This window comes from Vicugna pacos, chromosome 4 (genome assembly GCF_048564905.1).
Source record: "Vicugna pacos chromosome 4, VicPac4, whole genome shotgun sequence".
NCBI classification, from domain to species: domain Eukaryota; kingdom Metazoa; phylum Chordata; class Mammalia; order Artiodactyla; family Camelidae; genus Vicugna; species Vicugna pacos.
In genome coordinates, this window is record NC_132990.1 from 32,035,523 (window position 1) to 32,158,168 (window position 122,646).

General features: G+C 39.3%; 2 protein-coding genes across 3 annotated transcripts; both read right to left on the reverse strand.

Moving 5' to 3' along the window:
- Positions 1-9,373: 9,373 nt before the first annotated feature.
- On the reverse strand, positions 9,374-98,357 carry PDCD1LG2 (programmed cell death 1 ligand 2). Of its 2 annotated transcripts, XM_072959490.1 has the most exons (9): positions 98,245-98,357; positions 85,207-85,293; positions 85,031-85,084; positions 52,911-52,979; positions 44,013-44,318; positions 32,747-33,013; positions 25,390-25,527; positions 20,192-20,242; positions 9,374-9,937 (listed from the first exon to the last, which is right to left on the reverse strand). In XM_072959490.1, exons 2-8 carry the CDS (start codon positions 85,223-85,225, stop codon positions 20,196-20,198), a joined length of 900 nt encoding a protein of 299 aa, XP_072815591.1. In that variant the 5' UTR covers positions 85,226-85,293; positions 98,245-98,357; the 3' UTR covers positions 9,374-9,937; positions 20,192-20,195. The 2 variants fall into 2 exon arrangements, with proteins under 2 accessions (XP_072815591.1, XP_015098096.1); XM_015242610.3 differs by lacking the exons at positions 85,031-85,084; positions 85,207-85,293; positions 98,245-98,357 and adding an exon at positions 69,617-69,890.
- Positions 98,358-98,447: 90 nt separating this feature from the next.
- Positions 98,448-116,331, reverse strand: CD274 (CD274 molecule). The gene is made up of 7 exons (XM_015242574.3): positions 116,285-116,331; positions 110,659-110,724; positions 109,428-109,769; positions 103,286-103,570; positions 101,191-101,298; positions 99,618-99,677; positions 98,448-98,576 (listed from the first exon to the last, which is right to left on the reverse strand). The coding sequence occupies exons 2-7, from the start codon at positions 110,708-110,710 to the stop codon at positions 98,554-98,556; spliced, it is 870 nt and encodes a 289-aa protein (XP_015098060.1). The 5' UTR covers positions 110,711-110,724; positions 116,285-116,331; the 3' UTR covers positions 98,448-98,553.
- Positions 116,332-122,646: the final 6,315 nt, after the last annotated feature.

Below are 122,646 nucleotides of genomic sequence, written 5' to 3' on the forward strand. Positions count from 1 at the left end.
GTCTAGGGCTGTTACAGCATGTTGGATAAGGAGAAATGGCTTTGATATTAGTTAGTTTAGGTTTGAATCCTGGCTGAACTAACTTGTGACTTTGGGAAAATTACTAAGTAACTTTGTCTCAGTTTTCTCATCTGTCAATGTGGATAGCACTCCACCTACCCATCTGGTTCTATGAGCACGAAAAGAGATCATGTATAGAAATTGAGTGACAGAGTAACAGGCTCATGGTAAGCGCTTAACATGCAGAAACTATTCTTTCCACTTAAAATTATATCATAATTATTTCATAATTCTATATAATCTTTATAATTGTCATTTTTATAACTAGATAGTAGTCTGTAGTGCCCATACAGATCACTATGACTAATGCACCTCTGTTTTGTTTGACAAATTACTTCCAGTTTGGGGCCATCTAAATAACACTGTAATTAATTTACTTTTTCATATAACATCTGTTTTACTTCAGTCTACGATTTCCTTTTTAAAAATCCTTGGAATGGTTTTTTTGGGTAAAAGAATGAACCTTGACATAATTCTTGCTACATATCCAAGTACATTTTTTTAGTTCATTTTTTTTTTAATTTTAAGAGTAATCTAAGTGAGTATAGAGTTTTATATGTTGCTTTTTTCATTCAGTGTTACAGCAAAGCTTTTTAAAAAATCATATATTTATATATTTATATTTGCAATAAACCTCTCCATGTCTATAGATTTTACATCCTTAGATTAGACTAGATTTATGTAAGTAGAATTCCTTGAACAAATAGTATGACAAACTGTATGGCCTCTGACCTATAGAAAATCACCTTCCAAAAAAATTATACTGATTTATATAAAGACTAACAATTCATGAGCCTTCCAATTTAACAACATATTCTGGAGCACTGCGTGTTATAACTTAAAAAGCTTTTGCCAATGTGATGATTTAAAAGGCCTACTTAAGTTAAACTTTAAATTACCTGTAAGTGGAACATTTTCACTTTTTTGAATTTCGAGGCAAGGGGAACTGAGACATTGGGAAGTGGCCTGATTTGACCAGCAACCTGGTCACGTTCCTCTTTGATCTGTACAACACAAAATCTTAGGTATTTGTTGCTTCCTCTGTACTTCTTGCAGCTGTTCTGTTTTAAAATGGAATTCTATGAGTCTGCAAAAAAAAAAAAAGGAATTCTATTTTTATAGAACAAACAGAACTAAGCAGAAAACATGCTGCTTTCTTTGTATTTACTTCTCCTAAGTGGAGCCTGCTTTTGAGATTATAGACTTATAGACAGGGTGTGCTACAGGAGACAGCAGATGACCACCATAAGGAAAAATTTCTTGTTGGTATCACCAAGTTCTTATCTTAAAGGTCCAGAAAATTGATTCTGTCAGTATGCTCAGAGTTAGACTAAAAAACTGGATCATACTAACCAAACTCCTAAAAGACTTTTCTATAATAAGAAATACCATTAATGTGCTTCAGAAATTGCTTCAGAACATTCTATTCCCATAGAAGAGTCTATATGAAAAGTCAAATTATAATCAGTTTGCTCAATAACCATGGAATCGGGATGGGGTGGGAAGTGGGGATGGTGGCTGGAATAATTTCAATAGCTGATGTCATCAAGCTATGTGACTCTGATGCATCCATCACCACTAGAGGGGTAGACTGGACAGGTGGTAGGAATGCATGCAGTAGAGGGGCAGGCACCCCTCCATTGGGTATGCTTGGGATTTACTATCACATTTTCCCATATTGGCCTCTTTTCCCTAGACTCCATGCATCTTGCCTTCAATTCAATTCCATAGTATGTGTTAAGTATCTTCTATATGCCAATATTGTATTGGGTTCTGGGACCAGATAAATGGATAAAAATCCAGTTCCTGTTCCTAGGTACCATGAAGATTTTTGGGGAAAACCAAACACATACATAATTACAGAATACTATATAATGAGAGCTTGACTGTGTTATAGGTCCAGGACCTCTGGCTTCTTTTCACCATGGCTGGCTTGCAGAATCTTAGGATCTAGCTCTGCTGTGTGACCTGAGCAATTTATCACATTTCACTGAGCTTTAGTTTGCTTAAATGTAAAATGGAGACAATAGTAGACTCTATTTCATTGAACTGTGAAGTTTAAATGAGATGATACATGTAAAGCAATTAGAACAATGTCTGGCACATGGTATGAAAAGTTAGCTAAATGATACACAATCAACCTCATGGTTGATTGATGGCTACCTGCACCATAACATGGATAATCTGTTTCAAGCTCAACATAAAGAAGATTGTATAGTCCAAAACCTTCCCAGCACTGTAACACTTCTAAATGCCATATAGGTAGGAAGTGTATCCGGAAAGGTAGGATCATCAGCTTTTGAAAATGTGACATTTTGAAAGTATTTTTCCTCAAGGGTCTCATGAAAGTAATGCTTTTCTTAGAAGAAGCTTCTTACATCTTGTGCTCTACAGAAGTCCATAGATACATTTGGGCATTTTCAGTATCTTAGCACGAAGAATATCAGTTTGTTTCTTATTCATCTGTCCCAACATCCAGCAGACACTAGGGTTACATTCATCTTTGGCTTCCCAGCCTAGATATGATCTCCTTGAAGATGAAGACCACGACTTAGCCATCTTAAATCCCCAGCCTCTAACACAGAGCCTTGTGGATAGTAAGAGCTCATCAACTGTTGACTGATTAAATAAGTGGCTTTGAGAGTGGACATTGGTGTCTCTTCTCCAGCATCCATTCCTAATTTGGGGATTCATCACAGTCTCCACTTTCAGTTACACATTCTGAGTGGAGCTCCAGTCTTAAGACATCACTCACATGTTCTTTCTTTTTATTCCAGTGACTGGTTTAGGAAAGGGCACATGACATACACTTGTCCAGATTTAATATATGAATTTTATGGGAATGCTGGAAAAAATACTCTGGCTTTTTTTTTCTTGTGGATTTGAACATGAAAGTCTCAGTAACTACTGCAAACATCTTGTGATCATGAGGGAGATGTTTGAAAATAGAGTCAATAAAAAGGAAGCAGAGTGAAGAGAATGTGTAGAGAAACTAGATCCTGAAGACACTGAACCCTGTGCACAACTGCACCTTTGGCTGTTCAGTTAACAGAAGCTGATACATTCCGCTTTTTAATTTAAGCCAGTTTCCATCTGATTTTCTTTCATTTGCAACTAAATGACAAAACTTCTGCAAAATGCATTTTAAAATAAATTTAGCAGGGGTGGGTATAGCTCAGTGGTACAGCACACGCTTAGCATGCACTAACTCCTGGATTCAATCCCTCGTACCTCCATTAAAAAAATAAAGTATTAAAAAATAAAACAAATTAATTTTGTCCTGCACTTATGGCCAAAACAGTTCCCAATTGCTGTTTTCTTGTTCAATTAATCAATAAATATATATTAGGCCCTTGTTTCATGGTCAGATGCCACAAAGTTTAGGAAAGTTCTTTGTGCTACAATCTAATTAGAATTCATTGTCTCTGTATTTCCCTCTCTCAAGGACTACATCTCTATTTAACCAGATAAGTTTTGATTTAGGAATGAGCTGGGCCTTCTGGTCTCAGTTCCAAGCCTTCCTCTGTTCCACTCTTTCATGTTACGGCTCTGATTCAGCACACCTCATTTAGCAGCCTCCCCTGCCAGTTGGCTTCCTATTAAGTTCAACAAACGGGAAACCCTAAGGGACTGTGGGGAAGGGGAGAATTTCTTCCTACTTCTAGTTCCTTAATCTGTCGGTAGCAGCAGACAGCAGAAATGTAGACATTACTAATACCTGAGTTTCTTTAGTATCCACTTTTTGCTCTTCCTGCCTTCTAATGTTTTTATAACCATTTCCTTATATTAAATCCACCCAATTTCCTGACTGGACTCTGGCTGGTATAGTATCTGATACTAGGAGTGGTGCTGGGAAACAGCCTCTCTCAACAGGATTCTGGGATTGATTCACTTTGAACTCAAAGCTGAGCTCTTCAGCAATGGAAAATAGGAACTGATACTTTACAGCAGGCAAAGGCATCATGATTTATTAAATTATTCTTCCCTGGTTTGAGTGCCAGTGGGAGCCTGGCTTTTGGAGATCAAGTAACTGCAGCATGTGATCATTATGGTAGTAAAGATCATTGTAAGGAATGTAAGGTGAGGTAGCTGCTTCTGATTGTGCTATGGTGCTCGCAGGAAGAAAATAAGCCCAGAGCTTCTAGTTCAAATCCTCTTCAGAGCGCCAGAGGGTTCCTAAGGCTGCCCTGAGAGTACCTCTTATTCCTTCTACAAATATGACAAACATGTCTAAAATACCAGACCCAAGTCAACTATCTGCAGACTAGCCAATTCTCATATGTCAAAATTCAGGCAGTAATTTGGAAGGAATAGGACTTTGAGACTAGGAATGGAAACATCTGGGTGGAATTCAATGAAGCTGAGAATCTCGAAACCCCCAGGTATCCCTGAGCTTCCCCTGATGTCAGAAGAAGCCTCTCATTTCCTACTTGATGATACCAGCCCTTGAAAACCTAGAATAACCACATATGAGGCAGTTACCTTACATGAGGATCCCTATTCTTTTTAAACATCTTTGCTCCCAACTCTCAAGGCCTTCAGTCTTTTATCTGGAGTCAGATCCCAGTGTATTTAGGGGGAAAAGGTCAGAATCTGGCTCAGAAGGAAAAGGCTTATACTCCAGAAGAATCAGAAGATTTGGTTAAATTTATATTAGAATAAACCTATCTAATATAACAGCAGATCGATTCTAAGGGTATTAGACCAAGGAGAACAGATTATAACATTGGGTTGGGGCCAAATTTAGGTAGCCCTGATATAATACACTTGCCATGATTTTTGGACTTAATGCTATGGTAAATTGTTACAACAGCCTCCAGAGAAACATATCACTCTGGATATCATGCCCTCATGTAATAACCCCTTCCACACTGATTTTTGGCCTGGCTGTCTAGCTTGCTTTGGCTGATGAGACATTAGAAAATGTGATGCAAACAGAAACCTGAAATGCACCTATATGTTGGGGCTTGCCTTTTTGTTTTCTCTGTTTTAGACCAGCTTTCATGTTGAAGAAGCATGGACTCACCTGCTGGAGACACATGGCCCAACTAACAACCAGAACCAACTCCAGGATATGTGAGTGAGGCCAGCTAAGACCAGCATCCTCCAGCCAATCTGTCAAACTGCCAGACTGACTGCAAACACATGAGTGAACTCAGCTTACACCATGTAAAGCAAAAACACCCCAGCTGAGCCTAGCCCAAATTGCTAAACTTCATATCATAAGTGATAAACATAAGCCATGAAATTTTGTTATACAGCAAAAGCTAGCTGAATCAAATGTATTAGTTTAAGCAGGTGGGAGAGGCTCTACTTCCTCAGTTGTTTGGTTGAAACCTGTGCTCAGCAAGAGGCTATATTCAGTAATATTGACTTGATAGACTTTCTCTGGAATAATGCACAGGAAGGATTCTGAAGGCTTAGGGAGATAGAAGTAATACAGTAATTTATCATGTGTAACCTGTGTATCTTTCCTCATCTTAAAAGGGTCCGAGGAATGTTCCCTTCACTAAAGCATTGAGAAATGCATTAGTGAGGGAGCTGCAGCAATCTTGAACACCTCCAGGTAGGTGTTTTCTGGAGGCCAAGGTTGATGGTGGGAAATTCTGCCACTGAGATGGGCTTCCTGATTTCAGTGGAGATGATGGGAACCCAGAGTGGCAATAAGAATTGTTTTTACTCACAGGCTTTGGTGGTGGTGGGCTAAGAATTAAAGAGCTGGCTGGCCTACCAGAGCATGACTTGATCTACATGATAGAACTCTGACTTGAAATCTAACTGAGAATCATAGCTTCTTCCCCAATTCCCAGACCCCACTAGTTCACAAATCTGAAGCTCCTGGTTGAAGAGGAAAATTGGACCCCTCGAGAAAGGACCCTGCAACAATGCCGCAAATTCTTACTGTACATCTTCCTCCAAGCCATCCCCAAAGGAACTTGAAGTCATTTACTAAGGTGTCTGTGCACTGGGGGAAATCGGAATACCCAGAATTTTCAGAGATTCCAAAACACTGCTCTGAAATGACACTAGTCTTTAGGAACCCCAAATACCATTGTGGTTCAGTGGCCACAATAGGGGTTTACAGTAGTCAGGCGATAAACAGAGTTTCACCCCAATTCCAACTCTTCTTGGATCTGTGACCCATGTAGCCATTGAAAATGATAATTAGGAAGACTAGTCAGCAACATAGCTATGAACATATGTATAATGACAAGTCTGGAAAAACAACAGAAAATGCCATGTTAACAACAATAGCCAAAATTATGCACATGTCTGGATAAAGAGCAAGTGCTAACAGCAAAAATGAAAATAATTGTGCTTGGGTGATGAGATCATAGGTGATTTTTGTTTGTTTGGTCTTTCTCAATTCCTTAAACTCTCCCAAATGCTATTTTTGCTCTCTTTGTAAAAGGTACTTTTTTTAAAAAAAGATTTAGAACTCATTTAGCGCTTTTGTTTTGAGGATTGCCATTACCTAGTTTTTAGCCAATCATACTAAGGTCATAAAAAGTAAGAATGCTAAGTGTAGCCATTCTCTTCAATATTATAGTGAATCTCAGAGCCAATCTTGCATGAGGCATCTATCACACACAAGATGCTGAAAGAATGAAAAAAATCCCACTCTTTCCCTGCCCTCCAGGAACACGTAGCCTAGGGGGAAGAGATAACATGTGCTCAGATCTTCATGATTCAAAACTGAGAAAGATAACTGCTTCAGAAGTACAAAGAAAATACCGCTCTGCCCAAAATAAAGAGAGCTCATATTCAACTGGAGAAAGTAGGAAAATACTCACTAGCAGGCCTGACATCTAAAGGATGGACAGGATTTTGCCAGGGAGAATTGAGGTCCCAGGAAGGAGGTGTTCCGGGTGAAGGGGAGAGTAAAAGGCATACCTGAGGCTCAGTGAGCCTGTTGACTTACCTGGAGGATGTGTCATGTACAGGAAAGCCCAGGGACAGAAAACCCCTTGGCTAGAAATCCTTGGAGCATAGCTCACTGCTTCCTTAGGAGTGGGATTTAGGAGAACTATCCTGCAGACTGGTTAGCCTAACAATGTCCAGATACTACACATTTGGCAAGAAGTAGCGGCTGGCACATAGGGAAATTACCAATCATACTTGATATTTATCATCTATGTACCATGTGCCACACATGATAAGTGCCTGATAAAGGAACACGCTAAATACCTTTTCTATACTACAGTCAGCTCCCCCAATATCCACAGGTTCCACATCTAGGGGGTCAACCCACTGAGGATTGAAAATATTAGAAAAAAATTCCAGAAAGTTCCAAAAAGCAAAACTTGAATTTTCCATGTACCAGCAGCAACTATTTATATAGCAGTTTACATTGATTGAGTATTATAAGTAATCTAGAGATGATTTAAAGACTCACAGACATGGAAAACAAACTGATGGTTACCAGGCAGGGAGAAGAGGGTGGGAAGGGGTAAATTGGGAGTTCGAGATTCGCAGATACTAACTACTATATATAAAACAGATAAACAACAAGTTTATACTGTATAGCACAGGGAACTATATTCAATATCTTGTAGTAACTTATGATGAAAAAGAATATGAAAACAAATACATGTATATTCCTATAAGACTGAAGTATTGAGTTGGGTTGGAATCTCTGACGCCAGAGCCTGTCCTCTACCCACCCTCCTCCCAAAGTGCCCGTTTGGAAAAAGTAAGAATGAAATTAATCCTTGACCAGCAAAAGGGATCACATGGTTAATGAAACCAGTAAATTCTCATCTTAAAGTCCCATCGGGTAGGAAATCGTGACATATGGAGGAGTATAATAAGTGTGGCTTCACTGACTTAACTCTTCCCTTCCAGACTAAACAGACAGCCTTAACCAAATTTCTTAATCTCTCTGTGCCCCAGTTTCCTTACTCTTTAAAATGGAGACATAAACAGTGCCTTTTTCAGAGGGTTTTGAGAGAATTGATTTCAATAATATGTATAAAATGCTAAATAACACCGTGAACTTGGGAAGTACTTGGTAAATGTTATGATTATACACTGTAGTGTAGAACATTTCTCACACTAGGACGCACTGCCCAATGGTCTTCTTCCCCAAAGAAGCCTGGATTTCGATACTGGGGCTGAGGACCCCTGTCCCTATTTGGCATTTTAGAAAATAGCTCCAGTGTAGGACCAAAGATGGTGGTATTTTGAAAGAACCTATTGTTTCACTGGGTTCCTAACAGAGGAATATTACCACCCAAGGATTCAGCATGCTAATCGCACATCTGTAGGGAGGTGGGGCCCAGCATAAATGGACTTGCTTCCTCAGGGAGGTCTTGCCTGCCTGCTCTGATCTCCTCAGCATTAGGAAGTGCTGCTCTTTGAGCAGGGACCCCAGACCAACACACGAGACCTGGGAATCAGCCAGAGGACCCTGCCCTTCTGAAGAGGGCATCCAAGTGTTCCTCGAAGGCTTTCAAATCTGTGGGAGCCAACTGGCCTGATGGAATATTAAACTTAGTGACTTGGATGGGCCCTGAGGAAATCACTTAGCCAAACGTAAAACACTTGGAACACTCTGAAGAATAAACAATTGTTTTAGTCTTCAGTGGCTTTCTTTGATTTGTATAGACAGAGACTTGAGAAACTGAGATGTTATGTAATTTGTCTGTTACTTACTTTCACACCCTTTCATTCCTATTAACCTCAAATTCTTCTTAGTCTGAGCACCAGTTAAAGAGTTTGCTTCAGGCCCACTCATCACTTATACTTGATCCTGTATGCATGTGGATAGTTTATGGGTCAACTCATGCCCTGAGCTTCATAGCCCCAACACAACTTAATATGACAAATCTGTTTTTGCTATGTCCATTTACCATCCCCTTTGACACAACCATAGTGGGATCCCACAGGATTTCTATGGTGTCGACCATCAGAGGCCTCAGCTAGCGAGTATCAGCAATGTCACAGACATGGAAACCAGCCCCTGAAAGGTTATGTTTAAAGTCATATAGAGGGCCAGGAAAGGAGCCTTAGTTTGGGGCTCTGATCATCATGGCTACTCATCTGAAATCTTTGCAGAAATAGCATATTAGCATGCCAAAATTTTAAATGTATATCATTGGTTTTTGGAGGTTAAAAAGATAGACTTTTTGAAGGAAGGATGTAGTTAAAAAAACAAAACAAAACACCATTCAAGTAGTGCCACTACAGGCTAAAACAAATGCTTTGTGATTTAGACCTCACAAAAAACACTCAATGGCTTTTCTCCACAATTTGTAGTCGACCACTCTGTGTACTTGAATGCTTAAATACCTAATTAGAACAACTCAGCTGCTTTCGGGATTCCAGTAACTCATAAAACATGTCAGTTATGTCTTGATTTTGTATAAAGCCCTGTGAGCTCACAGTCTCAACAGGCTTTTCCAGTATCCAGAGGAAACCAGAGACAAAAATAATTTTATTGGCAATCAGTCTGTTTCTGTAACTGGAAATGTTCACTTGTCTCTGCTTCTGAAAAATCACTTTGGAAATGTAGGGGGAAATAATCCCCTTTGTTTTCAGTCTGGCAGCAAGAAAGAGTCTCAGGACACTCACTGGGGCCCAGGACTCAGTGTGGTCATTTTCTAAAGTGCAGTAGTGTTTGCTCGGAGCCACAGGCTGCAGAAATGAGAGCCCAGATCAGTGGAGGGGTGGCTGCCTGACTCCCTTAAGCCCACCTTGGCAGGTGCTGCCTAGTCTTAGTCTTGCAGCCTCCAGATTAAAGTGCTGGCTTACACAAAGGCATTTGAAAAGTAAAAACAGTAAGTTCTGCAGGCCAAATGATTCTTGTTCAAAGTCCAGAAGCTTCTTGAGGATGTCCTGTCAGGTCACCTCAGCTTCTGAGACCACAGGTTCAGATCTGGGGAGAAAAGTCCACAAACAAGAAAATCACTATTCTGACTGGAAAATATATAACCTTTCAAAAATCAGATTGGAGTGAGAAATACTTTAGAACAAAAGCTCATCTCTCTGAAGGCAGCATGGTTTAAAACTATTCTCTCCACCCCTTGGACTACTGCCCTCGTCCAAATCTTCAGCCTTTATCTCTAGACCTGTGGCAAGAGCCTTCTCTCCTCTGTTCTGTGGGCTGCAGACAGGTCAGCAATACTTGAGCAAAGTTTACGGGGCTTCCCTATTCAGACCTTTTATAGTTCCCCATTGTGCCAGATATTTCTATTTGTCCCTGCAGACGCATTCTCCACCCTGCTCTGCCCTGTTCGTGTCCCAGGACTGTATCACTGGCCTCTCTTCCCTCTGGCTTCCATTCCATTTGTTCCCTCAGTCTAGAAGAGAAAGCAGATAGCAGTGGGTAGGAGAGTGAGGCTGGGGTATCTGTCCCTCAGCAGCCTCCCGGTCAGGTTGCAGGTCAATTTTATCCCTCTGTTAAAGCCCACAGCTCCAGTGGGCAGACCTTTCCTACTGCTGTTCTCACCAGGGTTCTGGTAACTGCTCCTTCCACTTTCCCTTTCAGGCTGAGGCTTGGTCACTGGTCCCTGCTCTTGCTAGTCCCACGGTGCTTAATATCCCTCACTGGTTCCCCCTAACCCTTATCACGTCTTTATAAATACTAAAAACTTGTAAACTTGCCCTAGTTACCCCTTCTGTATGTGCCCTCAGTCTTCTGCAGAGACCTGACTGAGGCACCCATGCCTGGTGAGTAAAATCTAATTTCCTTTGTCCAGAATTCATGGCTCACAATATGGCCCCCAACAATCTTTCCCCTTATGTCACACCTGCCTCTTTCCAGACTAGGATCACATGCCTTTTCTTCCAGATGCCTCATGTCTTCCAGCCTCTCTACCTTCTCTCCTGTGTATCCTCTATCTAGAATATGCTGCTGTTTCTCTTTCTGCCTGGTTCAAATGTCATCTCCTCCATGAAACTCTTCCTCTTCCCTGATTATCCCCAGCCTAAAAGGATATTTTCTCCCTATCTCTGAACCTTCATGTATTATTTGTACCTCATGTAAAGCCATAGAGAACCATAAAAAACACACAGACTTCTTACATTGCTAAAAATTCATGAACTCAGGTGAGTGAGGCTGTTCATGACTCCTGTGGCCCCGCCCCCTCCCTGGGACAGCTGTGCTCTGTGTGGAAAGGAGGCTGTAGTGGGGTGGGCATTTCTGGGGATTCTGAGGATAGATAAATAAGGTAGGCTTCAGAATAAAGGAATAAACTGAGAGCTATATGATTTTCCAAATATGTTCCAAGAAGCGTAAGGCACCTTAGAGATCTTTGCAGGGACCTATAGAAGGATGTTTATATCCTCCACCCCAGTTCCACCACTGATTTAATGTGAGATAACAGAAATATAGTTCTCTGCCCCTGGTTCCTGGCACAGAGTTCCTAAAACCCTTGTAATTTCCTAAGTGATAAGAGCAGTAGGAGGATCATTTGTTCTAGTATGTGGCCTTTGACTCTGGCTCCTGATATAGAGTTCCTAAATTTCTTGGACTTTCTTGGGTGATTGTAGTGTCTTTTGTTCTAGTGGTGACTCTCACTGGAAAAGACCAAGCCATGATTACAACCTTGAATTTTCAGCTTCACCCCTTATTCTGCAGAGATGGGAAGCGGCCAAAAATGGAGTTAATGATTGATCATGTCCACATGATAAAGCTGCCATTAAAAATCCCAAAAGTATGGGGTTCAAAGAGCTTCTCGATTGGTGAACACACAGAGATGCTGGGAGAGCGGCACATGAAGAAAGCATGGAAGCTCTGTGCCCCTTCCCACATACCTTGCCCTACACATTTCTTCCATCTGGATATTCATCTGTATCCTTTATCACATCCTTTAATAATGAACTGGGAAACCTAAGCAAACTGTTTTCCTGAGTTCTGTGAACAGCTCTAGCAAATTAATTGAACCCAAGGAGGGGGTCATGGGATTCATACCCAATTGATCAGAAACATAGGTGACAACCTGAATTCGTGAATGACATCTGAAGGGCAGGTGAGACTTCTAGGACTGAGCTCTTAAGCTGTGGGATCTCATGCTATCACCAGGTATGTAGTATGAAAACTGAGTTAAATGGTATACACTCACCTGGTGATGCAGAGAATTGCTTGGTGTGGGGAAACCTACCACACATCTAGAGTCAGATGTGTCTGAGTGTGATAGTAGTGTGAGCGTGAAGAGGAACAGGGGAGGAAGACTGAAATTTTTCCTACTCAGTATATATAGGTGTTCTAATATTTCCTTTTTAAAGGATTATAATTGCAAAAAAGAAAAAAAAAGATTGAAAACCACTGGAACAGGAAAGGGGAAAGGAGACACCTACATGGTGCCATGATGGAACACAAAGTCTGTGGTCAGTACTCAGGTGAAAGTCATTAGGGGGAAGACAAGAGACTCAAGCAAAATATAAACAAAAAACATAGAGACTGGATTCATTGTTAGGAAGTATATAGAAAACCAGCATCTTTTATTTTAATTTTAACTCAATTATGCCAATGAGAACAGATTTTTGAGTGCTTTATCTCCAATAGTTCATCGTAAGGCTCTTGGATGACTAATGTTGTGCTTAATTCACCCTTATAATTCTTACACAGCCTACCTGACACAGACTCTTGCAAATAGCAGACAGTTAATATATGTTTGAGAGTGAATGAATGAATTAATAATGTTAGACTGAGAATCACAAGATCTCTTTTTTAGTCATAATTTCTTTCAAGAAAGTCACTTAACATACCTCAGCCACAATCTTACCATCTCTAAAATGGAGAACTCAGGCTATGTGGTCTGGAAACTCTAACAAGCTATGGCTTGATGATTAGAATAACTTTTTTTTAAAGGAAGCACAATACTTATCTATAGTATTAGAATCCACTCCTAAAGTTACACTGGTTGATAACTGGATTGCCTGCATAACAGCAAGAAGCCATGGGTCAAAAAAACAGCACAACTGAGTAAAGTTAGCTGCAAGAAAAACTTCCACAAACAGAAAGGGCAGCATGCTGTAGACACAGACTCAGGCAGCTGGACTTTAACTCCAATTCCATCACTTACTTATAAGGTGACCTTGTGCAAGTCACCTCATCTCTTACGTCCTTGGAGTATCTATCCATCCCCTCTATGTTGGTTGGGCTAGGAATCTTTGAAAGGCAACTAAGACATTGGTATGTGTCCTTGAAAGGGGTTTAGAGCATTTCCCTCCTTAAAGTTGATGAGGACCCAATGAAGAGTCCTATAATGCTTTCAACTATTGAAATATAGAGAGATGAGTGAGGGGTGGTTAAAAGGGCTTTAGAAAACATTGCTCTTTATCTAACAAGCATTCCTGGGTACTTAAAAGTGATACACTAGAACATCTTAAAAGGTATTAAAACACAAAGAAAATTCAGGAAGCACACAAAAAAGAAAACAATACAAGGTTCCATAACATAAAGACAATGATTATGGACATTTTAATGTTTTTACTTCACTGTTTTGGGAGAGAGGGGGTATGGTATGTATATTAAAAACATTTTAAAATAGAGCATTAATTATATGGTAAATGCATTTTTATAGCTTACCTTTTTTTCTTTTTTTATATAGAAAGCATTTTTTTCATATTATTATTCCTCAGAAACAGAATTTAAATGGTAACATAAGATCTATTATTTCCCTGTTGTATCAGTCAGGCTAGATTAGATTATGCTGCAGTAATAAACAACTCTTAAATCTCAATATAGCAAAGGTTTATTCTTGCTCATGTTTGATGTCCATTGAGGATCAACAGGGGGCCCTGTTATTTGTAGTTACTCAGAAACCCAGGCTGATGCAGCAATTGCTACATTGAATGTTGCAGATGGAAAAAGAAAGTATAAGGCAAAGCACATGCTAGCTACTGTATCTTCTACCCAGAAGGAATACACATCACTTACTTTTACATTTAGTTGACCAAGTCAAGTCACATGACTATACCTAACTACAAATTAATTGCAGTTCTCTGCAATCCTATTACGTACACAAAAGCAAGAGACCCCTGAAATATGTGAAATAACACAGGAATGAGCTTTCTTTTTGGGAATATTGAGTTTGATCTGAGTCTTTAGTTTTATAATATTAAGGTTAAGGCCTTGAAGGTCCATCTTGGGTGATTAAGAACTCTGGATTTTCACAAGAAGAACAGGCAACAGCTTTTCCAGACTTTCCTAGAAAGTTAGGGGCAGAGCGATGGAGTGGAAAACCCAGCTGTGAGCAGCTATTACTTGAGATATTGAACCCTGCTGGACACTCCCACAAAAATCAGGTCTCGTTTCAGTCGCTGGTGAGTGTAGAAAAATCCAGCAAGCCCTTCTCTTCTTAAGTGGGAAACGAGAATATTTATCTGAGTACAAAATCTTGTCAGAAGTACATGCAATGGGTATGCTCAGAGCAAGTCCCAAGACTTCACTTCCCAAGGTGATGCTGAGTAAGAACATGAGGGCCCAGATGGCCCCTGGAAAGCCCAGAATCTAACCTGTCCCTACACGGGTGGTTTTTGGGGGTGAGGCAGAGCTGGGGTGGCAGACCATGTGTGTGGGAGAGTGAGAGCCCTGAGCTGGCTGGGCCTACGCACTGTCCTCAGACATCATGAAGCTGAAGTTGGAGTGGGGGTCGCATTAGATCATTTAGTACAGGAAGAAGTACAGAAAAAGTACGGAAGAAGGCTGTGGGAGAACGCACAAAGCTTGGAAGAACCTCTAGGTCGGAGGTCAGCAAACTTTTTTTCTAAAGGGCCAGACTGCAAAAAATTTAGACTTTATGGGCTGTGTGGCTTCTGTTGAAATCACTCAACTCTGCCATGAGAAGCCGAGGAAGGGGTGTGAACGTTGTCACAATATGAAAACAATGAGCGTCCCTAAGTCTCAATAAAACTTTTGTTTACAAAAACAAGTGGGGATTTGCCCCCTTGGCCATAGTTTATCTACCCCCTTTTTGTTGATATATACCAGTGGATAGTTGAGTGCTAACTTTGATTGATTCTCATTTAATAGGTGCCTACAGAAAGTACAACACTTTCTAAGATGCAATGAGCTTTCAAAGGAAGAGAAATACACCGCACCTGCTTTCTAGAAATTTATAACTTAGAATCTAGGAAGCGTAGATCCTACTCAAGGTAGGCTTTTTACCTCACATAATACATTTATTTTCTTTTGATAAATATGTGGCATGTAAGACACTAATGTTTATAACCTGGTCCTGTGAATCCAATTTTACTAAATACAATAACTATTTTCTCAGAATAAGAAAAAACAATTCGAAAGTAAATGACAAATTGGAGGAAAACTTATAAAATATATATTAGGCAATGATAATATTAATTGTAAGTAAAGACTTAGATAAAAAGATGGACAAAAGTTGTGCATAGGCAATTCCCAAAGGAAGATAAAACCTATAAATATATGAAAATGTTTTATACCACTAATAATTTTTAAATGCAAATTAAAATAACAACGACTTACAAGTTTCAATTTTCAAATGAGCAAAATTTTAGAACAATGATAATACCCACTGTCTGGACAAGTGTGATAAAATTAGTGCTTTCATATATTGCTAGTATAAATTGTTACAACTTCTTAGAGGGCAATTCAGTAATACGTTTAAGAGTCTTAAAAATGCTTACAGCTTTACTCTAGTAATTCTACTTCTTGGATTTTATCTTATGATAATAATCAGAGTTGCACATAATAATACCAATAGTAATGCTAATAATTATTGTAATTAAGGTGGATCCTGCAAGAAGTGTGAATTTGGGTAAGCAAGAAGGAATGAGGAGGGCATTCCAGGCAGAAAACAAAACATAAGCAAAGGCACAAAGGTGGGAATGAGCATGGCATGGGAACAGGAGACGGGTAAGGATGACAAGGCCTGAAAAGCCATGCAAAGGAGTTTGGATCTAGTCTAGATAAGACACTGGCAGGATGATGAAAACAATGTTGGGGGAGTGGATATTGCAGTGTATGCTGGCTCCACTTAAGGGGACTTTCTAAAGCTATCTATAAATTTTTAAATTTCTCATGGGGTGTTGGCAAGGAAAACAAGATAATAGATAAGTCAAATCTAGCTCAAGTAATCTCTTCATTTTACTGAGAATTTCCAAAAACTTCTGTTTGATTTTATCAAGTACTTTTTGGCTGCAAGATCAGTTTTTTTCTGTCTCTAGATCTATTCAGATATTCATTATTTCAAAATACATAAAGTGCTAGATTCTGATGCCACAGATGTCCTTTTGCTGCTGAAAGTTTGAAAGGCAGTGAGCTGAGAAAAAAATTCCCGCTGAAATTAACAAAAAACCCCTAAATAGTGTGCCATACAAATCTGGGGAGGCAGCTGCATGGATGAGCAGGTACTAGAGCCCTGGCCATTTGGACAACTCCAGTGACTAGAAAAGAGATGGCCACATACTTCTATTTTTAAAAGCTCTGGGAGGTCTGACAAATTGACTTATTCCAGGCAAGAATGCCCTCCTCTTCTCTTGGTGCCTGTGATTGTTAATTTTATGTGTCATTTTAGCTAGACTGTTGGGTCTAGTCACTTGGTGAAATGTTAGTGTAGATGTTGCTTTGAAAGTATTTTGTAGATGTGATTAACATTTGCCATCAGCTGACTTTAAATAAAGCAGATTATCTTCCATAATGTGGATGGGCCTCATGCAATCAGTTGAAGATCTTAAGAGCAACAACTGAGGTTTCTCAGAGAAGAAGGAATTCTGCCTCAAGACTATAATATAGAAGTCCCACCTGAGTTCCCAGCCTGTCGGCCTGTCCTACAGATTGCATACTTGCCAATCTCCTAGTGGTTTCACAGTCCTTTTTCTCTGGAGAAGCCTGAAGTGCCCCTCACCCCCAAGAATAGATACCAACTTTTCTTGGATGTCCAAACACTGGACTCCAGATCTAACCTCTTGAATATATTCCTCAAATCAGTATCTCCATGTCCTGCTCCCTCTTCTTCTCAGAGGATATTATCTAAAATGTTGAATCATTTCTCAATAAAGAGTTAATAACTGGTGAGCAATGTTATAGGGAGGAACTTAAAAAGCACCTACTGAAATCTAATACATTGGTATGTGTCTTGTCAAAACCATAAAACCTTATGTTAAGTAAAAATGAGTAATTTTTTTCCTTTAAAATTCCATTGCTATTAATCATTTGTCAAATTCTAAATTTTATGCAGCTCTAAACATGATTACAAAGATTTGGAAGACTCTGAAAATGACTCTGAATGCAACTGAAACATGTAGAACAAATAATGTATCAATATTATGTAAGCATTAAAATATGTATGTACATGACAAAGACAAATGGAAATACAGATGAACACAAAATTTTTTTTTAAAAGAGCATCTATTCCACATTTGGCAAACATATGGCCAAGACCCATCACTTCTCCTATCCTGCACCTAAGGCAAACATTCATCCATCACCACAGTTTCTACTTGGCGATGGTGTCCCAAACCATATTCATCTCTGCTCTTGGCATCCCCTGTACCTGACATGAGGCCTGTTTGTCCTTCTGGATTTGGTCCAACTTTCTCAATTTACAGACAAAAAAACTGAAGTGCAGAGATGGGGTGGATCTTACCTAAGATTATGTAGTTAGCTCATAGAAAAACTTGAATCTGAATGGATTTTAGTCGTGACTTCTTTTTATAAAAACAAATATTTCAGGCATAAAGTGAAATATAGAGAATAACATAATGAACATCTATATACTTACAACCTAGTTTAAGAGGTTAAATTTGATGTCTATCATTTACATGCCATTTTTGTACTTTTATGTCATGTGACTGTTTTCCATTAACACCGCTGAGAGGCTGTTTACATGCTTTTCAACTTTCTGTAATCGGTAATATGATATCTGCATCGTTCTGCATCTGCCTTTCCTTTCCAAATTATATTGCTCAGATTTATTCATCTCAAAAATACATCTAGTTTTGATGCTTTCATTTTAATTACTGTCTAGTCTTCCTATTCATCTCTTCTCATATTGATTATTTCCGATTTGTTGTTGTTATAAGTAATAGTACCAGGTATATTCCTGTGTGTGTCTTCTGCATATCTAAGTGTCTCTGACCTCTTTGTATCACACCACATATTCTCAGGTATGTGCCAGGGAGGGTGAGGGTGAGAGAGGAGAAGCATCACTCTCTCATCCCCCTGACTTCCTCTTGCCCCAGATTAAAAAGTAGAGGGAGTGACTATATATAATTTTGGTGGGGTGGAAGAACTAGTCCCATTTCTTTAATTTGACTTTTGATCAAGACAGTTACTTTACTTTGAATTTCAGATACCATTAAAAGAGGGTGTGAGATTCTTCTGTTTATAAGGAGACGTACTGGTTGAAAATGGCTGGGATACCTTGTTAACCCAAAGAAGTCTGTTTGCAATAGTGCAATATTCAGATAATGTGGCAGGCCACAGGATGAGACATTTAGGATGGCAGCAAGTCTTTGAGCATTCAGTTCCTCAGATAGCTGTTTCTGCTTCCTTACTCAGATCCTATGCTCTTTCCTAACAATATTTTCTCTGTAGGAGAGAGCCTGCAAACTGCTTACTGACAGGCTCAATTAGCCAATGGGTGTGTTTTATTTGGTTTGCTGATATTTGAAATACTTTCAGCTAGCATTTAATAATTAGGACATTTTACATAAAAATCTGGATTTCCACCTTCTCTGGCAACATTAGGCTAAACTGACGAGGCATATGCTTTCCAATTCACTGCAACCCCTCCCTTTTCTTGACTCCCTCCCAGGTTTTATTAGATGCTTTTCACTCTTGTCACTACCTGCTTGGCCCTGGTGGGCGTCTGAGTTTACTGCCTCTGCTCGCAGGCCTTCCACTGTTTCTTCCTTATGCTGAGCAGCTGAAAGTCACTTATACAAACTCTCTGAGCTCAGGCAATTCAGGCAAATATTGGGCCCCTCCCGTGGAAACTCACGTGGAGGCCAAGCAGACCAACTTATAGGAATACAGGATTTTTGTTTCTTAAGAGATGAATGTTTCCATCAGGCCTGCCAGTGTTGATCTGAAAGTTTTCTGAGTCAACAAAATCTTGTTGCTGGTTAGAAAAGCTCAGGATAACAAGACATCAAGTACAGTCTGGGCCTGAGCTGCATTTGTTCCCTGGTTCTGAGCCCAGGGATGAGCACACAGTGACAGGTAGTATTTTCAAGAATGGCTTTTGGGGAAGTGGTGGGAGGTGGGGAGGGTGCAGTAGCCTCCTTTCATTTCATTCTTTTCAGTCATATTTTGTGCTTATGAGCTGCCATGTCTCATGCATAAGCCAGACATAGACCCTGGTATTTGAAAATTATCTAGGGTTGTTTTTACAATTGGTGCGTCTGGAATTTTGGTGATATATTCAACAGAATTAGAAAATTAACAGTTCTGAATATTCTGAGTAGTTGATGCATAGTTATTTAGACATTTCTATGAACCGCCTATCATTATTTTGGTGAACTTATGAACTCCTGTGTCACACTGTGTGACACCTAGATTACAAAAGGAAAGGCAGCTTTCCCAACAAAGCCAGAAGTACCCATTTTACAACATGACCCAGGCTTGTCGGTCCCCAACACACTGCTTCCTCAGGGTCTAAGCTTTTCATCCAACCAGCCTGAATGATTTCAGCAATTACACCTGACCTCCAGATCACATCCTGTTTTCCACGAATTCCAGATCCAAGCCCGTCAACCTCATGAAGAGACTTCCCTATCCCCAGCATTACCCTGACCCACAGGCCTCAATAATGTCCTTAACAATTATTGCAAAAACATGAGCTGTTGATTTTGTCACAGTTGAACATCTTCCTCTTGCTGTTAAATTTAACCATGTTTCTAAGTATGTGAGCCCAGATGTCCTGTGCAGTATCTTCTAGGGGAGCACTTAGGAATATAGACACACTAAAGGCTACATAGTTGTCCTGTGGCTATTCAACCAACACCTTCTTTGTTCTCCAAAAAAGGTATGGAACAACGCAGGGCTGCAAGAAAAACCAGCTAAAATGCCACTTAACAGGAAGATTCTCCACAGGCCCAAACTATTCAGTTGCCCTTGGTGCATTAATAGAAGGGAGGCTATTCCTCAATTCAAGCTGGAAGAGAAAAAGAGGTGAAAAATAAAAGAAAAACCATGATTACTCACAGCTCTACTCATGTTCCTCCTTACTGTGGTGACAGAACTTTTTTGTTGTATCTGAAAGAGAAAAATTCCAGGGATGCAATAAGATTAATGAGAAAATTGTTCTGTTTAGAGGCTAAATGACAGCAGAACAAAAAGTAAATCCAAATATATCCACACATCGAAGTCCACATGTCCACTGCAGCTTGAGAGCTCAGGCTGAATACAATGTATAACTGTACCCTCGGTGAAAATTGTGAAGAAAGAAGACCCTCACTTCCCATGTGTTGTCTGCCCCTGGCCACCAGGCACTCAGAGGCTGAGGGGCTGCTGATTTGGGTATTCAGCCCAGGAAGTGTCTCTGAAATTCTCTCTCCTTCTTCTGCTTTGGTCTTGAATGCCACTTCCTTCCTGTCTTCCCTACCCAGAGCAGGTCTGATCAATTAATTTGCACTAAGGTGTTAATGACTGATACTGGTTCAAAGTTACTCAGTGGGAAGAAGCACAAGTTCACATGATGGGATGCTGCTTGCCACGATTCCCCTGGTTTCATCTCTTTCTCAGTCCTTCATTTCACATGTTCCCTCCCACTATGATTTGCTTCCAGGGCTTGATGCCCATGTCCTGCAGTTGCCTGGGTTCCTGACCTCAGTTCATTCCTAATTCTGCTTTTGCTCTGTAGGCCTGACTTTTAGTAACTCCCTCACAACCATCCTGAACTTGGTCTGGACTTTGAGGACTTCTGTTCAGCTCTGTAGTCTTCTCCAAGAGCATGTGTATTTGAAAGAAGTCATGGTATTGCCCTTGGATGTTAGTGTTTCAGTGAAGGCCTCTAATGCCTGAGGTCAGTGCTCCCATTCTCTGTGATTCTTACCAAGCATTAGCCAGCATATTTGGCCTTTGGTTTAAATCTCTGCAAAGTCCTGGCTCAGTCTTTTAGGGCAGTGCCACTCAAAGTGTGCTCCACAGGCTGGTGCTTGTAGGTGAATCATTTGTTAGCAGTTCACGGTAAGTATAGAAATTAAGTGTAAACATTTAGAAACTTTCATAGTAATTCGTTTGCCATGTTATGGTTTTTTTCAGATCATATTTATTGAACTATCATATTTATTGAATCCAGTAGAAATTAAGCTTATTGTTTTATGTGTTTGTTCTTTCCATTTCACTTTTTAGTAATTCATTTTCAGTATATATTACAAAAGCACCAATCCTAACATATTAGAAATGTTTTAAAAACCAAAAAACTGGTCTTCACCATAGAGAGTTTGAGAAGTATTGTTCTTAAAATCTGGAGACTCATTCTAGAGACCTGCCCTCCATAGTGGATAGCTCCTACTGGATTCATTCTTGGCTTTGTCATTGGCCCAGCAAGTCAATGAACAAGTTACTCAGTTCTCCTTCCATCATTGCCTAAAGATGATGCTATTCAGATTGAGCAAATTTTTATTAAGCATTTTTGCAACAGAAAGGTCACAAATTTTGGAGTCAGACAGATCTGTGTTTAAACCCTAGCTATATGACTTTAAAAATATTTTCTGATTTTTCAGTTTCTCCATCTGCAAAGTAGACACTATTGCTTGCCTCAAAAAGTTTTTGTGAATTAACTGAAAAGAAGTTTGTACAAAGTCTAGCACCCTGCTGTTGGACAGAACTGTCTGCAAAGATGGAAACATTATATCCAATAGATAACAAAGAAGGAAATACTGCACTATCCCATTCAGTAGCTACTAGCCCCATGTGGCTATTGAATACTTACAATATGTGAGCTCTTAAAATGTGACTAGGACTTGAAATTTTTAAACTTAAATAACCAGATATGGCTACAGTGCACAGAGCATATGTACCTCCATGTAGCAGGTTAATGTCTAAACTTTTGTTGAATATCTATATATGCCAGGTAATATTTTAGACATTGGACATACAGTGATGAATAAGAGAAACACAGTCCCTGAACACATGAAACTTAAAGATTAGCAGATGAAGAAGTAGTTGACATTATTTTTGTGACACAAGGTGCCAACTTCTCTGGAACCCAGCAAATTACCCTGAAGCCCTAAATTGTTGAATGGTTGCTCTTAAGTGCAGATGGTGAACAGAACTTTTTATGGACTGACAAAAGCTGCTTTCCCTATACACTTTGGTGGGCAGAGCTGGTTGCTGAGACATAGATGGGTAAGTCTGTTTAGGAGCCAAGGAGCCTTCTGGACAGACCTCTTTACTTCACTCTGTTCTATTCTGATTGAGAACTGAGGGAAAGCAATGGCCCTAAGAGGAACTCAAGAGAAGTTAGGATTGATGTCCCCAGCTTAACACGAAGGCCTAGAGGAGAAGAGGCTGACTGGCACAGCTTTGGTTAAGGCAGGAAGCTCCTTCTGCCTCACCAGCTGGTGAGAGTCTTACTTTAGGAGCAATGGCAGACATGCGAGGGGAGCCAAAAGAGCAGTCATCTTGTATCACTCTGGTCTGTGTGGGTATCTGGACTGGTAAGGGTACCTTTGCATGGATGGAGATACTCAGAGGGAACAGAGATATTGCATGGCCTTCTGGTGAACCAACCTAGCTCCCAGTAGCCTACTTGCCTATTTGGAGACAGCACTGGCCCTGTGGACTAAGAAAGCCTCCTGACACTTTGTGGGGGGTGGGGCAATACATGCTGCGAGAGAGAGGCACTGGACTTTTTGCTAAGGTAGGCAGGTAGGCGCCTGAGGAACTGGCAAATTAAATGGGGCGCAACTCCGTTTATAGCCGAAGCTATTAAAACAGGTCCTAGTTATGTAATGTGTGCTGAGTGTGTATTGAAAGGAAAAATAGGTGCTATGGGAATATCTGACAAGGGGATTTAATGCAATGGGTGTGGTGAGGGTGTAGCATCATGGGAGGCTTAAGTGACAGCTCAGCTAAGATTTAACAATGAGATGCCTCTCAGGACTAGAAAATTCTGTATGGCTAGAGCTCAGAGAACAAAAGTAATGGTGATGCAGTATAAATGGTGAGACGTGAGTCACACTACCCAGGCTTGTTGGGACTTCATCCAGTGAGCAATGAGAAGCCATGGAAGAGGTGTGAACAGAGGAGACATGGTAGATCTGAAAATTTAAACACCTGTTCTAGCTAAAAGTAAAAATAGACTACATTGGAGGCAGGAGGGTTCTGGCGTAGTCCGGGTTGAACCACAGCCATGGCAGTGAGGTTGGATCAATAAGCTGGAAAATTTTATTTTCATATTGCTTTCCATTTTACAGACGGATTCAAAGAAGCTGGATGATTGCGTGGTTCATACAAGATCACAGAGCCAGTATATAGCAGCACCAGGTCCAGATCTAGCCTTCTGATCCTGGTTTAAAGCTCTGTCCACAGTACCAGCAGTTTTCCACCTTTTCCTGTGACATGTGAGTGCGTATGGCAGAAGCATTTCCACACGCCTATCCATGTACTCCCTTGTGAGAAAGCAGAGCCCAAAGCACATGAGTTAGAAAGGGGTTATTATGTAGGCAACAATGAGCTCACTCTGGTTCACTAAAAACAGAAGCGGAATCATTTGCAAATTTATGCACTTAACTTTCATGAGTAACAAATCTCTCACCGTAGTTGGTGCCTGAGACTCGTACCCAGCTTGGAGCTACTGATACTTTCACTTACTCTTGAGATTGGGATAAAAGATGAGGGGAGGATTTTTTTTTCTGCTCTGTCTTTAAGAAATGTGACTCTATTTGATTTTCCCAAAGAGAATAGGGATAGAAGACTCTGTTGCTCACTTCTGAGATGACTATTGGGTTCTCAGGCCCCAGGCCTGGAATCTTGGTTATAAAGCTGTTTCTGAGAGGTATGTATGGGGGAGGTAATAAGAGAACGCAGAAGATAAGATTCTGATGAGCTGCATCTGCCATGATTCTCTGAGGTCATAGATTTGCAGAAGTAATTCTGTTTCGTCCAAGTTCTTTTGGGAAAGGCCCTACAATTCCTTCTTTATGGTGAAGTGCCCTTTCCCTCTATTTCTGTAACCTCTACCCCTGACCCCCCGCCTCTGTTTTCCCTCCTTCCCTCCCTCTTTTTGCTTTCTTCCTTCCTTTCCAACCCCTCTCTTTCTTTTGACAATAGTCTTTGGATTTTGGAATTTATCGTAGAGAGTTTTGTGGTTAGTACCTAAGCTAATGCACACGTAAGTCAGAGGACAGAATATGACAATATTTCATGGCAGATGAGAATTTAGAAGTTAGACCATAAATGTAGGATAACAGTCACCTAAAAGCCCCCAATCCTCAAACAGTGACCACTCCAAATTCCTGCTGAAGTATTCCCAGATACTACTTCCTTTTCTATAGGCTGTGTATAGATCTTGGGAGGATCTATACGCTGGGTGCTGACAAAGGGACAGTTTAGGAAAGTACCAGATAGGCCTGCAGATATTCTGGCCTGGGCTCAAAGGCTACATGTGTGCTCTGCCCCAGCTGACACAACAGATCAGGGGCAGGTTGGTAAGGATGTGACAGGCTGAGGAGGGAACTGCTGGAAGAACTCAGGGTATCACCACTCAGGTACTTTTTCCATCCCCAAATGGCCTCATACTTTTTTCTTTCCTTACCCACCCAGAAGATTCAGATTCCTGGAGGCAGGGGTGGGAGATTAGCCCAGCTCAGAACCAGAATGGGGAAAGGAGGAATGAGAACTAAAGGAATCCTCATCAAGGGTCCTGGCATCCTCCCACCAGTGAACTCTGACCACAAGGTCATCTATCCATCTGTATCTAACTGTCTGTCTGTCTGTCTCTATCATCATTATCATCTCTCTCTCTTTCCAGTTGGATAGTCCCTCAGCCCAAATATGTCTCCCCCTCCACTGTTAAGTTCTCACAGTGCTTAGAATCTATACTATCAGTTATTCAATTTTCAGGATTAACAGGATCCTTTTGAAAAAACAGAATATTACCAGAATTACACTGTTTTCATGAGGCAGATGACACTTCTTGGCTCAAAGAACAAAGCAAACTGTTTCAGCCACAGGAACAAAACATTCCTTTAAAAATATTCAGTGTAAAGATTCCAACTCATTGAAGACCAGAGTCATTTTCTTCTGGGGAGAAATAATCAGGACAAGCCCAAAGCAATTCATAAGCCCTGAGGGGATTTAGTGTGAAGCTGGAAAGCTCTAGGCCTATGGGGCCAGCAGAGCCTCACTATGCAGACACCCAGTCCACTTGCTTACCATTAACAAAACTCACTTACCTTCTCTAGAACAGAACTTCTGGCAGAGCCGTTTTCTTAGGACTATCATTGTGGCTATGAACATTAAAGCAATGATGAAGAAGAGGATGAAAATATGAAGCAGTGAAGATGGAGGGATCTTGGAAGGTTCCACATCACCTGGTGGAAAGAAAAGCACCAGAATCCTATTACATGGGAGCTTAGAGGTAAACCAGCAAGTTGGCCAAAACGAGTGGGTTATAACCAACGTTGCCAACTTACTCTGAGCATTTACTCCATGCCAGGTACTGTTCCATGAATTTTGTATGTATTAGCTCCCTTATGCCTCGCAACCACCCTATGAGGCAGGCTCTACTAGGACCCTCACTTTGCTGATGAAGAAAGTGAGGCACAGAGACCTAGGACACTTCCCTGAAGTTATACAGTAAGGGAATAGCTGAGGTATAATCCAGGCTGCCTGATTCCAGATTCCATGCTTTTCCTCATTCTGATACACATATCATATTACATCATCTATCTATCTGTCTGTCTATCTCTATCATCATTATCATCTCTCTCTCTTTCCAGTTGGATAGTCCCTCAGCCCAAATATGTCTCCCCCTCCACTGTTAAGCTCTCACAGTGCTTAGAATCTATACTATCAGTTATTCAATTTTCAGGATTGACAGGATCCTTTTGAAAAAACAGAATATTGTACCTTAATGTAAATTACTACAACTAGCCCTTTTCCTTGTCTCAGCTAACCAAGGTCTGGCACTGAGCTAAAAATGAGTTCAGCAGACAGGTGGATAAGAGGGGTAATTTTGGTAGTATGAGGGCCCCAGATTGACAAAAGGCAGGGATGGAGTGGTGGGAGTCACTACAGGGAGATGAAAGGGTACCTGAGGAAAACTGAGCCCTCTCAAAAAGGCTGAATTTTGCCTTATGGCGTAACTCATAAGGAATAAACATAACGGCCTGGTTGAGGCAAAAATGCTCACGAGGAAGGGCTCAGTTCTATCAACCACCCCTGTCCTTTCTCAATCATAGTGCCATCTGAGAACCATGGACAGTTTTAGCTGGGAAGGGATTAGATATCATTTAATCTGAGGCCCTCATTTTAAAGTTGAGGAAGTAAAGCTCCAAGATGCTAAATTATCTACCTAAGGTCATCACTGCTAAGTAAGTGGCAAGGCCAGGATTGCAAACCCAGATCTATCTGATCCAAAGCTCAGGCCTCATAGATATTTGTCTCTATCCAAAAGAGTGTGGTGAACATTAAGAAAAGGATAAAGAAGACTGGCTTATCTACATATTGGATAATCCATATTTAAATTGTTTTCTTGAGGTATAATTGACATACAACATTATATTAGTGTCAGGTGTACAATATAATGATTCAGTATTTATATATATTGTGAATGATCACCACAATAAGTCTAGTTATCATTTCTTGCCATTCATAACTGTATTAATTACAATCTTCTAGGAAGTGCTTACTAAGAACATGCTACATGTAGCACTGAAAGTCAGGGAGTCCTGGTATGTTCTCTGTCTCCACAACAGGAGAGGCCCCAACCTCAATGCCTTTATGTAAACCCTTGCCCTGTGCAGGCCCCCTCACAGTCCCTTCCACACACAAAAGCTCTATTTATTCCTTTAAGATTTTTTAACATTGAACATGTAACAGGACATCAATCTGCTTAGACTGTAAGTATCTGAAGTGCAAAGACTTTCTCTAAGTCCTCTCTGAATCCCCTGAAGAGCCACTCACTAGCTACATGAAAGGTGTCAATGAGGATTTGTTGGGCTGAACTGACCATCTATCTGTCTAGCCCACCTCGCTGAGTCTTCCTTGTTGTTAGTTACCTTGTGGCAGACTGCTTGCTTATCCCTAAATCCACTCTCTGTTTCTTTTCTAGTATTAGCTAGGTGTTAGTTGAACACATGTTTCTCCAAGACTACATTTCTAAGCCTCCCCTGCAATTAGGTGTGGCCAGCCATGTGAACTAGAGAATAGGTCTTTTGAGTCTTGGCCTCCAAACAGTGGATGTGTCTCTTTTCCTTTCTAGGGGCTGAAACATGAATGTGGCAGTGACCCAGCTTTGATGATTCAATAGGGTTAACATCCTGGAGAATGGCAGAGCAATAAGATGGAAAGAGCCCGGATTACTGAATGACTTTATGGAATACAGTGACTTAGCTGCTCTGAACCATCTTCTATCTCTGAATATGACATGAGAGGAAAATACATTTCTGTCTTGTTTGAATCACTGTATTTTGAAGTCTCTTAGCCTATGTCCTAATACACACTCTTCTAAATTATTTTATAATAATTGTATGCTACTTAACAATGATAGGATGATACAATGGGAAATATATCTGATTTATTCTTATCCACAACCCTATGTACTCACAAGGAAACCATGCCTCTTGCTAAAGGTGCTGTATTTTTTTCCTGTTTCCATCTTTTCTGAGTGCTAAGGATTTTACAAATATATTTCTTTTAATCCTCATAACAACACTATCAGGCAGGTATCTACTATTATTTACCCTCATTCTACAAATGAGAAACTGAGCTCAGTCATATGTTCTTGTTCTCAAAACTAGTAGGTAGTGGAGAGAGGATTTGAAATTCAAGTCCATCTGGCTTCAGAACCCCTGCTCTTGACCAATGCCAGAGAGTCACCACCAGGAAGGACTTCTGGGAGGACTTGTCCAGCAGCCCTGCAGGGTCTTGTTATAGCTATTTCCTGTGCTGCAGTCCCATTCCATTTCCTAATGAAAATATAACACTGGCTGAGCCGAAGGAACCCTCTTTCAAAAGGAAAATGGTCTCATTGCTTCTCAATTTCTGATTGAACATAGGATGTTCAGCCATCTATTCTAGTACCCCTGGAGCACCTCCCACCCCAGACTGTCACTGCTGTATTTGTTTTATTTGTGGACTTGTGGAGAAACATGTTGTGGGTCACAGAAGTCACCAGAGAGTGGCTCAACTTATGAGAATGAGTAGAAAGGAGACAGTCATAAGGCAATTTAAAAATGCTTTTGAGAAACAGAAACAAGGAACTTGTGGGAGGATGTGTGACTCTGGTTATTTTGTTGCTGGAATTTGTACCACAAAGTAGGGAATCATTTGACCATTCTGATCTGGCTGTCCCCACAGACTGGCAGCTGGGATGACGGGACTGGGGTCATCCAAGATGAAGTCTCCAACCATTAACCTGACACTGACTGAGCACTTAACATGGGCAGAGCACTCAGCTTTTGTGTTAGTCTGGGTATAGAGAAGACTCATGTGAATAATGAAAATACATGGAAAATGAAATAGCTGTGAAAGAAGACAAGATAAGTACAGTCACAGGCAGACAAAGAAATGGTACAAGTAATCTGTCTTAGGAGGCGAGATGAGGGAAAGACTCCTTGTACCCTGGAGTTACGTGAGCCGCCCTGGAGAGCTGGTGAAGAAGGTGAATGATGCTATTTTATATGGAAGGAAATGCCTGAGCAAAGAAGTCATGGTGATGGGAGAGGGGCAAGCAAGTTCAGAGAGCACATGGTGAGGAAGGGGAGCTGACCGAGCAGAGGATCCATCTCAGGGAATAGAGAGGATGAATGTAAAGCTGGGAAGGATGGGTAGAACTAGGTTGAGAATCTCTAATTGCATAAAGATCCCTCCACTTCCCCACTGGTTGCATTCATGAGTGATATCCTAGGAGCTCCCAAGCTCTGATGTAGACCCCACAGGGCCCTCCCATGATTGCTGACTATTCCGTTATCTCTACTGGCTTCCATGGAGAGAAGGGCCAGCTTACTTCAACCTTAAGTTCTCACTACCCCAAGGCTTCCAGAGTGATGGCCAGTCTGCCCTTCCACTTCTCTACCAGGAAGAAAAGAATACTGATGTGAAAATGATGCAAAGGGTAGATTCTAGTTATTTCCAAATTCCTCTTACCTGGCCTCTGTTTCCTGGCAAGAATCCTTATGTAAGTGTCATTCTAGAAAACCACACTTCACCCAAAGTATTGGCCAACACTTAATCAGGCAGAAAATTCCACATGACAAGTTGACTAAACAATTTCTGGAAAAAATTAATTCTACTAGGATCGTTAATATTTAAGTCCCTAGAGCTCTAGTATGAATTAGTTATAGCTCAGTTTTTATAAGGTGACAAGTCTGGTGGTCTAACCTGTAATAAAAAGAGAGGTAGGGTGTGTTGAAAGGTCAACTTGCTTAATTCGCTATATTCACTCAAAGTTGGCCCTAAAAATGGTGCATTTCTAATGTCTTTATTTCTATCAAGATCCTCACCATGACTCTTCTTGTTGCTTCCTCACTTCATTATAATAATTTAGTTAGAAAGAGGCTGGGCTAACTTTAAAATTGGGTAGTGAAGTGTGGATAGGTGGGGAAGTGGGGAATTGAGGGTCTGGAGATGACAGTGGAGCTGGCTGCCTCTGAAAACTATATCAGGGAGGATTGTTTTTCCAGGAAAAAAAATGCTAGGAAATTGATGATGAGATGGGCATTGTCACTTCAGCGTTCTCAGTTTGGTCTACGGATTGGTGCCAGTCTAAGATAAAATTTAATTTAAGATAGAGCAGGTATCTCTGATGCCCCAGCTCCGATTTCAGCCATGGCTGAATGTGGCTGAATGATGGATGGTTCCGTGCAGGTTCTTACTTCCCCAACAGTCTCGCTTAACAATGTGCTGCTTCTGTGTCAGAGCTCCCCCAGTGCTGAGGGTTGGTCTCTCTCATCTTCACTTCCAGTGAGTTAGTGGTACAGTTTTTGTTTCTTATTGCCACAAATTTAGGCTCTACTGGATTAAAGGTCCTACTTCCTAGTGGCAAATGCTTCTACCAAAGGATACTGTACCAAGGGATATGTTACACTGCATCTAAAGTTATAGCTACTGCCTAGTCAGCTTGAGCTCTGCCCACTAGTGGATCAGCAGGCAACGAAAAGAATCATTGCACTGGTAGAGTAATCAATCTTGATTACCAAGAGGAACTTGAATGGTGCTATCTAATGGAGACAAGGAAGATTATATCTGGAACTCAGAGACCCACTGATTCTTTGAGTCTTGTAACTTCCTTGCCCAGTAATAACAATGAAACGGCAATTCTAGCAACTTCAGTTGCTGTTAAAGGAAACAGTCTGTTAAAGGCAAGGCGACTAAGGGCTCAGGTCTCTTAGGGTTTAAAGTCTGAGTCAACCCCCCCCCCCCCTTTCCTCTACCTTCCAGGCAAACAAACTATTCCATCTGAAGTGCTGAGTGAGGGAAACCCAGAGTGTATAGTGGATAACAATGACACATATCAGTTATGGCTTGGGATCAACTGCAGCAGCAGGAACTGTAATTTGTTCCATGAACTCTTGTATATGTATCTTGTGCAAAGATTGTAGCTGCTTCCCTGATGGAAGGCTCAGAGACAGTGGACTTAATGCAGGGCACAAGTGGACCCGAGCAGTGCAAGGGATAAACTGGTAGTCCTGCCTCACTTCCTCTTGGCTTCACCTCTGATTTCAGCCACAGATTGGCCAAAACTCATTTCACAGTCAGTGACTCACCTCAACTGCTTTCAGCCCTGGAATGACTTTGAAGCTATAGATGCTGGTGGGAGCTCATTCAGCTCATATGTATGCATAGCTCACAGCAGAAGGAAGTTAACACTCCTGGGGACAAGTGTTAACCACAGGAGTAAAAGCAGATGGATTAGTTCTTCCACTTGAAGCCCTTTGAGTAAACATCTTAGGAGACCATTGATACACTTCTCAGGTGGTCTTTGAGTATTTGAGCTCCTACTGCCCATGCCAACAACTCTGATAATGCACCCTTATATTTGCTTTTCCTTCTTTCCTGTCTTAATCTCCTAAACCTCTCACTTCTGCTCCCTGGAGTCATCACCTAAATACCTGCATGCCACACAAGTCCTTATCATAAGTTCTGTTTTGTCTAACTAAGATGAAGGGCAAATAGTGAAACATAATGACAACGCAGTAAATCTTCTATAAAGTCAAATTTAATCAGTACTAGGGACTGTCCTTTACTCTGAGATTATATCCTTTATTGGTATAGTGACAGAATAATGTCTCCCCTCAAAGATGTATGTCCATGTCACAATCCCAGGACCCTGTGAATGTGTTGCCCTACAGAGCAAAAGGATTTTGTAGATGTGATTGTATTAAGGACCTCAAAACAGGAAAATTATCCTGAATTATCAGGTTGAGGTGTGTTTTGGGTTGGGAGAAGCATCTAACGTACTCATAAGCATCCTTAAAAGGTAGAAGAGGGAGGTGAGAGAGTTAAAGAAAGAGATGTGATGACAGAAGCAGAGATCTGAGTAATGTAACTGCTGGCCTTGGAGGTGGAGGAAAGGGCCACAGAATGCAGGTGGCCTCTAAAAGGTGGAAAAATCAAGAAAATGAATTCTTCCTTACAGCTTCCACAATCCCGTCGACACCATGATTTGAGCTCACTGAAGCCTTTTTCAGACTTCTGACCTCCAGAAGTGTGAGCTAATGCACTTGTGTTGTCTTAAGCCCATGATGTTTGAGGAACAATAGGAATAATAGGAAACATGACTTTGGTGATTAAATGACAGGTTTCTTATGAAATGATTATGATACTAGATGTTAGCTTCTCTAATTTGGCAAATGAATGTTCCTAGCAGATAAAAAATTGTCAGACTTCCAAAGTGAAATTTTGCTGGCATACCAAGTTCTAAAGTACGGGATTCAGCATAGCCAGTGAAGGCTCTTAAAGATTTTTTTTTTTTGAGGCCAGTTTTCCTGGAAAACCCTATAACCACTTGGCTGGCACCAAAGCCAGCAAAGTACCATTTATCCTGCTGACTCATGGCATGGTGTCTGAATCACAGTGATTAACTTTTGCACTGGATGTTTTAAGTTTCCTCTGTGGATCTATTCTCTATACTCCAACACTCAGTTCTGAGCTCTGGGAGACTGATCTTATGAACAAATCAGTGGACTTCCTTGTTCTCTGATGTCTAGCTGGGTTCAGCCAATGGGAAGCACCAGCAGGAGACTGGAGGGCAGTAGGAGAACGAGGCTGGGGTATCTATTCCTCAGCTTCCACCCTGGAGTCACCGCAGGCAGCAGCGTCCCTGTGCTGGAGGACACAGCTCCTGTCAAGTGCTCTCCCTACAGCTCCCTTCTCTAGATTCTACCAACCTTCCAAGGGTGGTCACTGCTCCCCAACTTTTGAAGCCCCAGGTGTCCTGCACTACCTTTGGCAGTTTCCCTAAAGTCTGACCACACCTTCATAAATAGTCCCTTTAGAACATTTTCCTCAAATGACTTATTCTGAATGCACCATCCATTTCTTGTCAGAACCCTGAGGATAGAGCTAGGAAGGGCGGGCAGCTTTTACCTTGGTAAATGATGGCTGAAGTAAGTTCCTTCATACTGGGATTCCAGAACACACAGCTGAAATTTCTTCCAGGGTGTGGCTTTAGGCGCAGAACGCTAGTGACCTGGTAGAGGCCTTCTGAGGTCTTGGTGTGGCTGGTGTTGGCAGGAACGCTGATGTTTGGCCAAGACACTTCTGCCAGGGGGTAACCTTCAGCCTGACAGGTGAACTCTACCTCATCTGTCCCTGGGACCTTAAGGTTACGAGTGTTTATTTTCTTGTAGGAAGCTAGATGAGAGAGGAAGAAACATAAGTAAATCTCCCTTTTCTGATTCCTGTAGATCTCTGTACTCAATGCCATGTGAAGTAAAATCATCATTATCAATATTAAGTAAAAATGGTTTCAATTTTTTAAACATTTCATATGTCTCAGATATTGTGCTGTTTTACACACATTGAAGTATTTAATTCTTACACTACAACAAAACAGCATTGTTGATATTCCCAATTTTTGTTAGAGGTAACTGAGGCTAGAGAGGTTGAGCATTTCACTCAGAGTCACAGGACTAGTGACTGGTGGAGCCAATATATGCACAAAATCTGATTCCAAATCTCAGTAGTGCTTCAGACTACCACACTATGTGTCTTCCGTATTACTGTAAATGATCTCACAATTGAGGGCTGGAGAGAAGACACGATGGGTAAGTAAAATCACTAGATAACCCTCAAATCTCACTTTATTTAGCACTTTTTCTAAAAAATTTTTCTTTCCAATTCACCATTTCCTCTTTTTTAAAAAAATTAATAGCGGTGGTATATTTCTAAAATACTAAACAAACAATAAACTGTGAACTTAATCACATGAGTTCTTACACAATTTCAAAACAGGAAAATGAAAGCTCTCAGCCACAGTCATTAATAATCACATTGGATCGGCATTATTTATTAATTATTACATGCTCAACTGATTCAAGGCTGTACAATACCTAAAATCATTCCAAAGCAAGTATACATTTTGTCTTTTAAATTCTGACTAGATTACAAAATGCATGTATTTGTATTTAGTTAAATGTCTAAATTTTCTTTCCACTTCAAGAGAAGTGGAAAACTTTTCCTACTTTACCCTTTCCTCTGTTCTCTTTGAGGTTAGGAGGAGAGCAAATAAAGACCTAAATTCTGTCTACTAGAGTTTCAAGAAAGGAGTGTCGAGAAGCTCTTCTCTAACCCCTACACACACACCCATATGTGCGCACACACTCTTGTGCAGTGTACGCTTAATGAATCAATTAGATACGCCTCCCTGCCCTTTAGAAACCTGAGACCTAAAATAGACACAAGTGACACTGACAGCAACAGGAAGACACAAGGACAAATTGTCCAATTATCTCAGATGACAGCAAAAATCAATAAACATTAACCACATATGCAAATACCAGGCAGTGTGCAAAGTAACTTGTTGATTTTTGGTGACAGGAAGAGGCAGTGAGCACTAGCTTTCATTACGTAGGAAATACTTCTTCAAGAAAGATTTTCAATGCAATTATTAAAGATACCTATATATAACACAGGTATGATGAAACTTTTTCTTAAATTGTTGGGAAGAGCATAAATGGGCACAAAGTGTGAAAATCCATTTTATATTAAAATAATAACAGCCATGTGGAAAACATCAAATATGTATGATTTACTAAGTGTTTTCTAGATGCTGAGTTCATGCCCTGTGCTTTTACATACTGTGGAGGTGGAAAGAATGTCCCAACCTCTGCACAATTTTTGCCACTTCAGAATCTCCCTTGTGTGTCTTTATGCTGAGTTGCTAACTTGATTAATTACAGCTGAAGTCCCTCACTGGGTCATGGTTCACTGGAGAGCAGGGTGACTGCATCCTGAAGTGCTGTTCATAACCTGTGGAGTCTCTTGAAGTTCTTGTCCCCACACAGTAGAGCATGCTGGCCTGTCTGTCTCCAAAAGCTCTCACCTCTTCCCAGCTCACAGTATTCCAGCTTCTGCTTGTGACTGGATAGGTGGTACAGATTTTCTTATGTTTGAGGCTGGATGGATGAATGACTTTGGGTTCTGATCTACAAACCTGGACTCTCAGGTTAAGAGGAGGAAGCAAGAAATAAGAGGCTGATATTCTAAGTCATGTTCTTCAGTGCAAATTACCGAACAAGCCCCAAAGTTGGGAGAGAGGAAGGAGGAAAATCATGTGCTCATCCAGTTATTACTTTAAAAAATGGAGTTCATCTCCCATTCGGCTACTGATTCTCATGCCTATAGCTCACTTAGTCAAGAACTTGGAGAGGAGATGGGGTGAGTGATTCTAAAAACTGACTCCATACAGCCAACACAGTACTCAACAGTGAAAAACTCAAAAGCTTCCTACTAAAATCTGGGACAAGACAAGGATACCCACTATCACTACTCCTAGTCAACATAGTCCTGGAAGTCCTAGCCACAGCAATCAGGCAAGAGAGAGAAATAAAAGGGATCCAAATTGGAAAAGAAGAGGTAAAAGTGTCATTATATGCTGATGACATGTTACTATATATAGAAAACCCTAAAAGGTCCACACAAAAACTACTAGAGCTGATTGAAGAATTCAGCAAGGTAGCAGGTTACAAGATTAACGTTCAAAAATCAGTGGCATTTCTTTACACTAACGAGGAATCAACAGAAAAAGAAAGGATCCCCTTTAAAATAGCACCCAAAGTAATAAAATATCTGGGAGTAAATCTAACCAAGGAGGTGAAAGAATTACACACAGAAAACTATAAACCATTGATGAAGGAAATTAAAGAAGACTTTAAAAAATGGAAAGATATCCCATGCTTTTGGATTGGAAGAATCAATGTTGTTAAAATGGTCACACTGCCCAAGGCAACCTACAGATTTAATGAAATCCCTATCAAATTACCCAGGACATATTTCACAGAACTAGAACAAATCATAATAAAATTTATATGGAATCATCAAAGACCTAGAATTGCCAAAGCATTACTGAAGAGAAAGAAAGAGGCTGGAGGAATAACTCTCCCAGACTTCAGACAATACTACAGAGCTACAGTCATCAAGACAGCATGGTATTGGTACAAAAACAGACATATAGACCAATGGAACAGAAAAGAGAGCCCAGAAATGAACCCACAAACTTTTGGTCAACTCATCTTCAACAAAGGAGGCAAGAATACACAATGGAATAAAGACAGTCTCTTCAGCAAATGGTGTTGGGAAAACTGGACAGCAGCATGTAAGTCAGTGAAGCTAGAACACTCCCTTACACCACACACAAAAATCAACTCAAAATGGATCAAAGACTTAAATATAAGACAAGATACAATAAACCTCCTAGAAGAAAATATAGGCAAAACAGTATCTGACATACATCTCAATAATGTTCTCCTAGAACAGTCTACTCAAGCAATAGAAATAAAAGCAAGAATAAACAAATGGGACCTGATGAAACTTACAAGCTTCTGCACAGCAAAGGAAACCATAAGTAAAACAAAAAGGCAACCTACGGAATGGGAGAAAATTTTTGCAAATGAAACTGTCAAAGGCCTGATCTCCAGAATATATAAGCAGCTCATATGACTTAATAAGAAACAACCAAATAACCCAATCCAAAAATAGGCAAAAGACCTAAACAAGCAATTCTCCAAGAAAGACATACAAATGATCAATAAGCACACAAAAAAATGCTCAATATCACTAATTATCAGAGAAATGCAAATCAAAACTACAATGAGGTATCACCTCACACCAGTCAGAATGGCCATCATTCAAAAATCCACAAATGACAAATGCTGGAGAGGCTGTGGAGAAAGGGGAACCCTCCTACACTGCTGGTGGGAATGCAGTTTGGTGCAGCCACAATGGAAAACAGTATGGAGATTCCTCAAAAGACTAGGAATAGACTTACTGTATGACCCAGGAAAACTGCTCCTGGCCATATGTCCAGAAGGAACCCTACTTCAAAAAGATACTCGCACCCCAATGTTCATAGCAGCACTATTTACAATAGCCAAGACATGGAAACAGCCTAAATGTCCATCAATGGATGACTGGATAAAGAAGAGGTGGTATATTTATATAATGGAAAACTACTCAGCCATAAAAACCAACAACATAACGCCATCTGCAGCAACATGGATGCTCCTGGAGAATGTCATTCTAAGTGAAGTAAGCCAGAAAGAGAAAGAAAAATACCATATGAGATCGCTCATATGTGGAATCTAAAAAAAAAAAAACAAAAAAACAAAAAAACAAAGCATAAATACAAAACAGAAATAGACTCATAGACATAGAATACAAACTTGTGGTTGCCAAGGGGGCGAAGGGTGCGAAGGGATAGATAGGATTTTAAAGCTGTAGAATAGATAAACAAGATTATACTGTATAGCACAGGGAGATATACACAAGATCTTATGGTAGCTAATAGCGAAAAAAAATGTGACAATGAATATATGTATGTTCATGTATAACTGAAAAATTGTCCTCTACACTGGAATTTGACACACTGTAAAATGATTATAAATCAATAAAAAATGTTAAAAAAAAAACTGACTCCATCCCCTCCATACACATTATCTCATTCAAACCACACAAAGATCCCATGAGGCAGACAAAATTCACATTCCAATAATAAATAAGGAAACAGCTGGAATCTGGGAGTGGTTGGGGGGACTTGAACTCATGCCCTTCATGGCTGCAGCATTCTGAATTCTGGAACAGCTGGAGTCATCGTAAGAGATGCTTCTCTATGTCACTGCAAAAGTCTAGGTATGAAGCAACATACACAAGATCACATATGTGTTCTGGGGGACTTATGAGTACCCAGAACTAGAAGCAGATCAGTGTCAGGTTCTAACACAGTCTACTGAGGGACTTGAACTGGTTAGACTCACCAGTTCCCTTGGAGCCAATTTTGGTCTACCTCTAGCAATCTAACAGTATCTGAAGCACACATTTGAATATTCACTTTATCTCATTTTATGTTATTTTATCTCCACTTATTTTCCCCTTGGTTTGATGTCCCCTTCTAATCATTTCCTTCCATTATAGTGTAGATTTTTTCTGGAAGCTCTGGGTTTTTAGAGGTGCATGGATTAGAATAAATGGATTTGTAGGAGTAGTGTGTTACAGGTGAAGGTTTGGCTTGCTCCAGCAGGGTAGCTCAGGACAAAAAGCTGGTTTTGGTGGCTGAGCTGGTAAGTGATTTCAGAGGTAGGAGGACCAGGAATCAGCAGCTGGGCTGAGGCTTTGACTTGGGATATATAAATGAGAACGCAAATAGGACAAGTGTTCAACTAAAAGAATCAGCAAAGTTTGGAGGAAGGACAGGATCCCATATTCTGCATCTATTTAAGGTGCCTCCACAGCCTCTTTTGTATTTGGGAAGTGGCTAAAAACGTATCATTATCAGCAACACACAAAGGGGAAGCTGGGCTAAGGGTGATATTCTTAGGAAAAGATGAGTAAATTTTAGAATTTCAGAGGTGGAAGTGATATTAAAATTTAATTAGTCCAACTTCCTGCTCAAAAAGAAATATCTTTTCCAGCATATTTGCTAGATAACTATCTTGATGACTGTTTCACATGCACTTGGAACTGCAGTTGTTTGGTATAAGTTTTATGTGTGTTAATTAAATCAAGATGGCTGTCTTGTTCTACCCTTCTATTTTCATTTTCGTGTGTTCTACCAGTTACAAAAGAGATGAGCTGAAATCTCCAAATGTGACTGCAGAGTTTTTAATTTCTCCTTTCAGGTCTGTCAATTTTTGTTTTACATATTTTGAAGCTATGCGGTCAGATGTACACACATTTAGGATTGTTGAAGTGATTTTTTCTATCATTATGAAATGTCCCTTTTTGTCTTTAATAATACTTTTTTCCCTGATATTAGTAATCTGCTAGATAACTAATTTTTGGTTAAATACGTCTATGAATGGAAGCTCCTACTTCCAGAAGCACTCATCACCAAGATTAGACAATAAAAAAGTTAAACTTTCATTGGGAAGATCAACCTTATATCAAGTCAAATTTTGCCTCATGGTAGCTTCAATCTTTTGGTACTTACTTGACTGGCTTAGCAAAACAACATATGGTCAGCTTAGTGTTAAGTACATGGGCTTCAGAGTCTGAAAGGTTGGACAATGCTTAAGCCAAGTGCTGGTTACATGACCTGTCAAGCCTCAGACTTCTCATTTATAAAAGGTACAATAATACTTATCCTCGACAGGGGTGTTAGGATGATTAAATGAGTTAGGTACCTAGATCTTAGTAAATACTTAATTAGTACTGGCAATTATTATCTCTTCCATAGGACAAGGTAAACCTTCAGGTATCTGAAGACAACTGGCAAGAACCCATACAGTCTTTTCACCTCTAGGTAAAATATGCCTACGTCCTTCAATCATATCTTATAGGACATACGTTTCAGCCCCAATACAGGGTTTTAAAGCAGTCTAAGGTTATAAGGTTCAATTCGTTAAATGATCTACTGCCCAGCTAGGCTGATTATCACAGACCCCTTAGCACTTGGAGATTGTCTCCAGCTTGACACAAGACTGTCAATCACCCTTTGTTGGCCCTCAGTCAACAACTACTAGTTGTTCAGGTGTATGCTGTGTAGGTCCTGGGCCTGTTTGCCCTTAGATGTATCCCTCAGTTTTTCTTGTCTGCTCTGTACTGCGGGAAGGCTGACTCCTACAGGTTGTGTAACCCAGGCTGTTGACAGCCAACAGCAGGCCTCTTGGGAAAACTGGAGGGCAAGTGGGAGGGAGAGGTAAGGGTATTTCTTCCCCATGCTCTATGCTATGATGGCATCTCCAGCAGCAGCCACATCTCTTCCCTGGCTCCAGCTACCACTGGACAGGCCGATTTGGGTTCCAGGGTCTGTCAAGTGACTCTGGACCCTGGGTTCCATTAAGCCTGCCTTTCCCCTTTCCCTCCAGCCCAGCAGTGGTAGCAGCTTTCTGCTATTACTAATTGCTGATTTGCCTCCCTGTTGCCCATTTGGCTTCTCAGTCTGTTCCATCCAAAGAATTACTCTTTTCTGATTACAATTTATGCTTGTTTAAATGGTTTCTGTGATCCTGGTTGTCTCTGACTACATGATTCACATATTACTAGCAACTTCAGCATTTCTGAAATAAAGGTAAGCCTTATTATCTTTACTATATATATATATATTAATTACTATATTATCTTTACTACTGTACATAGTATTATCTGTTTTATCATTATAATGACCATAACTCAGGTAAAAAAACGTAGTTTTACGTGCCTTGGTCTTAGAGGATCCAGGCAGGTTTCTAGGAATCACTGAAATAAACCTTTTAGGAATACCTATTAAATTGGTCTGTTAAATGGCCTGGAGAGGAACATCAGCTTAAACAGTTTCTTAATTCCCAGGAGGTCCCCCGCCCCAATCTCTTCAAAATTCAGGATACTGTTTTCTTAACTCCAGCTTTCCTCGTTCCCTTTTGTTTCCCCATGGGAGAAAAAGCACTGAGAGCAAGGATTTAGCCCCATCAGTAAGTTCCTTTGGCAAATGTTTTCTCTGGGCCTAGAGGCTAAATTTACAGTCTTGTTTTTTCAATACTGCATTGCTTATATCGGGCTGTTTCCTCTCTGTCCCCTGTGCCATTTGTCTTCCTCTTCTCGGAGTGAAGGACATCTCTCTCGTGAGAAAAAATGGAAACTATGCTGCCTCCTTCCTTCACTTGTTGAAGCTATGCTCTGTCTACCTTGGGCCTTTCTGTTGTTTTGAAGTACTTCTGTAAGCCTCAGCCCATTCCAAGTGTTGGCTCTCTCCCAGGCCTATGCTTATGGCCCACCCAGGCCTTCAAGCTGGTTCGGCCCATCTATTCTTAGTTCTTGCTCTGTGTCTGTCTGGGATCCTTGCAGTCTGGTTCTCAACCTGTGGGCTCAATCCCTGGCCTCTCAGGGTCGCTTGCTCTTTCCTTCAGCCATGCTCCCTGGCCTTCCTCAGACAGATTCCTCCTAGTCTTGTGGTTGCAACCTGGCTTTTCAGAAACTACAGCCTTCCGTTACTGGCTCTTCTAGACTCTCTAGCCATGATACCTAGTATTTTTCCCTTGTCCTTATGAAATCAGTTCACTATATTTAATATTAACTGTTTCCCAGGCATCAAAGAAAGTGCTATCAACCTATTTTCAAGGTATATGCCATAGATCAGGCATTTTAAGGACAAAGCATGTCCTTCCTTTCGTTTTGTGCCATTTAAGTAAACGCTAACTGGGGTCCCAGATCTCTCCTGCTTCCTTCAGAGACCCCTGATCAGGGTAAAATATTCTTAGGTGCTGATCTTCAACCTTTTTTCTTTTTGCTTGCTTGCATCCTTCTTTAAACAATTGTGATGCAGTATGGTCCTTCTCACACATTTATTAACTTCATTCTTAGACTATTTCATAAGTTTCTACATTAGAAAAACATGGTAGGAGAGCATTTTATAAACATTCATATTTTTAGTAAGGCAATTATTTCACTCTTATACAAATGTATCCAATGTCACCTAGATAGCAAAGAAGGTGTCTTTCACACACACCACCATCCATTGAAAAATACATACAAAAATTTTCTTTATGGTCAGAGCTTTACACTGTTTCTTATAATTCCTTAAACCTCAGTTCCAATTATACTTTTTATACAGAATTTTACCCTTATGCAACATGTTTGAAAGCTCTTTAGTGATTATCCTTTTGTTTCTGTGCAACAACAAAACATGCAAGCCATTGAAACTAAATTTTTTCTTCTGATCATGAGGCTTTAAGTGTTCAGTTTTCTCCTGCATTAAAATCTAATTTCCATTATTATCAACACATGTAAAGTCAAAACAAAATATTACGAATACTGATGGTTACTAAACATAAAAAAGTTTACTGGAAATGTATTTCTTAATGGGAAGGGTGGGGCTTTTTTCAATTTGTTCATGAATCTGAGGATGCATGTGACTTATGGTTGGAGTGAGACAAGGTTCAGCATCAATTCTATTTCTATTTTTCTTTTTTTTTGTAGCTGTAAGGGCTAAGGAATCTTGCTTATATGAATAAGGAAGTAGGAATGAAAACAGCTTATAGTAATGTCATTTCATTCTTTGAAATCCCTTTTGATATATACAACAAAAAACTGCTTCATTTTTTCCTATTATCAGCTGTTAACTCTATTAGGGCCTCCTTAAGTTTTGTTGAAAACAGAGAATTTGATACTACCTGATTTGCAGAAGGATTTATTAGTCATTACAATTTGATAGGGTATCAACATTTTCAGTCATTCTTTTGTTTAGCACTATAGAGGTTTTTACACCCTGGAGCAATGCAATCTACCCACGATGGGAGAGAGGGAGGCTTTATACGAAGTGGGTAGAGCAATAATAAAAGAGGAAGTGTTTTAGGGGAACCCCAAGAGCCTTGCCTGGAAGGCACATTCTCAGGCACCCTCAATTTGGGGGAAGAGTATTTGAGGAAGATGAAGATCTAGAAACTTGTTTCCTAAAACTGCCTATGCTTACGCATCCCATAAAAAGCCCTTGTGATCCCCACACACTGTAGTTGGAAGATCATTGAGGGTTTAATGAATGAATGAATGAATGAATGAATAATATATAAATAAAGTAAGGTTTGAGGAATAAATCTGTTCCACACCTGAGTCATCCTTGGTCAGGGTGAGGAAGCAGGCAGAATGCCTTCCTAGGGATGAGGGGCACCCCTGAGCCAGAAAGAGTGGGACTGGCCCCAGATTGCCCAAAGACCCTGGATGCATTACAGCACTCAAATAGAAATCAGCAAACATAGGGCAGCGATGTAGGGGTGCAGATACCCAAGTACACTAGGGGATCTTGAGAATATAGAGCACTCTCTCCTCCATTAGTTGAACTCAGACTAACTTCAATGCTCTGGAGTTCCTCCCAGTTGATGCTTGGATGTAGGAAATGCAGTAAAAATAGAAGGCAGTTACATCCAGGCTAAGGGCTTATGAGTTGAGGTGTGAGAGGTCACTGTCCCTACAGTAACTGAGGGTCTTTGAACCAAACCTCTGGACACACCAAATGCCAGGCACCATGTTCGGTTATTTATGTTCACTATTTCTTTTAACTTTTACAAAAGTCCTATTTGGTAGATAATACTATTGCTATCCTACAGGTAAGAAAAATGTGAGATTATGAAAGGTAAAATAACCGGCCCAAGGTCACAGGTGAAAACATTTATCCTTGTGTCTAATTACTCGTTTGTTCTTCTTTACAGCAGATCATAAAGTCACACCATTGCTGTCAAGACCAGTGGTCTTTAGGAACCAAAATCCACAGACCCTCCAGAACAAAGAACAGAGCCCTGAGACCTAGTGGGTAGGGTGGGGAGGGAACAGAGAAAAACTGGCACAGTTTAACTCAGAACAGTCAACGAAGGCTGAAAAACACAAGCCAATGAACAGAGCCAAATCTATTCTTTGGTAATTGTCATACGCCTTTCCCAAAATGACCTTTCCCAGAACAATAAGAACTTAAAGACTCCCTTCAGATTTGGGTTCATGGCTCATGCTGTGGTGGAGAGGTGAGCCCTGAACCCAGAGAAATGGGGATAGCTATTGGTTTAACTGGCTCCCTCAGGCCACCTGTTTTATTTCTTGGGGCTTCGGCTGTTTCATGTGCAATAGATGAGGCTCAGATTAGAGTAGTATTTTCCAAACTTTTCAGATTGTATCTGAGTGAGAAAAAAATTTTTACACCATAAGGCAAGATGCACACACACTTCTAAAATAATTTGAGTTTCATGAAACAACACTCAGCCCTACTATGTGATGCTCTCTGATATGTTCTATTTCATCAAGCTGTTCATTTTATTGATTAAAAAAAACACCCACCTGGTTGCTACTCACAAAATTGATATTTTAATCTGTTAATGGATGGCAAAGCATGGTTTTAAAAACTCTGGACTTCTAAAGAGTAGCTTAATAATCAAGTCAGTGTTGTTCCTTGGGAGAACTGTGAATCTTTGGTCCCCTCCCACTTTTCAGGGGCTTATCTTCCTGGCTTCCTCTAGACCCATTTTATTCCTTCCACCTCTGTTTACCCTCACCCCTGCTGCTTTATACTCAGATGTCAAGAAATATTTCTGAGCAGGTGCTTTTGTTTTCTCTGAGGTAGCCGTAGGCATTCTCCCAGTTTTGCCTTAGCTACCTTTAGTGTGCTCCTGTTACTTGCAGCTAATGCAGGGCCTGTGTTGGAGAGATGCCTCCATGGATTCCAGTGCCTGAAACTACTCACCTTTGACTTTCAGAGTCAGGTACTTGTAGTCCCAGGCGATCCCGTAGATGATCAGACAGAGATACTGCCCTGCATCCCTCACTTGAACTCGGGGGATGTGGAACAAGGCCTTCCCCAGGGGCAGCTGCTCCTCCAGCAAAGTGGCTCTTTCACTGAGCAAAGTTGTATCATTTTCCACCTTTTGCAAACTGGCTTTTAAATCTCTAAGTTCCATGTCACCTCCAGTGTCAAAATCACACTCCAAGGTCACGTTGCTGCCGTAGTCTACGGTGTACATTTCCTTTGGGACTGTCACTGTGAATAAAGCTGAAAAGAAAATAAGACATTCTCCCATTGTTTGCCTTTACATTTCAGTTCTGCATAGCATGGGAGCAAAGGAGACCCATCCCACCCTGCTTCTCAGGAGATACCTGTCAGTATCTCGGCATTTGTGGAGGTTCCTTTTTCTCCTTTGTCCAATCTGTTCTGGCCAAGACTGGAATTTTTGATCTGCTGCTCTGAGGTAGTTCTCTCCTCTCAACACTCCCCACCTGTGTGGCTGACTGCCCTTCTGCCACCTATTATCCAGGCACATTTTCTTCATATGGATCAAATTACATCGTGCCTTGCCAAATTCTACCTTCTCTCATCAGTGACAGGAATAACAATTATCACTTGTTGAGTTCTTACTACGTGTCAGGCCTCTGCTAACACATGATCCCTTTTGTCTTCCCAGGAAGCCAGTGAAGTAGGGCCATTTTCTTTTTAGAAAATGAAACTGAGGCACAGAAAGGTTAAGCAACTTGCCCAAGATTGCACAACCAGGATCAGACCCAGGTATTGCCAAGTCGAAGTGTTAGAGCAGGCAGATAGCTAGATATGAGCAGAGAAAGAGGGACATAGACCAAATGGTAGGAATTGGGCAGAAAGGAGGGGCACAGACCAAATTCAGGAAACCATACATTATATAAGCACGAGGGGTCCCTGGGCAGAGGAAAAAAAGCAGGAAACTTTGGGCTGATAAGCAATCATACCTTTTGGGGTGGAGAGGCCTGGAGGCCTACAAAGAAAGATGAGGAAAGGCAGGACTCTTCAGTGTCCAAATGTAACCTTTTGCTCATCATGCGCTCATCACAATAAAGTCAGCCTTGCAGACTAGAAGTACCCAACATGCACCGACACCATAACACTTCTGATCCAGAAGAAATAAGGACAAAAATGCCTCCTCCCTTTGGGAAGGTGGAGTTGGGATTAAAAATCAGGGAATATGACCCCAAATCCTTCCCTCCCCAATGAATATTCTGCCCACTCATTTTTACTCTCTATGTAACCAACTTGCCAAAGAAATTCAGGGCAGCCGCTCACCTGAGCCTGCCCGCTCTCCCCTTGAGAGTGTACTATCCATCCCTTAAAAATCCCTGCTTCACTTTCTTAACCTATGAGTCTTGTCTCTGAATTCTTTCTGGTATGGAACAAGAACCTGGACACCGGTTACATCCACTAGCAACACAAGTGCCCTTACCCACCACCACATCATACAAGCCCACTGTGGAAGCATCTTTTATATCAACAAAAGGAAAGAAAGATTGGGACTAATATTTAGCGTATACCTACTGTATGTGAGCCACTGTCACAGGCTTTTTATCTATATCATTTAATACTGAAAATGCAATCATAAAATATATATTATCATTACTGTTTTACAGCTGAGGAAACTTGGTCAAAGAGGTTTGCTCCAGGACATACAGTCAAGTAAAGTCAAACTTCAGAGCCAGTCGGATACCTGACTTAAAAATCTGTAGTTTTTGAAACAGTGACCCCAAAATGTCACACAGCTTTAGAATTATGCAAAATAATTTTAAACATGGCAGAACCAAGGCCTAAAGGGAGTTGGATTATTCGAAGAGGAATTCATACCCTCTTCAATTCTATTTCAGTCCCTCAAATTACATATAATTTGCAACTAGCCTCTCACATCCCTAACAATGGCTATTTTTCCTTTTAGTAAAACAGGAAGCTCTCAGGCAGATGTTAATAATAATCTGGTAGAATTTAATAAAACCACTTTACTTTCACTACATTTATTTTTACTCATACTCTCTCTTTACCAGTACCAGTGATACTGGGTTTCCATTCACCACAGGGGTATACTGTTTTGTTCAAAAGATAAAAGCTTAGTTGAGTTAAAGAATTCTATAAAAACAACAGCACACAGAGCAGTCGAACACAGCAAAAGTAATGAAGGTAGTGTGTGCAAGATTAAATTGTGAGAAACTGTACAAAGTGATGCTGCTTTCATCGTTAATGAATGGAAAATCATTATGACTAAGTGAGCAAGATCTCGAAGAAGCTTCTGAATTGTGACAGAAGATTAGATCAAATTATCTTCAGGAGGGCTTGCTTCATTAATCCACTCATTTAATCAGTCAAAACAGCCATTGGGGATGGCTTCTAAGAATATGCGATTTGAGGAGTCATTTTCATACAAAACATGGTACGTACGGAAAGAGCTTGGGATTTAGTGACAGATGAACCTAGGTTCAAATTCTGACTGTACCAAGATTATGAGCCCTTGCTGGGGCAGGTGGGTATAGCTCAGTGTTAGAGTGCATGCTTAGCATGCCCAAGGTCCTGGGTTCAATCCCCAGTACCTCCATTAAAAAGAAAAAAAAAAGGATTATGAATCCTTTGATCTTAATCATGTCATTTAACTGCTATGAGTCTCAGCCTCTTTTATCTGTAAAAGTACAAGGAGGAGCGGGGTGGGAAGGGACAGACTGGGAGTTCAAAATTTGTAGATACTGACAGGCATATGCAGAATAGATAAATAAGATTATACTGTATAGCACAGGGAAATATATACAAGATCTTGTGGTAGCTCACAGTGAAAAAGAATGTGACAATAAATATATGTATGTACATGTATAACTGAAAAATTGTGCTCTACACTGGAATTTGACACAACATTGTAAAATGATACAACTCAATAAAAAAATGTTAAAAAAAAACCCAAAAAGGTACAAGGTTAATATCTGCCTCTCAATATTGTGGTGAAAACTAGACAGAATGGCACATGTGAAGCACCTTGTTCTGGCAGGCAGTATGTGGTCAGCAAACACTGGTTCCTTTCTTTTGTACCATGCTTTAATTCTTGGGAAAGTGGTATTCTGACCACCCTGGACAACAGATTCACAGTATAAGTAGTTCGGGGGTTTTCAGTGGCTTGAATGATTCACATTGCAATTCTCTTCTGACTCGAGTTTTTCCTCGTATCATCTTGCAAGTCCTTGAAGGCAATGACCAGGTTGAGTTTGTTTTTGGTATCTCCAGTGCCTAGCACATACTAAATTCCAGTTCAGGGTTTAACATATAAATGACAGAAAGAGGGAGAGGCAGTAAAAACAAAAGGACAAGTCTACCCATGTTCACTTCTGTTTTCCTCTCATCAAACTGCAACTTGCACCAAACTGCACAAACTGGCATTCTTAATCACTACACAGCACATGTGATAGTGTAATATAGGCTTGAGATTTATTGAAAGTGACTGACAAGTTTATATCTTGCCTCCAACTCCTGTTTTAACAATGAGAACATTAATGTGCCTTTCTAACAGATATCTATGGTGCAGAAAGGAGTTCACATCTGCCCAGTATTCTTTCGGGCAGAATGGGGATGGGGGCAGGGCTATAACATGAGTGCTTCTGTATAAAACAATTCCAATCACATCTGCATTTGCTAGGCCAGGTATAGAAGACTCTGGGATGGTGTGGAGAAAAAAGATGTCATGCTTCCAAATTTCCCACAAAGTGGAATCCACTGAACACTTGTAATAACTCTTACCCCAAGTCTCCATAAGAGGATGCTCTTAAAGGTAGATTCCTTTATGACAGGAATCATCTCCAAATACTTGAGTTATTAAGTTCCCTTATAACTAAGACAGAGCTGCCTGATACCAAGTCCACCCTGCCTGAAGAGTAATACTTATTTATTCATCTGTCAAATATATATTAACCATCTTCTATGTGCCAGGTTCAAGAATTTACACTGCTTTTACTCTCCACATAGTACTTCCTTCTCTTATTTTATTGCACAAGATAAAACAAGAAACAAGGAAGAGAAATGGGGCTTGTGAGGAAGGTTACTTGCTGAGTCTGAGATTTAGCAAGAATCAGAAGACTCTGAGTGTAGTCCCTATCAAATTTATTTAACAAATTTATTTACCACACTTACACTTTCTTCTCATGAGAGGGAGTGGCTGTAACTTCCTCTGGAACTCCCCATAGCATACAGCAGAACTCCCCTCTTCACTGTCTGGGCCTTTAACAAAAATCCACTTTATCCTTGCTTTTCCCCTCTGCCTCTGCCTTGTACAGAGTGTGTGTGTAGAGGGGTTGGAGGCAAAAAGTGTGCTACCTTTCAGGCAGGTGACATTTTTCAGCTAATGTTCACAAGAGGAGAGAAAAATTGGCAAACATGAATCATGTATCTGAGTAGCTCAGAATAACTAGAACATTAGTTGTTATTTGGTCTAAGTTTGTCCCAATTAAAGCTTCTGAGATATGCAAAACTTTAAGCTTGATTACCCAATATAAAATGACAAGTTTAGGAGATGCAATATACTTTCGAAATCCTAAAATATTCTCACTGTAAATTACAGAGGAAATCAAAACACTCTTGCAAACAATTCTGTGAAGAGGTTTTTTTCAAGCTTGGCTGCACAGTAGAATCACTAAGCAGAGGGCTTCAATCTTAGCCATCATTGGAATCACCTGGGAGGCTTTTAAAACACCAATGCCTAGGCCCCACTTTGGATCCTTTAAAACTGAGGTCAACATCAATTTTTTTTAATTTCACTGGGAACTTCTAATGTGCACAGAACAATGAGAAACCATTTGTTAGACAAATCCAAAACACCTGCCCTTGCAAACATCTTATCATCCTGCCTTTCAGAGTGTTGTCCTCAGTTTCCTCTGGGAGAAATGTGACGTCTCCATTCAGCATTCCTACAATTCCTGGGAGGCAGGTAGAATTGCATTCCCTGCCCCAGACCTAGAGAAGCAGAATCTACTTTCTAACAAAATGGGGTGATTCACATGCACATTAACATTTGATAAGCAGAATGATAACACTAGTTTGCATTTGGATTGTTACTGGGAAGTAGAGTAATACTTAATATTTATTAAACACAATGAATCAGACACTGGGCTAAAGTTTACATCATCATCTTATTTGATGTTCTCCAAACTCTGCAAGGTAGGGGTCATTACCCCCATTCTACAGATAGGGAAACTGAGGCTTAAAGAAGTGATACAACTTGCCTAAGGTCAAAGAGTGGGAGCTCACAGAGTTGGAATTCCAATTCATATCTCTGTGTCTTGAGAGCTTGTACTTCTAACAACTCTAGAGATATGACCATATATCCACTGGCATGTACATGCTCCATTCATGAATGAAATAGATATACTTTGCAGCTTTATACTAAGGAAAAGACATTTGTTTTTTTTTATTTCATGTTACATGGTTATTAAATTAAGCTTCAACCTAGCATTGATTTCCTGATGTTACCAAAGGAGAAAACTGAAATTTTCCACGACAGAAATTAAGCAAACAAAACATTCATTTGGTCAACTTGACTAAATTAAAGGGTAAAGGACTTGGCCAAAGCTTGAAAAATTCATACATGCAGGTCCTTTAAACAGATTAAAATAGCTGGCTTGAGTAATGTTGGAGCATTTTTCAAAGTTCTTTAGGGAACTTTGCTTTTTCTTTGCAATCAAGGCATTAGTTGGAGCCGTCACATCTCCAGGAAACACAAAACAAGTTATTTGCATTACCTCCCGAGGTAACTTTCTCTCAAGCTAATTTTATACTTTTTTCCCCCCATCTAGCAATAGAAGCTTAAGAGTTTTCAGACTTCCTACCTTAGTACTTGACAGGTGAGGGTAGGACCAGGGTAGGGGCAGGGGACTGCTTTACACAGCCACAGTTTTCAGAAAACTCCAGTTCCTGGTTCAGGACAGATGCCTGCTCTGGGCACCTAACTCATGCACTTCTCTTTGTAGGAATACTGCATGGAGACATCTCATCTCAGAAATCCTTTCCCCAACTAGATTCTCCTGCTGTGTATACCTCAGGGGTCAGCAGAAGTAGATTTGGAGGCTGATTATAGGCTAAGTGGAGTGACTCAGGGTGTGGTCCCTGCCCCAGAGTGACCTCAAGCAACACCCTGGTCGTGCCTCCTGGGTTTTATTCATTTCTGGAGGACAAAAAAAGAAAAACATAAAAACACAAATGAAAGATATAAGATTGGGGTTACTTTTTCTTCCAAGACATGACAAAATACAAAAATATTTTCCCTTAAGTGTGTCTGGATTATAACATGTCCTTAGGTTTTGAAATGGAAATATAAGAAAAAAATGAAATGTAATGCTACAGTAATAAAAGAGTGTGATTAATGTGAAAAGATATCCACAAAGAGCAATAGAACAGAATGGAGAAGCCAGAAATAGACCCACACAAATATGGCCAAGTGATTTCTGACAAAGGTGCAAAGGCCATTCAATGGAGAAAAGATAGTCTTTTCAACAAGTGAAAAAATGGGACTGGGGCTGGAGCAACTGGATGTCCACAAGCAAACAAACAAATAAACAAACAAAACTTAACCTTATATAAAAATCAACTCAAGATGAGTTGTAAGCCTAAATGTAAGGTGTACAACTGAAAATGTTTGGAAGAAAATCTTTAAGTCTTAGGTTAGGCACAAGAGTTCTTAGATATGACAATCCATAAAAGAAAAAAATTGATTAATTGGATATTATCAAAATTAAAATCTTTGCTCTGCAAAACACACTGCTAAGAGAAGGAAAAGATGAAAAAATTTGCATAACACATAGCTGATGAAGAATTTGTATGCAGACTATATAAAGAACTCTCAAAACTTAGCCATAAGAAAATAAATAACCCAGTTAAAAATGGCCAAATGATCTGATACGCACTTCAGCAAAGAAGATATATAGACGGGCAATAGGTATGTGAAAATATGTTTATCATCACCGATATTAGGAAAAGGCGAATTCAACCACAGTGAGACACTTCTACACATCTATTAGAGTGACTTAAAAAGAGAAAATGACAATGTCAATACCAAGTACTGTCAAAGATGTGGAGCAATTGGAACTCTCATACTTTGCTGGCAGGAATGCAAAAATGGTATACAGACTATGAACGGTTTGATGGTTTCTTACAAAGTTAAATATATACTTACCATATGACTCAGCAATCCCACTCCTAGGTTTTCACCCAAGTGAAATGAAAACATATGCTTCCACAAAAACCTATATACAAATGTTTGTAGCAACTTTGTTTGTAATTGCCAAAAATAAGAAACAACCCAAAAGTCCCTCAACTGGGTAATGAATAAACAAAATGTGGTACAAACAGACAGTAGAACACTACTCAACAGCAAAAAGGAGTGAACTATTGCTTCATACAACAATATGGATAAATCTCAAGTGCATTATGCTAAGTGGAAAGAACCCAGACAAAAAGAGTATTTAATAAATGATCCCATTTACCTGACATTCTGGAAAAGTTAAAGCTATAGGATAGAGACTAGATAAGTGGGTACCTGGGCTTAGAAGTTGGGGGAGGATTTTTTGTTTGGTGATAGAACTGTCTGGGCCTTGACTGTGGTGGTGGCTGTGTGACTACACATTTGTCAAAACTCATGGATGCTTTTATGAAAAACAGTAAAATTTTAATTCATGTCAATTTAAAAATAAATATTTGAAAAACAAAATGAAAATGTTTTCTGATAGTTTTTCACTTCAAACTTTAACTTATATTATAGATAACACTGTAGAGCATCCACAGAACGTACAAGGAAAGAGTTAATTTCATATGTCTCTAAAATCCCAGCTGGGCAGGGTCCAGTAGAAAGGACACATCAAGTGTTCCTTTAACTACCACTGCAAAGGCAGGGCTGAAGTACGCAGAATATAGGGATGTTCTCCATGGATGACCCCAAGTCGATGTCCTAGTACCAGTCCAGATTGGGCAGCCCAAGGGAGGGAGAGGAACATGACTGGGTAGAGAGTAATTGGGACCACCTGGAAGGGAGGGAAAAGCTTTTCAAAAAGTTATCTGTGCCAAAGAAGGCACTTTTTCTCAATCAAAGGTGGAATGCTGGATGACTTCCCATGGAATCAGGGCTGCTATCATAGAGGACCTAATCCCCTGTATCCGCCTGTCTTCCTCTCTTACCTACTGGTATTCTCCCAGTGTAATTCACTCATGGTCCTGACTGCACACGTGAATGGTCTATGAACTGCTTTCCCCAGAAACGCAAAACTCTTGAAATTGCTTTCCTCCCTGCCCTACACTCTCCAGTAGAACACCTTTCTTCAAAATCCAAAGGCATAACCTTAAGGTTCATTATTCATTTAGACACAAGAAGATTCTGACTTTCCAATTCAAGTAATCCACATTAATGTGTGAACGACCAAAGGCTGCTGATGTTGCTTTTTAAAAGAGAAGGTGTCCCCCTGACCTTTGTCTCCTCACTGTCCCTGCCAGAAGAGAAGGGGACAGCTGTGTGGCATCTCACCTTTCAGGACACTCCACCCATGCCCTCTTGTGTCAGTTCAGAGGTGCACGGTCTGAGTGGTCCTGACTTCTTGTCACTACCATTATTGGACAGTGGGGATAGATGGGCCAATATTCTCAGTCCCTGTGTCTGTAAGACATGGACACGGATATACAAAAGCCACCCTGGGCACCATTCTTTTGGCTGTGCTTAACCAGAAATCACACTGCCTCTCGCAAAGCCTTCAGCCTGAGGACCACAGTCTCGTCCTTGGTTTCAGCTGAAGGTCATTACCTGTTCCTCTTTCTCAGTCCCCTCCCTTTATCCTTTCTTACCTGCTGTCTGATGAAGCTGCATTTCCAGGCTCAGAATTAGCAGGAGGAGGAACATGTTCTGTACTGGATCTGAAACAGACAATTGAAAGTCTCAGAGCCACCTGCAGTTTGCTGGGTCTCATGATTTGGTCATTTGCTCACTCTTGAAAACAAGAAAATGACTCGTAAACAAATCTTTTGGGGAGGCAGTGGACCGTGATGGAGTAGAGCCGGGAAGAGAAGTTAAGGTTTGATCACTTAGAGAAGAGAGGAGATAGGGTAAGAAGAAGCGAGGCCTCCTCTCGATCCAAATTAGAAGCACTTCTTCCTTCTCTAACAACTGTTTCTAAATATGAACCAGTCCTCATGAGTTACCCATACTGGTGGTTATCTGCACCTCTTTGTCTCTCCCATGAAGCCTTCCATAGTTTCAGCAGTAGGCCCTTGAAAACCAATCTTGTTTGTCAAATGAAGGATACACATCACCTTTTCCAGCTGCACTGGAACTCTGGGAGCCAGACACTAGATAGTGTTCAATAGAACAGAATTAGATTCTCAGCAAAAACTTGGGAACTGACTGAGCAGGTAAAGCAGTCAAGCTCTTTACAGTGCTATGATTGAATGTGCCCGTTACTTGAACTATTTGTCATTAAGACGTGTAGACAGGGAGAGCAGAGAACTGGCTCCACTGAGTAGCTGCCAAACCTTGGTCCTGTTTCAACTCCTGTGCTTCCACCTTTGCTCAGCTTTTCCACCCAGGGACTTCTAGAGATTGAAGGCAAAAGGGACAGGGTATACCACTGTCAGCTTTTTTTCCTTCAAACAGGCTTTCAAAATTTTATCAGCCATAGAATCATTTCTCCAAGGGGAAATCAATTGGAGCCATACATCTAAATCAGGTAAAAGCAGAACTGCTCTGTGTATAGTGGAAAGTCAGTGGAGGATTTGGATCAGGAGAATGACATGATCTCATTTTACATTTTTAAAAGAGGACTCAATTTTGGTGTAGACAATAGACCACTGTTGTGAAGGAGAGTGGGATGAGCAAGATTAGAAGCAGAATGATAGTAAGGAATGTTTTTGCAGAGATGATAGTTTGGGTTAGAATGGTGGGGCTGGTGGAGGTAAGAAGTGGTCTGTTGATGGTTTTTTATTTTTAAACATTTTTTCTTGGTCCTTTAAATGTATTAAATTCTTAACAGCTTTATCGGAGTATGACTGACGTACAATAGAGGACTGTGGGTGTGTGCACATAGATATATTTAAGACACAGATGATTCAATGGTACAATTCAGTGGTTTTCAGTATATTCACAGAATTATGCAACCCACACCAGTACCTAATTTTGGATCATTTTCATTATTCCAAAAAGTAACCCAATACTCACTAGCAGAAACTCCCCAATTCCTCTTCCTCTTCCCCCAGCCCCAGGCAATCACGGATCTCCTTTCTATCTCTATAATTTACTTATTCTGGATGTTTCATATAAATGGAATTATACAATATGTGGTCTTTTGTGTCTAGCTTCTTTCAGTGAGCATATTATTTTCAAGATTGATCTGTACTGTGAAACATTATCAGTAGTATATTCCTTTTTATGACTGAATAATATTCCATGTATGAATACACCACATCTTGTTTATTCATTCAGCAATTGATGGACATTTGAGTTGTTTCCACTTGTTGGCTATTACGAATAATGCTACTGTGACACTCAGGTACCAGTTTTTGTGTAGATATATTTTTGAATCTCTTGGGTATATACATAGGAGTGGAACTGCTTCATTAAATGGTAACTCTGTTTTACTTTTTGAGAAACTGCCAAACTGTTTAGCAAATGTACGATTTGCAATTACTTTCTCCCACCCTGTGATTGTTTTTGCAGTTTCTTGATAGTGTTCTTTGAAGCACAAATGTTTTAATTTAATTTTAAAGCATAAATTAATTCTGATGAAGGCCAATTTGTCTATTTTCTCTTTAAATTGCTTTTGCTTTAGGTGTCATCACTAAGAAATCATTGCCTAATCCAAGGTCACAAAGATTTACATCTATGTTTTCTTCAGAGAATTTTATAGCTTTAGTTCTTATATTTAGGTATTTGATCTAGTTTGAGTTAATTTTTACATATGGTGGGAGGTACGGCTCCAGATTCATTCTTTTGCATGTGGACATCCAGTTGCTGCTGCACAATTTGTTGAAAAGATTATTCCTTGTCCATTGAATTCTCTTAGCATCCTCACCAAAAATCAATTGAACTTAAACACTGGAGAATATAGCCATCTTAATAATATGAAGTCTTTCAATCCATGAATGCAGTGTGTCTTTCCATTTATTTAAGACTTCTATATTTTCAGAGATTTGACAGGAATTGTTGACAGGTTGGAAGGGTAGTTTGACAAAAGTAAAGAAATCTAGAAAAATTTCTAGGTTTGGGGCTTGAGTCTCTAGGGCAATGGAGATACTATTTATTAAAATGGAGAAGACTAACAGATTAGGGAGCAGAAATCAAGATTTGTATTTGGAATATGTTTGGTTTGAGATGCCTATTAGGTATCCACATTGAAGATGTTTAGTAGGCAATTGAATAACTGGTAGTCCAGAGTTTGGGGCAGAGATATAAATTTGGGAATCATCAACGTATAAGTGTTACTAATGCCATGGTGCTGCACGATGTCATCTAAAGAGAGATAAGGAAGAGAAAGTGTCAAAAGGACTGAGATGTGGGTCATTCTAACATTTATGGATCTTTGAGAGGGAGGGTACTAGCAAAGAAAACTGAGAGGCAGGGTATAAAGGCAAATGAATCATCTCTTTTATTTTCTGTATTCTCATTTGACTTCTGGAGCCTTGTTGACTGTGGAGGGACTGCCCCCTCAAGAGTACCCAATTCCTAGAAATAGTAAACAACTCACCCTCAAGTGCGCCTTTCATATGCAAGTCAACCATTCCAAAGCCCTATCTTCAATCACCTCCTTACTAGGCTCTCACACTCTGGGCCACTACCTATTTGCCCTAATCACCCCAGGGCCAGATACTAGACAATAAGGGACAGCTCCTATCCCCCCAGAGTCTGCTGAAATTATTCAAACTAGCCCTATTCGTTCCTGTGGAAGCCACAGTAAAGGCTCCTAGCTACTTCCCCACCTTCTCCCAGTGCCTCCCATGTGACCCTGATATTTACCTGTGTGGCTCCCTGTGGTATGGCATGCCCTTTTCTCTTGGAATCTATGAGTATAACAAATTATTTTTTCAATGGCACTCACCTCCTGATCTGTTGGCCTCACCGTACCTAAACAATAATAAAATCTAGAGTTTAAAACATAGTACTAGAAGGAGAAAGTGATCAGTTGAGCCAGCTCCTGAGAGCTAAATTTAGCAGTATGAAGGTCATGGATGACCTTGGTAAGCATGGTACCAGTGGGTTTGGTGCAGATGAATGCCTGTGTGGACTCGAGGGACAATAGGAGGTAAGGATGTGGAGACAACAGAATATAGGCAACTCAGGGAAGAGTGCTACAGGAGAAATGGGGCAGTAGCTAGAAGGGAATTGAGGTGGGCTGTATTCTTAGTTTAGGGAGGGAGATATTATAGCAGGTAACAACTGGGAACAGAATCAAGTGCTTTCCACTGGGCAATGCTCTAGACACAACTTAGCTAGACTTGAAAACCCTCTTCCTTGTTGAAAATAAAAATATGTATAAAAAAGATACCATCTTAAGCTGCACCTGCAGCCTTGCCCAGCATTTTAAATTCTAGAATACAAAAGGATAGCATGTAACATGTGGTCTGGCAACAGAAAAGACTCCAAGTTCACTCACCACTGGTTTTAACTTCCCTTTCTTCCTTGCCCATCCAAGGGGACTTTCCTTGCACACTGCCTCCTTGAGCCAGTTGAGAGACAGACACTTTCATAAAGGTACTTTCCAACAAGCAACCTTCTTTCTTCTAGGGATAATGTGTCCCATGCAACAGTTAAGAGCACAGGTTCTAAAGTCAGATGCATCTGTGTTCAAATCCTGGGTCTATAAATTATTAGCCTCTAACACCTTGGACAGTTATGAAAACTCTTTGTGTCCCATTTTCCTATAGTGCCAACAATAATAACTTCTGCTTCAAGGCAGAATCTTGGGGGTCATCTTAAACCTACTCATCTCTCATCTTAACATCCAGTCCATTCTCCCACACCTGTTAATTCTACTTCCTGGATACTTCTTGGATTATGCCTCTTCCTTCCACCACTCCACTGCCATCACCTTAATGCAGCTTCCCACCATTTCTCATTATACCATAGCAGAGCCTCCTCACTGCCATTTTTACCTTCTAGTCTTGCTTCTTTCTACTCCATCCTCCTCTTACCAAAGTGGAGGACACAAACCTTGGTGTCATCCTTAACTCCTGTTTTCTCTCACCTGCATCTGGTTCATTAACAAATCCTGTAGGCCTTTCTTTGAAACATATCCAGAATCTGACCACTTCTCACTGCTTTCATATCAACCTAAGACATTATCACCTGTCATGGTGATTGTAACCTTGCCTTCCTACAGTTGATTCTCAACACAGGAGCCAGAGCAATTCTTTAAAAATCCATGTCTTCTTAAAACCTTTTGATAGCTCAGTATTTCACTGAGAGTAAGAGGGGCCTCTGTCCTGAGCTCTCCTGTGATTTAGAGGATCCCAGTGTGCTCATGCCTTTCATGCAGTGTGAAGTGTTCACAGGGCTGAGAGGTGTCATCTAGAGCCCGTGATCTCTCTCCACCATCCCCACAATCTGGGTCCTTGGGATGCTGGAATTTCCTGCCCAAATGGCCCTAAGCCTGCTTCCAGGATCTGGCTTCTTCCCCAGATCCATCCATTCAAGGATGGATCTTGCTGCTAATGTGCTCATCCATATGCCTGGACACTTAACTCTTTTTAGTGAGATGACCTTATGGAAAATTGCAATAGCACCACTCATCCAGCATTCCCAGTTTCCATTTTCTGTCTCTCTTTTCCAAAGCTTTCATTACCATCTAACATGCTATATAACCTACCTGTTTATTGTATTATTACCTGCCATCTTCCATTAGAATATAATCACTAAAAGTGCAGGGATCTTCATCTGTTTGCTTATGACTATGTCTTCAGTCCCCAGAACAGTGTCTGGCAATAAGTAGGCACTTGATTAGTATTTGTTGAGTGAACTATCCCTTTACCTAGCAGGCAGAACAATCTCTTGAACGCTGAATAATCGAATCTGACCATGTCACTCCTGCTTAAAAGACTTCAGCAGCTCCCACTATTTACAAGGTAAAGTTCTTAGTGCAGTGCACAAAACTTCCCTGACCTACCACCTTCTGCCTCAGTCACAGAGTAATACATGCACTTTCCATGACTAGGGCCTCACAGGTGCTTTGAGAATTCTAATCTTCTATGTCTAATCTTATTTTTTTAATCTTATTTTTCCTCTCTCTCAATTTCTTCTTGAGTTTAAAAAACTGTATTGTACCTTAAGTAGCCTTATGTTCTCATGCATTCAACAGAAGTGAATAACTCTTTTCTAACTAACTTAGGGTGCTTCTGCCTCAATTGTACCTACTACTCACCCCTATAGTGAAGCACTTAACTCATTACTGGTATGTTGATTTATTACACTTCTGTTTTCCTAGGCTAGAACAAGAGTTCTTTGTACAGTCTGCCTTGGTATCTGCAGGGTATTGGTTCCAGGATCCTCTGAAGATACCAAAATCTGCCGATGCTCAAGTGCCTTATGTAAAATTGATAGTACAGTTGGCCCTATATGTAGGGTTGCGGAATCCTGCAGATATAAAGGGTGGACTGCCCTATATTAGGTCCTTTTAACTGTGTGCTGAATGGACAAGTGAATGAGTGCTTACATGCACAAGAGCTTAGCATCATATGCAGGAATCTGAGGAGTACTGGCTCCCAGTTGACTCCACTCCCTATCAGAGAAACAGAAACCTTAACTTGGTTGTTTATTTTGGCCCCAAATAAGAACTTTCCATTGAATGGAACCACTCACAACAGAATGGGCCACTAATGGGGTGGGAAGGCATCATCTCTGGAATTGTTTAATAAGCAAAGGGTGCATGTTGAAGCAAGAGTTTCCACAAGAGGCAGAAAGTGATCCCTTTTTAACAGTAAAATTATTTACAAAGTTGTCTCCCAGAAGAATGTTTCCACAGGTATCTCAAGCTCCTCACCAACCTCTCTCAAAACATTAGACAATCTGGATAAGACCCCTGCCCTCTGGTTTCCTTAGAAGAACCACGTTTTCTGAAGAAGCAGGTTCTTGAAGCTTTAATGTTAGGGAAGTATGAACTATTAATATTCAGATAGGCAAGGCCTGAAAGAATTTACTTAGAAAATTTATGGAGTGCATTGCCAAAGTTAATTAACTCAATGCATCATTTACAGAGCAGTCATGTGTAAGGCACTCCTTTGGCTAAATGAGCACCGTGTTGCCTCTTCTCCATGATACAATGAACATGTTCAAACAACCACGCTCCCTCTCTAGTCTCCCCTTTTAATATTCACCTTTGTTTTGGACATAAATATCTTACTATCTATACCTGGTCAGCTGTTCATTTTCATCTTAATTGTACATCCCTTATGTACATGGTTGTGTTTGCCAGCCTTCCCATGAAGTTGAGGTTGCTCATTGCCGCTAACTTTATATCAGGCAAGCTGGCTTCTAATAAATACTTTGGAATGTGGGTGGAAAAAGAAGTTTTTAATCAAATGATCAGTTTAGCTGAATTCCTTAATTTCTAGATAATTCTTAATGAATTTCTGGGTAATTCTTGGTAATTCTGCCTGTGAACATGTTGTAAGTGTTGATGTCAAGTCGTGATCTGAAATGGAGCAGAACGGCATAGAACATTTTCTACTGGCTCCAGGAGTAGTCAAGAAGGGCCTTCTAAGTCAGGAAATGATTAGGCTTGAGAGTGAGAAGAAGCAAAAGCTATTCTTGTTAGATTTGTGGAAAGTCCTGTTCAAATTGCTGTCCCATCTCTGCTCTCACTCAGGTCACTGGAAAAGCTGCTTCTCTTGGTGGCATGGTAAGACGGAGTTCTAAGGTAGCTATCAGGAGACAGGAGTTCCAGTCTTTGTTCCCTAATGTCCTAGGAACTCACTCTCGGCTCTGCAAAAAAAGGGGTGAACTAGGTGATTTCCAAGGTCCCTTCCGTGTACCATCTATGCAACTAGTGGCCCTAAACAACCAGTCTCAACCATTTGATTTCCCCATGTTAGGTAACACTCAAGTGTGTAACATACCAAGATTTTTGATGAACCATGAACATTTTTCTTTTTTAAGAATTAAAGCGTGATTCCATTTCTAACTACCACAAGTATTACTGGCCTATCAGTAACTATCGATCACAACGTTTAAGATGAAGTTAAGATACATAAGACTTGACTTATTCCAGCTAAGGTCTTTTACTCCTTTCCTCTAAAAGGCATTTAAGAAAGTGAGTGGAAATGACATCATGGAGATAATTAATGAACTTCAACTTATAAATGTGTACATATATGTATGTGTACATAGATAAAAAGCTAAACTTCTGATAATTTAGGCACTCTGTTATTAGGAACACAAAACAATGTGGGGTGCTGCATAAACTTTGTTGCCTAGGTTGTAGCAGAGCCAGTAGCCAGAAATGTGACATTGGGTAGGTCAGCCACTTCCCTCACCTAGGGAGAAGCAGACCTGGAGACTGCTTCCTGAGTTTATGGAAACCATCAAGTGGAAGGTTCCTACCTCAGTGGACATTTTCCTGCTCCTTCTCCTCCTCCCTCCTCCTCTTCCTCATCCTCCTTCTCTTTCTCCTCCTCTTTCTACTTCTTCTGTTTTTGCTTTTGCTTCTCTGCTTCTTCTGTTCTTTTTCTTCTGTTTCTCTACCTGCCTGTGAAGATTAAGCTCCCCAAGGGCAGGAATTTCTGTTTTTGTTGCTTACTATGTCGCTGGTCCCTCAAATAGCCCCTGATACATGGTGGGTCCTCATTAATATTTGTTGAATGACTAAATCAGGCTCCCGTGGTCCATGAGCCATAAATATAAATGGCCCTTCGAACATGGTGATATTGGGAGGAGTATGTGACAAATACTTTGCAAATGGCAAAGTGTTCTTCACATTCATTGTCATTATTACTCATGGTGGTGACTGATGATCTTTGGTCCAAAATTCCCATGGATTCCTAATATGACCACTCCTTTCACTAACCCATGAAGATCTCACCAGGTAAAGTCTACCTAGTCTTTAAGACTCACTCAGGGTCACCTCCTTCATGAATTTTCCCCTGTGCCTCCTAAGTAAATGTCTGCAGAACTGCTGTACCTCTCAGAGTACTTCTTGTCTACCCTGTATTTAATAGTTTATGTTTAACTTTCTGCTTAGTAGATGTTTAGATCTTGTTTGGCTTATTTCTATATAAAAGAGACTAGTATCAGTTGTATTCAATCATACTGTATTTCCAAAAAAAATCCAGAAAATTTCTGTAAATTCTGAGGAGAAATTTGTCAGCAGAAAATGTAAGCAGGAAAACTTTTCCAAGCAAAATTTGCAAGAAGATCAAAAATCACTGTAGGTGCCAGCAGGTTCACTTTCTGGTTGCTTCAGGCCCAGTTTCTTACCATTTCACCTACCTCCTGACATCTACTTGTGAACTGATAGATGAAATTTATGATTTTACAATAATTTACAGAAGTTTTAATTCTTTCTTTCTTTCTTTTACTCAAAACATTTACTATTTTCTATGTGCCAAGCGCTGGTATGCAGAGGTAAATAAGACCAGCAGAACCAATGCTTTCAAGAATTCTCTAGTCTCTAGAATAAGCAAGGCATAAATACTTTAAGGAAATGTCTCAAGGATCCTAGCAAATAATTTCTTTGTGTAATAATAACCAGCATAAAGGATCATGTTTGTGTAACACTCTATTCCTGGCTGAACAGTCTTAACTCTTTTGACTTCTCCTCCTCAACTGTCTAGCATAGTCCTGGGTATCCATGAAGACCTAGGTAAACACACACCAAGCTGATTTTAAATACCTGAATTAATCACTGTTTTTGAAGCCAAATGTCTAAAAGAAGAATTTTAATTAGCAATGTTTTAAAGTAATTTGGGTTTGAATGCCTTTGGCAAATAATGCAGAGTTTGCCCCAGGCCCTACCACACCCTATTGTCTTACCTACAGCTTGCATTCACACTTTTATTACCTACAGGCATTTACGCTTTTAGGGAATCTTAGCAACAGTGGCTCTGTTTTTAGAGGGGGATCAGTAAACTTTCAGCGTAATTATTCAATCTCTAAACCATCTGAGGCATATATAGACTATCTGTAGCCTTAAGATGCTATTCTAGTCATTTTAAATTAAATTCAAATTTACCTTAATTTAACTTAAATTCATATTGCACCTTAACTTTTTTGGTCAATAAACACTGAGCTCCCATTTTTGCAAGTCTTTGTATTAGACTGTGGAGAATTAATAGAAGGATTCATCTAAGAAAGGATTCGTGCCCTTAAAGACATTATAAACATAGTCAGAAGGTTAAAGTTTATACACATGAAAAACAGTAAGAAGTGGTGTAAAATATTTTGCATGAGAAAGGAACAAAGAGGATATACCAATTCAACTGCAAAGATAAGTTCAAAATGGCAATAAACACACATCTATCATTAATTACTGTAAATGTTAATGGACTAAATGCTCCAGTCAAAAGACATAGAGTGGCAGAGTGGATAATAAAGCAAGAACCTTCAATATGCTGCATACAAGAGACCCACTTTAGGGAGAAGGACACATATAGATTGAGAGTGAAAGGATGGAAAAGGATATTCCATGCAAATGGAAAAGCCAAAAAAGCAGGTGTTGCAGTACTGATTTCAGACAAAATAGACTTTAAAACAAAGGCCATAAAGAAAGATAAAGAGGGACATTTTATAATGATTAAAGGAGCGATACAAGATGAAGACATTACACTCGTTAATATATATGCACCCAATATAGGAGCACCTAAGTACATACAAGAATTACTAACAGAGATAAAGGGCGATATTGATGGGAATACAATCATAGTTGGAGATTTTAACACTGCATTAACATCACTAGACAGATCTTCCAGACAGAAAATAAACAAGGCAACAGAGAAATTAAATACTACAATAGAAAAACTAGATTTGGTGGATATTTTCAGAGCATTACACCCCCCAAAAATAGAATATACATTCTTTTCAAGTGCACATGGAACATTTTCCAGGATCGATCATGTACTTGGACACAAAAGAAACCTCAACAAATTTAAGAAGATAGAAATTATCTCAAGCATCTTTACTGACCACAATGCCATGAAACTGGAAATCAACAACAGAGAAACAAAGGAGAAAAAAAGAAAAGCATGGAGATTAAATAATATGTTATTGAAAAAACAATGGATCAATGAGGAAATCAAAGCTGAAATTAAAAAATACCTTGAGACAAATGATAATGAAAGCACAACCACTCAAAACCTATGGGACACAGCAAAGGCAGTGCTAAGAGGGAAGTTTATAGCAATACAGGCCTTCCTCAAAAAAGAAGAACAATCTCAAATAAACAAGTTAACCCACCACCTGAATCAATTAGAAAAAGAAGAACAAAAAGCCCCAAAAAGCAGCAGAAGGAAGGAAATAATAAAGATCAGAGAGGAATTAAATACAATAGAGATTAACAAGACCATAGAAAAAATCAACCAAACCAAAAGCTGGTTTTTTGAAAAAGTAAATAAAATCGACAAACCTCTGGCCAACCTCACAAAGAAGAAAAAAGAGACAGCACAAATTAGCAAAATAAGAAAGGAAAATGGAGAAATTACAACAAACAAAATAGAAATACAGAATATCATACAAGAATATTATGAAAAACTATATGGAACCAAACTGGATAACCTAGAGGAGATGGACAAGTTTCTGGAAACATACTGTCCACCAAAACTGAATCAAGAAGAAACTGAACACTTGAACAATCCGATCACTAGAAAGGAAATAGAAATAGCAATTAAAAACCTCCCTACAAATAAAAGTCCAGGACCGGATGGCTTCACTGGGGAATTCTACCAAACATACAAAGAAGAACTCATACCAGTCCTTCTCAAACTCTTCCAGACAATTGAAAAGGAGGGAATACTCCCAAACTCATTCTATGAAGCCACCATCACCCTGATACCAAAACCAGGCAAAGACACTACAAAAAAAGAGAATTATAGGCCAATATCACTGATGAACAAAGACGCCAAAATCCTCACCAAAATTTTAGCAAATAGAATCCAACAACACATAAAAAAGATTATACATCATGACCAAGTGGGGTTCATCCCAGGGACACAAGGCTGGTTCAACATACGCAAATCAATCAATGTAATACATCACATCAACAAGAGAAAGGACAAAAACCACATGATCATCTCAATCGATGCAGAAAAAGCATTTGATAAAATTCAACACCCATTTATGATAAAAACTCTCGCCAAAGTGGGTATAGAGGGAACATATCTCAACATAATAAAAGCTATATATGACAAACCTATAGCCAGCATAGTTCTCAACGGTGAAAAACTCAAAAGCTTCCCACTAAAATCTGGGACAAGACAAGGATGCCCACTATCACCACTCCTATTCAATATAGTCCTGGAAGTCCTAGCCACAGCAATCAGTCAAGAGAAAGAAATAAAAGGGATCCAAATTGGAAAAGAAGAGGTAAAAGTGTCATTATATGCTGACGACATGTTACTATATATAGAAAACCCTAAAAGGTCCACAAAAAAGCTACTAGAGCTGATCGAAGAATTCAGCAAGGTAGCAGGTTACAAAATTAATGTTCAAAAATCAGTTGCCTTTCTTTACACTAACGATAAATCAACAGAAAAAGAAAGTAAAGAAACAATCCCCTTTAAAATAGCACCCAAAGTAATAAAATATCTGGGAATAAATCTAACCAAGGAGGCGAAAGAATTATACACAGAAAACTATAAACCATTGATGAAGGAAATTAAAGAAGACTTTAAAAAATGGAAAGATATTCCATGCTCTTGGATTGGAAGAATCAATATTGTTAAAATGGTCACACTGCCCAAGGCAATCTACAGATTTAATGCAATCCCTATCCAATTACCCAGGACATATTTCACAGAATTAGAACAAATCATAATAAAATTTATATGGAACCATCAAAGACCTAGAATTGCTAAAGCATTACTGAAGAGAAAGAAAGAGGCTGGAGGAATAACTCTCCCAGACTTCAGACAATACTATAGAGCTACAGTCATCAAGACAGCATGGTATTGGTACAAAAACAGACATATAGACCAATGGAACAGAATAGAGAGCCCAGAAATGAACCCACAAACTTTTGGTCAACTCATCTTCAACAAAGGAGGCAAGAATATACAATGGAATAAAGACAGTCTCTTCAGCAAATGGTGTTGGGAAAACTGGACAGCAGCATGTAAAACAGTGAAGCTAGAACACACCCTTACACCACATACAAAAATCAACTCAAAATGGATTAAAGACTTAAACATAAGACAAGATACAATAAACCTCCTAGAGGAAAACATAGGCAAAACATTATCTGACATACATTTCAAAAATTTTCTCCTAGAAGAAATAAAAGCAAGAATAAACAAATGGGACCTAATGAAACTTACAAGCTTCTGCACAGCAAAGGAAACCAGAAATAAAACAAGAAGAAAACCTACGGAATGGGAGAACATTTTTGCAAGTGAAACCGACAAAGGCTTGATCTCCAAAATATATAAGCAGCTTATACAACTCAATAAGAAAAAAATAAACAACCCAATCCAAAAATGGGCAGAAGACCTAAACAAGCAACTGTCCAAGGAAGACATACAAATGATCAAAAAGCACATGAAAAAATGTTCAATATCACTAATTATCAGAGAAATGCAAATCAAAACTACAATGAGGTATCACCTCACACCAGTCAGAATGGCCGTCTTTCAAAAATCCAAAAATGACAAATGCTGGAGAGGCTGTGGAGAAAGGGGAACCCTCCTACACTGCTGGTGGGAATGCAGTTTGGTGCAGCCACTATGGAAAACAGTGTGGAGATTCCTCAAAAGACTAGGAATAGACTTACCATATGACCCAGGAATCCCACTCCTGGGCTTGTACCCAGAAGGAAATCTACTTCAGGATGACACCTGCACCCCAATGTTCATAGCAGCACTATTTACAATAGCCAAAACATGGAAACAACCTAAATGTCCATCAACAGGTGACTGGATAAAGAAGATGTGGTATATTTATACAATGGAATACTACTCAGCCATAAAAACCGACAACATAATGCCATTTGCAGCAACATGGATGATCCTAGAGAATGTCATTCTAAGTGAAGTAAGCCAGAAAGAGAAAGAAAAATACCATATGAGATCGCTCATATGTGGAATCTAAAAAACAAAAACAAACAAAAACAAAGCATAAATACAGGACAGAAATAGACTCATGGACAGAGAATACAGACTTGTGGTTACCGGGGGGGGGTAGAGGGTGGGAAGGGATAGACTGGGATTTTAAAATTGTAGAATAGATAAACAAGATTACACTGTATAGCACAGGGAAATATACACAAAATGTTATGATAAATCACAGAGAAAAAAATGTGAAAAAAAATATTTTGCATGAAAATGCAAAAACCATGGAAGCTGAGTGGAGGAAGGGAGACTTCCTAGATGAGAGGGATTTGAAATAAGCCTTTCAAACACTGGTAGGAATCAGAGAGGAGCTACTCTTGAGGGCACTGAGATGGCCCAGAAAGCAAAGTTTCAGAGGTGCAAACACACAGGGCATGAACCTGGCTGGAAATACAGATTGAAACAAGAATGTTAAGGGATTAATGCCAGGAAGAGCTGCCACTAGGAGACAGTGACAGTGAGAAACTGAGTGACAACATCAAAGATGTTTGAAGAAGATTCTAAAGAAGTAGGAAACAGCTACCTTCCCTGATGCTAAAACTGCTGATTCTTTCTAAGAAATCCTGTAATTTGCTTTCTCTCCCTTACTGCTTTTGTGCGAAGGACCCCCCCAAACTTCTCCCTGACATTCTTTACAATAGTTTTAACCCAGAGGCTATGCAGCAGGAAGAAGATAATGGGCCAATAATCTCAGAAGAATGGACAGACCCTCTGCAGTTCCCCCATGATGTCAGAAAGATTCATGAGATTAAGGAAAATGTACCAATGTACCAGCACCCTGTAAAATGCCCTGATTGTTATCACCTTTTCTGTTCCACCCAGTTTTTTTCTATAAGAGGGACTCACAGTCTCTAAGGGATTAGCCTGTTATGACTCCCCTTTGCCTGGCGAAGCAATAAAGCTGTTCTTTTCTAATCCTCCCCAAACTCTGCCTCCAAGTTTCAATCCATCTTCGGAGTACAGAGGCCGGTTTTATGGCAACAATTTAATCTGAGTTTTTTGGGTTGTTTTTTAGCATATAATGAGGGACAGTGGAATTGGGGGCCAGCTACTCCATTAGGTGGTATTCATCCAGAAGTTTGGTAAAGCCCCTGTTTAGGGTCAGAAAAAAAAAAAGAAAGGGAAAAGAAGGAGAAACTATAAATTGATCGAGGCAACCACTGACAAAACGATTGGCAAGTGATCAGCCAGATGGGAAAGAAAGAGAAGCAACAAGTTGACTGGTTTTGAGGCTAGACTATCAAAACAAAATTGATGCCTTGGGGTGGGTGGAAGAGCGGGAGGAAATACAAGATCAAGAGCTGATTTTTAGAGGGAATACAATGAGTTGGATTTGAGTCATTAAGTAATGCAAGACAAGAAAAATGTAGGTCTAGAGTTTGGTACACAATTCAAGACTAGAGATAAAGCTAAGTTATTTCTAGTATGGAAATGTTAGCTGACATTGGGGGAAGAGTTAACTCTCTGAGGAGGGGGAGAGTATAAAAAGAGAGATTAGAAAGGAAAGGTCTGAACTCTGAGGAATGCCCCCAGACTTGGAGAGCAGAGCTGGGGTAGGAGCCTAGAGAAGAAGGCAGAGAAGAAATGGTCCTAAGAGCCAAGGGAGGAAAACCCTGAGCAACAAAAGTGGTTGATAATAGAGGCGTCAGGAGAGTGAGAGCTGGGAACCAGCCCCAAGGGGTACTAGGAAGGCTGGAGGGCATTTAGATGATTGACCTGAATAACCTTTCAGATTCCTTTATCTATCCTGGAATTCTGTGAATTCATTTGAAGATTAGGGAAATACAACTTGAGGGAGCCCCACTGTAATGGAGCAGGGTGAGACATAAGGAAAACAGGCTGCAGCTGCCTCACTGCAGGGTAACCCAAATGTGCCACAGTTAAGGCATGTGCTGTATTTGGACATTGCCATGTGGAGTAAAAATGACATACAACACTCTATGGATCACTGTCTAATGCATCTTAAAGCAAGTCAACTCAGAAGCATGACCCCTACCTACTGTCCCAGAGGACATTTACACCTCCTTCTTCTCACATCAACCCCACGGCCCCCTGTAATATTAGGCAAACATCCCACAACTGGGGATTCACCTGCCATTTCATCAAATCAATTAATTCAACAACTCAACAAGCACTGAATGAGCAACTATGCACATTGTGAGGCACTGTGATAGGCACTTGGGATTCAAAGAACCTAAAAGATGTGGTCCTTGCCTACAAGGAGCTCCAGTTTAATGGAAAGGCACACAGACAGGAGAAATCTTGGGAGAAGATGCCTTGGAGAGTAACCCAGGAAGATTCTACTGATAATGAAAGTTCAGGTAATGAAGGCAAATAGACCAATTCCAAGTGGCAAGAGATATGGTTCATCTATTCATAGAATCTTAGGCTTAAAGAACTATCCAGGTCAATCAGCATTTGACCACTGAAACAACTGTCTGAGTACTTACTGCTCACACTAAGTATTTTACTGCGCATTTTGTCAATTTATGTCTATGACTCTCTTCCATAGAACCACAGAATTTCAGGGTTAGAAGATCTTATTTGTAGGTAATTTAATTCAAGCCTCATCTCCTCACTTCAATCCTTTCTCATATGAATTGTTCTCTCTTTTCTATTATGTGCACCTGAGTAGTGACCAATAAATAGCGATGGTTGCAGCTTTCTTTCATTTTGCTAACATTTCTTTCATCATTTTATGCAGAATAATAAGCCCTTTAGTAGGTCCAAATCATGCTTTCATTAAATAATGGTTGCCTATCTCATAAGTTAGTGCAATTAGAGTTTTTTAATTTTTAATTTTTAAAAAGCTTACTCCTAGAACATAGCTTGTAAACACAGGCTAGCCTGGAATGTTGACAGCCTGCCAAAGGGATAATCACAAACAGATGTTAGATGCAAAAAACTCAAAATTTTAAGTTCCATTAACCCTTCAAAATTCTAAGCTGAGAGACAATCTCAGGAAAAGCTAGGTTTTTTCAGTGCACATTTATTTTGTGCAAAAAAAAAAAAAAGCTCCCCTCATAAAACTGCTCAACAAGAATCATAAACATAGGGACAAGAGAAATCCTACTATTTTGAGGACAGGAAGAAATTTCCTTGTTTGTGCACCTGAGCACAATTTCTGAGGCAGTTTCTCTCACCTCCAATGATATTTAGAGAAAGTGTGCCCATACTCACCTGGCTGTGGCAGCCTCATCATAGTCTACAAAACCGACTCAAAGTACAAGAAAAATCTCAGCCCACTCAATACTCACGTCAGGACTTGGCACAGCTCCTCAGGCAAAGACGTGAAAGAAAATAAAACAACAAACAGTTGCTCTTTGTCAGATTCCCTCATAGAAGTCAACTAAATAAACAGCCAAAACAAAATAAAACAAAAACAAAAACGCATAGGTTGCTGCTTAGACCACTGCAACAAGCAGTAGCTTCCACCCAGGGTTCCTTCTAGCTGGCAGAGGGACATACGAGGATGGATAACAGAAAAATGTGGGGATAAGGTACATTAAGCAGGAGAAGAAGAAATGTCTTCTCCATACAGCTCAGGCTTCCTTGAAACTTGAGGACAATTCAAACCGAAACTGATTCTAAGGAACTGACTAAAGCCCAACCTACTGGGAAGTTTTGGTTTTACTTTCAGCATCACTTCTCTGCGTGCAGGTACCCCTTGAGCTGTGTGTGCGTTTAGGAGTAAGAGAAGGGGAGGGAAAGAAGGACAGCAGCATGTCCCAGCTATGCACCAAGAGCTTTATGCAGGTGTTGTTATTTGTTTTCTGGGGCTGCCAAAACAAACTACTACAAACTGGGTGGCTTAAAACAACACACACTGTACTTTCAATTCTCTCAATTCTGGAAGCTAGAAGTCTTGAGATCAAGGTGTCACATGGTGTTACTCCTGCTGAAGGCTCTGGGGAAAAGTGCTTTCTTCCCTCTTCCTAGCTTCCGGTGGCTCCCATCAAGCTTTGGCATTCTTTGCAGATGCATCATTCCAATCTCTGCCTTTATCTTCACATGACCTTATTTCCTGGGCATATCTTTGTATGTCCTCTCCTCTTCTTATAAGACACCAGGCACTGGGTTAGTGCCCACCCTATTCAGGTATGACCTCATCTTAACTAATTACATCTGCAAACACCGTCCTTCCAAATAAGGGCACATTCTGAGGCTCCGTGTGGGCATGGAATTTGGGGGGAACACTATTCAACCGCTACAGTACTTCATTTCATTATTGGAGCAACTTGTGGTCTAGATACTGTAAGACCCCATATTACATATGACGAAACAGTTGACGTCAAGCATCCTTTCCTTAGTTGCATGTCTGAGTTTGAACTCAGGCCACTGACACCCCACTATACCATGAGACTTTTCAACAGTGAAACTAAAACGTGGTGGCAAGAAAAGGCCAATTTGCATGCAGTCGAGGATGATCAATCCCGTTCCTACCACGCCATTTCCCTGGGGCTCACACAAGTAGGGTCAGAAGAGACAGGGTAGGTTTTCTTCGCCACATTTTTCTAATATTCTCTAGTCTTCTTAACATGACTGGCCTCTTCTCTGCCTATTTTTCTTCTGAAAAAGCAGTGTTCTCCTTTCCTCCTTCTCGTTCTTTTTACTTTATCCCTCAAAGAAGAAGGAATGCAACTTGTAGTAGCTACAAATGAGAGTGGCTGCCTAGACCCCATGAATGGGGCTGCGTGGGGAACTGCTTTTCCACCCACAGCTCCAGGCATGTGGTTTCAATGACCTCTCTTCCCCAGTTACCATGATTGTCTTAGAAATGGGCATGTGTCCCCTGTGAGGCTCTAGGAGTTTTCTATCAACAGGATCCACACATCACTCATCAGAGATCCTACCCCTCTTTAGGAGGGAGATACACTCCCCATTGTTTCTCTTCCTCTGCATCATATAGGCTCCCTCCCGGCTCTGTGTATGTCTTTCCAATCTTTTCTCTAGGCAGCTCAGTTATTCCACTACACACAGGCTTGGGAAAACAGACTTATCTCAGAGCAAGGGAAGGCCCAGCTGTTTTCACAATGGGGCCCAAATAAAACTCAAACTAATATCTCAGCACATTTTCCTGCCTCATAAATCTATATACCTCAAAAAAATACTGGAGGAGTAGACACCAAAGTGTTAACAGGGGCATTTCTGGCTGGACAACTTATATAGAAAGTGCCTGGTGCTATCTCCCTCCTCCACTCCAAGATAACAGAGCCACAAGCTCAGCCTATTCTGGGAGAAGGGGAGATTTGTGAAAAGGAGATATGATTGGAATTTCAAGTGGGACTGGATTCTGGCAGTTCCCCTAAAAGTTAAATACAGAGTAACTGTATGACCCAGCATTCCACTCCTAGGTATATACCCAATAGAAATGAAAATATGTGTCTACACAAGATATATACATGAAGATTCATAGTAGCCCATTGGAAAAGTGGGAAGAGCCCAACTGTCTAGCACCTAGTGAAAGGACAAACTGTGGTATATCCATACAATGGAATATAACTCAGCCTTAAAAAGGAATGAAATACTGACACACACTACAATATAGATGAACCTGGAAAACATCATGTTAAGTGAAAGAAGCACATATTATATAATTTCACTTATATGAAATGTCCATAACAGACAAATCCATAGAGACAGAAAATAATGATTGGTTGCCTAGGACTAGTTGTATAGGGGGAAGTAGACAGGTGATGATGGGTCAAGGACATGGGGTTTCATTTCAAGATGATGAAAATGTTTTTCAGTTGATTGTAGTGATTTCTGCACCACTCTATACATATACAAGAAATCACTGAATGGTACACTTTAAATGGGTGAACCGTATGTATGTACATTATATCTCAAAAAGCTGTTAGAAAACATGGGACTAGACTGAGTCATCATAACTGACCTACAAATTGTGAAACTGGGCTGGGATGTGATGAAGTCACTCTCTACCCGACAGTAGGATGTTTGACAGAATACTGTTGGCAACAATTATCAGAAAAATTAAACTTTTCAATGAACTGAGTCTCAATCAAATTGGTGACATAAGGATGGGCGGGGGCTGGAACTGGCAGCAACACGGTATCAGCATCAGCTGAGCTGCTTTACTAGCCCACTTCCCATGGTTCAGGGAGTTGTCTTTCCCTCTGGTTGTGTCTGCTTCTCTCTGAACATCTCATCTCTTCCCTTCTCACTTTCCTCCTTCTTTCCCTTCACCGCCAACCTCTTTTCTCTTCCTGCTGCTTCTCCTTTCTCAGCATTCCTGCTACCACAAAGCTGTATGTATGGACTCTAACAAATTACTGACCTCAGGCTCAAGTCTAACCATCTCAGTCTTGAGAATCTGAACAGCTGACTCAGCCTCTTGAAGCCACCAGCTACATCCTATGTCATGGACCAATCTATAGATGAACTGCTCTTGGGCTCAGTGAGCATTTGTAGGAGGTGGGTCACACAAAATGAAACCTGTCTTTCTAGGGTGGCCCTTTGAACAGAGGCAGAGGCAGGGACATTTCTCTCAGAAAGGGAACAGGTGCCCTGAAGCTTGACTAAAGAGAAAGTGGGGAGGAAGGTAGAAGCCTATGATGAGGGCATAAGCCTGGACATTGGGCCTGGGCTGGAGTTACAGTTCAGATACTTATAAGGGGTTTCACCATTTCAGCAGCTCTTCTGGCTAAGAGCACAAGGTCAGACATCTCGCTCATCCCCACCCACGGTAAAAGAGATCTTTGTGTCTTCTCAGGGCATAGTGATCCTCCTCTTCTCTGGAAACTTCCCTAGATCATAAAATTGGCCTCTGGCAGCCATATATGTACTAGGTCACCTTACCTTACCTCCTACCCACGTTGGTATCTGATCCCAAGCCTATCAGATTTCATTGTCCTGGGCATTTGAAGTAGATCTGAGAGCCAGCGACTTACTTCATGTGAAAAGAAGGAGATGCAGAATGTAACTGTGAAGGTCATATGTATGTGTGGGGGTGAGGGTGGGGCTAGGGGGGCAGACAGCATCTTCCACCGTGTGGCCCAGAAAGGCTCTTCAGAGAGAAACTAAAGAAAGAAGCAGATGAGAAAGAGAGACAGCCCTGACTAGAATCCTGGTCATCAGGCTCTTCTGCAGTCTGAGCTGTGGGCCCTGTGTCAGGTTTGTCTAGATACCTGTGTGGAATTATAATTTTTGCTCAAGTAAGTCTCAGACAGCTCTAATAACCCAAAGGAGAAGGATGACTGAGATTTACATACAACTGCAGGCTGACTAGGTCTGACCCTATTTTTAGGATGTTTGGTAGGAGAAGAACATGCATTCCAAAGTCTTTCCTTTTTCCTGGTCCTGGCTCATCTCTGGGAGGACAGAGGGAGGCAAGACTGTTGAACTCAGACATCTAGGCCTGCTGTAAGATGAACCTGGTTTTGTCCTAGCAACTCAGGAATGAAGGATCCCCAGAGTCCACCTAAAATTCTGCACCCAATTCCAGTGTATGTGTGTGTAGGAGGGTGGGTGGGGGTTCCACATCACCAACCAAGCAATTCTCACACACCAACTGAGTGTCCTACAATTCAACTCAGTTCTGACACTGCCTACAGGAGACAGCATCAGAACTCATAGGTTGAGGGCTACGTCCTTACAAGACCCCCCTACTTCAGACACCAGTTGCAAGCCCAGGCTGTCACCTGTGCTTCTGACTGACCAGCTACAGATTGAAGGTTCCCATGATCCCCTCATGAACTCAGGAAACCCTTTTACTCACTGCATTACCAATTTATTACAAAGGATATTAAAGGATATAAATCAACAGCCAGATGAAGAGATACGCAGGGCGAGGTCCCAAACCAAGGATCTTTTGTCCTCATGGAGTTTGGGCCCAGCACACTGGCATATGGAAGTGTTCTGTTCACCAGTCTGGAAGCTCTCTGAATCCTTTCTTTTTGGGTTTTTATGGAGGCTTCATGACATCGGCAATTGATTCAACCTTTAGCCCTTCTCCCCTCCCTGGAGGTCAGGGGGGTTGGACTGAAAGTTCCAATCCCCTAATCACAAAAATGGTTCTCCTGGCAACCACCCCCAGCTTTAGATGGGATCAAAAAGTCACCTCATTAACATAACAAGAGATACCTTTATAGCTCTCAGCTGTTAGGAAACTCCAAAGGTTTTAGGAACTCTGTGCCAGAAAAGGAGACAAAAGACCAAATACGTATTTCTTATTATAAATCACAATATCACACAACCATTTCACCCAGGAGCTTCCTAACCAGGGCTGATCAAGACTACATGTTCCCGGGGCTAAAAGAAGGGAATCTATTGCCTGAATCTTTTGACCTTAAGACCTAGGGGAGCAGATGCAGTGCTTGGATCAAGTGGAAGGGACATCTGAACTCAATACCAGGTAAAGGAAATCAGAGGTTCTCACTTTGGCTCTTTGGTTTCAATTCAGTTAAAAAAAAAAAAGTGAAATGATGATTCATCTCTTCAAATACAGTCAGGGGCAGCAGAAGACAGCTGACTCATACTTTGGCATCAGATCAGTGGTCCCAAATCTGGTTGCATAGCAGAATCCCCTGGGGAACTTCAAAAACATACAGATACCTGGGCACTACCCCAAACCTCCCGATTCAAAATCTCCAGGGGTGGGGTCCAAAAATCTACATTTTTCAAAACTTTGATCAAGTGATTCTGAAGTAACCAGCCAGTCCTAATTGGTGAATCGACATTAGGGAATCCCTAGGTTTGATGATGTTGGTCACAGCAATCCTTCCGAAAGAAAAGTGAGTGAAAGGGAGAAAAAGAAGGTGAGAACCCAGAGACAAACAGTGGCTATTTCAACATGTGGCTTAGGTCTGTCGAGACCACCTCAATTTTCTTCTGCTAAGATACCATGACATCACGAGCCACAGTTTACCAGTGGGGAGAAAAATGGAAGCACTCAGATATGAGTCCATGTCTCCAAAAAAGCCAGAGTTAGTGTCAGTTGGCTTTAGAAACCATGGTAACTGGTTAGAGAGGTGGTGCTGGGTGGAAAGCGGAGGCTGAAAAGCTGGATGAGGCTCCACTCCTCACCCAGCTGTGTGAGTTGACTGTTCTGAGCATTGGTGGTAAACTGCCTGAACCAAAAGTAGGAGTTCTATTAATGAACAGGTTAATGAATGTTTTGTAATGTACACAGAATGCCCAGAACTTTTTACATTAGGTAATTAATGTAAAATAGGGCTTGCTGGTCCCTTTTGCTTAAGTAGCAGGTTAAAAAGTAGTGACTTCTTTATTGAATGATCATTCTTATTCTGAACTTGGTGTCAGATGAGGTGGAAAGCAGAAAACAAAAAATAAACTAATTAACATGCAAGCACTTCTTTCCTCTGGAATCATAAGACCACCCGGCAGTAATTTTCAGATATTCCCTCCACAAAGAATGTTAATTGAACCCAATGTTATTTTCCAGGCACTAGGGATGCAGAAGTGCACAGGACATGGTTTCTGCCTTGAGGGGCTCATGTCTGGTGGGAAGAAAGACACAGGAACAGAATTCTCACAGAAGGTGGTAAATGCAGGCACAGAGAATGCCCAGCTGTCGTTCAGTCTCTCTGACAACTTGTCCACTAGGGAAGCTGGGGCCAGCCTCTCAGCCTGGGATGGGATGTTGGTGGTGACAATGGGGGCAGTATAAGTGCCACAATAGAAGTAACTGCTAGGTCAGTACACAGTGTAGAGAGGCGGCTAATTAATTCTAAGTTGGATGCCCTAAGAAGGTTTCCTTGTTTTTCAAGAAGAAGCTGAAGCTTAGAGGGGTTAAGTAAACAAATGGCCAGTGGGAGACTGAGGAGCCTGTAGGATCAGCAGGGGAAACAGGACAGAGTCCTGCTCCCATCACCCCCACCCCTCACTCCTTCTCAGACCTCAGCATCTTCACTCTTCCCCACAGATAAGGAGCAGGCAAACTATTCAGAGCAGCACAGGGATCATGATCAGAGACCTCTGTCCAAATCTCTGTTCCATTGAATCCCAGCCCTGAGAACTTGAACAAATGATTTTCTCTCTTGGTTTCTGTTTCATGATCTGTGAAATAAGGATCATAAAAGACCTGCCTTATAGTGCTATTATATAGATTAAATGATTTGAGATGTGGAACGTGCTTAGGACAGGGCCTGCTGGTGCATAGTAAGTGCTTGATAAATGTTAATTATATTGTTCTAATGCTATTACCTGGTTGATGAAGCCAAGCCAAGATCTCATCCCCAAAACCTAGCTCATTTTTCCCCCTCAGAATTATAATGTAAAAGGCTTAGTATTTTTTCAGATTGTAAAATGACCCATTGCATCATTGTAAAATATTTTTAATGAAAAAAAAGTTAAGTTTACCTAACTAGCTAACCCCAGAGATAACTGCTTTTATATTTTGGTGAACATAATTCTCTATAGCAATCTGGACACAGCTATATGAATGCAGCTTTAGTAAGTGGCATTTTATTAGGATGCTGCTCAGTGAATGACTATTATCACTCAATCAAAGATATTGTGGGCACCTTTCCATGTCAATAATTACAGATCCCATAATTATTTTTAGAGACTGGTAAGTATTACATTGTATGACTACACCATAATTTACTTATGCTGTCCCCTAGTGATGGCCACTTGGGTTAATTCCAGTGTTGCTGATATTACAAAACATTGGCACCATTGTGTTGACCCCACAGAGTCAGCTGTGAGCCCTTGTCTGAATATTTCCTTGGGACAGCTTGCTGTAAGTGGGATCTCTGGATCAAAAGCTACTAACCTGAAGATGCATGTCCCAGCAGAGTAACTCATGCTGTGAGAAAACAGACTGGCTAATCAGCTGGCTTGACAGGGCTTACATGAAAGTGGCTTTCGCAGCTACTAGTTGTAGGAGGGCAATTAGGCCCATGGTCAGTTTGTGGGAGAGGGAATATTTGGAGGGAGTCCCAGGTCACAGGTTTCAAACATGTTCCTATGCTAGCAGGCAATTTTTCATGTCTGAGAAGGAACTCTAAGAGAATTTAGTGACCTCTTTGTCAGACCACCAGTGCCCTATAGTTTCTCTGAATATCTGGTTTTTCCAGGAAATCAGGTTAGGGAAGTTCAATCGGCTGAAAAGCGTCACTTAACTTTTAAGGAAGCTTCTAAGGGTATGATGTCCAAGGGTATTTTGTTCCTTTCAGGCTTGGGGAAGATTTTTCCTAGCCCCAAGCTTTCTTCACACTTGGCCAGTGATATAGGCCAACATTCACAGAGGCCTAAATATTGCCAGGGCAGTTCCAAGAGCTTTATGTGTATTAACCCAATTAACTCTCACAGCAACCCTAGGAGGTAAGTACTGTCACGGATCTCATTTTATAAATAGGGAAACTGGGGCACAGAGAGGGTAGACAATTTGCTGAAGGTAACACATCAGGCAAATGGGAGAGCTGAGATTTAATTAAATCCCACAGTCTAACTCTGGAGTTTCTTTATTTACTACTGCTTCTCTTCATTATTGTAAAAATGGGCACCTATGAGTCTATCTTCAACCAGACACTCCTGAAATAATCAGAAATACATATATATATATATATCAGGTCTGAGAAGAAATTGTGTGTGTGTGTATGTGTGTGTGTATATATATACACACATACATACACATACATACCTACATATCGGGGGCAATCTTAGAGAAGCTAATAGCAGTTCTTGAGCCTGCTGTTCAAAGTGAAACGCTTTAAGAGTGATCAAAAGCTGATAAATAGATAAAAGAGGATTGAATGGAGCCCCTCCAGGCCTGGGATTGGGAAAGAAAACACCATCTTTAGGGGCAGAATTGTGGGAATTCTAGCTGGGGGATTTGTGACATTATCTGCCAGCAGCATGCTTTGCATTCAAAGTAGGAGGTAAGTGGGCATTTTGCTTTTCACTCTGTCAACTCTAGTTTCTTTACTTTTCTCTTCTTGTTTCTTCTGTCCCTTCCTCATGGGCTGCAACTGTTTTGTATCCAATAGACACACACACTATTAATTTCACATACATGCACAAGCTCAGTGTATGTATGTATATCTATATCTATATCTATGTACATATATATATTTATATTTCATACATACACAATTTGTATCCACAGATTGTTAATTTTCTAAAAATGATGTTAAGTAATGAGGTTTAATAAATGTTTTTACTCAATGTTCTCTATGTCCAAGGTCATGAAATTATGACTTCACTGCTCAAGAAAACAGGAAAATAGTTGGGTCAAATGAGGTACCCAAGACTGAGGCTCAGTCAGAGGCCTGAGCCATGACAGGAGATAAAGAATAAAGAGACAGAGATGGTGGGAGAGGTGACTGAAGAGTGATAGAGTCAGCAAGCCATTGTGTGATGGGTGGGAAGGAAGGATACTGGGTTGGCTGGGAGGTCTGGACTGAAGAGGGCGAGCAGTGCATTTCCATTAGGGATACAACAGTCAGGATATTCACTCCCTGTTCACATCCACTGGGCAGTCAAAACCTCTTCTTCCCTAGAAGGAGATTTTAAGGGTAATCGTGCTACTTTAAACTGCCACAAGCTCACTTGCAAAAGACATTTGTTATGTCTTCTTTTAGATAGATGTGTATGTGTGTGCACGCATGTGTAGGTAACTATTCATTTCCAGTAACTTCTTGAAGCTCAAACCAGAGCATTCTCATAGCTATCCTGATTTTGAGGAAGTAGTCTTCTGTCTCACTTCACCCTCTCCGTGTTCACCCATTTCCCCAGTTGTAACTCTTCTCTTTGTAGCTACCAAACTTGAGGCTTCCCTGACTGTCCACAGAATTTCCAAATGTTGTCCTTTCACATAACCCAAGAAAAATATCAAAGAGAAACTTTTTTCCAAACTTCATGACCTACATTCATAAATTGTTCTTAGTAGCAATCTGGGTTTTCTGGATCTACTTTCTCTACAGTCCCAACTGTCTTCACAGTTGGGACATAATTAATCTACCCAGAAATACCAACCCTCTTGATAAACAATAAAAAGCAGTATTTTTTTTCTTCCTGGGCAATATAATGAAGTCATTTTTGGAACAAAGAGGGATCTAGATCTTAGGATTCTAGGACAATCTGAGATAACCAGAAAGGATTTAGGGCTGTTCACAAGGGTCTATAACATACAACGAAAGAGCATAAATAAAAAGTGGGCTAAAAAAGGGAAGGGAAATTAGAACAACCCCAAGTAACAGTCTCCTCTACCCCCTAAGCACATGCCAGGAACACATATTTTCTGTCATACTGCACAGGCTTCCCATGGTTGAGCTACCACCAGCTTTTTCCAGGCTTATGTCACCTACTGTTCTCCTTGCTTCCATGTCCCTTTACTGCTTCCTCCACATGCAGCAAAAGTGATCTCATAACACAGGCTGGATCAGCCATTACTGTACAACAATGCCCCACTACAATTAGAATGGAATCCAGACGCTTTACCATGATTCTGAGGGTCCTGCTAGCTTTCTAATCTCAACTTGTGCCTATCCCCCCTTCACTCACGACTCTTCAGTCACTCTGGCCTCCTTTCTATCCTTTGATCATGCCAAGCTCAATTCTAAATACTCAGAGGTTTTGTGCATATTGTATCTCCCACTGGAGGCATACCACCTTTTGTATGGGTAGCTCAGCTTAAATGTCACCGTTTTAGAGAAGTCCCTGTCGTACTCATCCTATTTAAAATCAGTTCCCAATTCTGGTATCACTTACGTTGGCCTCTTGTTTATTGTTATTGTTGCACTTATATAGTCACGTATTTGTTTATTATATATCTCCACCCTCAACCCAGGCACCCCCCCAACTAGAATGTGAGTTCCATGAGGCAGGAGCCATGTCTGTTTTGTTTTCTCTTATATTTTTTTCTTTTTCTAGCTCAAAGCTTAAAATGTAGTAAATGCTAAGTAAATATTAATTGAATGAAAGAATAAAACTGGCTCTAAGCTGTCTAAACCAACATTGGACATTTAAACAATATTTCCAAGGTTGGGTCGGGGAGCAAAGCAAAGTAACATCTCACTTGGGGAAACACAACTATTTTGGCATTAAGATCAAAGGGAGTTTTTCCCCTGTGTTCTTTAGAAAGCACACTATGTAGTGAAGTGAAGAATGCCTTCATCAGTATTCTTAGACTAAATGACCAGTTTCAAAAAGCTGTTTTATTAAAAAGAAACTTAATAGACACTGCTGATATTATAGCTATTGCAATTCAGTGTACTCTGTTGCTAGGATACCACTATAAACATAGTGTTGTCTAGATGCTCAGCTGTAGCCAAACTGATAGCTCTCCCATCAAATCCATATAACCCCTCTTCTTCCAGCCAGACTATATTTTCCAGCCTCCCTTGGAATAGGTATGATCACATGACTAAATTCTAACCAATGAGACAGGAGAGGAAATTACATGCACCATTTCCAAACTGACTAATAAAAACCTTCCACTGAGCAATTCTCTGCTCTCCTAGTTCAGTAAGCTTCCAAAGGAAGTCTTGGAAAACATATGTTTATGGCATATATGGAATATAGCAGAGCCATTGTCAATCTGGGTCCTTGAATTACTATATACAGAGTAGACTGCCTCACTAAGGGGATATTGACTTTCTCCCTTTGTCTATATCAGTTTTACTCCATGCCTAGTACAGAACATATATATTCTTCTACCAACTCATATTCAGCATTTACAGTGTGCCAAGCCCTATTTTAATATTTTTACACATATTATCCTAACGACTCTCTTGAGTCAGGTGCTTTCATTGGTTCCACTACACAGATGAAGAAATGAAGACATTAGGTAACTTACCCAAGGTCAGGTAAATAAGTAGCAGCAGAGCCAGAATTCAAACCAAGACACTTTTCCAAAGAAGATATACAGATGGCCAACAGGCACATGAAAAGATGTTCAGCATGACTCATCATCAGGGAAATGCAAATCAAAGCTACAATGAGATATCACCTCATACCTGTCAGAATGGCTACTATCAAAAAGACAACAAATAACAAGTGTTGATGAGGATGTGGAGAAAAGGGAGCTCTTGTATACTGCTGGTGGGAATGCAAATTGGTGCAGCCACTATGGAAACCAGTATGGAGATCCCTCAAAAAATTATAAACAGAACTACCACACAAATCAGCAATTTCACTTTCGATATTTATCCAAAGAAAACAAAAACACTAATTCAAAAAGACACACGCACCCTAATGTTCATAGCAGCATTATTTACAACAGCCAAGCTATGGAAGCAACTTAAGTGTCCATTGAAATATGAATGATAAATAAGATGTGAGATATATATATGCACACACACAAAAACAAACAATGGAGTATTATGCAGCCATAAAAAGAATGAAATCTTGCCATTTGTAACAAGGATGGACTTAGAGGGCATTATGCTATGTGAAATAAGTCAGACAGAGAAAGACATATACTGTATGATTTTGTATATATATGGAATCTAAAAAACAAAACAAATGAACAAAAATAACAAAACAGAAAGGGTCATAGATACAGAGAACAAACAGCTGGTTGCCAGATTGTCAGGGGAGGTGAGGAGAGAAATAGATGAAGAAGATTAAGGGGTACAAACTTCTAGTTGCAAAATAAATGAGTCACAGGTATGAAACACACAGTGAGGGGAACACAGTCAATTATTATATAATATCTTTGTATCATGACAACTAGCTTAACATGGTGATGATTTTGCAATTTATAGAAACATTGAATAACTATTTAGTGTACCAGGAACCTACAAGGTCAATTATACTTCAAAAACAAGCAAACAACTCCCATCCCCAGTCCCACAGCAGGCAGCTGTGCACATGAGCCTGGATTCTCTCTAACGCTCTAAAACAACTATATTAAAGGTGCTTAAAGATCAAAGAAGAAATACTGAGGGAAATTAGAAGACGGGAGCTGGCTATAGTCCCTGTTACAAGGGACTAGAGAGAAGGAAGAATAGAGTGGATTAGCCTCCACTCTGTGGGGATCTTGAATAGGAAGGCCAAGGTGTTTGGACTTTATCCTTCAGTCAGAGGGGAGCCACCTAGGACCCCTGACCAAGAAAGTACTACAGTGACAGAAATGTGTTAAAGAGGATTGTCCTGGCTTTATTATAAATATTGAGAAAATTGGGGCTAAAAACAAAAGGCAGGGATCATGGTTAGGGAGGTGGCTGCAGTTATTCAAGGTAAGGCAGACACTGTTATCTGCTAGCATTCAAACTCCATCTTCCATGGTGACAAGTGCCTGATTTTGTTCAGGTTTTTTCTCCTCATGTGACCCAGAGGAAGATGACCTCATCCCTGGATACTGGGTAAATCCTTGCCAACAATTGGTTTGGGGGAAAGGCATGGGACCTGGCTCTAGCCAATGAGACATGAGGGATTATCTGGTAGGTGTGGAACTTAAAAACTGCTACAGCTATCTTGACACAAGCCTGGGCATAGAATTGACCCACCAGGAAGGTGGGGCAAGAGAATTGCAGAGAAACAAGACACAGAGCCATTCTATCTGCATATTTCTTGTTACATGAGACAATGATCTTTCTTTTTGTTTAAGCCCATAGGAACATCCTGATATAAAGGCCCAGAGAGGACAGTAACAGTGAATTCACAAAAGAAGTAATTGGAACACGAGATTCTGTGAAAGGGAATTAAGTCAATATAAAAGCTGAGCCATAAGGAAGAGGGAGGAGTAAACAATGGTCCTGAGGTTTAAGCTTTGGAGACTGGGAACTTGATAAAACATTTACAGAAATGGGGAAATGATGAGTAAGGCCCACAGTCTCTGTTTTAGTCAAGTCATTGTTCAGAAAGTGAGCCACTGAGGCCAAAAGACATCTCAACAGGGGATCTGCTTTGCATATTGCTATAGACTCTGCTCCAAACTTGTGAACAAAAGATAAAGTTTATTTGACCTGACAATATTGTAGCTGTGAGCAAATGTTCTAGGAAGCCACAGTTATATACAATATTCTCTTTTTGTTGTAGATTTTTAAATTATAGTAGAAACAACATGTTGTTAGATTGGAATTAAATAATTTATTTTTATAATTAAAGCAACCATGTTGTTTTAGGGTGAGTGGAAAATACTTTTCTAAAATCAAACCCCATTGAATTTATAGTAGAAAAAAATTTCATTGAAGCCTATACAAATAAATATAATCTTTTTTATTTTAAAAGATATGTTAAATCCTTCATTCATCTGCTTTTGAAATAATGCACAAGGAAGAGAAGATATCCAATAGATAAAATAAATGATAAGAGTATACTTTTATACTTATGGAGAGACAAACACATTCAGAGAGAAAGAGACTGAAGAAAGACTTAGGGTGAAAGGGGAAGGGAAAACAGCGGGAGAAAAAGATATGGGTATCTTTGGTGTAGCACAGATAGCCACCGGATGGAAGCCTTGGTGGGTGCCATGACATGGCTAGGGCTGCAGATGAAAAAATCATAAGTTCAAGTATTTTCCTAGCCTCAAGAGGCAAAATTCAATCTCATTAATACAGGTTTAACAAAATTTTCTAGATATAAAACCAAACAAGCTGATCAGTGTAGAACAGAGTCCAGAAATAGACATAAAGCTAGAGCAAACAGAGAGAGAGAGAGAGAGAGAGAGAGATAAAGAGAGATACAAGAGATACAAAGATATAGACACAGTCACCTGGTTTATGATACAGATGAGTGCAGTACAGTGAAGAAAGTATGGTCTTTTTAAATAAATGGTGTAGGGACAACTGGATATTCATATGAAAAAAATGTACTTTGACATCTATCTCACATGATACAAAAAAATTAATTCCAGATGGATTGCAGATCTAAACATGAAAGCTGAAACAAAGAAACTTCGGAAGAAAACATGGAGAAAGTCTTCATGACCTTGGTGTAAGGAAAGTATGCTTAAATGAGACACAAAAGAAGTAGAAGAATAGAGGAAAGAATATCAAATTTTGTTTACCATTCTAGCTATTAAATTATGTATACATACAAAAGATTATAAGGAATACTAATGGTTAGTAAATATAAAAATATTCTCTAATTCCATAACATTGTCAAGAGCACAGCAAGATGAGTATAAATGAGGTATAGCTAAAGACTGACTGCATAAAACAAAAAGACATTTGGTCAAAACTACAGTAGAAGTGACGCTTCTAGAGAAGGATATAAAAAATATAATCAACTCTGAGACTCTAAAACTGAGATGTTGGAATTTAGTCCATTTCTTCTCATGGCATCAAAACACAAGAGGAATCTGAATCAAGGGACAGTGCTGATACGTTAGGTCAAAGAATAGAGCAAAGACAGTAGCCATGCCAGAAGAGCAGATCTGTACCCCACCTCACCCCAGGCCTCAAAAATTCATCTTGAAGACAAGGAATGAATAGCAAAATCTCCTGGAAGTTATGTCTGGTGGGATAATAGAGACATAAACCCTTAGTCTGCTCCCAGAGCCAAAGCAGGAGACTTCAGCAGCTGAGGACAATACAAGCAGTATACTGTACAATAGAGTATTTGATAGTACATGAAGGCATGTGATCTTATGAGGAGCTGCAGTGACAATTTTCCAATGTGGCTGTTTTCCATGCTGTTATAGTCCCCTGAAAAGTCAAATGGACCTCTACCCCAAATTTGGTTCTTACTGAGACTGACACCACACACATGAAAAGGGTATTAGAAAGTTTATTACTTACATAATTGAGGCCTCTGGGGAATATACAGCAGTCTCTTCGGCAGGTCTGAAATGGCTTGAGAAAGCAAAAGAAAGGAGATTGGCCTAGGTTTTTTTTTTTTTTTATCATCTTTACAGGATAGGGCTACAGTGGGGGTTCACGTGCAAGAAGAGGCTTGCATGGTTTGAATCTCTCACCTGTGCCAAAGGAGGGCATCCCAGGTCTCCTTATCAGCTTCTTCAGATACGGGGCTTCCAGGGAAGAGGGAGAAATGAGGCTTAAAGCTGTCAACAGTCAGATATCAAAAAACATGGAGTCAGACTCCTCATTACACATACCAATACACTTTGTACCATTATCATCATTTAAATTATTCATATATTAATATTGAAAGCACATATAAAGAATAGATGAAATATATCATAATTCTATCCCACAAAGACAATCATAGCTAATAACTTAGCAGATAGCTCTGTATCTATAGTTCTCAAACTTAGCTGCATAATGGACTCATCTTAGAAGTATTAAAATAATATTGATAATTTTACCTCACCCCCAGAAAGTCTGATTGAATTGGTCTCAATTAAGTATTGATGATTGGATTTTTATAATCTAAAAAGAAAAAAAAAGGTACTATCCATAAAGAAAAAAATAGGTAAACTGCACTATGTAAAATTAAGAACTTTTATTCATCAAAAGAACCCATTAAGAGGGGGAAAAGATAACCCACAGAGTGGGAGAAGGTATATTCAACTCATATATCTGACAAAGGTCTTATACCTAGAATGTGTTAAGAATTCCTACAAAATCAATAAGCTATACAACCTAATAGAAAGTGGATAATAACACTTGAAAAGACACTTCATAGAAGTTTATTGCCAAATGGCCAATAGACATACAAAAAGGAGCTCAGTTCATTAGTTTTCAGGGCAATGCAAATTAAAACCATAATGTAATACCCCTACAGGTCCAGTAGAATGCTTAAAATAAAGGAAACAGAAAATATCAAATGTTGCTGAGAACATAGAGCAACTGGAATTATCCTACGCTGATGCTAGTAATGCAAATTGGTATATTTTCCAGCAATTTCCACACTATGCCCCAGAAATTCCACTCTGATGTACATACTAAAGATTCATGAATTGTACCACCAGGTATATATTGAAGAGAAATGAGTTCAAAGATGCACTGAAAGATCTATATGAGAATATCTGTAGCTGTGCTAGTCAGATTAGCCTCCATTGCCTAGAAAAACAAAAATTCACCGCTAACAAACCTTGGACTGCTCCCGGAGTTGTGCAACCCAGACAGGTATCAGTGTACCATACTGCTCCAAACCTCAGTTAACATGACTCAGTTATTCAGGTGTAGCAGAACTGTTTATTAAGAGCCGAACTGTTGTCATCCTGGGGCCCTAATTTACTAGCAGTGTGACTTTGACGAAGTTACTTAAACTTTCTGTTCCTCAATTTCTTCAACTGTCAAGAGAAGATAATAGCAGTACTTTGCTCACAGGGTTCTTAGGAAGACTCAGTGAAGTGATACACATAAAGTACTCAGAACATTGCCCAGCATGTAGTAAATGCTAAAACAAAAACCTTAATTAATACTATTATTAAATCTCTTCCATATGTTTTCTAACACTGTGATTATGCATGAGAACACATACAACTATAAAAATACCATATTTGGATTAGAGCCATTGAGGCACCAAAACACATGAGTTAATTTACAGGTTTGATAAAATATAACTCAAGTAGTAGAGAGTGTAAAGGTTGAATTCAAACTGCTTTCATTATTTTATGGCAATTCAATGGTTTGTGTTTTTTATTTCTAACAATCACAGTTACTTGTGTCTTTTTGTTTTGTTTTGTTTTTGGAGGGGGAGGAGATATGCCCATAACTAATGATAGTGTGTTTCAATCTTCATGTTTTTAAGGGTAGCTTGGATATCTGGGCCATCTCTGCATTCTTCATAATGCCTAGTGAATACAGTAGGTGCTCAACCAATGTGCAATAGAGGGGATACATTATCATTTACAGTGCGCTCATTCCTGTGTAATTACAAACCAAGCGGGATCATTGTTCTGCTATGTTTTGTTTTCTATTTGACTGGAGAATAGACAAATATTTAACTTGAGGTACAAAATGAGGAAATGCTTTCCACTATAAAGCTGTTCTGAAACTAGCAAAGAATGAACTATCTTTATTCAAAACAAAATAAAACAAAACAAAACAAAATATGGTTTATCCAAATAAACATTTCCTAAATTTCCCCTAAATAAGTTTTGAGTTATCCTATGTAAATAATTTCTGCTTTACAGTAGCTCAATATTTACTGACATGAGGGACCCAGATAAATCAAAAAGGAATTAATGCCAGAATTTTAAATGTACAGATTGAAAAAGAAAAGGATTTCTAGTTATTTTGACACTATAAAAAACTCAAAAATTGGGTCAAGATGGTGGAGTGGTAGGACCACGAGCTCACCTCTCCCAGTGACTATAAACAGACCACAACTGACTGCTAGACAACCATTGAAAAAAGACTGGAACCTAGCAAAGAAGATCATCTTCAACTGGAAACATAAAGAGGGAACCACAGCAGGACAGTAGCAGGGGCATGTTCATGATATAATTGGGCCCCATACCCCCAAGGTGGGTGTCCCACAAGCTGAAGAATAATCAAGTAGCAGAGTTCCCCCCACAGAACTGATAGTTCTAAGCCCCACGTCAGGCTCCGCAGCCTGGGATTCTTGTGTTAGGAGGAGGAGGAGACCACAGGACATCTGGTTTTGAAGGCCAGCAAGGAGCCTCCATGGGACTGTGGGAAACAGAGACTTCATTCTCTTGGCAAGCATACACAGAATCTTGAGTGTGCCAGGTCCAAAAGCAGAGGCAGTGATTTCATAGGAACCTTGGCCAAACCTGCCTGCTGGTTTTGGAGGGTCTCCTGGGGACGTAGGGGACAGCTGCAGCTCACCCAGGGGACATAAAAGCTGGTGGCAGACAGACATTCTGAAAGTGTTCATCTATATGAGCTTTCCTGGAGGCTGACATCTTGATTGCATCATTAGCACCAAGACCTAGTCCCACCCAACAGCCTGTAGGGAAGCCTCAGGCCAAATGACATACAGGGTGGGAACACGGCCCCACCCATCAGCAGACTTCCTAAGCCACAAAGGCCACTAGACATGATACTACCCACCAGAGGTCCAGGACCAAGCTTCACCCAGCAGTGGGCAGGCACCAGTTCCTCCTGCCAGGAAACCTGCATAGCCCCTAGTCCAGCCTTATCCACCAGGGGCACATACTAGAAATAAGAAAACAACAATCCCAAAGCCTGTGGAAGGAATCCATAAGCACAGGCCAGACTCTACACTAGGACTGGCTAGACACTGGCCCTTGGGTGACACAAGAAGAGTGTACTGCTGGGATGCATAAGACATCTTCCACAGAGGGCCACCTCTCCAAGGCTGAGAAACGTAACTAACCTACCTAAAAATATAAATAGAAAAACAATATGAGGTGGCTGAGGAATATCTCCCAGGCCAAGGCACAAGATAAAATTTCAGAAGAAGAAATAAGTGATGAAGAGATAGGCAACTTACTGAGAAAGAGTTCAAAGTGATGATGGTGAAGATGTTCAGAGACCTCAAGAGGAGTACAGATGCATAAAATGAAATTTTTAGCAACAAGTTGGAAAATATAAAGAATACCCAAACAGAGTTGAAGAATAAAATCACTAAAATGAATAACACACTAGAAGGAACCAAGAATAGACAAAATGAGGCAGAAGAATGGATCAACAAGCTAGATGATAGATTAGTGGAAATCACTACGGCAGAACAGAAAAAAGAAAAAAGAATGAAAAGAAATGAGGATAGTTTAAGAGAACTCTGGGACAACATGAAACACGCTAATATTCACATTATAGGGGTCCCAGAAATAGAAGACAGAGAGGAAGAACCTGAGAAAATTTTGGGAGCGATAATAATGGAAAACTTCCCCAACTTGGGAAAGGAAACGGTCACTCAAGTCCAGGAGGTGCAGAGAGTTCCATACAAGATCAACCCAAAGAGGAGCACATCAAGGCACATAGTAATTAAACTGACAAAAAGTAAGGATAATGAGAAAATATTAAAATTAACAAGAGAAAAACAACAAATAGCATACAAGGGAATTCCCATAAGGTTATCAGCTGATTTTTCAGCAGAAACTCTACAGGCCAAAGGGAGTGGCAAGATATATTTACAGTGATGAAAGGGAAAAATCTACAACCAAGAATATTCTGTCTAGCAAGGCTCTCATTAATATTTGATGGAGAAATCAAAAGCTTCACAGATAAACAAAAGCTAAAAGATTTCAGCACCACAAAACCAGCTTCACTATAAATGTTAAAGGAACTTCTCTAGTCATCAAACCATAAGAAAAGAGAACAAAAAAGAAGAAAGAGGGGGGAAAAAAAGACCTACAAAAGATTGCTTTGGCAGTTTGGAGTCTTTTATGGTTCCATATAAATTTTGGAATTGTTGGTTCTAGTTCTGTGAAAAATGTTGTGAGTACTTTGACAGGGGTTGCACTGGATCTGTGGATTGCTTTGGGTAGTACAGCCATTTTGACAGTGTTGATTTTTCCTATCCAAGAGCACAAGATATCTTTCCATTTTTTTGTATCATCTTTAATTTCATTCACCAGTGTTTTACAGTTTTCACACTATAGGTAACCTCCTTGGTTAAGTTTACTTCTAGATATTTTGTTCTTTTAGATGCAATGGAAATGATTATGCCAGTTGTAAAATTTTGGTTTTTGAAGTGGAAAAAAAAGTGAATGAAGGGCTGCAAATGGCTAAATATCCTTCTTTCTTTTGGGTGAGTTGTATTCCATTACATATATATGCTGCATCTTCTTTATCCATTCATCAATTGATGTGCACTTATGATTCTTCCATATCTTGGCAATTATAAATAATGTTGCTGTTAATAGCAGGGTGTATGTATTTTTTTGAATTAATTCTTATTTTGTGTTTGACTTTATTCCTTTGATAACTATATAAGTTTAAAAAGCTAAAGCTTTAAATGTTCTTAGAAACAATGAACAGTACATATATGTAAATTTTAAAAATATGTGCAGTATATTGTGTATATGTATTTACATGCAATACATTGTATATGTGCAGTCAAATTGTAACAATTCTACCTAATAAAACTAAAAAACCCTAAAAAATTATGAAGTCTATCAGTTTAGACCTTCAACTTGGCACAACTTAAATTCAGTTATTTTAAATTATAAGATAGAAAGAAAAGTTAAACACTTCAGCTTTCAATTTTTTTATTTAAAAATAAAAAATTTAATAGTAAATAACTTTAATTAAAAAATAATTTTAAGTCATACAAAACAATAACAGCCTGGCTGGATTCATATAGCTCTTTAACCTTAAAATAATTTAATAAGCCATTTCTTGGCATTAATAATAAAATACACAAATTGATTGCAGGCTTCTTAAGCACCAGGCATTGTGCTAAGTACTCTAGATGCTGCCTCATTTAGTCCTTACCCCATTTTACTCACAAGAAAACAGGCTTAGTAAAGTTAAATGACATACCCATGGTCATAGAGTTAATTAGACTGGAACCTGGGTCTGACCAACTCCAGATGTTTAGAACCACCTTCCACTCTTCCCAAATATATATACATTTCTCAATTCATCCAGTTTTTTTTTTTCCCTTTCATAGTCACCCGGAATGAAGCAACTTTTCAAGTGGTGATAATATAAACAGGTGTTTGTTGTTTTTGTCCTTTAGTGTTTTGCATTTTTTTCTTCTAGGTGCTGAATCATTTTAATCAAGTTGTTAAGTCCCCAAACACCTTCAGTGTTCTAGAAAGAGACCATTTTATTCTTGCTAAGTCATCTATGTCCAAAAAGGAAGAGAGATGGTTGATTGATGAAGCCTACTCTTAGTCACTTGCTGTTGCTGATACTAGTTTTTTCATTACTTGTTCCTGACACAGCAATTTCTTTAATTCTCACAACAACAAAAAGTTCTTACCAGTTTCAGTTATGTAAATTTTGTTGTCTATTTGGTAACTTGGCATGATGTTTCTCTTTATTTTTTTACCACTGCAGAGCATTGAGGCGAAAACAGCTTTTTGTATCTTGTGAAAGGCTGGATGCCTGATCTGAGGGAAACAGCGGAAGCTTTCCATGGAGAAGCCAAGAGGCTGCAAGAGGTAGCCTAGGCTTGGGGGTTTTTGATAGCCACCAATAGCCCCTAAAATGCTGACCAAAAGCTTTACTTTGCAGTTATGCAAAAACTTCACTTGTGTTAAACTCAATTCTCAGACTGGATAAATGTAAGTTAGGATCATTCTTGTAAGCTTTTCCAAGGTCCAAATAAGTAAGTTCATATCTAGGGAAGCATATTTCATGTCTATGGCACCATAAACAAAGGGTTGATTTGGTGTTCATTCTTTTATAACAGTATCCTTTATTATCATGAGGATCCAAACCCATAGCTGCTTAATGAGAGCACATAAACTAATCATGCTTCCACATACTAGAGGCTGTGCTGGGAGTGAGACCAGTGAAAAATAGGGAAAAAATAAACCAAAAACAAACTCAGTCCAGTTGGGCTCAAGTCCAGATTTAAATCCATCTATGGTTGAATTTAGTTGTTCAAACTGCCTCACTGCTGATGTCTGTATTTGGTGTTATACGTTATGAGAGCTGTCATTTTGGCGTTACACATTAATGAGTGTTATCATTTCCTTAAAAGCATACAAAAGTCTCTGGAAGACAAATAATTGAGCTCAGACTTTAAAAATTATAATTTCTTTATTTGGAATAAGTAATAATGTGATTCAAAAGTCAAAAAGTTACACCAGTAAAATTCTCCCACCATAGACCCAATATGCTACCACAAAGGCAACTGGTTTTAACAGTTTCTCATGCATACTTTCAGATATATGTTTTTTATACAAGCAAATATAATATCTACATTTTTGCCCTTTCAAAAATGCAAAATTTATATCTGAAATTATGCAGTCTACATAATATGCAAATTAAGTGTGCACTGTATACTAAGTACTTGTTGTGCAAAGTGTTCATAGTATACATGTTGTATACATAATTAATACAATGTACAAATTATAGCATATTGTACACTTCTGTAACTTTACTAACAATAAATACATCTTGGAGATGCTTCATGTCAGAACAGAAAGAACTTCCTTGTTTGTTGATGTGGCTGTCTAATACAGTATTCTGTTTTTTGGATGTGCCACCACATTTATCTAATCAGTTCCCTTTTGATGGACATTTGGGTTGTTTCCAGTGTTTTGCTGTTATAAAGCTGCAATAAATATCCTTATACATATGTCATTTTGCACATATGAGAGTATAGCTGTAGGGTAAATTTTTGCACATGGAATTTCTGGGTCATTTACAATTTGATTGATACTGCCAAATTATTTTTTTCAGGAGTTGTATCAAGTAAATGTAAGGGATCACAGATTTTCTTCGATAGTTAAGTTTATCCTGTATGAAAAGAAAAGAAGCTGCTTTCCATACTGCTATTGTCTGAATGTTGGTATCACCACTCCTAAATTCACATGTTGAAATCCTAACCATCAGAGATGATGGTATTAGAATGATGGGGCTGTTGGGAGGTGCTTGTTATGAGAGTGGAGCTCTCATGAATGGGATTAGTCTTTTTACGAAAGGGACTCCACAGAGATCCCTTGCTCCTTCCACCATATGAAGCCATAGCAAGAAAATGCCAGCTGTGAACCAGGAAGAGGGTCCTGACCCCAACACAACCACTCTGGCGCCTTGATCTTGGACTTTCCAGTCTCCAGAAAGATGAGAAATAAATTTTGTTTATAATCCACCAGTCTGTGGTATTTTGATATAGCAGCCCAAATGGACTAACACACACACCATCCGAGGTAGGAATCCTCTCCATTCTTCAGGGTCTGAGTTGAATCTGGCTTCCTTAGTGAAGGCATTTTAGTCCCTACTATTTCCTCTTTTCTGTACTTCACAGCATTTGCTGTCCTCTCTTCTGTCTTGATTTTTTAGAAGTCTCATCTTCTCTAAAACTTGACTTATTACTTGATTCTTCCTGAATGTATGTATTGTCTCCTCAGTTAGATGGAAGCTCCACAAGGGCATGAGCCACATTAAATATCTCTGACTCCCCGACAATGCCCTGTAAATGCCTGACATGTAGAAGATGCCCAATGAGCACTGGGACCCACTGAGATGTTTGCAATGAAACTGTGGGAAATGGGAGTGGAATTTCAGGTATTAGCATGGTACTTTCTTTGTCTCAGCTTTGGCATGGGACGGGGGAGGAAAACTGACCCTCAGGCTACAAAGAGGGAGGAAGAGGTGGAGGGAAATACACAGAGAAAAATCTTATTAATACGTTGAGATATAATACAGTCCTGCCATAAAACATTATGGCAAACCCTTTACGTCTTATCTTGAGAATTTTCCTGCCCCAAAATGGAGGCACTGGAACACTGTCCTAACTCAGTTTTGCCACCATTGTAGTCATCCTCAGATCCTTTGGCTCGTCTCCAGCCTAGAGATTATGCAAGTTTAGAGACTGGGTACATCTTCACCTCCCTTTACCTCCCCTTCAACCAGGATGCTGCTGCCTATTTCCTCAGGTCTATCTTTGTAGTAGGTGTCTCTGCTGCAAGCCCTAGGGTCTTAACATTTTCGACCTCCCCTCCCCGTCAGGTTCATTTCCTGGTTTGCCACCTGGGCTGAAAAGGTCTGAGTAGGAATTGAATCCTGGAGTCATAAGTGAGATTTCACTCCACACTCCATGCTGCTGCCCATCTCCCCAGACTGATTCTCTCCTTGGTAAGACAGGATTAGCCATTCTTATTTTCTACCAAAAGAGATCTCCCAGAGAGGTCGCATTGACTGGAAGGAGGAGGTCAGGGATTTATTTACCAGTAATGTTTTCTTGAATGGAAATGGATATTTCGAACTTCCTACCCATCCAACTATATTTTTCTACTATAGAATCTGCAGTCAGATCATAAATTGGTGGAAGATGGAGCCAAAATACAATAGCTTCACAAGAATAAGAAACTGGGAAGTGTATACTTCAGCCAATGTTTGGCCACTTACTCTCCATACAAAATTAACATCATGGTTTTATACACATAACATTTAAATGGCCATTGTATATTTTTCTGTTGAGGAAAAATATTAAAGTAAATAAGCAGCAAGAATTATAATAAAAACTTTTTTTTTAAATAAAGCTTCCCATTATATCACTGTAATTATGCAGTTATTTATTTTTGCCTTTTTAATGCTCCAGTTTTCCTTAACTATCCTGATTTGGTAGCTCTTCAGGTAAATGTGATGCCCTTTTTCGGCATGCCTCATTGCCAGCCCATGGCATTAAATGAGATAATGTGTGTAATCCCAGTGCCTGGCATAGAGTACATGCTCAATAAATGGTAATTATCATAATTGCTAATGATAAAACTCCACCACTAACAGTTCAGTTTGGTCAAACCTCTAAAAATATAAATAATTCTGGAAATATTTAAATAATAATGGAGTAATTTGGTTTGTATTATTAATTTCCTTGAAACTTTGGAGGCCTGGAGTGGGGAAAAATTACAAAACCAGAATGTATCTGTCTTCACAAATTTGGTCAGAGATATCTATAGTGAAAAAGCTAATTTTGAATTCTGAGTTTTAAAATGGTAGTAATCTATAAGTTTTCTAAAATATTTAGATAAAAATATATTTGGCCCACTTATGGCAGATAATCACATGCTTGTAAAATGGATTGGAGGAAAAGCTTAATGAAAGCTTATGGTTCATTTTCAGGCTAACTTTCCTTTAATATGGACCCCCTCCCCCAAAGTCACAAAATTCCATACAGAACCATGACTACTAAAAACCAGCCAGGAGGACTGGTCAGAAAGGTGAAACATCCTAATGCCCACCACACATTTTTATTGCTTTGATTTCTAGCAGTGGCATAAATATTATTTCTATAAAGATACTAATACTCTTTCTTTAGAACCACCTAGAATCTGACATATTCTTAGAAACAGTCATCATTTTTTGATAGTGTTTAGTTCAGAGAAAGGATTAAAAGTTTCTTTAAAGTAACCTTGATGACTAAGTAATTAAGTTAGCTGACACATTAAATCTTCTTAGAGTCCTACCTGTACCAGGTCTTAATCCTCAACTTGACTTCTAAGTTTCTCACTTTCTTTTCAGAAACTGATGACTGAAATATACCCAGCTTCATATGCACAGCCTTGCATATCTACGTCTACTGATCTGAGATTACTCTTGTAAAGGAAAGCCCGTTCATTTCCCTATAGTTCTCTTAAAGACCACTCCTCTCCATCTCCCTTCCTTCAGATCTTCAATTTGGATGACACAATTTTTACTCTTTTCTTGGTATTGTCCCAAAGGAAGTTATTGAGTGAGAGAGGATGAAAATTTTCAATCCTTTAAAAAATTATTTTGATATTTTTAATCACACAAGATTCAAGACTATGCTGAGTAAACACAGAAGCTATGAAAAAGAGACCTAAGAAGGTGGCTGAAGATTTTCCAAGTAACTGTCTCCACTGGGATGTTAACCTGGGAATGGTTTTATAAAACATGTAGAAAATAAGAAAATGGACATGTGGGTTCATTGAGGAGCAAAATAAATAAGAATATTTTATTAAATTAGTGAAGGCATAAATAGTGACAAATGCAGAATTAGGTATCATCTCTGCCTATGCCACTGACAATGAAATAAGACAAAGGGATAAAGTGCCTTGCAAATCCAACACCACAAGAAGGCATTAAGATTTGGGAATGAAGTAAATAGACTTTACATCTTGCTGAACCAGAATCCTCGCTTGTACTTCACACAAAGGGTCTTGTCACATAAACAACAGATATTGTACACATAAACATGTACAAAAAAGATAACAGAAGGAATTCTGCTAGAGATTCTGTTTCTTCAGCCTTGATATGAGGCAAAGCGAAGAAGGTTTCCCTTGTCAGGTAGATGGCTAAGAGGGAAGAAATAGTCTGGAACCTCCTGAGAGGGCATCTGAACCTTTGGAAAGCAATGTTTCAGGACGCCTGTGTAGTGGTGAGAACTGGTGGAACGCAAGGGTTCAGGCATAGCTCATGGGCCTTTTCTGGCACAAATGAGGGTCTAAGATCAAGGTACCCATACTAAAATTTCCCCAAAAGAACATATAAGTTTGCAAGTGCAACATCAAAGTCAAGCTAAAACTCAAGAGAAAGTAGAAAAAAACAAGTTCCAGACAGGATTCTATCATACAGAGTTAACAATAAAGACATCCTTTAGGGCTAGTTTGACCTCACTGTACCCTGGAAAACTCATTTTGAGAAACACTCTCTCCTTAAGAAACACAAAATGAACCAAATTCAAACTTAGTCACAGAACAAGTACTCAACAAATGTTGATCGTCTAAATGCAGATATAGCAACTATTTAGCATATACCAAGTTGTATGAGAGATACTAAGAGGCTATGGAAAAGATGACTTAGAAACAAACAAGACATAGTGCTCAGCCCCTGGGAACTTCAAATTTGTTCTGTCTGTTACATAAGAAGTAGTATATTAAATAAAAATAGGAAAGTGCACAGTAGATGCATAATGTATTACCACTTATATGAAAAAGAGCAAAAAACTAACAATGTATATACATTTTACAAATATTTCCACATATATTCATAGAATATCTTTAAAAGACAAAAGACAAGAATGGTTTCTTCTGGAATGGGAAACCAAATGAGTAAGAGGATGGAATGAAGTCTTATTGGACTTTTTGAATTTTAAATCATGAAAAAGTATGAATTCAAAATTCAATTGTATTTAAATAAAAAAGAAAACTAAACAATTCCGGACAGTATATAAATAAGCATCAAATTGCATGACAAAGGCAAGCAAATCAGGGATAAATATAACGATAGAAAATGAATTCAGGAGCTGTTTTCCACAATTTTAAAAAATGTTGACTTCTCATAAATTAAAACTGCTTTGATTAGTGAAATGTTTAAATATTTTCAAATGTCCAGGAACACACTGGCTGGCCACCCAGAGCATCCCCTCCTCTGGCAGCATTCTAGACTTTCCTCCTCACACCATCATTCTCCTCCACTACTTTATGCTATGATACTGCACTACACTGAAGTAATACTTTTTTTTTCCCTTATATCTCCGGGCAGAGCTTCACTCAGCTGGCTCCTCACACAGCAGAACAGAGGGTCGGACTGGCGGCTCAGCTAGCGGGCACACCGCTCCCTCCCTCCTGGCCTCGGAGGTGAAAGAGGAGGGAGGGAGAGGGGTGGGGCAGGATCGACAGGCACGGCAACCTCGCTCTGGGCCCCCTCCCCAGCCAGCACGCCCCCGAGCCAGGCCAGGCAGGAGCCACGACACATGCTACATTTCCTTATTGATGTCCCCATTATACTACGTGCTCCTTGAGGAGAGATGCTTTATCTTGCTCACATCTGTAGACTCTCTGCCTGGCAGGGTGACTGACATGCTAAGGCACTACCTAAATGTTTGTTGAATGAATTAATTTCTTAAAATAAAACACATCTGTAAATTTTATTCTAAAAGGACAGTGGGTGACAGTCTTGAAAATCTGAGGTCTGCTATTTATTGTCTTGGGCAAGTTACTTTATCTCTCTGCTCCCTCAGCTGCAAAATGGGTATAATAATCGTGCTTACCACAACACCCTTGTAACAGGGATGAAATGAGACTATGTGTATACATAGTTGTAAAGCTGATAATTAAATGTAACAGCTATTTTGGTAACATCTTATTCTGAGGTCTGAGAATAAGATTATTCAAGTCAATCCAAGTATCAGTGGGTTATATAAAGTAATATCCTATGCAAACAAGTGGTTCATTATCTATACTTCCAATATGCTGATAGTTATAAAGTATATCAAGCACTTCACAAATAGTATATATTCTACTGGACTCACACAATTCTATAATCAGTAAGTTTGGTTTGGTAACAAGATTTAACTTAGGCTACAGTATATCTTCAAAAGAAGTCACCCACACTCACATGACAAGACCACACAGACTCAAAATAAATAGAAATAACTCATACTTAAATAGTGTTGCAACATCAGGACTCACAATCACCCAGAAGACAACACAAAATATTAAGTGAAGGCAAAGGGCCCTTCTGCAGGAACTGACCATTAATTCAGGGAATCTCAACCTGTTTTCCTAGGATGAGTGATGGACAGTTTGTACGCGGAGGCTTATCATGCAGACGCGTCCTTCCTCCTTTCCATATGCGTTGATGAGTCATTTTGAAGTACCAAGGTTTCCTTGCAGGCCACCCTTTGTTCTCCTCCTCTTCTTTCCCAGCTTCCATTTTCAGAGACTGGGCCTTTTAAGTTCTACATCATCTGCCTACTTCATGTCTCTGGTCATGCTCAGCCCTGACGAACTCAAACGACAGGCTAAGAACCCCTCTTTAAGATCAGAAGCTTCAATGCTGGATTACGTCTCCTCAAACTGGGGATCTGGAGAGCGATAATGAGAAACTTAAGTTATATTTGCTAGATGATACAATAAACTTGCAATAAGAGAAAGAAACAGGTTATATTTATGCCTAATTCCCTTTCCATGATAAAGTGTAACCAACCATCCTGGTTTGTCAGGAACTACCCTGGTTGTAAAACTTGAATTCCTATGTCCTGAGAAAACCCTTAGTCCTGGGCAAATTGGGATGGTTGGTCACCCTAGGATGCTCCAAACAACATCCACTCATTAGCTTTACAACACAAATGAGTGCCATGGGCCACATAATGAAACCTGCTTGGACTTGTCCAAGATAATCAGACTTTAAACTTGGGCTCGTTGTGAAGTTTGGTTTCTAATTACATTTTTAAAAAAGAATTAGAACTCTTACTATAACTTTCTTCCCAGTTCAATCATCTCAGTGAGGTCTTCGTTGATCTTTTGTAAATGTAGACATTTGTGGTAAAATGGATTTAAGTGAATAGGTTAAGAGTAAGGTTCTGTGATCAGGCTAGTGGGCCCCAAAGTCTGATTTTTGTTAGATTTGTGTTCTTGGGCAATTTATATTATCTTCTTGACCCTCTGCTTTCTCTCCTATAAAATGGGGTAATTGTAGTATATATCTCTTTAATTTTATGGAAGGGGGAGATTAAATGAGGTAATGCACATGAAGCAGTTAATATAGTGCCTGATACACAAGTTTTACCTATTTATCTATCTATCTACCTACCTACCTATTTGTCTATCATCACCCATCCACATAAATCAACTTCGTCCCCTTATTACAGGGAGATGTTAGGATGCAGAGCAACAGAGACTTAGCAGAGAGAAGCTGCCTCCTTCCCTCACCTCCCCAAAAGGCCATCCCTAAATCTTAGACTGTGGGAATAGTTCTTGAGTAGGGAGGCAAAGAGGAGCCAGTAGTTCCAACAGTCAGCATTATGTAAAGTGAGGGGAGAGTAAGGCTGATAACTTTCTCCTTGTTATTACTTTAACTTTTGGTTTCCTTTTCCTTCAACTTCTGATCCCCGCTAAATTCTTACCATTTTGTTTCCTTGAGTTTGTATCTCGGGTGACACATTTTTCCACATCCATCATTCTCACTTGAAAAAAGAAAAGTTATTTTTATTTCCACATATCACAACTCTACATCCCACACAGTGACTCAAGTTTAAATCCCATGTCCTTATGAAACATTTTTAATCCCTTAGGAAATCTGGTAGACTTCCTTATTCCATGGGTCCCAACCTCTGAGGTTAATTCAACAGTTTAGGGCACATGCTTTTGTTCCTAGATTTTCTTCAGGTGTATATACTTTTATTTTCCAACCCTACCCCAAAGATGGACCATATCCTGAGATACTTTATTATACACTGATTTCCTAACCCTTCCTAATGCGAACTAATTATTTTTCACATGGAAATGCAAGTTGGCAACAGCAACCTCCTTGAACAAATCAATTCTATCTCAGGATCTTCCTGTCACTGAAACTTGATCCTTATATTCTGCCCAACTGTCTCAGTTCTGTTAAGTACTCCTTCTTTAGAAGAAGCTGACCTCCACTCCCTCAATTACACCACTTCCCAGATCTACCCACCCTCTTAAGGGGTTGTAGGGAATTTCTCAATGACTCCTGGAATTCCCTTCCATTTTTCACTTCCCTATTTGACATCAGACAACTCTGTACACAGATCATCATTGGCTCCTTTGGTGTACTTCTCAAAGTATTAGGGAAATGTTTGATCTGAATCATATTAAAATGAGAGGAAATTATTTGAATGGACGCATTTTCCTTAATTTTAATTGGTCCCTTAGGTAAATAGAAAACACACATGAAAATTATCTTAAAAAGCATATAATACCCTTAGGCAGAAATCTTGCAAAATACTCTACAGTAAAAGTATCACTACTCTACATAATGAACTATGTTTATTACTTAAAGCTCCCTGAAACCAGCTCAGTATAACAGTGCAACTCACGCAAGACAAATTTAACTGAAATCAACAAGCTTTTTAGCTTTTTCTCTCCTGTAAGTCTGTGGTTATTTGCATGACAGAAAGAAACTGTATGACAACCTCCACACACACCTTTTCTCTCACCCCTCACCCCTGTACTCATGATCTTCACCCAGCAATCATGCACAGCTTCACTACAACTGCTATGAAACAGTGGAATGTCTGTGCACCACCTTGCAGAGAGGCAAGTCAGCTTTGCTTGCAGTCATGATCCAACTCTAACTCCCTTGGAAATGTTACTACAATATTCACTGTCACCCTCCAATGTGGGTGATGCTGCAGAACAGCAAAACAAGCAGGACTGGAGGAAGAGATGACACACAGGTTTGTGTGGTGGTATAGGTAAAACCTACTTTGCATAATTAAAAGTTGGCTCTGGAAGGGAAGGTTAAAAGGTAGGCATTGAATAAATCACCATTTCCTGCTGGAGGCACCCCTAGCATGTTGGGTAGGGCAATTCCTTATTACATGGGATTGTCTTGCATGTATCAGCAGATCTAGCATTCCTGGCTCTGCCTACTAAGTGACATTGTGAAAACAGTACCACCCTCATACATTTCTCCACAACCCCCAGTGGAGACTAACGCAATAAAGGAAATACCATCTCTTTTTAGACAGAAGATGACTGTCAGGATTACACCAAGGACCAACAGGGCAGCTCCCAGAACCACCAAGTGAGTCCTCTTTTTTGCTGGATCCACATATGGCTCTGAAAAATAAAACAAAGGAAAAAGAAATTGATAAAAAGATAAAATCTTCTTGGGAATAGGCCAAGAGAACAATCATCTTTGAAGTTTAATTTAGGTTAATTTTCTTAAATACTGAAAGTTCCTGGCCAGTGAGTGGTTGGAGTGCTGAGATACCTCAGATACAAAAATAGGAGCAGCATGGAAAATTGGAAGCAGCTCAAGCTTTGGACAGGTGGACCTAGGGTTAAGTTCTGGTGCCAATCACTAGCTTTGAGATCTCCAGCAAGTCCTTTAACCAGCCTATAAAATGGAAATGATAATGAAATTTTTGTGACACTAATGTTTATAAAGTGCTTTTCACAGGGAGTGGCTGCTCAGTACTATATGGTAGCCTCGATTATTTTACTTCTTGCATTCTTTACTAGAAAGCCTAGCAGCTGACTGTACATGGCAAAGATGGAACACAAAGGCCAACTAGCACTGCCAAAGAGCTCCAACTTCTCCATATCTGTGGCCATGACTGGGGACCATTGTTTGCTATCTTTTTTTTCCTCCACAGTTGGCATAGCTCAGGACATCTAATCACTGGCACTTCTCACCAGTCTCTCTGTCTCCAGTCCCATGCAGAAAGGAAAGGAGTCTTATGTCACATGACTCTCAGAGACAGCTAACTGCCGCCTCCCACCATTAGCCATGATGCCTGACTACCTAGTTCAAGCTTTAAACTCACAACAGCAGTCAGCCTTTCTCTAATGGCTTGCAGTTTACAAAGCCTGTTCATATCTATTTTATTTGAGTCTCAAAAATAACTTTAAGAGTTAGGTGACACAGGCATTTAAAAAAAACCTCCAGGGTACCCATGAGGAAACAGACTGAGAGTAGTTAGGTGAATTACCCTAGGTCTCCTTACAAATAAGCTGTCATAAAACAGCTTTTAGATGGCAGAAACAAATTGGTGCAGCTCCAACCAAAGCCAAAGTGACTCATACCCAAGTAAGAGCATCTCTTTAATTTTCTAAACTTTTTTGTTCATAGGTCCATCCTGGATTGTTGTTTCCTATTGTTTGACTTTTCAAACCAATTTTTTTTAAGTCGTTTTCTCTGAAGTACTAAGTTTTACTGTCAATATCTACTGGGGGAAAGGTAGTGAGAAGTGATTCTTGGAACACCTCTGGGTTTATAGTAACATCATGCTCACCAGTCTCACTTTCTCTAAAGGTCTGAGCCTCTCACCAGACTCTGCATCCTGCCTTACCCACTTGTATAGGAGAGTGAGATTAAAAAAAAAAAGTTGAATCTGTGAAAATAAGAATCTCAAATCATTTTCATACACAGTAACTAATTTAACCCTATGATGGCATTGCCCAGTAGTTTATAACTATATCAGAAAAAGTAAGCACATAGAAGTCGAGTCACTTGTCCACGGACTTATGTCCAGTTGCCTTATGTCCTATGCACTAAGCAGACTGCTTTGAGTTGAAAGGTCACAGACTACCTTGGGGGAGGCAGGGAGTGAGGGGATGGGGAAGATCTCTCTTGTTTGGAATAAGACAGAAAAGTACATTCCATTTGCTTCCTGCCACAGAAACCATGGAAAGAAAAGAAACAGCTCTGATGTGCCCAGATTTCGATTCCTGAAACATGGCCTGAGCTGAGCTTTCCTCTCAGGTGCTCCCCTAGGTCCCCCAGCCACAAGATCATTTCCTATATGAAATGGGATTGCCTGTTTTCTTATCTATTTCCTGGAGAGTGTTAACTGTGTTTTATCTTCTATGAGCCCCCAATGCCTGGCATGTAGAGCATATTCAATAAATATTTGCTGAATGTTTATTAAGTAGCAATATGACTTGGTTGAATGGAGGTGAGGAAGCAGGATGCATTTTGTAAATATAATGTTGTTATTCATTCATTTAACAAACAATGAATGCCTACGATGAGCAGGCATCTCAGGCTAGATACCATGGGACAGTACAAGGCACGTTTTAACTGAGACATTCAGAATATTACCTGGGATGACCAACTCAGCTGTACTGTTTTCCTCATGACCTAACCTCCGGAAAATGCAGTAGAAAATCTCATTAGCTGTTGTGTTGATTCTCAGCGAGCTGGTCACATTGAAAAGCTTCTCCTCCCTCTGGGAACTGGTGATGGTGGTTTTGCCACTCAGGACTCGGTGGTCATTGCTTGTCCAGATGACTTCAGCCTCAGGGTAACCCTCAGCCTGACACGTTAGTTCGTGTTCAGCCGTGACTGGATCCATAGAAATTCTTTGGTTGATTTTGCGGTATGGAGCTAGGTCATGAGCAAAAAGGCATGGCTTTAGCTTAGCACGGAATGAGACATGTGGCTTGGTGCTGTCTACTTTAGAAAGAATGTCAATCCAGGCTGTTCTCAGAGAAATAAACTTAATGTTCAGACATCTCAGCATGTGGGAAATACCTGGTAGTTCTGCCTCATCTCTTCTATTTATACTTGAGCCAAGTTTGGGCTTAAAGGAACAACCATCTTGCTATAAAAAGCATATTGCTATTTTCATTGGGCTCAAAGTAAATGTATAGATTAAAGAGAATTGTTATTTTTAAATCAGCAGTCTTTCTATCCAAACATAAAATGTCTGTCCATTTACTTAAGTCTTTGTATGTTTCTCAATAAAGTTTTATAGTTTTTACAAAGGGCCAATCCATTTCTTCTTAAATTTATTTCTGGATCTTTTCTTTTTGTTGTTGTAAATCTGTCTTTATAAACATAAGCCTTTCCAGCACTGTCCAGCACTCTTTTCTTATACATTATTTAATAAACAGAAAATCTCATTTTGATGTGCCATTCACTTCTTCAACTTTAGGTTAATAAGAAATTAGGTATGAAAACAACATTATGTCATTGTAAAAATTGATACATGGTCCTAAATGATACTTTTTAAAGTTTAAATGTATTTTTTTAATTTTAGAATAGTTTTAAATTTACAGAAAAGTTGCAAAGATAGTACAGATTGCCCACATACCTCCCACCCAGTTTCTCCTATTGTTAACCTCATACGTTACCATGGTACATTTGTCCTAAGGAACCAATGCTAGTACATTACTATTAGCTAAACTTCACACTTTGTTCCATTTCACTAGTTTTTCCATAATGTCCTTTTTCTGTTTTAAGATCTCATCTAGAATACCATGTTATGATACTTACTTTTTAAAGTTTTTATGCTGGTTATTTTAATATATCATTTAAGTATACTCGAGGAAGAAATTTTAATTAATTTTAGACCATTAGCTTGGGATCCTTTTAGGATTGAGATATCCAATGTACTGACTATTGAACTTTATTCATGTTTATTCATTACAAGTATGTGAACATGTTATTATTCTGTTGGTATAACCTTTATTTTACTCTTAATATTTTAGGGTAATCACTAGTGGTCCACCTAGAGCCTTAATTCTCCACTCTTTTACCAAAGACACAACAATGGTTTTGTGATATGATATCTTTAGAGATTTAATACAAAACAGTCATGATCAAACAAAACTGAAATAATGATGTGATGTTTCTGTGCTCTTAAATCAATGAAACCACCAATGGAAACATTGGAAATCAACATAATCACAATTTCAAACCACATAAATAATGGTTCTCATGGGAACTTGAGTCTTCAACCTTGTATCTGTTATGTTTAAGAATCTTTTAAAAAAAACAAATCCACTGATTATACCTTATGAAATAATATTACTATAACAGGTTCTTATACTACATAGCTTGATTTCTAGACAATTAAAATTCCAAGCGTAGAATCAGTTAGTAGTAAACTTTGAGGGTAAAATATTTGATTTTTTACTCTTCTGTTATCATTTTTTAAAGAAATAAGAATAAAGGAGAATGTTGTTTCATGCCTGAGCATATGTATAAATGTGGCTTACCTCTAAGGGCCCAATATATTAGTGAATTCATTCTACTCACTAATTAAATACCCATTTTATTAGTGTCTCAAGTGGGGCACAGGTATTGGGATATAACAAGAAAGTATTAGAACCTCCACTAATATTTATTTTTATCATAAAAATTAATAGTCTAAGCTTAATAAACTCGACTGATTGACACTGGGTCTCACTTTGTGTGCCATATGTGGGTCTTACAAAAATAGGGGAGTTTTCTAACACCAAAGGGAGAACAGTGACTTGTTTGGGAATATTATAGATTTTCAGATTCTCTCATTTAATTTTAACTAAACTAGCCTGCTTACAAAATGAACACTTAAACTTAATTACTTTTAATTAATCAATTATTAGTAATGAATTAATTTAAATATTAAAGTAATTTAAAACTAATTTTAAATTTTCCCACAAAGAAACAGAGGATTGAAGATATTACCAATAATTCAAATACAAACCAAAAGGAAGTGACAGGAGTGTGGTAAACACAACTTTATGAAGTAAGACAGTAGGTACCTAATTGGGACTGATAAGATATTGGTTAAAAAAATCTCAAGATTGTCAAGACCCTTTGTTAAGAGAATTTCACCTAAGGTATATTATGCCTTGATATATTAGCTAATGATAGTGAACCATCATAATTAGTAAGACATTGAAAATATTGTTTATTAAATTTTCATTTTATCTTTTAAAATGTCTATTTTTGTACATTTATAAAATGTACAATATATTAGGTTGAAGTATATGAAATTGATGATGTTCAATTTCTTTTACCTTTTAAAAATACCAATTTCTTATGATATAACCCTATATATTAGCACAAGTATATTCTTTATAAACACACACATACACACATACACACGTCAGTTTTAACATGCTGTACTGATGGGATAGGTAATCAAAAACATTTGCAGACTCCTGGTTTACTAGATCTAGCATACACATGTGCTAATGCAACTGTTCTATCAAGACCACAAAAAGCTGAAAAGTAATTCTGAAGTCAATGTACCACTCAATATATACTCTAGAGGTACAAATACAGCAAATAAAACCTAGTTGTTAAGGGCACAGACTTCAGAGCCAGATTGCTTGAGTTTAGCACCTGGTTTCATCATTTGACAGGAGAATGAACTTTGCAAATAACTTAATTTCTTTGGATCTCACTTTCCTCATTCATAAAATGAGAAGAATAACACTACATATCATTGTATCTAAAATTCCACCTACTGAAAGACACACTCAGATTTCAAGGATAGTAAAATGTGAAAAACATGACCTGATAAAGCCCCTACTCCACAGAGTCATTTGAGGATTAAATGAGATAATAAAGGCAAACTGCTTAGGACAGGGCCTGGCATGTAAGCACGACCTAAGTGTTCATTACCACGGCTACTACTGCTAGAGCTGCTCTTCTTCTGAGTATTACCATTTAAATGCGCTCACGTGGCATTCTTTAGAAAGTACTGACAGCTCCTGATGAACAGTCTTAGAAATAAATTTTCATGTATACATGTTTCAAAAATTTTAGGCTTATCCTATTTGAGGAAATATGTCATTCATTCATTCATTGCATTCATTCAACAAATATTTTTTGTGATTTATTGTGACACTACTACTCTCATATGCCAAGTCCCAAGGATATAGCAATGAACAAAACGACAAAATCTCTGTGTTTGTGGACTATATATTCTAGAAGGAGAGAGATAATGAAATATATAGGTATATATATATGACATATTAGATGAGGGTAAATGTTACAGGAAAAACTTAAACAGGGCTGGTTGATGAATTTGGGGGAGAGATGGGCTTGGTCAGAAATGATAGTGGTTAATCCTTGGTCCAATGAACACATTAGCTTTAATAGGATAACTACACATACTTTGTTCTTTCAGTTGCCTAATTCCATTTAAGTTATTGAAAGTATAAATGCTCATTTCATTTTCCCTATTAGTTTCAATGTTTAAGGAAAAAAATTCAACTCAAAGTCTGATGCCTGAGTGTCTGGAATTTAAACAATCATTAAAGATGCAATAATACCCAAAGTAATTATAATAATTGAGTTAATCTAAAACTAAATGCTTTCAAATTTCAGTTTCGAAATGTTTCACCTTTGAAATCCCATGGTGAGTAAACTCCCTGTGGGGAAGCTGTGTTACCAAATGTTTGCAGTGATGGGAAGAGAAGCCTGCTGGCGTTACTGTGAAATTATTTGCATGTGGAGGTGACTCAGGAGTTCTACTTCTTGAGTTGTAAAGCTCATGCAAGATGGTCACCAAACTTCTTTGGTGACACTGCCTCAATGCAGTTGAAACTTGGTGGCTATCTTGCTTTCAGTGCATTTCAACCTTCAAGACTACTGTGTGCAAATGACAACTAGATGTACTGGGACCAGGATGCCAATTTAGTAATTTTTAATACAAAATGGAATCGTCAAACAAATCACATCCTCAAATCCGGTTGGTCATTTCCTTTGTTCTATCAAAGACCTGTCCTTGGAAAAACCATCAATGCCAAAAGAGTTCCTATTGTGTCAAACCATAGCAAAAGAAATTACAAATCCATAAGCAACGTTACAGATCCCAGATAACCTAGAAGAACACCCTTTCTCACTGCAGGGACAGCTGTCCCACTCTCTACATACTCCCTAAAGGCTGAGGAGAGACTCTTTGTGGAAGCAGGAAATCACACACTATATTTCCTTCTATCTGACTGCCAGACTTATGCTCTTCCTCCCCACCTGAGATCCAGCAATGCTGACTGTTCATGGAGCTAAATCTTGATAATTTCTTTAATGTCCTGAAACGAAGTATGCTTTGATGTTTGCTGATGGACTGAAGAAAAGTTGAAAATCCCTACCTGGGATCCCAGCAGCTTGCTTTCATAAATATCTGTTCTAGAGAAGCACACAGTAAGATACAATTAAAATTAAATCTATGCCACAAGACAAGTGATATTTTTTTTGACAACAGAAACATTGAGCTAGAATTAGAGATACAGCAATGTACCATAAAGTAGATGCATTTCACCTACTCCCTATATAATTTTGATTTTGAGTTTATAATTATTAGTTATCCCTCTATGATAAACATAAACTTTTCTACTTATATTACTGACCTTCAGATTGATGGTACTTAGGCCAGGAATAGAAAGACTGAGGACTGAGATTTAATTTTAGTCACATATTAAAAGGTCATCATGTAAACAAAAGAAGCAGGCAGATAATCTCAAAACTTTAACTTGAGAGGATAAACTTCAGTTCAATATCAGAAAGAGATTTCAATAGACTGTGGAAGGGAGGTCCAAATGACAAGAGTATCACTATTACTATGTGAGCAGAAGATCCTTTGGAGGAATTTCTGTTCTTTGGACATTTGTATTAACTGCTTTTGCCTTGGATCCTTTGAGCCCTCAATTCTATAAACCTTAACAGTGAAAGCAAAGGTAGTTAGCTTTTTCCTTTATTTAGCTAGAGACAACCCCAAACTATGAACCCAGGTGACCTGATGTCATATTCATAGGTCAGTACCCATGAATTTGACACTCACAGTTTCTCTTCAACACTCCAAGGTAACATTGGTATAGATTTTTAAGATGAACGTGTGCCCAGTGAGCATAATTTATACTATCTGAGGAAGAAGAGTTTATTCAATACTTGACATGATTTTTTTCTTTTGACTTCACAGATTGACTTCAAGTCTTTTTGCATGTGAACTTTACAATGAGGTTTGCTTTTAATATATTTATTTGGGTTTGACATAGAGAGATTTAAAGGAAAGAAAATGCTGGCAGATCTCATAAATTTAAAAAATGCGTATTGCATTTAAAAATTCCTGGAAGTACACACAAAGAGAGATTATTATCTTTTAATGCCATGGAAGATAGTAGTGAAAGAAGAAGAGACACTTTGGTGGTTTATTTTATTCCCTTCCATGGTATCTGAATTATTTGCAAGTATATGTATTACTTTTATAATAATAAAGTAAAGACTAGGAATTTATTTTTAGGAAAACTGAACATAACATGAAACATGGCTCTGTCAGGCTTGCCTGGGGAATTCCAGGGACTGTCAAACAGGATGTGCTCAAGCAATGCTCATTGGACGGTTGTGTGAATGAGTGAATGAAGAGACTGCTGCTGTGAGAAGTCTGGACTTCCAGGAATGAAAAGCTCTCAACATTGGAATGTGGTTTTAATAAAGGCTGTGCCTCTTTAACTATAGTAAGTCTTACCATTGACTTTCAAAGTAATCCGCTTGTAGTCGGCACCTCCATAGCTGATCAAGCAGCAGTAAACACCTGCATCCTGCAATTTCACATCTGTGATCTGAAGTGCGGCCTTTCCCAAGAAGAGCTGGTCCTTCAACAGCTGGGCCCTCTGGCTGTAGCTACTGTGCTGAACATTCAGGTCTTCCTCCCCATTCACAAATTGAATAATTTTCTTATCCTCCATTTCCCAGTAAACAACTAATGCCAACAGGTTTAATTGCTTGTCTACTGGAAATTTGCATTCCATTGTCACATTGCTGCCATACTCTACCACATACAGGTCCTTGGGAACTGTGATAGTAAATGCTGAAAAGAAAGATGACCAATCTTCAGAAGATGGCAAATTCCTCAAAAAATTTATAAAATGAGCGCAGGGTTTATAAACGCTTTATTTGGTCACTGACGTGATAACTGCATTTAAGGACCTACTTGCCTGAAATAAGTATTTTACTCAGTGGACTTAAGACATATTTTAGGATGCTAATTAGAATAATAGAACTAGCTAAACAAGTTGTCCCAAAATTCATAAACACATATTACTATAGAACTATTACAGTATTATACTATAGAACAATATATATTATAAGGGTACTTATAACCAGGGAGACTTTGGACAACCCCAGAATGTCATTTGACTAGACACCTATTTGCTTTTTACATAGTCTACATCATAGATTCCAGTAGTCCTGGCTTTTTACTGTCCTAAACTCTTAATCAGTTGTCTGGCTGGAGGTACATGAAAACGGAGATTTAGGGAGGGTCTCAGGATGATGCCAGTACTGTGTTATCCTGATGCTCTGTATATACTATAATTCTTCCTTAGGATATACTCATTGGGAAAAGCAGGTCATAGAGTAAGGTGGATAGAATGATCCTGCCCCTGCTTAAAACAAACATGTAAAAGTATACTCTTAGGTCATTTCCCCAGATATTTTCAGTAATTATCCTTGGGAAATGGATAATGGATAGTGAGTAATGGACAAAAGGATATGGGTTAATTTTGTTTCTTTCAGTGTGTCCATACATTCTATATCTTTGTCCAGTGAAATGGGCTTATGAAATGTTTTTGAATTATAATGAAGGAAAAATAGAATGTCCTCTCTATAAAAAATTACATCCATTTTTATTGTTTGTTTTTATTTTATAGTTAAAATATTTAAAATACAAAACCTAATGAAAGGATCTGGTGTCTTACCTTTCAGCAAACAACAGTAAGCCATGAATGTAAAAACACTATATATCCTCATTTTTCTGGAATGACCTAATTATGGAAAACACAAAAAGGAAACTGCTTTACTCAATAATTTAATACCCAAACATTATGGGGCTTGGCAGTTCATACTGAAATAGTCTTCAGATAACCAGACAATGACTGATTTCTAAGTGTTGAAATTCAGCATGGAATTTTAGAAATTCAATACCGTCACTTAATATATCATAGCCATATAAAGCCAAATGAAAAAAAAAAGGTACTATCTTGAGAATTTGTAAGTTTAATTACAAGGCCTGAAAAAAACTTGTACACTAAAATGAAGCCAAGAATAAAATATTACACCAAAATCCTCTCAACTATTTTATGTTTTCTCTATAGTGTAACATATCAAGAAATCCAAACTGCCTTATACAAAATTTCAAGGCAAGGAGAATCTGACCTGAATATTTCCTACACATCAATGCCTTTTTTTCTTCCTAACAGCTGAATACTTTCATCCTACCCTTTAACAACTCAAAATAGTTATCTCTGCCACTTCCAAATCATTATCCCAACCATGCCAGTGGTCCCCCAGGTGCCATCCTTCAAAAAGCTCCTCTTTTGTCCTTCACTTATTCCAAATTATAAGTTATACTCCCTCAATAAATTGATTCCACTAGTAGCAGGGGGAACGAGGAGAAATAGTTGGATTCAACCACTTCATACCAAGATGTGAATGACTCACAGACACTCTTTCAGGGGTATCTGCCTAGATTCTACTCTTTTTTTGTCATCCTCTTTGTCATCCTACTTCTTTATTTGAGGAAGCATTTATTGAGCTCTTCTGTGCCATGCACTGTTTTAGGTATTAGGGATATAGCAATGAATAGCAGGGAAAAAAAAAAACAAACCACTCTCTTCTTGGAGCTTATAGTTCAGCAGAGGAGTAAATAAAGGAGCTTTGTACTACAGCAAATCTGTTTATTTATTAACATATTTTATTTCTTGTGTTATATACATATTTACACTTTGAGAAGAAAGTCAGTTTTTCCCTCTTAGGGTCTCTTTGACCTCTGTATCCATTACAAAAACTCACAACTGATCAATTAATCAATGTTATACATATATAAGGCAGAAGATTTATGCTATGCATATAAAAACAGCTCCTAAAAATCAGTATGAAAACTATACACAACTCAATGGGAACACAAGCAAAAGTTTTAATATACAGTTAAGAGAAAAAATACAAATGACATCTAAACATAGGAAAGGATGCTCAATCTCACCCATTAAAAACAGTGAAAGTTTAGGACATGAGATACCATTTTTCACTTACTAATTTGATCAAAATTATAACGACTGCTAATATTTAGCATTTGTGAGAATATGAACAAATGGGGTTTCTCATTCACTAATGACAGGAATGTGAGGTTGTATAACCTTTTGGGGGTCACTTTGGTAACTGTCATTAAAATTTTAAACGTAAATCATATTAGCTTTCACTTCCTCTCTTCACTTCTCCTTTGTTGGAAATGTATATAACAAAAACAAAAACACACATGTATAGCAATAGATGTCAAGAGATTAGTGTTTCTAATACTAGTCCCAAGCTGGGAATACCCTAGATAGCCTAAACGGTTAAATAAATTTTGGTATACTCATACAATGCCATACCATAAGGACAGAATGCATGTAGATGTGCTGATTTTGCAAAGATGTAGAAAGTAAGTTGCAGAATGGTATGTGTATCAGAAAACCACTTTTGTCAAAAAAAAAGAGAAAAATTTGTGTTTAGGCATAGAAAATATACAGAAAAATCCATACCAAAATGATGACAATGATTATTCCTAGGAGTGAAATTAGAGGAAGGATAGGCAGGTTTTCATCTCTTTGTAGTTTTGAAAAGGAAGAAAGAATGGGAGAAAAGAAAAAAAAGGAAGATGAGATTGTGAATGATTTCTCTGGTGTTTTTCTGTGAACAAATTTTCAAATAAATGGATATGTTTCACTTTCATTAGAATAAAACCCCCCAAAATTTAATGAGCCAATATATAGAAAACAGATTGGTGATTACAAGAGATGGGGGAGGGGCAGAAGGGGTGTGAAGTGGATGAAGGGGGTCAAAAGCACAAACTTTCACTTATAAAATAAAGTCATGGAGATGTAATATACAGCACAGCAACTATAGTTAATAATACTGTTTTGCATATTTGAAAATTGCTAAGAGAGTAAATCTTTAAAGTTCTCATCACAAGAAAAAATTTTTGTAGCTATGTATGGTAACAGGTGTTAACTAGACTTATTGTGGAGATCATTTTGCAATGTACACAAATACTAAGTTATTATATTGTACACCTGAAACTAATCTAATATTATATGTCAATTATACCTCAGTAAAATAATTAATTTAAAAATTTAATGAATCTTTTCATCTTGCCAAGCTGCAAAATGTTTGGCAGACAAAGGAGTATAATGGGAAGAATCCCAGAATCTCCAACATCATAGCTGAGGAAGAACAATAGCCTTTGTTTATTTTTCTGGTTTTCTTCATTATTAAAGTAATATAAGCATATTACAGAAAATGACAAAAGAAGGGGAAAATTACTGACAATTCCATCACTTTAACCCAGGGAGTATTTGATAATCCTGGAAACACTTTTGGTTGTTAGTGGGGTGAGAGAGAGGGTGCTACTATCTAGTGGTAAAGGCCAGGGATGCTGCTAAACATCCTAGAGTGCACAGGACAGGCCCCACAGCAAAGATCTACCTGGCCCAAAACATCAGTAGTGCCAAGGCTAAGAAACCTTGCAACCACTGTGAGCATTTCAGTATGTACTTTTCATCCATTCTTTTCCCCTATGAATCTTTTTTTTTAATAACTGTAACCTTATTATACACTTAACATCCATTTTTTCATTTAATATTATGACATAAACATTTTCCATTTTACTACATAATATTCATAAGCATCTTATTTAGTCATCCCATAATACTTAGTTTCCTTGTTATTAGGTATAGGATTGTTTCCAATTTTAAAAATATCCTAAGTATTTGTGTACTCAGCAAATATTTGTTATATACCTCCTGTGCACCAGGTCCCAGGCTAGGCCCTAAGGATAGATTTCCCCAAGTGGAATTGCTGAATAAGGAGAAAACATTTTCCTGGTTCTTGATACATGTGGATAATTGGTGCTGGTTACATTCTGTCTTCACCTAGCACTAGGTATTGTTTAAAAATTTTCTTTCCTAATTTAATTATAAAGTACAACTTGAATTTTTCATGGGTTTGTTGATTGTTTTAGTTTTTTTGTGAATTATCTGGTCATTTTTTTTTTGCCTGTTTCTCTTACTGGTTTCTTACTAACCTGTACAAATCCTTCATGCTCATATATATACACACATACAAAAAGGAAAAAATAAGTCATCATCCTCCTCTTGCTAGTGATAAGTAAATAATTCTTACTTCTCTTCTTTGTCTGCCCTCTACATGGGAATAGGGATGGCAGCCAGGTCTGTGATAACACAAAGGTCATTGAAATGATGCTGCAGCAGCTATCTGTGTCCTTTCCTCAAACCAGAGTCGATTATACCACAATTATAAAATACTAATATGATATAAACACAAATACACTTACTGGGCAGAAGAAAACTTAAGATACCCTCAACTCCAAGGAAAGAACCACTGAATAAAACAGAGGGACATTAAACCCACTCGTGAATTACAACTAATTTTCCCAATGTTTATGCCATACTCTGCTGGAATTCCTATCCTTGAACGAATTTGGCTGAAATTTTTAGAGGTAATAAAAGTTTACTGGAAGGTGATGGATTAGATCTGATATTTACCTAATTCCTCACTATACTTCCTCTTCCAACAAGGCACCATTCCCTTGAAGTGCAGGCTTTGTTAGTGGAGGAACAGTGGAGGGAAAGATAGAGACCATGTGAATAAACATGGTCTTTGACTTCTAAATTCCACATCAGGGCAATTGGTCTAAAAGAACATGAACATCTTCTTCAGGTAAGAAACTCTGATGGTGTATCTGAATTCCCAGACAAAAACTAAGACATTGAAAGAGTAAGGAAATGTGAACTAGGGAAGAAGTGATGGTTCATTAGGATGAGGAACTAGGTTTGTCCCTGGGAGAACCCTGTATACCATTATGGAACTGATACTACTCTGTCTCCCTAAGGTAGAATGGGTAGGAGGAAAAAGGGGAAAGAACTCAACCTTTTGTTCTCAAAAAGAGAAGCAAGGAGTATCTTGATATCTGTTGGTTCGGGGACTCCTTTAAATTTTACCTGGTGTATATGAACTATGATTTGAGTAAAAAAATTCCTGGAGTTGGAAAATAGTCTCCAAGTGAACTGAAAATCCACCAGGTTAAGAGATCTGATCTATTAAACCTCTACTAAAAGAGAGCTGATCAAGAGAGCTGATCTATTAAACCTCTACTAAAATATCAAACTCTATTGTACTCAACAAAACCCTGTGTCCAGACTCCTTCCCCTCAGTTGCACTGAGACATTCTTGTATATTTCCCAGGTGTGGCTTCAATTGCCAACAGTTATTTCTGTGCCTTCCTTTAAGAACACACTCTGTTTGTTGTCCTGTAACCTCTGCCTACTCTCTTCCACTGAAAAAAAGGTAACTTTTTTTTCAGAGTATCACAGTTCTTCTTAAAAACTGTCAACTGTCAATGTGAACTGGAACAAACTTTCTGGAAGGCAATTTTCAATTTGTATCAAAAAGCCTTTTAAACATCCAGACTTTGATCAAGTAGTTACACTTTTAAGAGTTAATCTGAAGGAAACAGTCATCAACGTCCAGAGATTTATATGCAATGATGTTCAGTGAATGGCTAAGATAGCGAACCACTGTAAATAATCTTTATGTCCAGCATGAGGGATTAATTTTGTTTGATTATCCAGAGCCATGGCATGTAGCTATTTTTTTAAAAATCACATTTTTAGAAAGCAATTTAATTCATGGAAAATCATTCCCCTTAGGTGCAAAAAACAAGGAGGAACAATGATACATGAAGTGCTCTCTGCGTTATAAAACAAATCCAAACTCAGCTTTGACACAGGCTAAGCTCAAGGCATCTAAGAAACATTTTCCCCCTTAGGCTCCTTTCTTCCATCTTCAGGACTACTTTAGGTCCTCAGAACAGATAGAGCGAAGAACTTCGGTTCGAGTTCGAGTATCCTGGCTCTCACAGCACGAAGGAACTTTAGAAGATGCTGCAGGTGCGATGACTGACCCACAGCAGACTGCTAGTGAGCCGCAGAGGGTGGACTAGAACCCAGGTGTCCCGATCTCCAGCCTAGGAATTTCCCTCTAGCGCCGGCTACCTACCTCAGGGCCACATTCATGAACATGAAGAAACATGTATGTACTTACAAGACTGACATTAAGCAAAACTGAATTCCGTCTAGTGAAAGGCTAAACGTGTTCCTTGCTGTTATTAACCTCGTCAGGTAATCGGTTCTCCTGCACCCAAACCATCACGCTTCCCCTTTCCCTTCTCCTCTCTCCACCCCAAAGAAAGAGGCTATTGACAGTCTGTTTTAAAGTGCCGAGCGAGATGACCAAAGATGCTGGCCAGTGAGCGAGAGCGTTCCCTACCTGCGAACGCGGACTCGCGGCGGGCGCGGAGGCTGCGGCGCTGAGCCTGGGACTGTGATGACCCCCCGCGGCGGGCGGCTAATAAGCTTAGCTTTTTCGGTGAGTTCCCCGCCCACCCCTGACCGAAGAGCCAACCCGCTGACGCTGGCTGGGTAAATTTGGACTTTAAATTCTTGGAATAAAAACCGTAATGGAAACCAAAAGTGAAACTTAATCCGGTTCCCGTAAAAGAAAAGTTTCAAGGATTAAGACAAATCAACATCTGATGTTTTAAACAAAGGTTTAAAAACAAAACCACGTCTTTGAGATGATTTCAGATGGTTTTACCTTTAGAATCCGCACTCTAAATTCTGCCACGAGGGGGAACCTTTTCTGATAAAACATTTTTTTACAAGACCATCTTGTAAAAAATCATCTTGACATAACTTGATATAAATCTACACTATATAGAAAGTGAAATGACAGGCCCACATGCCTTCGATTTTTATTCTTGAAAGTAGTTGTGTATGTATAATAGGAAATATATTTTTAAAACGTGGATTTGGTCACTTCCTCAAAGTTCCTCGACATAGTGAAATTTCAATTGCTTTGTCATTAAAGTAACTTCCCATGATGACTTAACACCTTTTAAGAATGTTTGGGATCGTTGCTATCTTGCTGTCTTTGAGATCCAGCTTGGGGTAGCACACGCTAGGTGAAGGTTAAGAAAATCCTCTGGTAACTCCGGATCAATGATGGAGCCCAAGATGAAACCCCGTGACTCACACAGAGGTGCTGACAGAAAGCACCCCCACTACTTGAATTTCCAGATGCTGCTTTCACCCTTGCTCTTCCCTCTCCGGCTCTCTAGTGCTGTCTCACTCGTTCTTTCCTCCTCCTTTCCTCCCACCTTTCCTTCCTTCTTTCCTTTCTTTCTTACTTCTTTCTTTGTAATTTTAAGTTGATAAATTAGACTCTTCATTGTTTGCCTTTCATGTTTATTCTTTTCAACTGCAATCCGAAATACTACATAGTGAATGAATACTGAGATGTCCTTGGCTTGATTATGGCATTTGCTTCGCAAGTAAGAATTTTTACATTCTTAGAATATCACCTATTTTTATTTCTTAACCTAGAAAAGTACAGATGACAATACTGTCTTTAACATCTGGTGGGGAATGTGAAATTCTCTTTAGCTTCAATAAAATTGTGATGGACTTGGAGATTCAGCTCAGATGCTTCCTCTTTCATATTTCTTTTTGGGGCCAAATAGTGGAATAGTGTATAGTTTTCTCAACTTTATTCCCTGTGATATTTTCTATTTAATCAATTTTATTTTTCTAAAAATGACAGTCAAGACCCAGCACATAGATTTCAAGACCTACTAGTTTGGTCATGATTATCAAGTGGGAAAAAGCCGGCTCTAGAGCCACCTACAACTAATCAGCTGAGCTTCCTTGAGCAAATAATTTACTGAGTAGGCAGGATTAAGTAGTATCCTCTTAGATGGCCCCTATGATCTATGAATAGTTTTTTTAATTGGATGGGGGGGCACAATGCTTACTTGCTTATTTATTTCTTTTACCAAAGCACATAAAGATCAGTAGGGAAGGCAGGAGGTGAATGGAATTTGTCTTTTTCTAAAGTTGTTGAGGGGAATGGAAGGTATTTACTCAGCTTGCTGCTCAGTGATTTACATATTAGTAATCTGAGGACCTGTGATTTTGTTCATCTCACCCATTTGTTTCCACCCCTCAGCCATTCATTTTCCTACACAGTTTATCAAGTTTCTTAATGAAGTTTTTATTTCCTCTGGAGACAGAAAAACAGGATGTGTTTAGAAAAAAAGAGATTTTACCACTTCAAAAAAGTATATGAAAATCAGAACAGCCAGGGGGGCATTCGTACCAGAACTTTGCGCAGATTTTGTGATTTGGGAGAAGTGGACGGAGAGGTGCTGAGATTGGAGACAAGCAGTGGGAAGCCAGAGGTGCAAAACTAGACACCCTGATCATCTCCAGCATCACCATTTCCCATTCATGCCCCTCTCATTCTGTTCATTTTTAGGGGTTAAAAACTCATCTCTTACGGAATTGCCTCCAGGAATATTATTTTATACTCATTCTTGGTTTTAAACTAAGAACAATATGAGTTCCTAAACTCTTCAAAACCTCTACTTTAAAGGGAAAAACTGTTTTTTTGTTTTCTGGTATGAGTTAACTGGTTATTCAAAGGCCAATTATAGTAACATCGAGGTTATTGGATATAGAAGCTAATTAATCTGCCACTCATGTCTGTAGGTAGACTCATCATAAAAGAATAAAAAGTACTTTTTCTTTTCTTTTCCCCACCCTTTCCTGAAAGGACAGCAAGGCCTTTCTGTTCCTCAAGAGAGAGAGATTCTAAACATAAACTAATAAACAGAAATTTCAGATACTGGAAAGTCCCATTAAAAAAACAAGAAAGAAAATGAGGTGAGACAATGTGGTAGAATGCCTAGATATGAGGCTCCTTTAGTTATCGTGACCAGGGAAGGCTTCTCTAAGAGGTGATATTTGAGAAATGAATTATGAAGACAACCATAAAATTATCTGCAGGAAAAGCACTCCTGGCAGAGGGGTCAACAGAGGCAAAAACCATAAGGAGAGAACAGACTCGGCAAATTCTAAGGATGGAATGAAGGTCACTGTGGCTGGAGTACAGAGTGAAGGGAGAGGTAGTGATCAGATCACACCATGAAGGGTTTTAAGGACTAAGGGAAGAGGATTGGATTGTAATCACAATGGAAAGGCACTGGATAACTTGAAGCAGGAGAGTTACCTGATGAATGTTCCCAAAATATCACTCTAACTGTGGTCTGAAGCATGGAGTATAGGGGTGACAGCATGGAAGCTGGGAGACCTTGAGGAACTGTTGCTATGGACTACATTCAAAATGTAATTTGGAAGTAGAACTAATAGAACTTGTTGATGGATATTAGTAGTCAGAAAAAGGAATCAAGGATGATAGAAATATTTTTAATACACTGTTCTGGAGTAGAGTATTATAGTCAGAGTTTCAGGCTTTCACAGTATTTGTGAGCTCTTTAAATTAAGGAAAGCCTAAAAATGAAACATATGCTCTCCCACTAAATTATCAATTGGAAATCTGTTTTAACCCATCAAGAGACTCAAAATTTCTTAAGAAGAAATTACATTCCTTTCTAGAAATGGAAAGTTGGTGGCATTATGTTGGAAGTGGCCCAAGGCCTTGGTCTTGCTCCTGAGACTTGCTATTAATCGGGCTGCAAAATGACAGGTCCAGGTCACTTTTTATGAGAAGTGGAAGAAATTCATTGGGAGCACTGTGCCAGAAATGAGAGGAAAAGGCTCTGAGTAGTGGTTAGAACATTTCTTTGCATGGTATGCAGAGGGAAGGCCTCAGAGGCTGAGACATGCCATCAGCTAAGGCATTATTATTAAGAGATGTGTGTGTGTGTGTGTGTGTGTGTGTGTGTGTGTGTGTATGAACTCTAGGGATGAACTGTTTTAATTTACAGAATATGGCAGAGTTGAGAGTAAGTGGAAAGCACAGGTTTCATTTGTGCCTGTGCATGAACAAGCCAAGTAGAAATATGTGAATTACAGACTAGAGTTACAGACATTTTACAATCCCAAGCGAATGCCGTTGACCCAGAAAATCTTGCTAATTTTGTACCAATCAGAGCTGATGAAGCAAAACAGAAGAATTTAGCAGCATTTTAAGAGTGCGATAGGATAGTGCCACTGTGGCTTCAAACATTGAAGTAAACTTGGAAAGTCAGAAGCAACATAAGGCATATTTTTACCCCTTTAAGTCCAACTTGCTCAAGGGAAAGCCCCAGGGGGTGAAGATAAGCAGTTTCCCCAAACCCAGTGAGGGCTGGCCTAAGTTTGGGTTGGAAAAAGCAGTTCTGGTTTGCTTCTGGTATAGTAGGGTTGGTCTCAAGCAAAATCACTGGGTATCCATTACTCTGTATTTCACAAACTCAAACAGTTATGAAGTAACCCTTATTTGCTTGGTTTTGATAAAGGGGATAATTAATGCCTGCTGTAACTACAAAAAATTAGCACAGTTAACTCATCTTCTTTCATGTTTTCCTGGTGGGAAAGAGGAAGATGGGGAGTTGGCATGAGGAAGAACAGATTCTAAGATTATTATTATTATTGACATCCTTGTTCCCAGGGTTGCTTTGAAAAAATTTAATGGATATGGCCAGGCCAAGCTATGCAGCACTTCCAAGATGCTTGCCATAGAAGGAGGAGAAAAAGAATAAAAACTGAAGGCTGGGTATGGTTTTCTGATGTCCCTGAATGGCACAAACAGATGTAGTATCCCTCTTGTGAAGAGATGCAAAGAAGAGAGACTATACAATAAGGTAGATCATTTTATCCATTAGAGTTCAGGGACTGTTTTCAGTTTAAAAGAAAAAAAAGGTATTCAGGGTAGGAGACCATGCTGAATTTGTCACAGGTGCAGGAGGCTTAGAGTCACTGGCTAAAATTATGTGAGTGGCATGAGCTGTAGATGGAGGAAGTCTTCAGGAGTTTAGTCTAGTGATATGGAGAATTTATAGTTGAGAAGTAGGAAAAATATAAGCAGTTACTGTGAGTGGAAAAAAATTTGGAAAGAGAAATATCTAGAGAAGAGTTTAGGAGTTTCCTGTTAAATATGCTGTGCAGAGCGTTTGCAAGGACTCCTTAAGAAAGCTGACATATCATTCTTCAGTGCTTCAGCAGTGAGTTTATGTTTTCTTAGAATGCTATTACATGCTTGGACTGAACTATGTAAAGCCTCAGTTTTATACACGTTACACTCTGAAATATAATCACCCTCTGCTCAAAAAAGCTTTCCTCGACTTGGCCGCCTCCTTAAATTACTGTCATCTCTGATTATTCCATTTCAATGGCAATCCTCAAAAAACTACATCATCACTTTTTCAACTATCAAATTAACAAGACAAAATGCAATAATTATAATAAAGACTAAAAACAGTAATAGTAAAACATACAGCATTTTTATAAGTCAGACATTGTCTTGGTGATTTACATATACTACCTCATTTAAATTTTACAACAATCCTATGAAGAAGATACCATTATTGCTCCTATTTTATAGATGTGGATACTGAGGTACAAAACTTAAGTTACAAGCTACAAAGTGATACAGCTGTGATTTGAACCCAGGTACTCTGGCTTCATTGTCTATGCTCCTAACTACTATATAATTGTATGGTGAAATTAGTATCTTTATTCACTGATGGTAGTACCATATATTTGTTCAACCTCAAAAAATTAAATGTAGAGGTATATTTAGTCCAGTAATTCCACTCCTACATATATAACCAAGAGAAGTGAAAACATATGTACAAAAACTTGTATACAAATGTTCATAGCAGCATTATTCTTAATAGCAAAAAAGTGGGAACAACACAAATCTTCATCAATTTTGAAAGGATAAACAAAATATGGTACATCCATACATTGAAATACTATTCATTCATAAAAAGGAATGAAGTACTGATACATGTTACAACTTGGATGAACCCTAAAAACCTTATGCTAACTGAAAAAAGCCAAATATAAAAGGTTGTATATTGTACGATTCCATTTATATAAAAACATCTAGAATAGGCAAATCTGTTGTGACAGAAAGCAGATTAGAAGTTGCTAGGGGGTAGGGGATAAGGGGGAGAATGGGGGAGTGACTGCTAATGGGTATGGGTTTCTTTCGGGGGTGATGAAAATGTTATGGAATTAGGGGTGATGGCTGAACATTTTGACTATACTAAAATCCACTATACCATATACTTTTAAATGATGAATTTTATGATATATGAATTATATCTCAATTAAAAATTTTCTAGGTGGGGAGAGAACAAGATCTGAGCCCACTGCTGCCATTATATTACACTGCCACATGGTGTCACTGTTGAGAAATGAACAAAGCCCAAACAAGGCCATACAAAGCTCAGTGATGCTCCACTGCTTCAGATTATGCCCAGACTACAGGTGTGCCCCATGATTGAAGTCTAAGGTTAAAATTCAGACAGTGTTCCAGAGCATGGGCAACACCATTCTAGAATAGCTTAATACTGAAGAGCTTCTAGCCTTAGCCCCACACTGTGCAATTACATGCTCTCCTTCACAGACTCAGGTTTTGGGCTAAAGCCGGTTCCCATTTTAATGGAGAAATTCACACTCCCTTCAAAATCATCTCTGTTAAAAGGAAATACCTCTAAGCATGTCTTGAACTTTCAAAAACTTTGTTTACAAAACTACTTAGTAGATATCCAGGAAAATACTGAGTAATTTTACTGTTCTGGGGTAGGGGACTTTCTAAAATATTTATACTTTTTAAGCTAG

Coding starts and splice junctions, on each gene's coding strand:
- PDCD1LG2 (XM_072959490.1), bottom strand. Junction 44,319..52,910: donor GCAGCTTCATCAGACAGCAG/GTAAGAAAGGAT, acceptor TTTTCTTTTCAG/CTTTATTCACAGTGACAGTC. Junction 25,528..32,746: donor TTCAGCCATCATTTACCAAG/GTAAAAGCTGCC, acceptor TCTTTCCACCAG/GTGATGTGGAACCTTCCAAG.
- CD274 (XM_015242574.3), bottom strand. CDS start 110,710: ATGAGGATATATAGTGTTTTTACATTCATGGCTTACTGTTGTTTGCTG. Junction 99,678..101,190: donor CTTCTGTCTAAAAAGAGATG/GTATTTCCTTTA, acceptor TCTTTTTTCAAG/TGAGAATGATGGATGTGGAA. Junction 98,577..99,617: donor AAACTCAAGGAAACAAAATG/GTAAGAATTTAG, acceptor ATCGCTCTCCAG/ATCCCCAGTTTGAGGAGACG.